This window comes from Rutidosis leptorrhynchoides, chromosome 2 (genome assembly GCF_046630445.1).
Source record: "Rutidosis leptorrhynchoides isolate AG116_Rl617_1_P2 chromosome 2, CSIRO_AGI_Rlap_v1, whole genome shotgun sequence".
NCBI classification, from domain to species: domain Eukaryota; kingdom Viridiplantae; phylum Streptophyta; class Magnoliopsida; order Asterales; family Asteraceae; genus Rutidosis; species Rutidosis leptorrhynchoides.
The window spans coordinates 279,876,075-280,020,253 of record NC_092334.1 but is presented as its reverse complement, the minus strand read 5'-3'; positions in this window follow the sequence as shown (position 1 = coordinate 280,020,253).

Sequence of the window (144,179 nt, the reverse complement as noted above, 5' to 3'; positions counted from 1 at the left end):
CTTGCTGGAGCTGTGACAAAACTGGCTACTTTGAATAGGAGTCGCAAAGTTATTTTTGCTAATAAATGCCAAAGAATCTGACGCGGATACGTTGTTTAAACTTTTACTTTGGTTTCAAGAGTTTTTCGGGTACATAACTGTGGGTAACATGTGGTTGGATCATCATCTCGATTGCTCATCATTCGAAGTGTCTTCAGAAATTTTCGAAGGGTTTGAACACAGATTGTAATCGTTAACATACATTTGATGTTCTAACACAGTTTTGAAGTCAAAATATAGCTTGTGAAAGATGTAAGGATCTAAGAGTGATGATTTTGGTCATATCTCAAGTTGAATTTTGAGATTTCAAAATCAGAATATGTAATTAAATTTTGAATGAGTATGGTTGTTTTGATTTCTATAAAAGAATGTATATTGTTGTGAAAGTAGGGAGTATAATGGATGATTTGCTGAATCAGATTCGAAGAATGTAACATATTAATATTGAATTTATATATCTCTCGGGTATTACCTACCCGTTAAAAAAAAAAATTCACAATTAATATTTTGTACAAAAGAATTTTATTACAGTCTTTATGAAAATATATATATGTATATTTTCTTCATATGTAATATAGATTTAATGACTTAATGTTAAATTAAAATCATTTGATTTACGGTTGAAACTAGAATTGAATAATCCCTAAAGGCTTTAAAAAGTACATAACTTTTACGCAGTATTTCTTTATTGACATTGAAATTATGAATCAATACTTCGTTATTTGTTGATGTATGATGTTCGGTTCGTGGAATTCTTGTGAATTTCGCAAAGTACGAATGATGTTATCTGAAAAGTTTCGAGTACATCGATGATGAAAGTGTAAAATCAAATATATACTTGATTTATTATGAATTGGAATTTGTTGAATTGCGACAGAGATTGTAGTTAACTCTGGTTAAGTTGCGGCCGAAGGACGTACATTATTGCATATTTGTAATATGAATTAACCGAGTAGTTAAGATTCACACACAATAGCTTAGCACGGAAAGATTTATTTCAAAATATATATATATATATATATATATATATATATATATATATATATATATATATATATATATATATATACATATAATTTCTTCAGAGGGAATGAGTTAATTCTTCATAACTCGTTGATACAATATACACGTTATTGATTCGTAATGATGTCCACAGTGATTCTTGAATTGACGGAGTTTGTGATGTTATCGGTGTTGTTGATTCGGATGTTGACTATACTGACGATGCTGGTAACGCTGACGGTACTGTTGATGCTGTTGTTAAAGCAAGTTTATCTTGTTAATCACACACCATTTATGTCAGGGTTTCTACTCTTCCTTCTATCATTTTGATTCGTTTAACTGATTTATGGTTAGGGCTAGATTAGATAATCTCTAAGACTTTAGAGATTACATAATCGCCGCGAAATGTTTCTCCAATGAAGTTATGAATTAATACTTCGTCAGTTATTGTTGTTGGTACTCCTTGGTATCTATGGTGCGTATGACGTTGATGCTCATGGGACAGATTGTGAAGTTGAGGTTTACGACGCGGTTGTGGTTGGAGGTGGTAATGGTACTGTTGGCGTTGATGATGGTGGTACTGGTTATGCTGCTGGTGCTGCTGCTGGTGTTTGTAATCTTTGCACCATATTCTCCAAAGCCACTAACCGAGCGCGAAGCTCGTTGACTTCTTCTATTATACTGGGGTGATTGTCGGTTCGGACGAGCGGATAAATATAATCTAGAATTTGATGTAGTATATAATCGTGACGAGATACTCTGAAAATGAGAGTGAAAATGGTGTTTCGGATTGGTTCGCCGGTAAGTGCTTCAGGTTCTTCGTTAAGAGGGCAATGGGGTGGATGGAAGGGATCACCTTCTTCTTGTCTCCAATGATTGAGGAGGCTACGAACCCATCCCCAATTCATCCAGAATAGATGATGGCTGATTGGTTGATCCATTCCGGTCACACTGCTTTCAGAGCTGGAGTGGGATTCCATTTCGGAATTTGAGGAACTTGAATTAATGATGAATTCCATTTCGTACGATTGAATAAGGATTTTTTTCGATATGAAATGATTTTCGGTTATTGGATGGTATTCTAATTACATAGAATATCCATAGATATAGAACAAAAGATTTCGTAGATTACGGAGGAATTTACGGGATATGTCAGGTAAAGTTTAAAGTAACAGATACGATAAGATATGATTTAGCAGATACGCTAAGATATGAATTTTGTCTAAACACTACTCATGCAATTAATGTAGCAAGACGTGTTTAAACTAGTAATGATAAGCAGGTAATTTCCTAAGAATGATAAGCAGGTAATTCCCTAAGAATGATAAGCAGATGATTTCCGACTAAAAATGATAAGCAAAACTTTTGACATGCAGACACGGTCGAAGTCCAGACTCACTAATGCATCCTAACGACTTATCAGTTAGACACACTAATGCAGACATGGTTCGCTAAGACCACCGCTCTGATACCAACTGAAATGACCCGTTCATATACATTATAAACGATTCACAATAGTTGATTACATTGCGAGGTATTTGACCTCTATATGATACATTTTATAAACATTGCATTCGTTTTTAAAAGACAAAATTTCTTTACATCGAAAATTGACAGGCATGCATACCATTTCATAATATCCACTATCCAACTATAAATTGATTTAATAATAATCTTTGATGAACTCAATGACTCGAATGCAACGTTCTTCGAAATATGCTATGAAAGACTCCAAGTAATATCTTTAAAACGAGCAAATGCACAGCGGAAGATTTCTTTAACACCTGAGAATAAACATGCTTTAAAGTGTCAACCAAAAGGTTAGTGAGTTCATTAGTTTATCATAATCATTTATTTTCATCATTTTAATAGACCACAAGAATTTCATTTCCAGTTCTCATAAATATACGTGCCATGCATAGAGACAAAAATAATCATTCATATGGTGAACACCTTGTAACCGACATTAACTAGATACATATAAGAATATCCCCTATCATTCCGGGATCCTCCTTCGGACATGATATAAATTTCGAAGTACTAAAGCATCCGGTACTTTGGATGGGGTTTGTGAGGCCCAATAGATCTATCTTTAGGATTCGCGTCAATTAGGGTGTCTGTTCCCTAATTCTTAGATTACCAGACTTTAATAAAAAGGGGCATATTCGATTTTGATAATTCAACCATAGAATGTAGTTTCAATTACTTGTGTCTATTTCATCAAACATTTATAAAAGCGCATGTATTCTCAGTCCCAAAAATATAAAGGGTAAAAAGGCAAAAGAAACTCACCATACTGTATTTCGTAGTAAAAATACATATAACGTCATTGAACAAGTGCAAGGTTGGCCTCGGATTCACGAACCTAAATTAATTATATATAATTATGTGTTGGTCAATATTTGTCTAACAAATTAGGTCAAGTCATAGTGTACCACAATCCTAATGCTCGAGACTAATATGCAAAAGTCAACAAAAGTAAATTTGACTCAAAATAATTTCCAAAAATCTATACATGATTAATACATAGTTTAAATATCGTCGTTTTATATTTTTAAATATTTTTAAAAGATTTATTAGAGTAAATAATATAATTTATTTATTAATAAATAAAATTTTATATTAAATTTATATAATATAATATACTTTTATATATATTAAGTAATAAAATTTATAGGGTTCATTTAATATCATAAAGATAATATGATAGGTATTATTAAAGTAAGTTATTACACGTAGTAAAATATGTTTGTATCACATATTTATTTGATAAAATAATATCTATAATGATAGTAAGTAAAAGTTGTATTATTTTGTAATAATAATTATTATTATAAAAATATCAATATTTATAATTACTAAGATGACATTATGATAAAACGATAATTCTAATTATGAAAACTTTAATATTTACGATAATTTTTAATATTATCTTTAAAATAATAATTCTATTTAAAATAATAATAATAATGATATTTTATAGTAACAATGACATTTCTATTAAAATGATAATTTTTGTTAAAATGATAGTTTTAATACTAACGATATTTTTAATAATAATAGTAATGATAAAAATAATAAGAACGATAATTTTATCTAAATCAATATCTTATAATATTTTAATTTCATCATGATACTCTTACTCATTATTTCCTAATCGTTTCGTTTAATAGCTTTTAATCGTCTTTTATATCGTGTTCATAATAATGATAATAATAGTAATCAAAATAATTAGGTGTTACAAATATTTGTTTTAATTACACTAATATTAATAATGACAGTTACTATAACATTTTTAACGATAATACTAATAATTATCTTAATGATAATATAGTAATAATAATAATAACAATGACAATATCCATTTTTAAATAATGATATATATATTAATAATGATAATAATAATAATAATAATAATAATAATAATAATAATAATAATAATAATAATAATAATAATAATTATAATTGGATAATAATTATAATAATACTAATTATAACTTTAACGATAATAACGATAGTAATAATAAAAAAATAACAATTTTTAATGATAATTCCCTTTTATTGATAAAGATAATAATAATGATAATAATAAGATAAAACTAGAACGATGATAAAACCGACGATAATAATAATCATTTTTAATAAAAATATCGAAAATTCAGTTGATTATAACTTCTAATCCGTTCATCGAAACCATTCGATATCTAAAGGAAAAGTCCTTAATTTTTCGCTAGCTTTCCAAGGACATGCATATCTTATACCTTATCTCAACCGCAAGTGTAACTAATTCAATATTCAACCTAACCTGTCTAAGGGCAATATCAAAAGTACAAGCATGCATAATCCTAAATACTCGAGCACTAGTCAGGGATACACTATTAGTATGTAAAAGTTAAATTATGAGTACTCACGTATCAATATTGAGATTCAATATTGCAGGAAAGGTACGTAGACGCAACGGAAATGATAAACACTATATTGACCTCACGAGCATACCCATGAACCATACTCAATCACCTCCATAGCTATAACCCATAATTTTCTTAATCCTATCCTACTCGAAAAACAATTTTGAAATCACTCGGACAGCACTCCGTCGTAATATTTTATGTATACTAATAATATCTTGAAATAATACGGAGTAAATATATATATGTAAATCGATTGAGAGAGTTTAGAGAAAAATATTTTCAAGTTTCTATGAAATAATGAAACCTATTGAATTCTATTTATAATAGATTTTTGAATTATTAAAGTGAATTATTAAAGTATGAATTATTAAAGTGAATTATTAAAGTATGAATTATTAAAGTGAATTATTATAATATGAATTATTAAAGTGAATTATTAAAGTATGAATTATTAAAGTGAATTATTAAAGTATGAATTATTAAAGTGAATTATTAAAGTTAAAGTAAAGTAAAAATAAAGTAAAGGTAAAGTTTAAGTATAGTAAAAGTATAAAACTATGTACGTATAATACGCGTATAAATATATATAATATTAATTTAAATCGTTATATATATTTAATAAAATAAAATATAAATATCGTTATCTTTATCATACTAGTTAAGTAATGAGTTGTCAAAAGTGGTTCTAAATATTTATAAAAGTTATATACATTTTAATAATAAAGTTCTTTTTAAACTGAAAAAGTTTTTGTACGTTTGAAACTAAATAGATCAATCGAGTCTTTATGAGATTCAATCTTCCACTATCCTTTGTCTAGTTCTCAATGATTGACAATTTGTTCTTATTTATAAATCACTTTACCATTTTCCGAATATTGTTAAAACGGAAAGATTTCTCAAATCAACGTGGGCCTTTCAACAGAGACTTGTAATCATAATTCAATATATCTGATAATTCAATTATTTGATCTTATCTTCTAATTCCATTGATAAATATTTTGAAACAGATACAATCATATAAAGTATTTAATCTAATATTTTGTTTACGTTTCAAGTTATAATATATATACACATATACATATATAATCATATTCGTTTAATGGTTCGTGAATCTTTGGAACATGGTCGAGGTTGAATGAATGTATGAACATAGTTTAAAATTCTTGCAATTTAACTTAACAAATATTGCTTATCGTGTCGGAAACATATAAAGATTAAAGTTTAAATTTGGTTGGAAATTTCCGGGTTGTCACAATATATCTAGTGGTATGCATGTGGTGATGATGTTTGTGCTAGTAAATGAATTTAGAAACATAAAATGAGATATATAGGATTTAAGTGGGTTTTCGTTGGTCTTAGGGTTGTACAAGGTGGTGGTAGCTGTAACAAAAGATTTGTAACTTACGATGGCTTCGAGTTGAGTTGTCTTAGGGTGGTCTTGATCTTGGGTGTTGAATAGAATCAGGAAGTAAGAAAACATGAATGATTATGGTTGTTCATTTGATGTCAATCGTGGTGATGATTATTTAGAAGTGAAGGTGTTTTTGATGGTTGGATGAAGAGTCCATGAAAAAGGAAATAGAGAGAGAGCTAAAAAGATGTTGTGAGGGTGGATAATCAAAATGATAAGCATGAGATATCTGATTGATTTTTGTATGATTGTTGGGTGTCAGCAAGGAATCACAAACAAATAGAAAAGTACAAAAATAAAATATAAGGATAAATATATGATATCAATTAACAACAAGTATATATCTGTTTTTATATAAATATAATAATTAATATTAATATTTTAATAAATATAAATTTATTATTAATCATAATACTAATAAAGATAACACTAATACTATTAATATAACAAATTATACTTATCAAATTTTATATCTACATATTATATATTAATTTAATAATTTTTAATAATACTGATTTCAATATTAATCATGAAAGTATTATTTATTAAAATAATACTATGTTTTTAACTTATAATTACATTAGTATTACAATTTATTAGTTATGAAATATATAATAACACATATTGAATAATTACAATTTATCCACTTTATATATGTATATTATAATATACATATCATGTACAGGAATCATATACATATATACTTATTATTTACAAACAATTGTTCGTGAATCGTCGAGAACAGTCGAAGGTGAATGATTTTATAAAGTAGTTTAAAAATTTTGAGACTCAACCTTACAGACTTTGCTTATCGTATCAAAATCATATAAAGATTAAGTTTAAATTTAGTCGAAAATCTCCGGGTTATCACAGTACCTACCCGTTAAAGAAATTTCGTCCCGAAATTTGAGTGAGGTGGTCATGGTTAACAATAAAAATGTTTTCATGAGGAAAATTGAGTTGATAAATAGAGTTTTATCATCATCGAGTGATATGAATAAAATAATTCAATTATTCGAAGAGTACAAATGAGGCTATTACTAAATAATGAAATGAGAAAGACATGTTTCATCATAACTTTTGACTACTCATGGTTGAATTTAGGAAAATAAGATTCGTCTTAACTTTTGGCATTGTCTCGGTTGAATTTCGGAATTCAAGGGATTTAAAATAAAATCTTCAAAATCTAAAAGATTTGATTATTCGGTGAATAAGGGAATTAAGATCTCAATAATTAAATACGGTGATCCGCCTAGATTACTCTGTCTGATATTCCCATTATAAATTAAGCTCTTCTGTTCCATTATCCTCACAATTCCTATACTTTCTTTCTTAGTTCATACATCCAAAAGATTATGAAGATGTTTAATCCCATTCTAATCCTCGATATCTTCCTAATTATCATTTCTGTCATCCTTCTTTTCAATCTTTCTCCAGAAGAACCTGCTTACTTCTACTATTACCCTGGGGTGATTCTATTCTTAATTATACCACGTCTTTATATTGCTATTCGTATTAATATCCACGGTTTGTAACCTTCGTGTTGTTATTGGGCTTTATATTTTCTTTTATATTTTGGAGTTCTTTACCTTTTTGTTATCTTCTCGACCTCTAGTAAAGCGAGTAACGGTCCAGAATTCGTAAGTATAGAATTTCGAATGAACTTAATGTTCTAAACAAGAAAGAATGTAATAGCACGATTTGATTTGTCAAATTACCAGAATCACTGAGAATAGGACTATCAAGAATATATTTTCTTGATATGTTCAGAAGTTAAGCAGAATGAGAGAGTTATTTAACATGGCACGTGATGACGTTATAATCTGTGAATCATCACGTCTCATTAGAAACTCTACATGACTTACTGTAATATAATCACATTGATCAAGTGTCATTATATTATACTAACTCATGCATCAGTTCCCAACATTACTTTAATAACATTCATATTTTTAAGCTCGGAAGTTTACAGAATATAGAAAGTAACAGTTTCTATATGATGTAACACTGATATCATGATGAGATTGATGATTTCGGATAAGAATAGTTATGAAAATATCTTCAGAAATATGGAGGATATTTATAATGAAAGATACGATGATATCTTGGAATTTCTAATATCAAAGGATGGTGAAGAAAATCTGTCCGCAAGAGTTTGAAGTCAGAAGCAAGGTATTCGCTAAAGATTTCAGCAGACATTGAATCATTTAGATTCTTTGAAGTCAAACTTATTCTTTGTGATTTGTCCACGGCTTCTTTCATAGTTTCGCATAATTCGATTTTCGGTACTAAATTTTCTATTTAATGTTTCTAATATAATGATACACGGGAAGCATGATGAAGTACATAATTTCAAACGAGAATATTTATGAAAATATCCTCAGAAATATCGAAGATATTGATGATGATATTTTGGAATTTCTAAGTTCGATGGTTGATGGAGAAAGATTTTCCGTAAGATTTTAACATGACTTCGGAGCAAGATATTCTCTAAAGATTTCAACGGATCCAGAATTTTCTAGATTCTTTGAATATAGGGTATGGTCCTTGTATTTGTCCTTGATCTCCTTCATGGTTAGCTCAATCCATTTTTCAGTTCCAACTTTTCTGAGTTTTTCCAACATATTATTCTTTATCATCAAACTTCCAACGACTAAGGTCGTTTACGGTTGCCTAAAGTTTCTGCTGCTTCATTCAGCTTTTTCAAAGTTCAATGTATTGATTCGTAAGCTGGGTGCCTTTTCAAAATTTCAGAATGAAAGATCATAATTCTAAGAGATAAATATTTTATGGATACATATAACTGTTGATGTAGATATGCTGTGAGTTTTCAAAGTACTGATAGCTGATTCTCGGTAATTGGTATGGCAGTATTCGTTACAAGATGCGGATGATTATATGATAGGGTTTCAATGAATAAATATAATGATTTATCAGAGAGATTTAAACCAAGAAGCAACGAGGTTGCTGGTACGTCTGCTGGTAATATGGTAAAATATGAAAGGTTCACCGGTAACAATAAAAGAGCACGTATATATATCAAGGTTATAATAAGGTTGTTTCGAACGAAAAGTCGAAGTTGACCTGTTGGAGCTGTGACAAAATTGGCTAATTTAGAAAGAGATTGCAAAGTTATTTTTGCTAATAAATGCCAAAGGATTTGACGCGGCTACGTGTTAAACTTTTACTCAATTGCCGAGAGTTTCTGAGGTGCATAACTATATGCATAAATCTTTTCTTCCGTAGATGCAGTGCAGTTGATTCATCTTATCAATTGAGGTGTTTTCAAGAATCATGAAGGTTTGAACGCAGATTGTAATCATCAAGATACTAATGAAGTTTAGAATGAAATCAAGTGGCAAACTTGAAGAATTGTTTAGTTTCATATGTTATAATCAATATTTTAATTCATTTTAATTGTCCAATGTTGATAGTCCCCAGTTGATAGTCCCCAGTTAGCAGCGTACAAATAATAATTCATATATAGTTTACTATATAATATTCGAATTAATTAATACGTATCGTGACCCGACATTTAAAGTGCGTAAAATAAATAACAGAATTTAAATGACGATAAATAAAATTGCGATAATTAAATTGTGATAAATAAACTGCGATAAATAAAATGTAATCAGTTAATTAGGAACAGTTAGCTGGAAACAGTTAGCGTGGATTCTTAACAAAATTTCTCATAGTTAATTTGTTTGTTTCTAATAAATTTTATTTTATCAAATGTTTTCTTCATTATGCCACTTGTTGGATTCTGATAAATCAAAATCCAAATATGAAATTGGATGAATATGGTTATTCTGTGGTGAACGGATTTATATATCGATGGATGTAAGTAGGATAGTATATGACTGTTGAAACAGATTCGAAGAACGTACAATGTAACTTATTAATGTGAAATTTAAATATTCCTCAGGTATTACCTACCCGTTAAAATATTTTCACCATTAACAGTTTGTACAAGAGAATTTTTAATTACAATCTTTATGAAAACATATATACATATATATTTTCTTCAGATGTATTCATGGATTTAATGAGTTAATATGATATTAAACTCATTTGCTTTTCGGATGGAACTAGAATAAATAATCTCTAAAACTTTAGAGATTACATAATCGCCATGTCGAATGAAAATAAATGTGGTAGAATGATACGTAGAACGAAGATCATACTCAAAGTACAGATGATGATATTGAAGCATGGATTGTTGATGGTACTGGTGCTGTTATTGATGGTACTGTTGGTGCCAGTGATGTTGCTGAAGCTGGTACATTTTGCACCATATTCTCCGAATTGATTATTCGAACGCGAAGTTCGTTGACTTATTACTCCAGGATGATTGTCGGTCGGAACGAGCGGATGAATAAGGTTCAGAATTGTGGATAGAATATAATCTTGTCGAGTTACCCTAGAAATGAGACTGAAAATGGTGTTTCGAACAGGTTCGTCGGTAAACGATTCAGGTTCATTGTCAAGAGGTGAATTCAGTTGGTGGAAGGGATTACCTTCTGCGCGTTTCCATTAATTAAGTCGACTACGAACCCATCAGATGAATTGATAATGGCTGATTGGTTGATTCATGCCGATGAGGCTGTTTTCGGAGCTTAGGTGAACATCTATGTCGGAATAGCTGTCGGAATAACTATCGGAATAGCTATTGGAATCTGAGGGACTCGAACTGGTTGCAGTATTCATCTCGTACGATCAGATGAAGGATTTTCGATAAGAAATAGATTATAGGATGTAGATTAGTACCCTGCAATACATAATTTACATATGCATATATAATACTAAAATCCCATAAGTTACGGAGGAATCTACGGAAGTTGTCAGGCAAAGTTATAGTAACAGATACGATAAGATATGAAGTAGCAGATATGATAAGACATGAATTTTGTCTATGCACTATTCATGCAGTCAATGCAGTAAAACGTGTCTAGACTAATAATGATAAGCAAATGATTCTCTAAGAATGATAAGCAGGTAATTTTTTGACACAAAATGATAAGCAAAACTTTTGACATGCAGACACGGTCGAAGTCCAGACTCACTAATGCATCCTAACCACTTATCAGTTATACACACTAATGCAGCCCTGGTTCGCTAAGACCACCGCTCTGATACCAACTGTGAAGACCCATCCTAATCCATCCGGACGAAGTCTATATTGATTATAAACGATTCATAATAGTTGATTACATCGCGAGGTACTTGACCTCTATATGATACATTTTACAAACATTGCATTCGTTTTTAAAAGACAAACTTTCATTACATCTAAAATTGACAGGCATGCATCCCATTTCATAAAATATATCAAACTATAATTGACTTAGTATTAATCTTGATGAACCCAACGACTCGAATGCAACATCTTTTGAAATATGTCATGAATGACTCCAAGTAATATCTCTAAGATGAGTAAATACACATCGGAAGATTTCTTTCGTACCTGAGAATAAACATGCTTTCAAGTGTCAACCAAAAGGTTGGTGAGTTCATAGGTTTATCATAAATAATCATTTCATAAACTTAATAGACCACAAGATTTCATATTTCCATTTCTCATAAACATACGTCCCATGCATAGAGACAAAAGTATCATTCATATGGATTGAACACCTGGTAACCGACATTCACAATTTGCATATAAGAATATCCCCATCATTCCGGGATCCTCCTTCAGACATGATATAAATTTCGAAGTACTAAAGCATCCGGTACTTCGGATGGGGCTTGTTGGGCCCGATAGATCTATCTTTAGAGTTCGCGTCAATTAGGGTGTCTGTTCCCTAATTCTTAGATTACCAGACTTAATAAAAAGGGCATATTCGATTTGATAATCCAACCATAGAATGTAGTTTCGATTACTTGTGTCTATTTCGTAAAGCATTTATCAAAAGCAGCGCATGTATTATCAGTCCCAAAAATATATATTGCAAAAGCATTTAAAAAGGGAGTAATGAAACTCACGCATATAAATATTGTAAAACAGTTAATAAAGCATTTGCATGTATTCTCAGCCCAAAAACGTAAAGAGTAAAAAGGGCAAATGAAACTCACCTAATGTATTTTGTAGTAAAAATACATATGACTATATTGAACAGTGCAGGGTTGGCCTCGGATTCACGAACCTATATCATTTATATAATTATTAAAATATATAATGGAATAACATAATTTCAGTAATTAGTATTTGTTATCTATATATTTTTAGTTATATAGAATCTATTCTAAAATCCATTAAAACTTTTACTTATATTATATCTTACTTTATATGTTATATTTATTTATTTTGTATATATATTTAAAATGATAAATATTCATATATTTAGTTGTATAAATATATCTATATATATATTATATGATCAGTATTATATTTAAAATCTTTAGTTGGTTATAAGTAAATATTTATATAACTACTATTAATATGATTGATATATTGTATATGAAATATTAATGTACTTTTAGTATATGTAAAGAGTATATTTTATGTACAAAATATTATTCTGTTTTTTTAAAAAAATATTTATAGTTTTGATAACAATGATATACTCATCATAATAATAATAATTTTATTGATAATGATAATACTAACAATAGTAATGATATTGTTTAAAATGATACTTAGGTTAATAATAACAATAATACTAATAATTACAAAAATGATAAATTAGTAATCCTAATAATAATATTATTATTCATATTGGTGACTATAATCGTAATACTAATAATAAATGGTAACTAATACTTTTATTAGTAATAATAATAATAATAATAATAACAATGATAATTATAATATGTTAACAATAACAATAATCTTAGTCATGGTAATAATGGTAATGCTTATAATACTAATTATAATGATAATTCTAATAATTATAATGATAATTCTAATAGTACTAGTAATACTTTTAACAATAATAATACTAGTAACATCATTAGTAACAATAATAATAATATAGATAATAATAATAATAATAATAATAATAATAATAATAATAATAATAATAATAATAATAATAATAATAATAATAATAATAATAATAATAATAACAAATATGAAACTACCTTTAAAAGAGTTAGAGTTTGAAGTGTTTCTAAAAAGAAATGGTCACGCCTAGGATCGAACCTAAGACCTCTTGTAAACCCGCTAACACTCTGAACCAAGGCGCTGTCGCCTACACATCTGTTTTAAACCCAGACCAAACAAATATATCCCTTCTATATGAACTGCTCTTCTCTTTCTTCTTCTTCCAAGAAGTTAATTTGACCAGAGTGAAAGGACCCGTTCATATACATTATAAACGATTCACAATAGTTGATTACATCGTGAGGTATTTGACCTCTATATGATACATTTTACAAACATTGCATTCGTTTTTAAAAGACAAACTTTCTTTACAATGAAAATTGACGGTATGCACACCATTTCATAATACATCCAACTATAATTGACTTAATAATAATCTTGATGAACTCAATGACTTGAATGCAACGTCTTTCAAAATATGCCATGAATGACTCCAAGTAATATCCTTAAAATGAGCTAATGCACAACGGAAGATTTCTTTAATACCTGAGAATAAACATGCTTTAAAGTGTCAACCAAAAGGTTGGTGAGTTCATAGGTTTATCATAACAATCATTTCTATATATTAATAGACCACAAGATTTCCGTTTATAAATATATGTACACTCGCAAGTGTATAAAATTATTCTATAAGTTGTAGGCACCCGGTAACAAGCCTTAACGTTCATGTTTTACCCTCTGAAAGTACAACAAATCAGGTGTGTTATAAAAACATCGAAGTACTAAAGCATCCCATAGTCAGGATGGGGTTCGTCAGGCCCAATAGATCTATCTTTAGGATTCGCGCCTACCGTACATAGACAGGTAGTTTAATGTTACCAAGCTAAGGGTATATTTCTGGTTTAAACCTACATAGAATTAGTTTTAGTACTTGTGCCTATTTCGTAAAAAATTTATAAAACAACGCATGTATTCTCAGCCCAAAAATATATATAAAAAGGGAGTAATGAAACTCACAATACTGTATTTTGTAGTAAAAATACATATGACGTCATTGAACAAGTGCAATGTTAGCCTTGGATTCACGAACGTATCAATATTGAGATTCAATATTGTAGGAAAAGTACGTAGATGCAACGGAGATGATAAACACTAGTTTGACTCACGAGCAATACTCTCGATCAATACCCATAACCTCCATAGCTATAACCCATAATTTCCTTAGCTTTATCCCGTTTGAAAACTTATTTTGAAATTGTCTGAGTATAACTCCGTCGTAGTATTTTATGTATACTAATAATATCATGAAATAATACAAAGAAAATATATATATGTAATTCGATTGAGAGAGTTTAGAGAAATATATTTTCAAGTTTCTATGAAATAATGAAACATATTCAATTCTATTTATAATAGATTTTTGAATTATTAAAGTATGAATTATTAAAGTAAATTATTAAAGTGAATTATTAAAGTATGAATTATTAAAATGAATTATTAAAGTGAATTATTAAAGTATGAATTATTAAAGTGAATTATTAAAGTGAATTATTAAAGTATGAATTATTAAAGTGAATTATTAAAGTGAATTATTAAAGTATGAATTATTAAAGTGAATTATTAAAGTAAATTATTAAAGTATGAATTATTAAAGTTAAAGTAAAGTAAAAGTAAAAGTAAAGTAAAGGTAAAGTTAAAGTATAGTAAAAGTATAAAACTATATACGTATAATACGTGTATAAATATATATAATATTAATTTAAATCGTTATATATATTTAATAAAATAAAATATAAATATCGTTATCTTTATCATACTGGTTAAGTAATGAGTTGTGAAAAGTGGTTCTAGATATTTATAAAAGATATATACATTTTAATAATAAAGTTCTTTTTAAACTGAAAACGTTTTTTGTACTTTTGAAACTAAATCAAATAAATATGATAATTTTATTTTCCAAAAATAAATATAGTTAAGAATCATTTTGTTAAAAGGTTAAAATAATGGAAATCGTTATATCATAAAACATTTTAGAAAAGTAGAATTATATATATTCATAATAGGTTTCAAGTTTTTAAATTACAGTCTGTTGGTGAAGCATGGGATAAAGTCCAAAGGTTTAATAAACGTATGAAATTATCTTAATGAAAAATGTCGAGTTACTTAACTTGTCGATATCCAACATCTAAGTTATTTACACTCCACGTTCTTACTTATAGATCACTTTACCATTTTCCGAATATTGTCAAAAAGAATAGATTTCTTAAATCACAATGGACCTCATAACATTGGCCCGTAATCATATCATAATGTATCTGATAATTCAATCATTTGATATTATCTCTTAATTCTGTCGATAAATATATCGAAACAAATACGTTCATGTAAAGTATCATATATCTAATACTTTGTTAATGTTTTCAGTTAATATTATATATTATATATACATATCTATATACACATAATTATTCGTGAATCGTCGAACACGGTCAAAGGGTAATTGATTACATGAATGTAGTTCCAAAATTTTTGAGAAACATTACAAATTCTGCTTATCGTGTCGGAAACATATAAAGGTTAAGTTTAAATTTGGTCAGAAATTTCAGGGTCGTCACAGTACCTACCCGTTAGAGAAATTTCGTCCCGAAATTTGATCGAGGTCTTCATGGGTAACCATAAAAATGTTTTCATGACAAATATGTGTTGATAGATAGGATTTTATTACCATAGAGTAATATGGATAAAATGATCCAATTACTCGAAGCGTATGAGTGAAGCTATCACAAAATAGTAGAATGAGGAAAATAAGTTTCGTCATAATTTTTGACGTAGTCATGGTTGAATTCCGGAATTCAAGGGATTCAAAAAAAAAAAAAAATCTTGGAAATCTATAAGATCTGTTTCTTCGAGATTTAAGGAAATTAGGATCTCTTTAATTAAATGCGATGATCTGTCCCGATTACTACGTCTGATATTTCCCTTATATATTTACCTTTTCCATTCCATTAGTTTTTAGCACCTCTATACTCAATTCCAATTTCAAAAGATTGCGAAAATGCTTAATACATTTCTAATCCTTGTCCTTATCCTTACTATAGCAACAATCATTCTCCTTTTCCAACTTCCACCGGAGGAATCTGTTTTCTTCTACTTCGCCCTTGGGGTTATAGTATTTTTAATTCTCCCGTGTCTTTATGTTCCGATAAACATTGATATACACGGTTTGTAATTTATGTGTTGTTATTGGACTTTATATTCTCCCTTACATTTCGGAGTTTCATACTTTTGTTGTCTCTTCTCGGCTTTAAGTCAAGCGAATAATGGTTTAGAATTAGTAGGTATGAAGTTTTGGATGAACATAGTTAATGTTCTAAGAAGGAAATCGTAATGGTACGATCTTGATTTGGCAAATTACCAAAATATCCGGAAAGATAGAACTATCAAGAAGATATTTTCTTAATATGTTTGGAGATTTGGTAGAATGTAAGAGTCGTGTAAATGGCACATGATGACGGTATGTTATGTGAATCATCACGTTCCATTAGAAACTCAGCATGACTTACTGTAATATAATCACGGTGATCAAGTGTCATTATATTATACTAGTTCATGCTTCAGTTCCCAACACTACTTCAAAAATATTCCTATTTTAAATTCGAAAGTTTCAGAATTTAAAAACTAAAATAGTTTCTTTTATGATGTAATACAGACATCACGAAGAGGTAAATGATTTCAGATAAAAATAATTATGGAAATATCTTCAGAAATATGGAGGATATTTATAATGAAAGATACGATGATATCTTAAAATTTCTAATATCAGAGGATGATGAAGAATATTGTCCGTAAGGGTTTAGAGTCAGGAGCAAGATATTCGATAATGACTTCAGCAGACACGGAATCATTTGGATTCTTTAAAGGTAGATTTCGTCCTTGTGATTTATCCACAGCCTTCTTCATGGTTTGCTCAATCCGTATTTTTCAGTACCAAATCTTTTCTTTTTCTGAGCTTTGCCAACACACTACTCTTTATCATTAAACTTTTTACTGTTAAGGTCGTTTATAGTTTTTGCGACTTCATCAGTATTTCGAGAACTAGTTCGCAGTTTAGGGTGTTTTTCAGAAACTTCACATTCAAAGTATATAAGTCCAGAAGATAGACACATATAATTGTTGGCGTAGACATGCTGCGAGATTTCAAAATACTGATTGCTAATTTCTGATGATTCGTATGGCAATTCTCGTTACAAGATGCAGATGAGTAAATGATGGGATTTTGATAAATATAAAGATTTTTCGAAAAGTCAAAGATCAATGAAGTTGTTAATAAGTTTACTGATAATGTGGCGATATATGAAAGGTTCCCCGGTAATAATGATGAAGGGGTAATCATTATAATAAGGCTTATTCAAATGAACAATTGAAGTTGGTTTGCTGGAGCTGTGACAAAATCGTCTATTTTTAGAAGGGATTGAAAAGTTATTTTAGCTAGTAAATACCAAAAGGTCTGACATGGATACATGTTAAATTATGACTTTGGTTTCAAGAGTTTTTCAGGTACGTAACTGTGGATAACATGTGGTTGGATCATCATCTCGATTGTTCATTATTTGAAGTGTCTTCAGGTATTTCGAAGGGCTTGAACACAGATTATAATCGTTAATATACATACGATGTTCTAACACAGTTTTGAAGTTAAAGTATAGCTTTGAAAGGTGTAAGAATCTAAGAGTGATGATATCGGTTATAACTTGAATTGAATTCGGCGATTTCAAAATCAGAATATGTAATTAGATTTTTGAATGAGTATGGTTGTTTTGATTTCTATAAAAGAATGTATATTGTTGTGAAAGTAGGGAGTATAATGGATGATTTGCTGAATCAGATTCGAAGAATGTAACATATTAATTGTGAATTTATATATCTCACGGGTATTACCTACCCGTTAAAAAAAATGTCACAATTAATATTTTGTACAAAAGAATTTTATTACAGTCTTTATGGAAATATATGTGTATATTTCTTCAGATGTAATATAGATTTAATGAGTTAATAATAAATTAAACTCACTTGATTTATGGTTAAGGCTAGGATAGATAATTTCTAAACTTTAGAAATTTCATAATCGTCGTAGAATGTTTTCCCAATGAATTTATGAATTAATACTTCATCGTTGTGGTATTCCTTAGTATCTACAGGGCGTATGACGTCGATGCTCATGGGACAGATTGTGAAGTTGAGGTTTGCGATGCGGTTGTTGTTGGTGGTGGTAATGGTACTGTTGATGTTGTTGATGGTGGTACTGGTTATGTTGCTGGTGCTGCTGCTGGTGTTTGTAACCTTTGCACCATATTCTCCAAAGCCACTACCCGAGCGCGAAGCTCGTTAACTTCTTCTATTACACCGGGGTGATTGTCGGTTCGGATGAGTGGATAAATAAGATCTAGAATTTGGTGTAGTATATAATCATGACGAGATACTCTGGAAATGAGAGAGAAAATGGTGTTTCGGACAGGTTCGCCGGTAAGTGCTTCAGGTTCATTGTGAAGGTTCTTCGTATGCCCGAGAGACATATTAAATTAATGTGGCTAATGTGTTATGATCCAAGTCGGGTCATACCCAATAACAAGCTTACCGACACCTTATGTGTATTTAATCTTAGCGATTGGATCGTTGATTAAATACGCGACACTTGAACTTTAAGAAAATGGCTTTCTTAAATTATTACTTGATGTATATTTATATGAATCATGGAATAATTTATATGATATGGATTTAATTATTTATAGGTTAAATAATTAATTAATTATGTTACATTTTATAAAATAGGTTTTATAAATGATGTAAACATAATAAATAAAATGGAAGTTTTATAAAATGTATTTTATAAATTAAGTTTTATAAAATGTAATTTTATAAAATAAATCCATTTTATTTAATATTAGTAGTGGCCTTGGAGTTGTGCATACACATGCTAGAGATGCCATTCCTTTGGTCATGCTTTTCCATATATTCATATACATGTTCCTTGACTTCTTGGAACAACATACATGCAATATACTTCAAAAAAACTGCACCAAACTCCTCCCATCTACTGCTGTCCAGCCGTGACTTTTAGGGAAGAAAAGAGGGTTCAAAGTTTGGTTTTTGCAAGTATAATTCAAGTGTTTATAAATCCTAACTAAGGCTAGGTGTTGGTGCATAAGTTTGGGGTATAACTACTTGAGGTTTCATCCATTTGAAGCTCTATTCTTCATCATCATCTTCATCATCAACTACATAGCTTGGAGAAGGTATAATCTCTTATCTATCTTGTAGTTTGTAAGTATGTTTCACAACTTGATCCTAATTGGGATTTAACTTTAATTGGTTAAAGTTTAACAAGTCTAAAATTGGTAATTAACATGCTTCCGCTTTCTTAATTATAAAATGGTTTAAGTATATTATGAACTTGTTAAATCCCAACAATGGTATCTAGAGCCGAAGTTGATGGAATATGCTTCGAGATGATTTATTAAACCCACTATAATTTTGCATTCTATGAACATGCATGAAGTAGAATGTAAAATTTTCGGTTTTGGGTGGTTAGTCATTTTGGCCAAAATCACTTGTGATTCTGCATTCTGTATTGTCAATCACTTGTGATTCTGTACTGCCAATCACTTGTGATTCTGTACTGCCAATCACTTGTGATTCTGTACTGCCGATCACTTGTGATTCTGTACTGCCAATCACTTGTGATTCTGTACTGCCGATCACTTGTGATTCTGTACTGCCAATCACTTGTGATTCTGTATTGCCTATCTCTTATGTAGTTAAAGTTCACAATCTAAGCCTTGACCTTGTGTTTGGTTGCATTCATGGTTGATTGATATTTATTCAATTGGTTTGTAATAATATTTATTCATTTGGCATGTAATAATTCATTTGGTTATGTAATTTATTTTATATTTGGTATGTAAAATAGATTAGGTTGTATTTCATTTTCTAGAAAAATGTATTAGGATACATATTTTGTAAAAAAATGAAGATACAAGATGATGAAGACTTGAAGAACACAAGGAGCATATGGATGCAAGGTTAAGTGGGAGATTTGAAATCTCCTACTTTGTATTATTACCCCTTAACCCGGTGACATTTGTTTTCGGCTAAACAAATGTCCACCAAAATGGCTAGATTGTGAACATACTTGTTTTGCAATGTGGTTGTTTGTTTGTTTATTGTATTGTATGTTTGGTTGATACAATTAATCACAAGATAACAACAAGCAAAACGACAATTTAATTGGTTAAATTAGACGTATTAATAACATGCAAGACGACAATTTAATTGGTTAAATTAAAAGCAACTAAAGACCTTAATAAATGGTTATTAAGAACAAGAAAAGGATCACATATATATAAAATGGTTTATATCAAATAATTGGCAAATTACAAGACATGAAAGTGGTTTTTCATAAGTACCATATACTAAATGCATGTTGGTGTATGGCATAAAAGTTTTCTCATACTAGAATAAACGAAAACTTAAAATCCCTTTTACAAACAAGGTAAACAAGTTTAACGCCATCCTTTTGTGAGACACTTAAACATAGTAGGGAACTCATAAATGGGATAAAGGTCACCTAACCGTTATGAGCTAACAAATATGGTTAAGGTAAAATTCACATGCTTGTGGGATAAAGGTCACCTAACCACTTGTATGTTAATTTTACATGTTTACACAAGTAGGACGACTTGATTTGGGAATCATGAACTTAGGGTCACCGAAGCATGAGGAACAAATAGGCGTTGATGGGATAAATATGCCATGCAAAAGGATTGCATGATCCCATAATTTAGAAGTTGCAAAAGGATTGCAATTGTCATATAATGACTACCTAGCTAAATCAAATGACGGGATAAAGGTCACCTAACCGAAATTTAGTTTACCGTTGGATTCTAAAATTTAATATATATATCAATTGGATTTAAAGGGTATTGATTGTTAAATTTAAAATCGATACTTAAATGAACTTTGTTAAATTTTGTAGATGGCCGCCAATAACAACAACATGAAAAACGCACCTATTAACTTGAACAACCTATCGTTAAGGTCTCTCCTCGAGAATGACAAACTCAACCATACGAACTTTATGGATTGGTTCCGCAATCTTAGGATTGTCCTCAAACTTGAGGATAAGGCGTATGTGTTGGAAGACCCCATTCCCGATCAACCCGATGAGGATGATACGGAAGGCATGGCTTATTGGGATAAGTATTGCGCCGATTCGGTGCAAGTCGCTTGCCTAATGCTTGGGACTATGATACCCGAACTCCAAAAGGATTTCGAGCATCATACTGCATACGACATGATCACGCAATTGAAGGAGATGTTCCTTCAACAAGCTCGTGTCGAGCGCTTTGAAACGGTCCGAGCGCTTCACATGTTGTATGGACGACTCCCAATCCGTTTCATCTTATGTCCTTAAGATGAAAAGCCTCATTGATCGCACAAACCGTCTTAATCTAAACATATCTAATGAGCTTGCCACGGATCTTATCCTAAACTCCTTGTCAAAGAGGTTTGACCAATTTGTAATTAATTACAATATGAATGGGATGGATAAGACCATTGGCGAACTTCATGGCATGCTTAGAACGGCAGAAACTAGCATGGGTAAGAGGGCTTTACCCGTGCTAATGGTCAATGATGGTGGGTCCAAAGGTAATAACACCTCTAAGCCAAAGGCGGCTAAGAGGAAAGGACCCGCCCATCAAGGCAAGGGAAAGGGGAGGATGGTTACCCCAACCAAAAACAAGAACAAGAAGCAAAAGGTTGCCGGACAAGCAAACCCCAAGGAAGACCCGTGCTTTGGTTGCGGTGAAATGGGTCACTGGAAACGCAACTGCCCGGTCTACCTTAAGGAGTTGAAGGAAAAGAGGGATGCGGGGCAAACCTCAGGTAATGTATATATGGTATATATAGAGCTTAGTATTACTTATTCTAATACATGGGTATTAGACACTGGATGTGGAACTCACATTTGCAATTCTTTGCAGGGATTCAAAAGAAGTAGCAAGCAAGCGGGAACATCAAGTCTCTTTATGGGTAATGGAGCTAAAGTGCAAGTGAAGGCTCAAGGAGACTTTGTATTAAAGCTTCCAAGTGGTTTGGAACTTATTTTGAACAATGTTTTGTATGCACCAGATTTATGTCGAAACATTATTTCAGTTTCCCGTTTAAAACAATGTGGTTTTTATCTTAATTTTGTTAATGATGATATCCACGTTTATTTAGATAATGTATTCTATTTTAAGGCTTCGCCTTCAAATGGAATTTATGAATTGGTTCATGATGACACATCATCTAGTAGCTCAATATACCATACTAGCACCAAGAAACTCAAAAGGGATTTGAGTGATTCCTACTTATGGCATTGTCGCCTTGGTCACATAAACAAGAACCGAATGCATACACTTCAAAAGAATGGACTTTTGAAATCAAATGAACTAGACTCGTTTGATGTATGTGAGTCTTGTTTACAAGGCAAAATGACTAAATCACCTTTCAAAGGGACCTATGAAAGGGCTAAGGACTTATTGGGATTAATACATTCGGATGTATGTGGACCCTTTAAGCCCATAACTAGGAATGGTGAAAGATACTTCGTTACTTTCATTGATGACTTCAGCCGTTTCGGATATGTCTACTTGTTAAAACATAAGGATGAAACTTTTGAAGCATTCAAAGAGTATCAAAATGAAGTACAAAATCAACTCAATAAGACAATCAAGGTACTTCATACCGATAGAGGAGGTGAATACCTAAGCGATGCTTTCCAAGATCATCTTAGAAGTTGTGGGATTATCTCACAACTCACTCCTCCTGGAACACCCCAACGGAATGGAGTTTCCGAAAGGAGGAACCGAACCCTAATGGATATGGTTCGATCTATGATGGCTAGAAGCTCGTTACCTCTATCATTTTGGGGTTATTATTTATGCTCCGCGGCTCATATTTTAAATATGGCCCCAACCAAGAAAGTGGAACGAACACCTCATGAGATGTGGTTTGGAAAACCTCCATCTCTATCATACTTAAAGGTATGGGGATGTGAAGCTTACCCTAAGCGTTACGTCCCTAATAAGTTGAATGCTCGATCCACGAAGTGTATCTTCATAGGATATCCCAAGGATGATATGGGATATTATTTCTATGATCCATCCGAGCAGAATGTATTTGTTGCTCGAAAGGCGGAATTCCTTGAAACTAAGTTCCTAATGGAAGAAAATAGTGAAAGGAAGATAGATCTTGAGGAGGTTCAAGATCAAGTAGATGATACACAATTGGCTGACACTAGCACTCAACATGAAAATGTTGAGAGTGATCAAATGGATGATCAAAATACACAAGACGTTCGCAGATCTGGTAGGATTAGTAATCCTCCTGAGAGATATGGGTTTCTCATGGATGGTTGCTATGTGGTTGATTTGGATGAGCCAACAAACTACCATGATGCTTTATCAAGGATTGATAAGGATAAATGGCAGGAAGCCATGAACGCTGAGATGCAATCCATGTATGACAACCAAGTTTGGGAACTTGTTGAACAACCTACTGGCTCAAGGCTAGTTGATTGTAAATGGCTTTTCAAAATGAAAACCGACATACATGGAAACTTGGATACATATAAAGCTAGACTTGTAGCAAAAGGTTTCACTCAATCTCAAGGGGTTGACTATGATGAAACTTTTTCGCCTGTGGCAATGCTAACGTCTATTAGGATATTACTTGCCATTGCTGCTCATTATGATTATGAAATATGGCAAATGGATGTCAAGACCGCTTTCCTAAATGGACATCTTGAGGAAGATGTCTATATGGTTCAGCCTGAAGGTTTTGTTGATCCGAAGTGTCCTAAAAGGGTATGCAAGTTAAAGAAGTCAATCTACGGATTGAAACAAGCATCTAGAATGTGGAATCATCTTTTTAATGAGGAAGCCAAGAAATTTGGCTTCATTAAAAATGGTGATGAAGCTTGTGTATACAAGAAGGCTAGTGGGAGCACAATCATGTTCCTTGTACTATATGTGGATGATATATTGTTATTTGGAAATGATATTTCGGAAATGCAAAGTGTGAAAACTTGGCTAAGTAAATGCTTCTCCATTAAGGATCTTGGAGAAGCACAATATGTCTTGGGGATTGGGATCTACAGGGAAAGATCCAAGAAATTGATAGGTTTGAATCAAAGTGCATACATTGAAAAGATCTTGAAAAGGTTCAAGATGGAGAACTCTAAGAAAGGTTTAGTACCTATTCAAAGAGGAACACTCCTTAGTTCATCTCAGTGTCCCACCACGAAAGATGAACAGGAGAGAATGAAGAAAGTCCCATATGCATCTGCTATTGGGTCAATCATGTATGCAATGATATGCACTAGACCGGATGTGTCATGCGCTCTTAGCTTGACAAGTAGATACCAGAATAACCCAGGAAACAGTCATTGGATTGCGGTTAAAAGTATATTGAAATACCTTAGGAGGACTAAAGATAGGTTTCTTATATACGGGTCTAGTGAGGAGGAACTCGCTGTAAAAGGTTACGTGGACGCGAGTTTCCAAACTGATCGAGATGATTCTCGATCACAATCCGGTTATGTCTTCACGTTAAATGGAGGTGCAGTCTCTTGGAAGAGTTCAAAACAGGATGTTGTTGCTTTATCCACTACAGAGTCGGAGTACATCGCCGCATCATTGGCAGCTCAGGAAGCTGCATGGATGAAGAAATTCATCGACGACTTAGGAGCAGTCCCTTCCATTCAGGACCCTCTTGAGATCTTTTGTGACAACGAGGGTGCGATTGCTCAAATCAAGGAACCTCGTGCTCACCAAAAGACCCGTCACATTGAGCGGAGATTCAACTACATAAGGGATGAAGTTGAAAAAGGAAAGATATGTATTCGCAAAGTTCACACAGATCTTAATATAGCGGATCCTCTCACGAAGCTCTTACATGGAGCAAAACATACTGGACCTGTTTGTGCATTAGGGCTTCGATATTCTAGTGATTGGTCATGATCTGTTTAAGTATTGTAACGGAACGAAATTGTTCAAACTCATTAATATAATTATGGTATTAATTTATTTTGAGTCATGTTCCTATTTTGCATATTTATCCATGAATAAGTAATTATTCTAAAATTCCGTAGTCGATCACATTCGTGGGAACAAGTGTGAGGTTTAGACTATTATGAACTTGGATTGGTATACATTCAGGTTGAATATGGGGCAAGGTTGCAACCAAGGTTCATAGATATTTGTGGGACACAAATATTGGAAGACCCGCTCTCAAGACTTACTAAATAGAGCCTTTGTGGTTGATCACTTGTAATCTTGAGTAAAGGCGAATATCATTGTATCCTCTGACCTGAGATACATATTGGGTTCGGATATTTACCAAGTATTGTGCCTTGATTCTTTCCTTCGCTATTCTGAAATATGGTAGCTCACAAGGAAGAGCTCAGGTATAATGCAAGGTACATATTTAGGACGTATGTAGTCAATATGGAATTTGTCCCTCTTATTCGTTGAGAGTCAGATGTCTAAGGCCTGATAAAGTTAAATCTAAAAGAGAGTGATCACTCTGTATCTCTTGGATTTAACATGACATCTAGGACGAAAGGAAATAATGAAAGATTCACCTATTTATATTCGAGGTGGGAACTCGAAAGGGATGATGTTATTGAATGGCACAAAGTCATACCATATTGGGGGTGATGGACGGTCGTTAGGTGGTATCCATCACTTGCATTAATTTCTTATGTTTCTCATGCAAGTGGGAGATTGAAGGTTCTTCGTATGCCCGAGAGACATATTAAATTAATGTGGCTAATGTGTTATGATCCAAGTCGGGTCATACCCAATAACAAGCTTACTGACACCTTATGTGTATTTAATCTTAACGATTAGATCGTTGATTAAATACGCGACACTTGAACTTTAAGAAAATGGCTTTCTTAAATTATTACTTGATGTATATTTATATGAATCATGGAATAATTTATATGATATGGATTTAATTATTTATAGGTTAAATAATTAATTAATTATGTTACATTTTATAAAATAGGTTTTATAAATGATGTAAACATAATAAATAAAATGGAAGTTTTATAAAATGTATTTTATAAATTAAGTTTTATAAAATGTAATTTTATAAAATAAATCCATTTTATTTAATATTAGTAGTGGCCTTGGAGTTGTCCATACACATGCTAGAGATGCCATTCCTTTGGTCATGCTTTTCCATATATCCATATACATGTTCCTTGACTTCTTGGAACAACATACATGCAATATACTTCAAAAAAACTGCACCAAACTCCTCCCATCTGCTGCTGTCCAGCCGTGACTTTAAGGGAAGAAAAGAGGGTTCAAATTTTGGTTTTTGCAAGTATAATTCAAGTGTTTATAAATCCTAACTAAGGCTAGGTGTTGATGCATAAGTTTGGGGTATAACTACTTGAGGTTTCATCCATTTGAAGCTCTATTCTTCATCATCATCTTCATCATCAACTACATAGCTTGGAGAAGGTATAATCTCTTATCTATCTTGTAGTTTGTAAGTATGTTTCACAACTTGATCCTAATTGGGATTTAACTTTAATTGGTTAAAGTTTAACAAGTCTAAAATTGGTAATTAACATGCTTCCGCTTTCTTAATTATAAAATGGTTTAAGTATATTATGAACTTGTTAAATCCCAACAATGGTATCTAGAGCCGAAGTTGATGGAATATGCTTCGAGATGATTTATTAAACCCACTATAATTTTGCATTCTATGAACATGCATGAAGTAGAATGTAAAATTTTCGGTTTTGGGTGGTTTGTCATTTTGGCCAAAATCACTTGTGATTCTGCATTCTGTATTGTCAATCACTTGTGATTCTGTACTGCCAATCACTTGTGATTCTGTACTGCCGATCACTTGTGATTCTGTACTCCCGATCACTTGTGATTCTGTACTGCCGATCACTTGTGATTCTGTACTGCCAATCACTTGTGATTCTGTATTGCCTATCTCTTATGTAGTTAAAGTTCACAATCTAAGCCTTGACCTTGTGTTTGGTTGCATGCATGGTTGATTGATATTTATTCAATTGGTTTGTAATAATATTTATTCATTTGGCATGTAATAATTCATTTGGTTATGTAATTTATTTTATATTTGGTATGTAAAATAGATTATGTTGTATTTCATTTTCTAGAAAAATGTATTAGGATACATATTTTGTAAAAAAATGAAGATACAAGATGATGAAGACTTGAAGAACACAAGGAGCATATGGATGCAAGGTTAAGTGGGAGATTTGAAATCTCCTACTTTGTATTATTACCCCTTAACCCGGTGACATTTGTTTTCGGCTAAACAAATGTCCACCAAAATGGCTAGATTGTGAACATACTTGTTTTGCAATGTGGTTGTTTGTTTGTTTATTGTATTGTATGTTTGGTTGATACAATTAATCACAAGATAACAACAAGCAAAACGACAATTTAATTAGTTAAATTAGACGTATTAATAACATGCAAGACGACAATTTAATTGGTTAAATTAAAAGCAACTAAAGACCTTAATAAATGGTTATTAAGAACAAGAAAATGATCACATATATATAAAATGGTTTATATCAAATAATTGGCAAATTACAAGACATGAAAGTGGTTTTTCATAAGTACCATACACTAAATGCATGTTGGTGTATGGCATAAAAGCTTTCTCATACTAGAATAAACGAAAACTTAAAATCCCTTTTACAAACAAGGTAAACAAGTTTAACGCCATCCTTTTGTGAGACACTTAAACATAGTAGGGAACTCATAAATGGGATAAAGGTCACCTAACCGTTATGGGCTAACTAATATGGTTAAGGTAAAATTCGCATGCTTGTGGGATAAAGGTCACCTAACCACTTGTATGTTAATTTTACATGTTTACACAAGTAGGACGACTTGATTTGGGAATCATGAACTTAGGGTCACCGAAGCATGAGGAACAAATAGGCGTTGATGGGATAAATATGCCATGCAAAAGGATTGCATGATCCCATAATTTAGAAGTTGCAAAAGGATTGCAATTGTCATATAATGACTACCTAGCTAAATCAAATGACGGGATAAAGGTCACCTAACCGAAATTTGGTTTACCGTTGGATTCTAAAATTTAATATATATATCAATTGGATTTAAAGGGTATTGATTGTTAAATTTAAAATCGATACTTAAATGAACTTTGTTAAATTTTGTAGATGGCCGCCAATAACACCCAATAACAACAACATGCAAAACGCACCTATTAACTTGAACAACCTATCGTTAAGGTCTCTCCTCGAGAAAGACAAACTCAACCATACGAACTTTATGGATTGGTTCCGCAATCTTAGGATTGTCCTCAAACTTGAGGATAAGGCGTATGTGTTGGAAGACCCCATTCCCGATCAACCCGATGAGGATGATACGGAAGGCATGGCTTATTGGGATAAGTATTGCACCGATTCGGTGCAAGTCGCTTGCCTAATGCTTGGGACTAAGATACCCGAACTCCAAAAGGATTTCGAGCATCATACTGCATACGACATGATCACGCAATTGAAGGAGATGTTCCTTCAAAAAGCTCGTGTCGAGAGCTTTGAAACGGTCCGAGCGCTTCATGCATGTCGTATGGACGACTCCCTATCCGTTTCATCTTATGTCCTTAATATGAAAAGCCTCATTGATCGTGCAAACCGTCTTAATCTAAACATATCTAATGAGCTTGCCACGGATCTTATCCTAAACTCCTTGTCAAAGAGGTTTGACCAATTTGTAATTAATTACAATATGAATGGGATGGATAAGACCATTGGCGAACTTCATGGCATGCTTAGAACGGCGGAAACTAGCATGGGTAAGAGGGCTTTACCCGTGCTAATGGTCAATGATGGTGGGTCCAAAGGTAATAACACCTCTAAGCCAAAGGCAGCTAAGAGGAAAGGACCCGCCCATCAAGGCAAGGGAAAGGGGAGGATGGTTACCTCAACCAAAAACAAGAACAAGAAGCAAAAGGTTGCCGGACAAGCAAACCCCAAGGAAGACCCGTGCTTCGGTTGCGGTGAAATGGGTCACTGGAAACGCAACTGCCCAGTTTACCTTAAGGAGTTGAAGGAAAAGAGGGATGCGGGGCAAACCTCAGGTAATGTATATATGGTATATATAGAGCTTAGTATTACTTCTTCTAATACATGGGTATTAGACACTGGATGTGGAACTCACATTTGCAATTCTTTGCAGGGGTTCAAAAGAAGTAGCAAGCAAGCGGGAACATCAAGTCTCTTTATGGGTAATGGAGCCAAAGTGCAAGTGAAGGCTCAAGGAGACTTTGTATTAAAGCTTCCAAGTGGTTTGGAACTTATTTTGAACAATGTTTTGTATGCACCAGATTTATGTCCAAACATTATTTCAGTTTCCCGTTTAAAACAATGTGGTTTTTATCTTAATTTTGTTAATGATGATATCCACGTTTATTTAGATAATGTATTCTATTTTAAGGCTTCGCCTTCAAATGGAATTTATGAATTGGTTCATGATGACACATCATCTAGTAGCTCAATATACCATACTAGCACCAAGAAACTCAAAAGGGATTTGAGTGATTCCTACTTATGGCATTGTTGCCTTGGTCAATCATGTATGCAATGATATGCACTAGACCGGATGTGTCATGCGCTCTTAGATTGACAAGTAGATACCAGAATAACCCAGGAAATAGTCATTGGATTGCGGTTAAAAGTATATTGAAATACCTTAGGAGGACTAAAGATATGTTTCTTATATACGGGTCTGGTGAGGAGGAACTCGCTGTAAAAGGTTACGTGGACGCGAGTTTCCAAACTGATCGAGATGATTCTCGATCACAATCCGGTTATGTCTTCACGTTAAATGGAGGTGCAGTCTCTTGGAAGAGTTCAAAATAGGATGTTGTTGCTTTATCCACTACAGAGTCGGAGTACATCGCCGCATCATTGGCAGCTTAGGAAGCTGCATGGATGAAGAAATTCATCGACGACTTAGGAGTAGTCCCTTCCATTCAGGACCCTCTTGAGATCTTTTGTGACAACAAGGGTGCGATTGCTCAAATCAAGGAACCTCGTGCTCACCAAAAGACCCGTCACATTGAGCGGAGATTCAACTACATAAGGGATGAAGTTGAAAAAGGAAAGATATGTATTCGCAAAGTTCGCACAGATCTTAATATAGCGGATCCTCTCACGAAGCTCTTACATGGAGCAAAACATACTGGACATGTTTGTGCATTAGGGCTTCGATATTCTAGTGATTGGTCATGATCTGTTTAAGTATTGTAACGGAACGAAATTGTTCAAACTCATTAATATAATTATGGTATTAATTTTTTTTGAGTCATGTTCCTATTTTGCATATTTATCCATGAATAAGTAATTATTCTAAAATTCCGTAGTCGATCACATTCGTGGGAACAAGTGTGAGGTTTAGACTATTATGAACTTGGATTGGTATACATTCAGGTTGAATGTGGGGCAAGGTTGCAACCAAGGTTCATAGATATTTGTGGGACACAAATATTGGAAGACCCGCTCTCAAGACTTACTAAATAGAGCCTTTGTGGTTGATCACTTGTAATCTTGAGTAAAGGCGAATATCATTGTATCCTCTGACCTGAGATACATATTGGGTTCGGATATTTACCAAGTATTGTGCCTTGATTCTTTCCTTCGCTATTCTGAAATATGGTAGCTCACAAGGAAGAGCTCAGGTATAATGCAAGGTACATATTTAGGACGTATGTAGTCAAGATGGAATTTGTCCCTCTTATTCGTTGAGAGTCAGATGTCTAAGGCCTGATAAAGTTAAATCTAAAAGAGAGTGATCACTCTGTATCTCTTGGATTTAACATGACATCTAGGACGAAAGGAAATAATTAAAGATTCACCTATTCATATTTGAGGTGGGAACTCGAAAGGGATGATGTTATTGAATGGCACAAAGTCATAGCATATTGGGGGTGATGGACGGTCGTTAGGTGGTATCCATCACTTGCATTAATTTCTTATGTTTCTCATGCAAGTGGGAGATTGAAGGTTCTTCGTATGCTCGAGAGACATATTAAATTAATGTGGCTAATGTTCTATGATCCAAGTCAGGTCATACCCAATAACAAGCTTACCGACACCTTATGTGTATTTAATCTTAGCGATTGGATCGTTGATTAAATACGCGACACTTGAACTTTAAGAAAATGGCTTTCTTAAATTATTACTTGATGTATATTTATATGAATCATGGAATAATTTATATGATATGGATTTAATTATTTATAGGTTAAATAATTAATTAATTATGTTACATTTTATAAAATAGGTTTTATAAATGATGTAAACATAATAAATAAAATGGAAGTTTTATAAAATGTATTTTATAAATTAAGTTTTATAAAATGTAATTTTATAAAATAAATCCATTTTATTTAATATTAGTAGTGGCCTTGGAGTTGTGCATACACATGCTAGAGATGTCATTCCTTTGGTCATGCTTTTCCATATATCCATATACATGTTCCTTGACTTCTTGGAACAACATACATGCAATATACTTCAAAAAAACTGCACCAAACTCCTCCCATCTGCTGCTGTCCAGCCGTGACTTTTAGGGAAGAAAAGAGGGTTCAAAGTTTGGTTTTTGCAAGTATAATTCAAGTGTTTATAAATCCTAACTAAGGCTAGGTGTTGGTGCATAAGTTTGGGGTATAAGTACTTGAGGTTTCATCCATTTGAAGCTCTATTCTTCATCATCATCTTCATCATCAACTACATAGCTTGGAGAAGGTATAATATCTTATCTATCTTGTAGTTTGTAAGTATGTTTCACAACTTGATCCTAATTGGGATTTAACTTTAATTGGTTAAAGTTTAACAAGTCTAAAATTGGTAATTAACATGCTTCTGCTTTCTTAATTATAAAATGGTTTAAGTATATTATGAACTTGTTAAATCCCAACACATTGCCAAGAGGGCAATGTGGTGGATGGAAAGGATCGCCTTTTTCTTGTCTCCAATGATTAAGGAGGCTACGAACCCATCCCCAATTCATCCAGAATAGATGATGGCTGATTGGTTGATCCATTCCAGTCACACTGCTTTCGGAGCTTGAGTGGGATTCCATTTCGGAATCCGAGGAACTTGAACTGATGACGAATTCCATTTCGTACGATTTGATAAAGGATTTTTTGATACGAAATGATTTTCCGGCTATCGGGTGGTATTCTAACTACATAGAATATCTATATATATAGATCAAAATATTTCATAGATTACGGAGGAATTTACGGAATATGTCAGGCAAAGTTTACGGTAATAGATACGATAAGATATGATTTAGCAGATACGCTAAGATATGAATTTTGTCTATACACTATTCATGCAATCAATGCAGAAATACGTGTCTAGACTAAGAATGATAAGCAGGTAATTTCCTAAGGATGGTAAGTAGATGATTTCCTACTAAAAATGATAAACAAAACTTTTGACATGCAGACACAGTCGAAGTCCAGACTCACTAATGCATCTTAACAACTATCAGTTAGACACACTAATGCAAGACCTGGTTCGCTAAGACCACCGCTCTGATACCAACTGAAAGGACCCGTTCATATACATTATAAATGATTCACAATAGTTGATTACATCGCGAGGTATTTGACCTCTATATGATACATTTTACAAACATTGCATTCGTTTTTAAAAGACAAACTTTCTTTACAACGAAAATTGACGGTATGCACACCATTTCATAATACATCTAACTATAATTGACTTAATAATAATCTTGATGAACTCAATGACTTGAATGCAACGTCTTTCAAAATATGCCATGAATGACTCCAAGTAATATCCTTAAAATGAGCTAATGCATAGCGGAAGATTTCTTTAATACCTGAGAATAAACATGCTTTAAAGTGTCAGCCAAAAGGTTGGTGAGTTCATAGGTTTATCATAACAATCATTTCAATATATTAATAGACCACAAGATTTCCGTTTATAAATATATGTACACTCGCAAGTGTATAAAATTATTCTATAAGTTGTAGGCACCCGGTAACAAGCCTTAACGTTCATGTTTTACCCTCTGAAAGTACAACGAATCAGGTGTGTTATATAAACATCGAAGTACTAAAGCATCCCATAGTCAGGATGGGGTTTGTCAGGCCCAATAGATCTATCTTTAGGATTCGCGCCTACCGTACATAGACAGGTAGTTTAATGTTACCAAGCTAAGGGTATATTTCTGGTTTAAACCCACATAGAATTAGTTTTAGTACTTGTGCCTATTTCGTAAAACATTTATAAAACAACGCATGTATTCTCAGCCCAAACATATATATAAAAAGGGAGTAATGAAACTCACAATACTGTATTTTGTAGAAAAAATACATATGACGTCATTGAACAAGTGCAATGTTGGCCTTGGATTCACGAACGTATCAATATTGAGATTCAATATTGCAGGAAAAGTACGTAGACGCAACGGAGATGATAAACACTAGTTTGACTCACGAGCAATACTCTCGATCAGTACCCATAACCTCCATTGCTATAACCCATAATTTCCTTAGCTTTATCCCGTTTGAAAACTTATTTTGAAATTGTCTGAGTATAACTCCGTCGTAGTATTTTATGTATACTAATAATATCATGAAATAATACAAAGAAAATATATATATGTAATTCGATTGAGAGAGTTTAGAGAAATATATTTTCAAGTTTCTATGAAATAATGAAACCTATTCAATTCTATTTATAATAGATTTTTGAATTATTAAAGTATGAATTATTAAAGTGAATTATTAAAGTGAATTATTAAAGTATGAATTATTAAAGTGAATTATTAAAGTGAATTATTAAAGTATGAATTATTAAAGTGAATTATTAAAGTATGAATTATTAAAGTGAATTATTAAAGTGAATTATTAAAGTATGAATTATTAAAGTGAATTATTAAAGTGAATTATTAAAGTATGAATTATTAAAGTGAATTATTAAAGTATGAATTATTAAAGTTAAAGTAAAGTAAAAGTAAAAGTAAAGTAAAGGTAAAGTTAAAGTATAGTAAAAGTATAAAACTATATACGTATAATACGCGTATAAATATATATAATATTAATTTAAATCGTTATATATATTTAATAAAATAAAATATAAATATCGTTATCTTTATCAGACTGGTTAAGTAATGAGTTGTCAAAAGTGGTTCTAGATATTTATAAAAGATATATACATTTTAATAATAAAGTTCTTTTTAAACTGAAAACGTTTTTTGTACTTTTGAAACTAAATCAAATAAATATGATAATTTTGTTTTCCAAAACTAAATATAGTTAAGAATCATTTTGTTAAAAGGTTAAAATAATGGAAATCGTTATATCATAAAATATTTTAGAAAAGTAGAATTATATATATTCATAATAGGTTTCAAGTTTTTAAATTACAGTCTGTTGGTGAAGCATGAGATAAAGTCCAAAGGTTTAATAAACGTATGAAATTATCTTAATGAAAAATGTCGAGTTACTTAACTTGTCGATATCCAACATCTAAGTTATTTACACTCCACGTTCTTACTTATAGATCACTTTACCATTTTCCGAATATTGTCAAAAAGAATAGATTTCTTAAATCACAATGGACCTCATAACATTGGCCCGTAATCATATCATAATGTATCTGATAATTCAATCATTTGATATTATCTCTTAATTCGGTCGATAAATATATCGAAACAAATACGTTCATGTAAAGTATCATATATCTAATACTTTGTTAATGTTTTCAGTTAATATTATATATTATATATACATATCTATATACACATAATTGTTCGTGAATCGTCGAACACGGTCAAAGGGTAATTGATTACATGAATGTAGTTCCAAACTTTTTGAGAAACATTACAAATTCTGCTTATCGTGTCGGAAACATATAAAGGTTAAGTTTAAATTTGGTCAGAAATTTCAGGGTCGTCACACAAAGGGATCATAACAACAAAGCAAAGAGTTGGTAAATGGATTTACAACAAAACGGTTGTGGGGGATTTCAATTTACAAATCTGAAGTAAGACAAAATTTTAAAAAAATAGAAATCATCCTCGTTGTCTTTCATACTCGCCATCATCATTATCATTTGTTCCATCATCTTCAACGTGACATTATTACTCGGTTATTAAGAACGGACAAAAGATCAAGAAAAAGAAATGTGTTTGGTCTTGGTTCTAATAGTAGCAATAACCCTCGCTTTTGTTTGTTGTATTTCGAACGCGAAGGAAACAATGGCTGCTTTGCAGCTGCAGGATTGACAACATTACTTACAGCCCAAGAAATGGGCTTACAGCCGAAGTTAAACCCAAATCAGATTTTCAGTCCAATAAGTAAGTTTAACTGGCCCAAATTGAATTCTTTAACAGTCCATTATGAATCCAGCACTCCAGCTCGTCAACTAGCTTTCTAAATTGGTTTTCATAACATGACCCTACAATATTCTTATCATCTTATCAATTATAACCCAAGTGGACATTATTTGTGTACTTTACAACTGTCTAAACAAAAGACAAAAGGAAACGCAATAATAGCGAGAATATATATCTGTAGCATGATGTAACATAAATAAAGCCGTAGGGACAGTTGCAGGATGATCATCGGTGATTATAAGTCATGATGGTTGTGGTGGTTGTCGAAAAGAAATAGAATTATGACTGTAGCGGTAGCAGCGAAATAGTAATTAAATATCAACATGACAGCAGCTAGAATGGTATTGTTGAGGTGCGTTTTGGGTGATCGTTTAATCAGCAAGTGCAGTAGTCCACGTTTCTTCGTTAACGATAGGGCTAGATAGATGGTGGGTTTCTAATGAAAGTTTGAGCATGTGGTGTCGTTTGGATCAATTTGAAATAGCAGACAATATATCTAGTGGTATGCATGTGGTGATGATGTTTGTGCGAGTAAATGAATTTAGAAACACAAAATGAGATATATAGGATTTAAGTGGGTTTTCGTTGGTCTTAGGGTTGTACAAGGTGGTGGTAGTTGTAACAAAAGATTTGTAACTTACGATGGCTTCGAGTTGAGTTGTCTTAGGGTGGTCCTGATCTTGGGTGTTGAATAGAATCAGGAAGTAAGAAAACATGAATGATTATGGTTGTTCGTTTGATGTCAACCGTGGTGATGATTATTTAGAAGTGAAGGTGTTTATGATGGTTGGATGAAGAGTCCATGAAAAAGGAAATAGAGAGAGAGCTAAAAAGATGTTGTGAGGGTGGATAATCAAAATGATAAGCATGAGATATCTGATTGATTTTTGTATGATTGTTGGGTGTCGGCAAGGAATCACAAACAAATAGAAAAGTACAAAAATAAAATATAAGGATAAATATATGATATCAATTAACAACAAGTATATATCTGTTTTTATATAAATATAATAATTAATATTAATATTTTAACAAATATAAATTTATTATTAATCATAATACTAATAAAGATAACACTAATACTATTAATATAACAAATTATACTTATCAAATTTTATATCTACATATTATATATTAATTTAATAATTTTTAATAATACTGATTTCAATATTAATCATGAAAGTATTATTTATTAAAATAATACTATGTTTTTAACTTATAATTACATTAGTATTACAATTTATTAGTTATGAAATAAATAACACATATTGAATAATTACAATTTATCCACTTTATATATGTATATTATAATATTCATATCATGTACAGGAATCATATACATATATACTTATTATTTACAAACAATTGTTCGTGAATCGTCGATAACAGTCGAAGGTGAATGATTTTATAAAGTAGTTCAAAAATATTGAGACTCAACCTTACAGACTTTGCTTATCGTATTAAAATCATATAAAGATTAAGTTTAAATTTAGTCGAAAATCTCCGGGTCATCACAATACCTACCCGTTAAAGAAATTTCGTCCCGAAATTTGAGTGAGGTGGTCATGGTTAATAATAAAAATGTTTTCATGAGGAAAATTGAGTTGATAAATAGAGTTTTATCATCGTCGAGTGATATGAATAAAATAATTCGATTATTCGAAGAGTACAAATGAAGCTATTACTAAATAATAAAATGAGAAAGACATGTTTCATCATAACTTTTGACTACTCATGGTTGAATTTTGGAAAATAAGATTCGTCTTAACTTTTGGCATTGTCTTGGTTGAATTCCGGAATTCAAGGGATTTAAAAGAAAATCTTCGAAATCTAAAAGATTTGATTATTCGGTGAATAAGGGAATTAAGATCTCAATAATTAAATACGGTGATCCGCCTAGATTACTCTGTCTGATATTCTCATTAAAAATTAAGCTCTTCTGTTCCATTATCCTCACAATTCCTATACTTTCTTTCTTAGTTCATACATCCAAAAGATTATGAAGATGTTTAATCCCATTCTAATCCTTGATATCTTCCTAATTATCATTTCTGTCATCCTTCTTTTCAATCTTTCTCCAGAAGAACCTGCTTACTTCTACTATCACCCTGGGGTGATTCTATTCTTAATTATACCACGTCTTTATATTGCTATTCGTATTAATATCCACGGTTTGTAACCTTCGTGTTGTTATTGGGCTTTATATTTTCTTTTATATTTTGGAGTTCTTTACCTTTTTATTATCTTCTCGACCTCTAGTAAAGCAAGTAACGGTCCAGAATTCGTAAGTATAGAATTTCGAATGAACTTAATGTTCTAAACAAGAAAGAATGTAATAGCACGATTTGATTTGTCAAATTACCAGAATCACTGAGAATAGGACTATCAAGAATATATTTTCTTGATATGTTCAGAAGTTAAGCAGAATGAGAGAGTTATGTAACATGGCACGTGATGACGTTATAATCTGTGAATCATCACGTCTCATTAGAAACTCTACATGACTTACTGTAATATAATCACGTTGATCAAGTGTCATTATATTATACTAACTCATGCATCAGTTCCCAACATTACTTCAATAACATTCATATTTTTAAGCTCGAAAGTTTACAGAATATAGAAAGTAACAGTTTCTATATGATGTAACACTGATATCATGATGAGATTGAAGATTTCAGATAAGAATAGTTATGAAAATATCTTCAGAAATATGGAGGATATTTATAATGAAAGATACGATGATATCTTGGAATTTCTAATATCAAAGGATGGTGAAGAAAAATAAATATAAATACTATATATAATTATATGATCTTAAAATATCATATTTAAAATATTTAGGATTTAAATATCCCAAAAACTCGACCGTTGGTTTGAAAACCGAAAAGAATCGCCGAATAGAAATCCGCGAGACGTAGAAACGTATAACTCAAAATATGAATACAAATATTCACATAACACATAATAATTAATATATATATTATTATATAAATAATAATATAGGTCATAGAAATGACGTAGCACAAATAAAAGTTAACGGTCGTTAAATAATTAACGGAAAAGATAACGGAAAAAGTAGGGTCGTGACAGTACAAGGTCGAATTATAAGGGTACCTATCCTCTCTGTGTTCATTGTGAGAGGCATCACCCGGGGAAGTGCACTGCTACATGTGCGTTGTGTAAGAAAGTGGGACACGTAGCTAAAACGCGTAAGACTCCTCCAAAGGATAAGGTGATTATTCATGCTAAAGCTCCTCCAACTTGCTATACTTGTGGAGAAAAGGGACACATTAGTCCAAATTGTCCTAAGAAGAAGGATAATCCTGCTACTGGAGCTAATGCTACTGCTGCGAAGGGTCGTGCGTTTGTTATTACTGCTGCTGAAGCCCGAGATGAGGATGAGGTCATCACGGGTACGTATCTTGTCAATAATTATTATGCAACTATTTTATTCGATACTGGTGCCGACCGAAGTTATGTGTCTAGTGATTTTTGTACCCTATTTACTAAAAAGCCTCATCCCTTAGAAACCAAAAGATTAGTAGAAGTAGCTAATGGAAAGATCATGCAAGTGGATATAATTTATAAAAATTGCAACCTAATCTTCGCCAATAAAGAATTTAAGATAGACCTTTTACCGATCGAGCTCGGAAGTTTTGACGTCGTAGTTGGAATGGATTGGTTACGTCTATTACATGCTGCCATCCTGTGTTACGATAAAACTGTTCATGTTCCATTGGGAAATGGAGAGACTCTCATCATCCAAGGTGAAAAGAGTGGTTTCAATCTCAACATCATCTCCTGTATTAAAACCCGCAAATACCTTATGAAAGGTTATCCAGCTATTCTAGCCCATGTTAAGATGATTGAATCGAAAGAGAAGCGTATTGAAGATGTACCAGTGGTTAAAGATTTTCCCGATGTGTTTCCCGAAGATCTTCCTGGTCTTCCACCTCCTCGACAAGTTGAATTCCAAATTGATTTAACTCCCGGTGCTGCTCCTATTGCTAAAGTGCCATACCGTTTAGCACCCTTCGAGATGAAGGAATTATCTAATCAACTCCAAGAACTATTGAATAACTGTTTTATTCGTCCAAGCTCGTCCCCATGGGGAGCTCCTATTCTGTTTGTTAAGAAGAAAGATGGTACGTTAAGGATGTGCATTGATTATCGCGAACTTAACAAGCTTACTATCAAGAACCGTTATTCGTTGCCGCGAATTGATGATCTATTCGACCAACTCCATGGGTCAAGCGTTTATTCAAAGATTGATTTGAGGTCCGGTTATCACCAACTCCAAGTCAAGGAATCCGATATTCATAAGACTGCTTTTCGCACTCGCTATGGACACTATGAATTTTGTGTCATACCTTTTGTTTGACCAACGCTCCTGGTGTGTTCATAGATCTTATGAATCGTGTCTGCAAGCTGTATCTTGATAAGTTTGTCATTGTTTTCATTGACGACATCTTGATCTATTCAAAGAGTAAGGAAGAACATGAGCAACATTTGCGCATGATTCTTGGACTCTTACTAAAGGAACAACTCTATGCTAAATTTTCTAAGTGCGAGTTTTGGCTCAAAACTGTATAATTCCTCGGACATGTTGTTGATAGTGATGGAATACATGTCGATCCAGCTAAGATTACTGCTATTCAGAACTGGGAGATACCAAAGACTGCGAAGCATATTCATCAATTTTTGGGACTTTCCAGTTACTATCAAAGGTTTATAAAAGATTTTTCTCTTCTTGCTAAACCTCTTACGAAGCAAACTCAAAAAGGAAAGAAGTTTGAGTGGTTCGAAGAATAGGAATCTGCTTTTAAGATTCTGAAGGAAAAATTGACCACAGCACCGATTCTATCTTTACCTGAAGGTACTAACGACTTCGTTGTTTACTGCGATTCCTCAAAGCAAGGCTTTGGTTGTGTTTTAATGCAATGTGAAAAGGTTGTTGCCTACGCATCTAGGCAGTTGAAGAAACATGAAGAGAACTATACCACACACAACCTTGAGTTAGGTGTTGTGGTATTTGCATTAAAGATATGGAGACATTATCTACATGGTACTCACTTTATGGTGTACACTGACCATAAAAGTCTTCGACACATCTTTGATAAAAAACAGTTGAATATGAGGCAAAGCCGATGGCTCGAGTTATTGAACGATTATCACTGTGAACTGAAGTATCATCCCGGCAAGGCAAATGTAGTTGCCGATGCCCTTAGTCGAAAAGACGATGTTAAATGTGTTCGTGCTTTAAACCTGAAAATCAAATCGAATCTCATATCACAAATCTGAGAAGCTCAACTGGAAGCTATTAAACCGACACTTATCGAAGGTGAAGGACCTATTGGTTTCGAGAACCAACTTCAAGTGAAAGCTAATGGAACATGGTACTTTGGCAACAGAATTTGGGTTCCTTGTTTCGGTAATCTCCGTGAACTAGTCTTGGATGAAGCACATAAGACTAGATATTCTATTCATCCCGGTTCCAGTAAGATGTATCACGATGTGAAGGAATTCTACTGGTCGCCTAACATGAAAGCCGACATTGTTACTTATGTTAGCAAATGTCTCACTTGTTTGAAAGTCAAGGCCGAACATCAAAAGCCTTCTGGTCTGTTGATTCAACCCGATATTCCGCAGTGGAAGTGGGAATGTATCACTATGGATTTCGTTACTAAGTTACCTAAAACTTCAAACGGTAACGATACTATTTAGGTAATAGTTGATCTCCTTACTAAATCTACACATTTCATACTGATCAAGGAAACTGACAAGATGGAGAAATTATTACAGCTTTATATTAAAGAAATTGTCTCGCGTCATGGTGTTCCTATCTCGATTATTTCTGATCGCGACAGTCGATTCGTTTCTAGATTCTGGAAAACTTTATAATCTACTCTTGGAACTCAACTCGACATGAGTACAGCCTATCATCCGCAAACTGATGGTCAAAGTGAACAAACTATTCAAACCATGGAAGATATGATACGTGCTTGTGCAATTGATTTCGGCAAAGGTTGGGATAGACACCTACCTTTAGTTGAATTTTCCTACAACAACAGTTATTAATCCAGTATTAAAGCTGCACCTTTTGAAGCTTTATATGGCCGGAAGTGTAGATCCCCTTTGTGTTGGGACGAATTCGAGGACAGACATTTAACTGGTCCTGAAATCATTCACGAAACTACTGAAAGATCGTTCAGATCAAGCAACGATTAGAAACTGCCCGTAGCGGACAAAAGAGCTATGCCGATAAGAAACGAAAAGACATCGAATACCAAGTTAGAGATAAAGTCATGTTTAAAGTATCCCCTTGGAAAGGTGTTGTCTGCTTTGGTAAACGAAGTAAACTCAATCCACGATACGTTGGACCTTTCACAGTCACTCAAAGAGTCGGTCCCGTGGCATACCGATTAGAACTACCAACTGAACTTTGCCAAGTACATGATGTGTTTCATGTCTCAAATCTTAAACGATGTCTTGCTGATGACACACTCGTTATTCCTTTGGATGATGTCCGCATTGATGAGCAAATGCACTTCGTTGAAGAACCTATAGAAATCATGGAAGGAGAGGTCAAACAAATGCGTAAAAGCAACATACATATCGTTAAAGTCCGTTGGAATTCGCGTAGAGGCCCCGAATATACCAGGGAATGCAAAGACCATATGAAACAGAAATATCCCCATTTCTTCTCAACTGCTGATGCAAACGAGGAATCTACCTAAAAACTTCGGGACAAAGTTTTCAATAACGGGGAGGTACTATAACGACCCTCATTTTTCCATTCTATATTTCTCATTTTTCCATTCTATATTTTCCATATTAAATGCCCAATAATATAATTAAACTTAATAGTTAAACTTTAAGCGATAATGATTAAGCGTTAAGAATTATAAAATATACTAATTAACTTTGTACATTAATTGACAAGTTAATAAAAATAATAAGTTAATTAACTTTTGTGAACAAATAAATAACTTTAAAACTTGTGTACTTAAAATATTTAAACTTGGATAATTAAGGAACCATTTAAGCTAAATTAAAGTTCAAGGTCTAAAGTGAAAAAGTTAAACCCTAACCCTAATAAACCCTAGCCGATTTTAGGGAGGGTAAAATTACCCTTCTACCCCTAAAATTTTTGACCAAGACACCCCTTAATCACCTCCTCATTTGTTTAACTTGTTCCCTAAGTAATTCCTTATTAAACCCTAATTCTAGAATAATCCTATCCTCCCTATAAATAGAGACCTAGGCTAACCCATTCTATGTACCAAATCACAACAACAATTCTCTCCCAAATCTCTCTCCCTCTCTCTCTAATTTTTGGCCAAAACCGAAAATTATCACCACCACCCCATCGAAAATCATCATCAATCTTCAAGGGTTTTCCAAGTGATCTTCAAGTATTCTTCGCGTTCTTCGTGTTCTTCAAGAATCTTCAAGGAGTTCTTCAAGTTTATCAAGGCTTTGATCTTCAATCTTCATCGTGTTCATCTTTTCTTTGTTAGTCATCTTCAAATATTCAAAGGTATAACATAAACCCTAATCTATTTACATAAACTTTGATCTTTAATTCATGTTATAAACTTGTTTAATAATAAACACATACATAAACACACCTAGATCTAAATATACATGAAAAAAAAGAGAATGTAATATATATGTATATGTATGTCGACCAAAAGAAAGAAAAAGGGAAAAGGAAAGTTTGATCTTTAGAACCTAGAAGATTAGATAAAGATTTGTTTGTGTTTAATTAAGGAAACAAAATAACTACATATATATACATATACATATCAACATATACATATATATACATGCAAAAAATATTTTTATATATATATATATACATATATACGAATTACATATACATATATATATATATATATATATATATATATATATATATATATATATATATATATATATATATATATATATATATATATATATATATATATATATATATATAACCCAAATAACTTAAACCCTAATTCATTAAACCTAACCCTAATTATTTAATACCACTTTAATTATTAAAACCCTAATTTATTAAACCCTAGGACATTAATTAAACCCTAGTCATTTATTACAAACCCTAATCATTAAAATACCACTTTAATTAACTAACCCTAATTAATGAAACCCTAATATTACTTATACTATTAATTAACATGTATACAATATTACTATTACTAACACCTACAACCAACTACTTATATTATAAAAACATTTTGGGAGATGTATTAGAGATATATAGATCTTCGAACTTTCTTGACGAATGGTTTCTACGAAACTCTAGGCGGAAGGGTTTGAATTTTCTGATTTAAAGGATCCTATAGCTCAAGCCCCTAGACGTGAAATGGCCATTCGAAAGGAAAGGGGATGATTGGAAGCTTATCTAATACAGCAAGTATCCTAAAATGGAAGCACTCTTAAAGTAGAAACTTTCTAGTTATAGAAACTTACTAAAATAAGAAACCTACTAAAAGTGGAAGCTTTCTAAAAATAGAAACTTAATAGGAAAGGAAACTTAGTAAAAAATAACTATACTTAAAATACTATCATACCTAAACACTTACTTAAACATGGTCAAAAACACTTACTACTCTTAAATGTCAATAGGTTGACTTTCTGTTCGTTCATCCAACTTTCTATTCCGAGGAATAACTAGCTCATCTCTCTACTTACTAAGGTGAATTCATAGCCCCACTCTTTATTGCTAGCAAACTTATTTACTTTTATTGGGGTGAGACACATGCTACTTTTACTATTTACAATTTAGATACAAGTGCCAACTGTTAAAACTATGCTATACCCGGCTATGTCCGACTAAGTCCCTACAGTGATATTTTTAATTGCTCGTTGAATGCATGCTTAATTATTGGGGGTAGGCCTATCGGGAGTAACGTCCCCGATACATTTAACTAAGTCATTGTATTACTTAATAATGAAATTAAACCGACAAGTATAAACTACAACTTGTCTTTGGGGCAAACTTGAACGTTTAGTCGAAATATCACGCACTGGCATAACTTTTTGATCGGCGAGATCAACTTTATAAACTAAATATTGTGGTCTAAAACAACAGTCAAACTTATTTGTTAAACCTATGATTTCACTCAACCTTTTTGGTTGACACTTTAGCATGTTTTGTCTCAGGTGCTGTTTGATTCAAACTTTCTTTCTTACTGCTTATGTGATGCTACTTGGACATAGGATCAAGAGATATCGCATTATTTACTTTTGCATTTGAACATTTACATTATTGTTACTTCCATCATTGTAATGACATTTCATTTTCCGCTGCGTACTCTCAATAAAGATAATTTTATTAGAAGTGAAAGGTTATCATGGTGGGGAACCTTTAACCCCATGCACCCTTTGGATGCCAACTGTACGCGGGTCAGCACAGCCCCGGGCAAGTGTGGTCGGAACCAACCCCTGTCTCAGCGCCTAATACAACTGGTGGCCGAACCGAGATTCGAACCTTCGCCATATTAGAAGTGAATTGCCAATTGACTAGGTCAACTGAGCATTTGCGGGGCACCCTGGCCACCCAGGCTATGCCCGGATGGTTATAAAGATAATTTTATCATTTACTATTGTTCTCGTTTATTATAATATGTTAGTTTGTTTGGTATTAAGTCACATTTCGCCCAGGCCCTAACTGGGGTTGTGATACCATCAAACTCACGCACTCTGTTTCAACTTTAGTTGTTAATTGTTTAAGAGTAAGCTGAAAATTCATTATCAGTACTTCAAAAGTTTTTATCAAAACATCGAATTTATTCTGGCATGACTTGAAGATTTATCATATATTGTTTTTTCATAAATTCAGCTAAATTTTTTTGAGAGTGGAGAGAAGGTTGGTGTAATGTGAGGATTATATTAGAGTCTGAGCTATTTTGTTGTTTATATGCCCATCTTGGGTAAGGATACCTTAGAATGGTTCTAGTAGCATTGGGACTTTTAGAAATTGATAAACTTTGAAGAATGAGAATGAGATCTTGTAACCTGGATTCTAGCACTTTTATCGTTTGGGTAAAGATGCTATCCTTCTCAACAGCTTCATTGCTCAAATCTTCCTGTTGTGCAGCTATCGTTTCTAAGAGATTTCATGCTTCATCTAACGTTCATAACATGAAATTTCCTTGTAAGACCATGTCGAGGAGAGACTTATCATCCTTAGTCAAACCATTGTAAAATGTGCAGATTATGTATGCCTAACTTAACGAATGATTCGGACATCTTCTAAGTATCGTCTTTAATCTATTCCAGGCTAGACACAATAACTCATTTTCTTTTTGGAAAAAGTTTGTGATGTCATTTCTTAAACAGGTTTGCAGGGAAGGTGGATAAAATTTGTTTAAAAACTATGTGGTTAATTTTTCCCATGAATGTATTGATTTTGGTTTAAGCTCATCAAACCATGTTGAATCGTGTGTAGACAGAGAATATTGAAAAAAGTGAAGTTTCAAAATGTTTTTCTCGATTTCTTCCTTTTTAAAAGAGTCAACCAGACTGATAAATTTGTTTAGGTGAAAATTTGGATCGTCAGTTGGAAAACCTTGAAATTTACAGATCATACTGACCAATTTGATCATATGTGAACTGATTTCAGGGATCCCTTCGGCTCCTAAAATGATTGCTCCTCCTCTCTCTTATAAGCATGGCTTTTGCGTAGAAGCGAGAGTGACTTGTTGTTCCATTTTTAAGATTTTATGTTTTCTGATTTTAGGCAGAAAAAGTAACTTTCAGAAAATATTAATTAACTGAAAGGAATGATTATCTATTAAAATAATTATTCTTGAAATTCGGTCGCTAACCTTATCAGATATTCTAATTAATAGGGTTCCTTGCTGATTAATTTGAAATATAATTTGAAGTATTATATGTTGTTGTTATTAAAATTAATTATATAAAATAAAATAAAAATAGGATATTATAATAATTATTATTTAAAATATATCTATAAATAAAGTATATTAAAAATAAATAATTTCGAGCTTAAATAGTAAACAATTGTAATACTTGGTTAGCATTTCGCTAGTGTTCATATAGATCTAATACGAGTTTATGAAGATTCAAAATATAAGTTGAACTGTAAATCAATTACGAAGATTTTAGATTTGATAGAAATATTTTTACCTTTTTAGTAATCTGTACATATTATTTGGAACAGAAAATAAATAATTAACGAACCTTTTTAATCAGGTTTCAAACAGTTAATGACCAGGATAAATAAATGGACTTAATTTAAAAATAGGGGATTTTTAGGAACACTTTTATATTTTAATTGTTTAGCAATGGACACGAAATAATATCCTTAATATTGCATGTCGACACAGAAGAATCCAATTAACCGGTGGCTTTACTGTATTCATTAGTGTGCATATGTTTTATTTTTTATTATTATTTTATTCTTAATTATTAGATTCATAATTGCAGTGATATATGTATATGTTATATACTTGCATATACTTAACATACATAATAATAACAAACCATTTTTCATCACCCTCACTACAAGCATCAGGTATCCCCATAACCCGAACCTCCGACATCCACCATGAGCAACCACCATCGCCACCTTGCACCTCCTACAACTTTCCATCTCCCCCATCAATTAACCACCACCGAGACTCTAACCTCCACCACTGTTGAATCACCACCATCGGACCTCACTCTTGTCCAACTTGAAATCGGTCTTCACTTCACCACCTTCGAAAACCATTACTGAACCACTCTCATTGAACTACCATCTTCTTGGTTTTGTATCTAGTCTGGTTTAACCCAAGAACACTCACACAAACCATAGTTTATCCTGCATATTTCTGTTTAGGTTTCGACAACCCACAAACCCACGTCATCATCGTAAACCACCATTTCCAACCGCTGTTCAATATGATAATCCACCATGTCTCTCTCTCTCTCTCTCCCCTCCCTCTCTTCTACTTCGATAGCTTGTACCCTTGTTCCCTTGTTCGAAGAACCCACCATCCACCACGAGCAACTACCATCGCCACCATTCCATTTTTTTTTCTTTTCTGTTTTCGTACACCATGAACAAACCTTTACCATTAAAAACAACCATCAATCAAGCTGCCGTTATACAGCTTTTTTTTTGTTTTGGCCGTAAAACAAACACCACCATTGTTAGTACGATTTTTCATATAGCGGCTGTAAGGTACTAGTACAGAAAACTAGCTGCTCAGCGTGTGGCGTATACTGTTGATTGTTGTTTGCCCTCGAGAAATAATCTCTGCAGACCCGGAACACAACTATAAGATTTGTGGGGTGGCCTCAATCAATCTGTGGATCACTCTGTAATGATCCGTATAGCGCACTGCTGCTAAGCGGCTAATGTTGTTTTAGAGTGAGAAAGAACTGTGTGAGAGAGAAAGTGTACTTCTCTCTGACTGAAGTTCAGATTAGAATGATGTCAGTTGTGGTGACCCAGGGGTCTATTTATAGGCGTAGAATGTCCAAAATTCACGGGATACACGTGTCAATCACTGAATGGTTCTGTTACGAGAAGTCTCCGGAATGTCGGTGGCGTGTGCTGACGTGGCTGTGTGCCGTTCACGCGCTGAGCTAAAGGGCTTATGCATAGAAGCTGCCTGCAGGGCTTACGCTTGACACTGGGTGGCCTGCTGGACGCTGGGCGGTAAACTCTGAAAACTGCCAAATTTCATTATGTCTTGTGCTCTTTGATCGAGTTTTCTGTATAAAAATGATGTTTTTATGTGTGTATCTCCTAGGATACACCATTAAGTCCCCCCAGTTTAATGTCTTTATATTTGTAAAAAATAAAGTCATTAAACTAAAATAAAAGATGCCTTTTTTCTCGAAGACACAAAACTGCTGTAGCCGTCTGATTTTCTGCTCTGACGTCACATATCTAATTATGAATTTGCCCCCAAAATTTTTTTTTGACTTATTTTCAAAATTCAAATCGTTCTGTTCAATTAATCTGATCCATACACGCGTCGTAATCTCGTCCCCCTTTTCCGTTCATCATTCTACTTATGCATAAACCGTTCCCTTTTTTCTTTTTTATTCTTTCAAAAACCGATCATCTGTGCTTAAGACAACTACAAACATTTTTTAGCAAAGCTGTGAATTGCAAGGTTAGTGTAATTATTCGTCACTTGTCTACCTTTTTTCCCATTTTTACTTTTCATACTACCATGGTCGAATCCTGCAGCACTTCATCTCAAAGAGATAATCGAGATGCGAGCACTATTCCGTCCAGTATCACTGAAGCTGAAATCGACAAGCTATGTATAGATCATAGAAACCTTAGATTATTAAACCCCATGGTTCCTTCTCCTGATGCTAGGGCAAATAATCCCCCTAAAAAAATGATTACACTGTATAACCTTCAGCTTACAATTGGAAACCTTCGTATTCCCCCCACTATTTTTCTGCAATCACTGTTATCTCACTATGGGATTGGCCTTAGTCAGATTCACCCACTAGGTTTACAAAAAATTATGCTTTTTGAACTATACTGTAATGCCGTTAACAAAACTCCAAGTATAAATGTTTTTCACGAGATGTTTAGGACTCGATTAGTTGGTAAATGCTGGTATACTTTTGATTGTAAAGCTAATAAAGCCTTTACTGGAACAAAAGAAACTTCTCTGAAAGGATGGAAAGAACCCTTTTTCTTTGTTAATGAAAGAGTTATTAAGGATAATTGGGCAAACATTTGAAAATGGAGGAAAACCAAAATAGGGATAAGTAAGTCAATTGTTTTGTCTAATGATGAAAGAGGTACTGTTGAAAAATGGAAATCACTGGAACTACCACAACATTCCTATGCTGATAATGAAGCCATCTTAGCACGATGTGGAATGAGTGATAATTGGCGTGATGGATTTGTGCCAGTGTTGCATTGGAAAGGCTATGGTAGGTAACTGATATATGTTTTACTTACATTATGTTACTATAAAATGTATTCGTATGTGCCTTGCATTCAATGCGTGTATTATTCTTTGCAGAAAATGAAATGCAGGTTTTTAAAATATTCAAGAAGGCCAATTTGGATGCCCTGCCTATTTCTGAACGGCCAAAAACTGCTGCCGAACTTGAGGCTAACAAGGCCAGAGATACTGCATTTGAAGAACAATTGAAAAGCCCTGAACGGCCTATGGAAGGCGATAATGATGATATTGTGAAACCTTCTTCATCGGATGTGAAAATTATTGAGTCTGATCCAAAACCGCCTATCACTAAGAAAACTGGAAAATGCACAAAGCGTTTGTGGAATCATGCATCTAACAAAGCTTCTCAACAAACAAAGAAAATGTAGTGACCCGAACTTTTCCATGTTTATATATATTAATTGAGATTGATGTTTACATGATTAAATGTTTCCAACATGTTAAGCAATCAAACTTGTTAAGACTTGATTAATTGAAATAGGTTTCATATAGACAATTGACCACCCAAGTTGACCGGTGATTCACGAACGTTAAAACTTGTAAAAAAACTATATGATGACATATATATGGTTATATATATAGTTAACATGATATTATGATAAGTAAACATATCATTAATTATATTAACAATGAACTACATATGTAAAAACAAGACTACTAACTTAATGATTTTGAAACGAGACATATATGTAACGTTTATCGTTGTAACGACATTTAATGTATATATATCATATTAAGAGATATTCGTACATCATAATATCATGATAATATAATAATTTAAAATCTCTTTTGTTATTATAAACATTGGGTTAACAACATTTAACAAGATCGTTAACCTAAAGGTTTCAAAACAACACTTACATGTAACGACTAACGATGACTTAACGACTCAGTTAAAATGTATATACATGTAGTGTTTTAATATGTATTTATACACTTTTGAAAGACTTCAATACACTTATCAAAATACTTCTACTTAACAAAAATGCTTACAATTACATTCTCGTTCAGTTTCATCAACAATTCTACTCGTATGCACCCGTATTCGTACTCGTACAATACACAGCTTTTAGATGTATGTACTATTGGTATATACACTCCAATGATCAGCTCTTAGCAGCCCATGTGAGTCACCTAACACATGTGGGAACCATCATTTGGCAACTAGCATGAAATATCTCATAAGATTACAAAAATATGAGTAATCATTCATGACTTATTTACATGAAAACAAAATTACATATCCTTTATATCTAATCCATACACCAACGACCAAAAACACCTACAAACACTTTCATTCTTCAATTTTCTTCATCTAATTGAACTCTCTCAAGTTCTATCTTCAAGTTCTAAGTGTTCTTCATAAATTCCAAAAGTTCTAGTTTCATAAAATCAAGAATACTTTCAAGTTTGCTAGCTCACTTCCAATCTTGTAAGGTGATCATCCAACCTCAAGAAATATTTGTTTCTTACAGTAGGTTATCATTCTAATACAAGGTAATAATCATATTCAAACTTTGGTTTAATTTCTATAACTATAACAATCTTATTTCAAGTGATGATCTTACTTGAACTTGTTTTCGTGTCATGATTTTGCTTCAAGAACTTTGAGCCATCCAAGGATCCATTGAAGCTAGATCCATTTTTCTCTTTTCCAGTAGGTTCATCCAAGGAACTTAAGGTAGTAATGATGTTCATAACATCATTCGATTCATACATATAAAGCTATCTTATTCGAAGGTTTAAACTTGTAATCACTAGAACATAGTTTAGTTAATTCTAAACTTGTTCGCAAACAAAAGTTAATCCTTCTAACTTGACTTTTAAAATCAACTAAACACATGTTCTATATCTATATGATATGCTAACTTAATGATTTAAAACCTGGAAACACGAAAAACACCGTAAAACCGGATTTACGCCGTCGTAGTAACACCGCGGGCTGTTTTGGGTTAGTTAATTAAAAACTATGATAAACTTTGATTTAAAAGTTGTTATTCTGAGAAAATGATTTTTATTATGAACATGAAACTATATCCAAAAATTATGGTTAAACTCAAAGTGGAAGTATGTTTTCTAAAATGGTCATCTAGACGTCGTTCTTTCGACTGAAATGACTACCTTTACAAAAACGACTTGTAACTTATTTTTCCGACTAGAAACCTATACTTTTTTTGTTTAGATTCATAAAATAGAGTTCAATATGAAACCATAGCAATTTGATTCACTCAAAACGGATTTAAAATGAAGAAGTTATGGGTAAAACAAGATTGGATAATTTTTCTCATTTTAGCTACGTGAAAATTGGTAACAAATCTATTCCAACCATAACTTAATCAACTTGTATTATATATTATGTAATCTTGAGATACCATAGACACGTATACAATGTTTCGACCTATCATGTCGACACATCTATATATATTTCGGAACAACCATAGACACTCTATATGTGAATGTTGGAGTTAGCTATACAGGGTTGAGGTTGATTCCAAAATATATATAGTTTGAGTTGTGATCAATACTGAGATACGTATACACTGGGTCGTGGATTGATTCAAGATAATATTTATCGATTTATTTCTGTACATCTAACTGTGGACAACTAGTTGTAGGTTACTAACGAGGACAGCTGACTTAATAAACTTAAAACATCAAAATATATTAAAAGTGTTGTAAATATATTTTGAACATACTTTGATATATATGTATATATTGTTATAGGTTCGTGAATCAACCAGTGGCCAAGTCTTACTTCCCGACGAAGTAAAAATCTGTGAAAGTGAGTTATAGTCCCACTTTTAAAATCTAATATTTTTGGGATGAGAATACATGCAGGTTTTATAAATGTTTTACAAAATAGACACAAGTACGTGAAATTGCATTCTATGGTTGAATTATCGAAATCGAATATGCCCCTTTTTATTAAGTCTGGTAATCTAAGAATTAGGGAACAGACACCCTAATTGACGCGAATCCTAAAGATAGATCTATTGGGCCTAACAAACCCCATCCAAAGTACCGGATGCTTTAGTACTTCGAAATTTATATCATATCCGAAGGGTGTCCCGGAATGATGGGGATATTCTTATATATGCATCTTGTTATTGTCGGTTACCAGGTGTTCACCATATGAATGATTTTTATCTCTATGTATGGGATGTGTATTGAAATATGAAATCTTGTGGTCTATTGTTACGATTTGATATATATAGGTTAAACCTATAACTCACCAACATTTTTGTTGACGTTTTAAGCATGTTTATTCTCAGGTGATTATTAAGAGCTTCCGCTGTCGCATACTTAAATAAGGACAAGATTTGGAGTCCATGCTTGTATGATATTGTGTAAAAACTGCATTCAAGAAACTTATTTTGTTGTAACATATTTGTATTGTAAACCATTATGTAATGGTCGTGTGTAAACAGGATATATTAGATTATCATTATTTGATAATCTACGTAAAGCTTTTTAAACCTTTATTGATGAAATAAAGGTTATGGTTTGTTTAAAAATGAATGCAGTCTTTGAAAAACGTCTCATATAGAGGTCAAAACCTCGCAACGAAATCAATTAATATGGAACGTTTTTAATCAATAAGAACGGGACATTTCAGTTGGTATCCGAGCGTTGGTCTTAGAGAACCAGAAAATTTGCATTAGTGTGTCTTATCGAGTTTGTTAGGATGCATTAGTGAGTCTGGACTTCGACCGTGTTTTCTTTAAAAATGATTGCTTAACATTTTTGTTGGAAACTATATATTTTTAACATATGAATATTATGTGATATATTAATCTCTTAACGTGTTTGATATTATGTGATAGATGTCTACCTCTAGAACAAGTCCCATTGACTCACCTAATAATAATGAAGAGTCAAATGTAAATTGGAATAATTTGTGGACTGATTCACAAGTTCCCGAAGAGGAACCGGAAGAAGAGTCGGAACCGGAAGAAGAATCGGAACCGGAAGAAGAATCGGAACCGGATGAAGAAATAGAACCGGTGGGGGAAATAATAAAACGGTTAAGTAAAAGAAAATCCTCAACCAACCGACCAAAGTTAATTATGGTCAATGGTGTTTCCGCCAAGGAAGCAAAATATTGGGAGGATTACCAATTCTCCGATGAATCGGATTCCGACGAGAATTCCGATGATGTTATAGAAATTACCCCAACTGAATTTAAAAAGGCAAAAGAAAATAATAAGGGAAAGGGCATAAAAATAGAGAAATCTAATTCCAACCCCGATGAACTTTATATGTATCGTCAACCCCCGAAGTCCTTAAGTTGTAACAATGACCCGGGAACCTCTAAACCACCAGGTTTTTCTAAACCAATGTGGACAACGACGGTTCGTATTAGGGGAACATCATATATCCCTAGAAACTTGGCAAAACGAACCAAAACCGAAGAAGAAGAAACGAGCGAGTCGGAATAAGATAGTTGTATTCGTGTGGTGTAATATATGGAATATAGTGTTCTTATGCTTTATGATATATGTAAAAATTGCTTGTATTAATAAGTATTTTTTTTTTATGAATCTAACTCTTGTCTATTTTACAGTTTAAAAATACAAAATGGATAGACAACCCAATATTTTAAGAGACCTACCCGGAGACATGATTGATGAAATCTTGTCTAGAGTCGGCCAGAATTCTTCGGCACAACTATTTAAGGCGAGATCAGTTTGTAAGACATTCGAAGAACGTTCCAAGAATGTCTTGGTTTATAAGAGACTTTCGTTTGAAAGATGGGGGATATCACATTGGGAAACCCATAAGTTACGATGTGTTTACTTTGACGCATATATTGCGGGGAACCCAAATGCTATTTTACGCAACGGGTTAAGAAATTATTTTGACTCAATATATCCGAATATTGGACTTCGTGATTTAGAAAAAGCGGCTAACATGCAACATAAAGAAGCATGTTATGCTTACGGATTAGTAATGTTCGCTTCTCACCAAAGTGAGAACAAGAACATCGGGCTACAACTATTAAACAAAACGTTTCCACAAGTGACGGAGTCGGTAATTGGGGTAAGAAATGAGGTTTTTAGATTATTACGGGACTGTTGGACATTACGTAACCCTCGTCCCTTTGATGACGTTACAACACGCTGTCTTATCAACGGCCATAACGGTTATGTTGCACAAGACCAAGGATGGGAAGTAGTCCTAGTAAAACCAGAATGCATGACTTGTTTCTGGACGTATGAATTACGTGTATTTATTGCCTTTGCTGAACGACTTATGTACTAGCTAGAATTGTCTTCACAACTATCTTGTATCAAAGTTATTGTGTGCTATATTTCATGCTTTATGTAAAATAAGCGGTATTGTAAGTTTGTAAAATATTGTATAAAAGTTTGAACGCGAAATATTATTATAATCAGTTTTTCATATAGAATTGTAGTAGTTGAATTGTATATTAGCTACTAAGTATGAACTTAACGGGTAGGTACTACCCGAATTTAAACTTATAAAACGCTAATATGAAGAAAAAGCTTTTATAAATGAGTTCATATTATGCTACGAAATACTATTAACTACTCTTAATATTCTGTATGATTAACTTGTTCCATTTAACTATTTTGAAGGAAATGGCACCGACTACTAGACACACCGTGAATATGAATGAAGAGGAATTCCGTACTTTTCTAGCTTCAAACATAGCCGCAGTACAGGCTGCGCTACATACCAACAATAACCTTGGATCTAGCAGTACAGGAAATCGTGTAGGATGCACCTACAAAGAATTCACTGCCTGCAAACCTTTGGAATTTGATGGAACCGAAGGACCGATCGGATTGAAACGGTGGACCGAGAAGGTTGAATCGGTGTTTGCCATAAGTAAGTGTACTGAAGAGGACAAAGTGAAGTACGCTACGCATACCTTCACAGGTTCTGCGTTAACATGGTGGAATACCTATCTAGAGCAAGTGGGACAAGATGATGCGTACGCACTACCGTGGTCAGCATTCAAGCACTTGATGAACGAGAAGTACCGTCCCAGAACCGAGGTCAATAAGCTCAAGACAGAACTTAGAGGGTTACGAACCCAAGGATTTGATATTACCACGTACGAAAGACGATTCACAGAATTGTGCCTATTGTGTCCGGGAGCATTCGAAGATGAGGAAGAGAAGATCGACGCGTTTGTGAAAGGATTACCGGAAAGAATCCAAGAAGATATAAGTTCACACGAGCCCGCCTCCATACAACAGGCATGTAGAATGGCTCACAAACTAGTGAACCAGATTGAAGAAAGAATTAAAGAACAGACTGCTGAAGAGGCCAATGTGAAGCAAGTCAAAAGAAAGTGGGAGGAAAACGGTGATAAGAATCACCAATACAACAACAACAGCAATTACAACAATAATCGCAACAATTATCCCAACAATCGCAACATCAATCGCAACTACAACAAACGGCCCAACAACAACAACAACAACAACAACAACAACAACAGCAACTACAACAATCATCCCAACAACAATAATAACCGCAACAACAACAACAATCAGAAGCAACTATGCCAAAGGTGTGAAAAGAATCACTCGGGGTTCTGCACCAAATTTTGCAACAAGTGTAAAAGAAATGGTCATAGCGCGGCGAAGTGTGAGGTCTACGGACCAGGGGTTAATAGAACGAAAGGAACAAATGGTGTCGGAACGAGTAATGGCGGAGCAAGTAGTGTCGGAGCAAGTTATGCCAATGTAGTTTGTTATAAATGTGGAAAACCAGGCCACATTATTAGAAATTGCCCGAACCAGGAGAACACGAATGGACAAGGCCGTGGAAGAGTTTTCAATATTAATGCGGTAGAGGCACAGGAAGACCCGGAGCTTGTTACGGGTACGTTTCTTATTGACAATAAATCTGCTTACGTTTTATTTGATTCGGGTGCGGATAGAAGCTATATGAGTAGAGATTTTTGTGCTAAATTAAGTTGTCCATTGACGCCTTTGGATAGTAAATTTTTACTCGAATTAGCAAATGGTAAATTAATTTCAGCAGATAATATATGTCGGAATCGAGAAATTAAACTGGTTAGCGAAACATTTAAGATTGATTTGATACCAGTAGAGTTAGGGAGTTTTGATGTGATAATCGGTATGGACTGGTTGAAAGAAGTGAAAGCGGAGATCGTTTGTTACAAAAATGCAATTCGCATTATACGAGAAAAAGGAAAACCCTTAATGGTGTACGGAGAAAAGGGCAACACGAAGCTACATCTTATTAGTAATTTGAAGGCACAAAAACTAATAAGAAAAGGTTGCTATGCTGTTCTAGCACACGTCGAGAAAGTACAAACTGAAGAAAAGAGCATCAATGATGTTCCCATTGCAAAAGAATTTCCCGATGTATTTCCGAAAGAATTACCGGGATTACCCCCACATCGATCCGTTGAATTTCAAATAGATCTTGTACCAGGAGCTGCACCAATAGCTCGTGCTCCTTACAGACTCGCACCCAGTGAGATGAAAGAACTGTAAAGCCAATTACAAGAACTTTTAGAGCGTGGTTTAATTCGACCAAGCACATCACCGTGGGGAGCTCCTGTTTTGTTTGTCAAGAAGAAAGATGGTACATTCAGGTTGTGTATCGACTACCGAGAGTTGAACAAACTTACCATCAAGAACCGCTACCCACTACCGAGAATCGATGACTTATTTGATCAACTACAAGGCTCGTCTGTTTATTCAAAGATTGACTTACGTTCCGGGTATCATCAAATGCGGGTGAAAGAAGATGATATTCCAAAGACTGCTTTCAGAACACGTTACGGTCATTACGAGTTTATGGTCATGCCGTTTGGTTTAACTAATGCACCAGCTGTGTTCATGGACCTTATGAACCGAGTGTGTGGACCATACCTTGACAAGTTTGTCATTGTTTTCATTGATGACATACTTATTTACTCAAAGAATGACCAAGAACACGGTGAACATTTGAGAAAAGTGTTAGAAGTATTGAGGAAGGAAGAATTGTACGCTAAGTTTTCAAAGTGTGCATTTTGGTTGGAAGAAGTTCAATTCCTCGGTCACATAGTGAACAAAGAAGGTATTAAGGTGGATCCGGCAAAGATAGAAACTGTTGAAAAGTGGGAAACCCCGAAAACTCCGAAACACATACGCCAGTTTTTAGGACTAGCTGGTTACTACAGAAGGTTCATCCAAGACTTTTCCAGAATAGCAAAACCCTTGACTGCATTAACGCATAAAGGGAAGAAATTTGAATGGAATGATGAACAAGAGAAAGCGTTTCAGTTATTGAAGAAAAAGCTAACTACGGCACCTATATTGTCATTGCCTGAAGGGAATGATGATTTTGTGATTTATTGTGACGCATCAAAGCAAGGTCTCGGTTGTGTATTAATGCAACGAACGAAGGTGATTGCTTATGCGTCTAGACAATTGAAGATTCACGAACAAAATTATACGACGCATGATTTGGAATTAGGCGCGGTTGTTTTTGCATTAAAGACTTGGAGGCACTACTTATATGGGGTCAAAAGTATTATATATACCGACCACAAAAGTCTTCAACACATATTTAATCAGAAACAACTGAATATGAGGCAGCGTAGGTGGATTGAATTATTGAATGATTACGATTTTGAGATTCGTTACCACCCGGGGAAGGCAAATGTGGTAGCCGATGCCTTGAGCAGGAAGGATAGAGAACCCATTCGAGTAAAATCTATGAATATAATGATTCATAATAACATTACTACTCAAATAAAGGAGGCACAACAAGGAGTTTTAAAAGAGGGAAATTTAAAGGATGAAATACCCAAAGGATCGGAGAAACATCTTAATATTCGGGAAGACGGAACCCGGTATAGGGCTGAAAGGATTTGGGTACCAAAATTTGGAGATATGAGAGAAATGGTACTTAGAGAAGCTCATAAAACCAGATACTCAATACATCCTGGAACGGGGAAGATGTACAAGGATCTCAAGAAACATTTTTGGTGGCCGGGTATGAAAGCCGATGTTGCTAAATACGTAGGAGAATGTTTGACGTGTTCTAAGGTCAAAGCTGAGCATCAGAAACCATCAGGTCTACTTCAACAACCCGAAATCCCGGAATGGAAATGGGAAAACATTACCATGGATTTCATCACTAAATTGCCAAGGACTGCAAGTGGTTTTGATACTATTTGGGTAATAGTTGATCGTCTCACCAAATCAGCACACTTCCTACCAATAAGAGAAGATGACAAGATGGAGAAGTTAGCACGACTGTATTTGAAGGAAGTCGTCTCCAGACATGGAATACCAATCTCTATTATCTCTGATAGGGATGGCAGATTTATTTCAAGATTCTGGCAGACATTACAGCAAGCATTAGGAACTCGTCTAGACATGAGTACTGCCTATCATCCACAAACTGATGGGCAGAGCGAAAGGACGATACAAACGCTTGAAGACATGCTACGAGCATGTGTTATTGATTTCGGAAACAGTTGGGATCGACATCTACCGTTAGCAGAATTTTCCTACAACAACAGCTACCATTCAAGCATTGAGATGGCGCCGTTTGAAGCACTTTATGGTAGAAAGTGCAGGTCTCCGATTTGTTGGAGTGAGGTGGGGGATAGACAGATTACGGGTCCGGAGATTATACAAGAAACTACCGAGAAGATCATCCAAATTCAACAACGGTTGAAAACCGCCCAAAGTCGACAAAAGAGCTACGCTGACATTAAAAGAAAAGATATAGAATTTGAAATTGGAGAGATGGTCATGCTTAAAGTTTCACCTTGGAAAGGCGTTGTTCGATTTGGTAAACGAGGGAAATTAAATCCAAGGTATATTGGACCATTCAAGATTATTGATCGTGTCGGACCAGTAGCTTACCGACTTGAGTTACCTCAACAACTCGCGGCTGTACATAACACTTTCCACGTCTCGAATTTGAAGAAATGTTTTGCTAAAGAAGATCTCACTATTCCGTTAGATGAAATCCAAATCAACGAAAAACTCCAATTCATCGAAGAACCCGTCGAAATAATGGATCGTGAGGTTAAAAGACTTAAGCAAAACAAGATACCAATTGTTAAGGTTCGATGGAATGCTCGTAGAGGACCCGAGTTCACCTGGGAGCGTGAAGATCAGATGAAGAAGAAATACCCGCATCTATTTCCAGAAGATTCGTCAACACCTTCAACAGCTTAAAATTTCGGGACGAAATTTATTTAACGGGTAGGTACTGTAGTGACCCGAACTTTTCCATGTTTATATATATTAATTGAGATTGATGTTTACATGATTAAATGTTTCCAACATGTTAAGCAATCAAACTTGTTAAGACTTGATTAATTGAAATAGGTTTCATATAGACAATTGACCACCCAAGTTGACCGGTGATTCACGAACGTTAAAACTTGTAAAAAAACTATATGATGACATATATATGGTTATATATATAGTTAACATGATATTATGATAAGTAAACATATCATTAATTATATTAACAATGAACTACATATGTAAAAACAAGACTACTAACTTAATGATTTTGAAACGAGACATATATGTAACGTTTATCGTTGTAACGACATTTAATGTATATATATCATATTAAGAGATATTCGTACATCATAATATCATGATAATATAATAATTTAAAATCTCTTTTGTTATTATAAACATTGGGTTAACAACATTTAACAAGATCGTTAACCTAAAGGTTTCAAAACAACACTTACATGTAACGACTAACGATGACTTAACGACTCAGTTAAAATGTATATACATGTAGTGTTTTAATATGTATTTATACACTTTTGAAAGACTTCAATACACTTATCAAAATACTTCTACTTAACAAAAATGCTTACAATTACATTCTCGTTCAGTTTCATCAACAATTCTACTCGTATGCACCCGTATTCGTACTCGTACAATACACAGCTTTTAGATGTATGTACTATTGGTATATACACTCCAATGATCAGCTCTTAGCAGCCCATGTGAGTCACCTAACACATGTGGGAACCATCATTTGGCAACTAGCATGAAATATCTCATAAGATTACAAAAATATGAGTAATCATTCATGACTTATTTACATGAAAACAAAATTACATATCCTTTATATCTAATCCATACACCAACGACCAAAAACACCTACAAACACTTTCATTCTTCAATTTTCTTCATCTAATTGAACTCTCTCAAGTTCTATCTTCAAGTTCTAAGTGTTCTTCATAAATTCCAAAAGTTCTAGTTTCATAAAATCAAGAATACTTTCAAGTTTGCTAGCTCACTTCCAATCTTGTAAGGTGATCATCCAACCTCAAGAAATATTTGTTTCTTACAGTAGGTTATCATTCTAATACAAGGTAATAATCATATTCAAACTTTGGTTTAATTTCTATAACTATAACAATCTTATTTCAAGTGATGATCTTACTTGAACTTGTTTTCGTGTCATGATTTTGCTTCAAGAACTTTGAGCCATCCAAGGATCCATTGAAGCTAGATCCATTTTTCTCTTTTCCAGTAGGTTCATCCAAGGAACTTAAGGTAGTAATGATGTTCATAACATCATTCGATTCATACATATAAAGCTATCTTATTCGAAGGTTTAAACTTGTAATCACTAGAACATAGTTTAGTTAATTCTAAACTTGTTCGCAAACAAAAGTTAATCCTTCTAACTTGACTTTTAAAATCAACTAAACACATGTTCTATATCTATATGATATGCTAACTTAATGATTTAAAACCTGGAAACACGAAAAACACCGTAAAACCGGATTTACGCCGTCGTAGTAACACCGCGGGCTGTTTTGGGTTAGTTAATTAAAAACTATGATAAACTTTGATTTAAAAGTTGTTATTCTGAGAAAATGATTTTTATTATGAACATGAAACTATATCCAAAAATTATGGTTAAACTCAAAGTGGAAGTATGTTTTCTAAAATGGTCATCTAGACGTCGTTCTTTCGACTGAAATGACTACCTTTACAAAAACGACTTGTAACTTATTTTTCCGACTAGAAACCTATACTTTTTTTGTTTAGATTCATAAAATAGAGTTCAATATGAAACCATAGCAATTTGATTCACTCAAAACGGATTTAAAATGAAGAAGTTATGGGTAAAACAAGATTGGATAATTTTTCTCATTTTAGCTACGTGAAAATTGGTAACAAATCTATTCCAACCATAACTTAATCAACTTGTATTATATATTATGTAATCTTGAGATACCATAGACACGTATACAATGTTTCGACCTATCATGTCGACACATCTATATATATTTCGGAACAACCATAGACACTCTATATGTGAATGTTGGAGTTAGCTATACAGGGTTGAGGTTGATTCCAAAATATATATAGTTTGAGTTGTGATCAATACTGAGATACGTATACACTGGGTCGTGGATTGATTCAAGATAATATTTATCGATTTATTTCTGTACATCTAACTGTGGACAACTAGTTGTAGGTTACTAACGAGGACAGCTGACTTAATAAACTTAAAACATCAAAATATATTAAAAGTGTTGTAAATATATTTTGAACATACTTTGATATATATGTATATATTGTTATAGGTTCGTGAATCAACCAGTGGCCAAGTCTTACTTCCCGACGAAGTATATAGTCCCACTTTTAAAATCTAATATTTTTGGGATGAGAATACATGCAGGTTTTATAAATGTTTTACAAAATAGACACAAGTACGTGAAATTACATTCTATGGTTGAATTATCGAAATCGAATATGCCCCTTTTTATTAAGTCTGGTAATCTAAGAATTAGGGAACAGACACCCTAATTGACGCGAATCCTAAAGATAGATCTATTGGGCCTAACAAACCCCATCCAAAGTACCGGATGCTTTAGTACTTCGAAATTTATATCATATCCGAAGGGTGTCCCGGAATGATGGGGATATTCTTATATATGCATCTTGTTATTGTCGGTTACCAGGTGTTCACCATATGAATGATTTTTATCTCTATGTATGGGATGTGTATTGAAATATGAAATCTTGTGGTCTATTGTTACGATTTGATATATATAGGTTAAACCTATAACTCACCAACATTTTTGTTGACGTTTTAAGCATGTTTATTCTCAGGTGATTATTAAGAGCTTCCGCTGTCGCATACTTAAATAAGGACAAGATTTGGAGTCCATGCTTGTATGATATTGTGTAAAAACTGCATTCAAGAAACTTATTTTGTTGTAACATATTTGTATTGTAAACCATTATGTAATGGTCGTGTGTAAACAGGATATATTAGATTATCATTATTTGATAATCTACGTAAAGCTTTTTAAACCTTTATTGATGAAATAAAGGTTATGGTTTGTTTAAAAATGAATGCAGTCTTTGAAAAACGTCTCATATAGAGGTCAAAACCTCGCAACGAAATCAATTAATATGGAACGTTTTTAATCAATAAAAACGGGACATTTCAGAAAAGAAGTACGTCTTCATCATTTTCTTCTGTATTATACAATGTTTGTTAATGTTTATCTGTAAGATTGGTTATCTATGATGTAGAACTGAATTCATCAATAGATGGTGACAAGGCCACTGCTAGTGGTGATAAGAGTGATAAATTTGTTGATGCTGAGAATGATAATGATGATGAAGAGAATGAAGAAGTAGATGGAGATAATACTGTTAAAACTCCCCCTTATACTAATCCATTAACTTCATCAAGGGTTGATACGACACAATCTTCTTCCGCATTGCATCCGCATTGCATCCGCCTTCCGTTGTTCCCCTGGCTGGCTTAAGAGGGTTTTAAGAAAATCCTGTCAACAAATCCGACAGCTTTGCCAATTTTATGAAGGTGCATATTACCAGCTAATTCATGGAAATCTATCTTTATTGTTCATTTTGACTGTAATTCATTGATCATATGTTTCTGTTGCAGGGAAATACAATTGCTGATCTTTCATCCTCTCTATCTACAATGACCCTAAAACAAAGTTGTCAATCAACAGCTGCGTCACTACTGCTTCTGAATCACCATGTTCTTCATGGTCTGAAAATGCAAGAAGCCCAAGCAACTCTTGTGGATAATGCTATCCATACTGCCAGCAAGCTGAAAAGGATGGAAATTGACTTAAGAGATGCTGATCTTAGGTGGAAAATGGCAGTTGACATGGCAAAAAAGAAGGAGGAGGCATTGCAGCTAATTGAGAAAAAATGTGTTGCAGAGAGGACTGAGAAAGAGAAGGTTATAGAAGAGAAAGAAAAACTATTAAAAGAAGTCGAAGAATTGAAAAGAATGATTGAACTAGAAAAAGGTCATGCTGATGAAAAAGCCATTACTGCTGCTGCTTCAGAGAAAAATTTGTGGAATTGAAGAATGGGATTCCTGCACTAATGCAGAGGGTGTTGAGTTCTCCCTTTATTGGGCAAACTTTTCATAGATATCTTGAGGCATCCATAGAAAGTGATCTTTCAGATGCTACCCTGGAAATTTTGGATGCTCTTCCTGTGAAGCCTGACCCCCTACCAACTGCTATTGCAAAATTTATCAAACCAAGTGCTGATGCTAAACTAAAAGTGGCAATGGATGAAGTAACATCATTGAAGGCTAACTCTGTGGAGGAGGTGTGTGCCAGGGAATATGTGTCAGTTAAGGACATTTTAGATGTGCCTATTTAAGGAAATATTTTCTCTGTAATGACAATATATAATAGCTTGATGTCAATAATTTGTCTGTATATACTGTCATTATGCTTAATGTCAGCATATTTTGTTTGTTTATTATTGTACTGTTATGTGCATTTGAATTTCATATAGCATGTCATATGAAATGATGTTTGTCTTAAACTGATTTTTGATTATGCATTGAACTGCAATCCGTCGTCCACTGTTCGTGATACCCATCACAGCATTCGCCTTTATGAGTCTAAAGTATACTGCCACTTAAATGTTATTGTGTTTTCAGTTTAAAATTTTTATATCTGATTTGTTTTGAGCAAAACAAATATAATTCTATGATTGCTGCATAAACATTTTATTCATTCTCCGCTCTACATTAGCTGAATGATGTTATGAAGAAATATCGAGAAGTCTTTTGATAACTTCTAAAATAGGATGTGAATGAATCATAATGATAGTATTCTGTCCATATGTTATAAAAATTGATAAATATGTTAGAGAAAATTCTGTTTATGGAACTAGCAATGTTCCGTCTAGCGTGTTGCGCTTAGGTTTTGTGCGGCTTTATAAAATACACTTGTATTTAATGTATTATGTTTACAAGTTATAAATGGATTTATGCCGTTGTGATAAACCAATCTGTATGTCATGACATTATGAGATCTTTAGTTTTGCCTCGATGCCCTCTAGCGAAGTAAATACTTTACGCTAGCCGATCCCTTGTGTCTATAATGTTGACACAAGAGCTTCTACCATTGGGGACATAAAAATGCCTTGCCTTATGTGGGTAGGAATGAATGCCATGCTTTACATTCGTAACGCGTAATGCTGTGCGTAAGAAAAATTTAAATTTTATTGATAATATTGTCACACATACAACATTTTTGTGTAATATCTTCGCATGGGGTGATCAAGTCCCAATTAGAAAATTACAAAAAGTGTATTGTGTTATTGCCTGAACTGATGAAAATTAAAAATGTGATAAAAACTGTTCTGCGAGATTCATGATGTTATACTGTCGTCCATGTACCGTATTGCGTCCTGCTTTCAATGTTACCACATTTTAGGTGGTTTTAAGTACCCGTTCACATCATCTCTACTGAACAACTGCCTTGATGATTCCCCCCTGACAAAATTTCCTGGAGCCTCATGAACAACTGATCTCTCCCTTGGTGGTCCAACATATTCAGAGTGTATCACTGTTACACCGTTTGGTGTTGGGAACCGCAATTCTGCATGCGGTGTAGAAGTAATTGCTTCGAATTTTGAAGGGTCCGCCTACCGAACAACGCACTGAACCGTGATCTGCCATCAATAACTCTAAAGTCCACAATTTCTGTACGGACCAAAGGGTGTGTTCCCAGTGTGACATCCAGTTTTACTTTACCAACTGCTCTTATTGATTCACCCGTAATACCAGCAATCTTTAAGTTCGTGTAGCGTAGCCGATCCTTCACGCTGAATGGATACTCCTTACAACAATGCAAATACAAAATATCTGCTTCACTACCTGTGTCAGTATAAATGCGAGTAATGTTTCTGTTTGCTATGACATCTGAAATGACCATAGGCTCTTCTGACAGGTGCCAATTTGGAATGGTATGAAATATGATTGGAGCATACATCCAGCTCTCCGTTCTATGTTCTCCGTCTACTTCATTTTCCTGCTCTTCATTCCATATGACCTTGATGTGCGTTTCTGGAGTTGGATCCCTTTCATCATTCCGTTCTTCCCTTCTGTTCCAGTCACGTCGTCCACCGTGACGCACTTTTCCCTGCCAAGCAAAATGTTTGTTTGGATCATTTCGCCGATACTTTTTTCCTGGAAACAGATGATTCAGCTTGCCAGCCTTGATCTTTGCAATGATCTCTCTCATTAATGACTTGCAATTATCTGTTTCATGTCCATATGCCTCATGAAAGTCACACCACTTGTCACTCTGTGGTCCCTGATGCTCTTACATCGGCAGTGGAGGGTGAAATGATTCCTTAATTGGCTCTGTGAACAAGATTTCCTTTGGAGTTTTTGTTAATGCCATAATAAGTGGATGCCTGTCTAATGGCTTTCGATGGTGATAATTGTCATTTGGATGATTATTTCCTCTCCAACCGCTCTGCTGTTGCTGGTAATTATTGTCATAACCCTGTTGTCTCTGATAATTATCATTCCTGTTCTGCTCTCCGCCTTGCTACCTGAAATTTCTCTGGTAATTATCCACTCTTGGATATCCCATTTCACCTGCTCGTAAATGCTTCTGAGCAATACCCACCGCTTGATGCAATGTCTTTGGAATATCATAACGCAAAGCATGAATTAGTCGTCCAAAACGTCGCTGATCGAGACAAAATATAAATCCTGAAACAAGCTGAGACTCTGGTATGTCTGGTATTTTCTGACATTCAATGGTATAACGCTTCATGAAATCACTCACTGATTCATTTTGACGCATTGTTATCTCATGTGCATCAAGATGTGACAACGTGCAGCTTCTCAAACTCTGATACTGCATCACAAATTTTGCCCTCAAATCAAGGAAACTGGTAATATTCCTTGGTGGCAAACTAGCGAACCACTCGCGTGCCATTTTTTGCAGTACCATTGGAAACATATGGCACGCAGTTTCTGTGAAGACCCGTCCTAATCCATCCGGACGAAGTCCATATCGATTATAAACGATTCACAACAGTTGATTACATCGCGAGGTACTTGACCTCTATATGATACATTTTACAAACATTGCATTCGTTTTTGAAAAGACAATCTTTCATTACATCGAAAGTTGACGGCGTGCATACCAATGTATAAGATATCTAACTATAATTGATTTAATAATAATCCTGATGAACTCAACGACTCGAATGCAACGTCTTTTGAAATATGTTATGAATGACTCCAAGTAATATCTTTAAGTTGAGCAAATGTACAGCGGAAGACTTCTTTCATACCTGAGAATAAACATGCTTTCAAGTGTCAACCAAAAGGTTGGTGAGTTCATTAGTTTAGCATAAATAATCATTTCATAATTTTAATAGACCACAAGATTTCATATTTCCATTTCTCATAAACATACGTCCCATACATAGAGACAAAAATATCATTCATATGGATTGAACACCTGGTAACTGACATTCACAATATACATATAAGAATATCCCCATCATTCCGAGATCCTCCTTCGGACATGATATAAATTTCGAAGTACTAAAGCATCCGATACTTTGGATGGGGCTTGTTGGGCCCGATAGATCTATCTTTAGAGATCGCGTCAATTAGGGTGTCTGTTACCTAATTCTTAGATTACCAGACTAAATAAAAAGGGGCATATTCGGTTTAATAATCCAGCCATAGAATGTAGTTTCGATCACTTGTGTCTATTTCGTAAAGCATTTATAAAAGCAGCGCATGTATTCTCAGTCCCAAAAATATATATTGCAAAAGCATTAAAAAAGGGAGCAAATGAAACTCACGCATATAAATATTGTAAAATTGTTATTAAAACATTGCATGTATTCTCAGCCCAAAAATATATATAAAAAGGGAATAATAAAATTCACGCATATAAATATTGTAAAATAGTTATTAAAACATTGCATGTATTCTCAGCCCAAAAATATATATAAAAATGGAATAATGAAACTCACCTAATGTATTTTGTAGTAAAAATACATATAATGACATTGAAAAATGCAGAGTTTGACCTCAGATTCACGAACCTATATCATTTGTATATTTATTAATATACATAGTGTAAATCACAAAATTTCATTTATTATTATGTATTATTTATATGTTTATAACTATATAGAATTTATGTTAAATTTCATTTTGAAACCTTTACTTATATTATATTTTTTTTATTACATTGTGTATATAATATATATATATATATATATATATATATATATATATATATATATATATATATATATATATATTGATTTTTGTGTATATATAATTATAAGGGTTAATATTTATACATTTAGTTATATTAATATACCTATATATCTATATATGTGCTTAGTGTTGTATTCATGAAATATCATTAGTTTGTTATATGAAAGAAGAAAAAATTAATATAACCCTAGTATATGTAATAAGTATATATATAATATACAAAAGATTTATTTGTTAAAATGATAATTTCACTAGTAATGTAAAAATGATAGTTTTAATAAAAACGATATTTCTAATGATAGTAGTAGTTTAATAATAATTATGGTCTTATCTGATATTTTAAATGATCATAATTATAATAATACCAACGGCATGATATTAGTAATAATAATAGTAATAATAATATTACTAAAAATTTATAAATTGATACTAATAATACTTCTTAATGATACTTAATAATAATATCAGTATTAATAGTATCTAGTGTACTAGTGATAATAATAGTCATATAATTAATATTTGTAATGATTATATTAATAATAATAATAATCATGACTGTAATTATAATTATGATAATAACAACAAATGATAATTAAGTATTTTAATAATAATAATAATAATAATAATAATAATAATAATAATAAAAATAATAATAATAATAATAATAATAATAATAATAATAATAATAATAATAATAATAATAATAATAATAATAATAATAATGATAATAATAAAGGAAATGATAATAAATAAATAAAAATGAGCTACCTTCAATGTAAAAGGCTGTAAAAAAAACGTTCCAATAGGGACTCGAACCCCTGACCTCTCCAACACCTACACACTCCTCTAACCAATCGTCCATTTTGGTTTTTCTGATATAACTGGACATTAAATTTTATTTAACACAGTTTTCCATTATTCCTCTTTCTTCTTCCCTAATTCCAATCGGTCACAATTCAATACCTTTCCAATTCATTTATCAATCTTATTTTTAAATCATTCGATAAATAATCATAATTATTTGTTTGAATTTATAAAAGGCGAAAATAAAAAAAAATATATATATATATAACAGACAGACACCGCTGCTGTTCGACGAGGTAAAAAAAAAATTTATTACGAGTTTAAGATTGTTTTGTAGAAATATTATAACATGACTTGTGTTGCAATTACTTCATGTAAACATTAAAAATTATCAATTTAACTTCGTTTGTAACAGATAAAACCAATTTGCTCTTAGAACAATTTTTGACTTTTTGAATTATAAACTTTGACTATAAAATTCCAACTCAATTCGAAGAATTGATAGTTGATACTTTACAGAAAGTTCGATTAAGTGAATCCTAATATAATTACATTTATACATTTTTAAAATTCATTCGAATTCAATCTAGTGTTCATCACAGTCAAGAATGGAATGAACACCAACATCAAAAATCGAATTTAAAGATGTTTAGATCAAAATTATTAAATGAAATAGGTCATAATTTGTTCCAGGAAACTTTCTGGATGTTCAATTGATCTTAAAACATAGAAACAAATTCGAATTATATCAAGAACGATTTTGTTAATTTTTTTTTGAAAGAAACTTTGACCTAAAAATTCAAAATTAAAAGGAAGATTTGGAGCATGAAAACTTACAGATAGTTTAGTTTGATGATTCCTAAGAAGTTTGCATTTAAAGATTTTGAAATGAAACTCTATTTCGAGGTTTTGATTAAATTCAATAAAAACAGAGGTTGACGGGTTTATAGTGTTTTCCTTTTATAAATTAAAAAAAAATAAAAAATATGGCTGTAAGGTTTTAATTGATAATGAAGATAGGAAATCGACTGAATTGGTTTGTGATAAGTGAATGATTGATTTTGTTTTAAAGTAATAAGGTTTTGACAGAATATATCACTCAGACAAAGAAGAAAGAAAAAAAAAATAACTTGATTGTGACTGGGAACCGATTTTGGATATATGCTGTGACTTTAAATCAACTAGTACTAATCTAATACAGTGTTGGTTGATATATCTAACTGAATTTGATTCCTAACAAAAATCGTAGTATGCTTTTATTTTATATAAGTATTATTACTAATTAATAATAATAATTATTAATAATAACACAATTACTAATAATAATTAGAAAAATAGTTTATTTAATAAATATAATGATAATGATAAATTTTTGTAATCAATTTAATACTAATACTTTTAATAATCTTAATAATAATTAACTTTACATTTTTTTTAATAATAAAGATACTAATAATATTAATATTAGTATTTATTTTTAAAAGTAATAGTAACAATATTAATAACTATATTTTATCTTTTAATTACTTCTACATTTTATTAATTGTATCAAATTTCATATTTATGTAATTTACATCATAAAAATGATAACACTCATATTAATATTAACTGTTTATATTAATAATAGCAATAAAGGTAATAATGATATTTGTAAAGATAATAAATTAAATTCATTAACTTTAATATCTACATAATATCTTTAATAATATAGCTAATGTCGATATTAATTATTAATATTAACATTAGTACTAATAATAATAAAAATAATAATAACATTACTATAACAACTAAATTTTAATTTGTTAATAATATATTACTACATATGTAATATTCGATAATCATATAACCTTATATAATAACTTTTATTGATATTAATCATTTATACATTCAAAATATATTACATTATTATAATAATCTTACATAAAATATCTATAGTTTCATTTCTAATAACAACTTTTTATATTGTATAATATTTTACATAATTAAGTCCATTGATTAAGTTGTATTATATTATTTTGATTTATTATATAAACTGATATTTGTATATATATATATATACAAATATTATATAAACTGATTTTGATTTATTAAGTTGTATTATATTATTTTGATTTATTATATAAACTGATATTTGTATATATATATATTTTGATTTAATATATATATATATATATATATACATATATATATATATATATATATATACATATATATATATATATATATATATATATACATATATAAATATATATATATATATATATATATATATATATATACATTTCCATTTACTATTAACGGTTCGTGAATCGTCGGGGAGTATTCGAAGGTCAATTGAAATATGAAACAGTTCAAAATTTTCAAGACTCAACATTACAGACTTTGCTTATCGTGTCGGAAACATATAAAGATTAAAGTTTAAATTTGGTTGAAAATTTCCGGGTCATCACAGTACCTACCCGTTAAAGAAATTTCGTCCCGAAATTTGATCGTGGTTGTCATGGTTAACCATAAAAATGTTTTTATGACAAATATGAGTTGATAATAGAGTTTTTTTTTTTTTTCATCATTGAGTAATATAGATAAGATCGTTTGATTTTTCTGAAGCGTACGAGTGAAGCTATCACCAAAGAGTAAAATAAGTAGGTATAGATTCGTTATATCTTTTGACGTAGATAAGATTGATTTCCAAGTTCAAGAGATTTGGAGAAAATCTTCGAAATCTAAAAGATTTGATTCTTCGGCGAATAAGGAAATTAAGATCTCTAAAATTAAATACGGTGATCCGCCTCGATTACTCTGTCTGATATTTCCCTTATAAATTACGCTCTTCCGTTCCCTTATTCTCACCATTTCTATACCATCCACAAATTCAAAAGATTATGAAAATCCTTAATCCAATTCTGATCCTTGTCCTTATCCTCACTATCGCATCAATCATTCTCCTTTTCTAATTACCATCTGAGGAATCTGTTTTCTTCTACTTCGCCCTCGGGGTTATAATGTTTTTAATTCTCCAGTGTCTTTATGTTGCGATAAACATTGATATACACGGTTTGTAATTCACGTGTTTGTGATCGGCTTTATATTTTCCTTTATTTATCGGAGCTCCATGTTCTTGTTTTTCTCTTCCCGACTCCAAGTCAAGTGAACAATGATCCAGAATTCGTAGATATAGAGTTTCAAATGATTATAATGTTCTAAGCGTGGTGGAACGTGATAGCACGATTTGATTTTCAAATTTATCAAAATTACAGAAGATAGAACTATCAAGAATATATTCTTCTTGATAGGTTCGGAGGTTATGTAAAATGAAAGAGTTATGTAACATGACACATGATGACGTTATGGTCTGTGAATCATCACGTTTCATTAGAAACTCAACATGACTTACTGTAATATAATCACGTTGATCAAGTGTCATTATATTATACTAACTCATGCATCAGTTCCCAACATTACTTCAATAACATTCATATTTTAAGCTCGAAAGTTTACAGAATGTAGAAACTAACAGTTTCTATATGATGTAATACTGATAGCATGAAGAGATTAATGATTTCAGATAAGACTAGTTATAAAAATATCTCCAGAAATATGGGGGATATTTATAATGAAAGATACGATAATATCTCGGAATATCTAAGATCAGAGGATGATAGAAACTATTATCTGCAAGGGTTTAGAGTAAGGAGCAAGATATTCACTAAAGACTTTAGTAGACATTGAATCATTTGGATTCTTTAAAGTCAAACTTATTCTTTGTGATTTGTCCACGGCTTTCTTCATAGTTTCGCATAATCTGCTTTTCCGTACTAAATTTTCTATTGAATGTTTCCATTATAATGATACACAGGAAGAACGAAGAGGTAAATAATTGCGGACGAGAATATTTATGAAAATATCCTCAGAAATATCGAAGATATTGATGATGATATTTTGGAATTTCTAAGTTCGATGGTTGATGGAGAAAGATTTTTTTTTCGCAAAATTTTAACATGACTTCGGAGCAAGATATTCTCTAAAGATTTCAACGGATCCAGAATTATCTGAATTCTTTGAATATAGGGTATGGTCCTTGTATTTGTCCTTGGTCTCCTTCATGATTAACTCTATCCGTTTTCCAGTTCCAACGTTTCTGAGCTTTTCCAACATATTATTCTTTATCATTAAACTTCCGATGACTAAGGTCGTTTACGGTTGCCTACAGTTTCTGCTGCTTCATTCAGCTTTTTCAATATTTAGAGTATCGATTCGTAAACTGGGTGCCTTTTCAAAATTTCAGAATTGAAGATTGAAATTCTAGGAGATAATTGTTATATGTATACATATAACTATTGATGTAGAAATGCTACGAGATTCGAAATATTGATTGCTGATTCCCGGTAATTGTTATGGCAATTATTGTTACAAGGTATAGATGAATACAAGATGGGGTTTCAATGAATATAATGATTTTTCGAAAAGTCCAAATTCATTGAAGTTGCTGGTAATTTTACTGCTGATATGGTGAAATATAAACGGTTCTCCGGTAACGATGATGACAGGAAAACTTATATATCGAGATTATAATAAGGCTAATTCGAATGGAAGTTGAAGTTGATTTGTTGAATCTGTGATAAAATTGGCTAATTTGAAAAAGAGTTGCAATGTTATTTTCGGTAATAACAATGCCAAAGGAGCCAACACAGACACGTGTTAAACTTTTACTTAGGGTCCGGGAGTTTTCAGGTGCATAACTATATGCGTCAATCTTTTCTTCCATAGATGAAGTGCGGTTGGTTCATCCTTTCAATTGAGGTGTTTTTAAGAATCATGAAAGGTTTGAACGCAGATTAGAATTGTCAAGATACAAATGAGGTTTAAGATGAAATCAAGTGGCAAACTTGAAGAATTGTTTAGTTTCATATGTTATAATCAATATTTTTATTCATTTTAATTGTCCAATCTTGGTAGTCCACAGTTAGCAGTCTACAGTCACTAACTCAATAATTCATATATAGTTTAATATACAATATTCGAATTAATTAATACGTATCGTGACCCGATATTTAAAGTGCGTAAAATGAATACCAGAAATTAAATGATGATAAATAAAGTGCGTAAAGTAAATACAGAAAATTAAATGACAATAAATAAAATTGCGAGAATGTAATTTGCGATAATTAAATTGCGATAAATAAAATGTAATCAGTTAGCTAGGAACAATTAGTTAGGAACAGTTAGCGTGGACTCTTAAAAAAAAAATTCACATAGTTAATTTGTTTGTTTCTAACAAATTTTTATTTTGTCAAATATTTTCTTCATTATGCCACTTGTTGGATTCTGATAAATCAAAATCTCAATATGAAATTGGATGAATATGGTTATTTTGTGGTGAACGGATTTGTATATCGATGGATGTAAGTAGAATAGTAAAAGACTGTTGAATCAGATTCGAAGAACGTACAATGTAACTTATTAATGTGAAATCTAAATATTCCTCGGGTATTACCTACCCGTTAAAATATTTTCACCATTAACATTTTGTACAATAAAACTTTTAATTACCATCTTTATGAAAACATATATACATATATATTTTCTTCAGACATAATCATGGATTTAATGAGTCAATGTGATATTAAACTCATCAGATTTACGGTTATAACTAGAGTACATAATCTCTAAAACATTAGAGATTACATAATCGCCATGTCGAACGAAGATAAAAATAGATAGAACGATACGTAGAACGATGATTATACTCGTGGTACAGAATGTGATATTGAGGCAAGGATTGTTGATGATACAGGTGCTGTTACTGATGGTACTGTTGGTGCCGGTGATGTTGCTGAAGCTGGTACATTTTTCACCATATTCTCCGAATTGATTATTCGAGCGCGAAGTTCGTTGACTTATTACTCCAGGATGATTGTCGGTCGGAACGAGCGGATGAATAAGGTTCAGAATTGTGGATAGAATATAATCTTGTCGAGTTACCCCGAAAATGAGACTGAAAATGGTGTCTCGAACAGGTTCGCCGGTAAACGCTTCAGGTTCATGTTCAAGAGGTGAATTCGGTTGGTGGAAGGGATTGCCTTCTGCGCGTTTACATTAATTAAGTCGACTATGAACCCATCAGATGAATTAATAATGGCTGATTGGTTGATTCATGCCGATGACGCTGTTTTCGAAGCTTAGGTGAACATCTATGTCGGAATAGCTGTCGGAATAACTATCGGAATAGCAATCGGAATCTGAGGAACTCGAACTGGTTGTAGTATTCATTTCGTACGATCAGATGAAGGATTTTCAATAAGAAATAGATTATAGGATGTAGATTAGTATCCTGCAATACATAATTTACATATGCATATATAATACTAAAATCCCATAAGTTACGGAGGAATCTACGGAATATGTTAGGCAAAGTTTACAGTAATAGATATGCTAAGATATGAATTAGCAGATACGCTAAGATATGAATTTGTCTATACATTATTCATGCAATCAATGCAGCAAGATGTGTCTAGACTAGAAATGATAAGCCGGTAATTTTCTAAGGATGATAAGTAGGTAATTTTTGACACGAAATGATAAGCAAAACTTTTGACATGCAGACACGGTCGAAGTCCAGACTCACTAAAGCATCCTAACGACTTATCAGTTAGACACACTAATGCAGACCTGGTTCGCTAAGACCACCGCTCTGATACCAACTGTGAAGACCCATCCTAATCCATCCGGACGAAGTCCATATCGATTATAAACGATTCACAACAGTTGATTACATCGCGAGGTACTTGACCTCTATATGATACATTTTACAAACATTGCATTCGTTTTTGAAAAGACAATCTTTCATTACATCGAAAGTTGACGGCGTGCATACCAATGTATAATATATCTAAATATAATTGATTTAATAATAATCCTGATGAACTCAACGACTCGAATGCAACGTCTTTTGAAATATGTTATGAATGACTCTAAGTAATATCTTTAAGTTGAGCAAATGCACAGCGGAAGACTTCTTTCATACCTGAGAATAAACATGCTTTCAAGTGTCAACCAAAAGGTTGGTGAGTTCATTGGTTTAGCATAAATAATCATTTCATAATTTTAATAGACCACAAGATTTCATATTTTCATTTCTCATAAACATACGTCCCATACATAGAGACAAAAATATCATTCATATGGATTGAACACCTGGTAACCGACATTCACAATATACATATAAGAATATCCCCATCATTCCGGGATCCTCCTTCGGACATGATATAAATTTCGAAGTACTAAAGCATCCGGTACTTTGGATGGGGCTTGTTGGGCCCGATAGATCTATCTTTAGAGTTCGCGTCAATTAGGGATCTCTGTTCCCTAATTCTTAGATTACCAGAATAAATAAAAAGGGGCATATTCGGTTTAATAATCCAGCCATAGAATGTAGTTTCGATCAATTGTGTCTATTTCGTAAAGTATTTATAAAAGCAGCGCATGTATTCTCAGTCCCAAAAATATATATTGCAAAAGCATTTAAAAAGGGAGCAAATGAAACTCACGCATATAAATATTGTAAAATAGTTATTAAAACATTGCATGTATTCTCAGCCCAAAAATATATATAAAAAGAGAATAATGAAACTCACGCATATAAATATTGTAAAATAGTTATTAAAACATTGCATGTATTCTCAGCCAAAAAATATATATATAAAGGGAATAATGAAACTCACCTAATGTATTTTGTAGTAAAAATACATATAACGACATTGAAAAATGCAGAGTTTGACCTCAAATTCACGAACCTATATCATTTGTATATTTATTAATATACATAGTGTAAATCACAAAATTTCATTTATTATTATGTATTATTTATATGTTTATAGCTATATAGAATTTATGTTAAATTTCATTTTGAAACCTTTACTTATATTATATTTTTTTTATTACATTGTATATATATATATATATATATATATATATATATATATATATATATATTGATTTTTGTGTATATATAATTATAAGGGTTAATATTTATACATTTAGTTATATTAATATACCTATATATCTATATATGTGCTTAGTGTTGTATTCATGAAATATCATTAGTTTGTTATATGAAAGAAAAAAAAATTAATATAACCCTAGTATATGTAATAAGTATATATATAATATACAAAAGATTTATTTGTTAAAATGATAATTTCACTAGTAATGTAAAAATGATAGTTTTAGTAAAAACGATATTTCTAATGATAGTAGTAGTTTAATAATAATTATGGTCTTATCTGATATTTTAAATGATCATAATTGTAATAATACCAACGGCATGATATTAGTAATAATAATAGTAATAATAATATTACTAAAAATTTATAAATTGATACTAATAATACTTCTTAATGATACTTAATAATAATATCAGTATTAATAGTATCTAGTGTACTAGTGATAATAATAGTCATATAATTAATATTTGTAATGATAATATTAATAATAATAATAATCATGACTATAATTATAATTATGATAATAACAACAAATGATAATTAAGTCTTTTAATAATAATAATAATAATAATAATAATAATAATAATAATAATAATAATAATAATAATAATAATAATAATGATAATAATAAAGGAAATGATAATAAATAAATAAAAATGAGCTACCTTCAATGTAAAAGGCTGTAAAAAAAACGTTCCAATAGGGACTCGAACCCCCGACCTCTCCAACACCAACACACTCCTCTAACCAATCGTCCATTTTGGTTTTTCTGATATAACTGGACATTAAATTTTATTTAACACAGTTTTCCATTATTCCTCTTTCTTCTTCCCTAATTCCAATCGGTCACAATTCAATACCTTTCTAATTCATTTATCAAACTTATTTTAAATCATTCGATAAATAATCATAATTATTTGTTTGAATTTATAAAAGACGAAAATAAAAAAAAATATATATATATATATAACAGACAGACACCGCTGCTGTTCGACGAGGTAAAAAAAAAATTATTACGAGTTTAAGATTGTTTTGTAGAAATATTATAACATGACTTGTGTTGCAATTACTTCATGTAAACATTAAAAATTATCAATTTAACTTCGTTTGTAATAGATAAACCCAATTTGCTCTTAGAACAATTTTTGACTTTTTGAATTATAAACTTTGACTATAAAATTCCAACTCAATTCGAAGAATTGATAGTTGATACTTTACAGAAAGTTCGATTAAGTGAATCCTAATATAATTACATTTATACATTTTTAAAATTCATTCGAATTCAATCTAGTGTTCATCACAGTCAAGAATGGTATGAAAACCAACATCAAAAATCGAATTTAAAGATGTTTAGATCAAAATTATTAAATGAAATAGGTCATAATTTGTTCCAGGAAACTTTCTGGATGTTTAATTGATCTTAAAACATAGAAACAAATTCGAATTATATCAAGAACGATTTTGTTGACTTTTTTTGAAAGAAACTTTGACCTAAAAATTCGAAATTAAAAGGAAGATTTGGAGCATGAAAACTTACAGATAGTTTAGTTTGATGATTCCTAAGAAGTTTGCATTTAAAGATTTTGAAATGGAACTCTATTTCGAGGTTTTGATTAAATTCAATAAAAACAGAGGTTGACGGGTTTATAGTGTTTTCCTTTTATAAATTTCAAAAAAAAAATATGGCTGTAAGGTTTTAATCGATAATGAAGATAGGAAATCGACTGAATTGGTTTGTGATAAGTGAATGATTGATTTTGTTTTAAAGTAATAAGGTTTTGACAGAATATATCACTCAGACAAAGAAGAAAGAAAAAAAAAATAACTTGATTGTGACTGGGAACCGATTTTGGATATATGCTGTGACTTTAAATCAACTAGTACTAATCTAATACAGTGTTGATTGATAAATCTAACTGAATTTGATTCCTAACAAAAATCGTAGTATGCTTTTATTTTATATAAGTATTATTACTAATTAATAATAATAATTATTAATAATAATACAATTACTAATAATAATAAGAAAAATAGTTTATTTAATAAAGATAATGATAATGATAAATTTTTGTAATCAATTTAATACTAATACTTTTAATAATCTTAATAATAATTAACTTTACATTTTTTTAATAATAAAGATACTAATAATATTAATATTAGTATTTATTTTTAAAAGTAATAGTAACAATATTAATAACTATATTTTATCTTTTAATTACTTATACATTTTATTAATTGTATCAAATTTCATATTTATGTAATTTACATCATAAAAATGATAACACTCATATTAATATTAACTGTTTATATTAATAATAGCAATAAAGGTAATAATGATATTTGTAAAGATAATAAATTAAATTCATTAACTTTAATATCTACATAATATCTTTAATAATATAGCTAATGTCGATATTAATTATTAATATTAACATTAGTACTAATAATAATAAAAATAATAATAACATTACTATAACAACTATATTTTAATTTTTTAATAATATATTACTACATATGTAATATTCGATAATCATATAACCTTATATAATAACTTTTATTGATATTAATCATTTATACATTCAAAATATATTACATTATTATAATAATCTTACATAAAATATCTATAGTTTCATTTCTAATAACAACTTGTTATATTGTATAATATTTTACATAATTAAGTCCATTGATTAAGTTGTATTATATTATTTTGATTTATTATATAAACTGATATTTGTATATATATATATATATATATATATTTGTATATATATATATATATATATATATATATATATATATATATATATATATATATCTATACATTTCCATTTACTATTAACGGTTTGTGAATCGTCGGGGAGTATTCGAAGGTCAATTGCAAATATGAAACAGTTCAAAATTTTCAAGACTCAACATTACAGACTTTGCTTATCATGTCGGAAACATATAAAGATTAAAGTTTAAATTTGGTTGGAAATTTCCGGGTCATCACAGTTTCATCTTCCCAATGCTATAAGTTCATAACTCCTTCAAACATAGTCAGAAAATCCTCCGGATCTTTTGTACCATCATAAACACCAATTGATGAAATTCCCAAATTTCTTAGTAATGGATAATCTGCAATTCGAGGAATAAAACACTGTGTTGATTCTGCCATTGCTGATGGTTTGATAGCTTCATCACCAGTAATTAAATCCAACAAATTATCCACAGCTGTTGCACGGATGGTTGGTTGTGCTAACTTTTGTTTAAATCGTGATGGCGCTGTTTTAGTTAAAATTCCATCCAGTAACTTGCTTGCCATTTCTTCAGTCATAAAGAATTGTTCACCTTCTTCTTCAAAATTCCAATCATCATCCAAAAATCCCTCATCATTGTGTTGTCTGTATCATCAACTAAAGCATTCAACTGATTGAATAGCTTGGACAATTGTGATTTGGAAATTGACTTTCCTTTGCTGTTATGCCTAGCGTTCACATCAGAAGTCTTTTTGAAAGAGACATTATGTGTTCCTCGCCTGGCCCTCCATATTCCTGTGCTGGAACCTCCCATCAATGGTTTTCTCAATCGTGGTATGGTTTCATGAACTTGATCATCTACTGTGTCAGTGTTCAAATGATCTTCTTCTTCAACAGAAGTTTCTTCAAGAGTTAACTGATCAACTGGTATGTTTTCAATGAGATTTTCATCGATTGGTTCAAGTGTTGTTTTCAATGAGGTTGTTTCAGTTGCCTTCGTGCTCTTGGTGGTTTTGGTGGTCTTTGAGACGGGTGGCGTCATTTGTTAGTACGATTTTCCGTATAGCGGCTGTAAAGTACTAGTACAGAAAACTAGCTGCTCAGTGTGTGGCGTATACTGTTGATTGTTGTTTGCCCTCGAGAAATAATCTCTGCAGACCCGGACCACAGATATAAGATCTGTGGGGTGGCCTCAATCAATCTGTGAATCAATCTGTAATGATCCATCTAGCGCACAGCTGCTAAGCGGCTAATGTTGTTTTAGAGTGAGAAAGAACTGTGTGAGAGAGAAAGTGTACTTCTCTCTGACTGAAGTTCAGATCAGAATGATGTCAAATGTGGTGACCCAGGGGGTCTATTTATAGGCGTAGAATGTCCAAAATTCACGGGATACACGTGTCAACCACTGAATGGTTCTGTTACGTGAAGTATCTGGAATGTCAGTGGCGTGTGCTGACGTGGCTGCGTGCCGTTCACGCGCTGAGTTAAAGGGCTTATGTATAGAAGCTGCCTACAGGGCTTACGCTTGACGCTGGGCGGCCTGCTGGACGCTGGGCGGTAAACTCTGAAAACTGCCAAATTTCATTATGTCTTGTGCTCTTTGATCGAGTTTTCTGTATAAAAATGATGTTTTTATGCGTGTATCTCCTAGGATACACCATTAACCACCTTCCATCTTCCCCTTTCCCATCAGACACCATCTCTACCACAACCACCATCACTTCATCATCAACACCATAACCTGCTTATATTTCGATTTCCTGTTGTGAACAAAACCCTCCACTATTGATACAGCTACTATACTCGTGAACACCAAACAACCACCACCGCCTAACCACGATCACCATCACCAGAAAGCTGTTACTGCTGCTACTATTTTTGTGTTTCTATTTTGACCGAAAACCCTTCTTGCTACTGTTCCGATCAGTCTCAACCCATAACCACCATCATTAGAACCAACTACTGTTACTGCTCACTGCTATGGTACTTCTGCTACTGCTGTATCGTTGCTACTGCTGTAGCTTGATTACGTGTATGATGATGACGATATTAACATAAGATGATGATGATAATTTGATATAGTTATGATTATGATTATGATTATGATTATGATCATGATTATGATAATAGGTACGATGAAGATGATGTAATTATGATGATATTGGTGAACGATGATGATGACAATGATAATAAGGGTTGATGATTAAGAACGATGATGAAAAGTTTATGTTTTCTCCTTTTGTCGAAACCCTACAGCCCCACAAACATCGATCGTTTAATCAAATTATAAAATGGGTCTGGTGGACTTATACGGACTTTCGATTTAGGCTTGTGAGGAAGTTGGGCCGTTTATGTTTTGTGCAGTTGGACCGAATGTTATGTTGGGCCAATGATAGACTAGACACAGAATCAGAAGTTCGGTTTAAATGAATTTTAGTTGTAATATAAATCAGGAAAGTAAGTATCAGCTGAATGGTCTGGGAGGATTTGTAAGAATGAGAGGTCTCGGGTTCGAGCCCGGACAAAGGCAGTTATTTTCTTTTTTGGAGATTTTTCTTGTGAGGTATTATTATTATTATTATTATTATTATTATTATTATTATTATTATTATTATTATTATTATTATTATTATTATTATTATTATTATTAGTAATATCATTAATATTGGGATTATTATCATGTTTATAAATATTATTATCATTATTATCATTAGTAGTAAAATTATTATTATAGTTATTATTATTATTATCAGTATTATTGTTATTATTATCATTATTGCTAAAAGTATCATTATTTTTAAATTTATCTTTTTATTAAAATTAGTATTATTATTGAAATTAACATTTTTATTAAAATTATCATTTTATTATTAAAATTATCATTATTATTATTATTATTAGAATTATCATGATTTTTATCATAATTAGTATTATTTTTATCATTATTATTATTAGTATCATTAATATATAAAATAAAGATTTTCTATATAAAAACTATATTTATGACATAAAACATAACTACATTAATATCAATATTACATATTATATTAAATAATATTTTAATGAGTAATTACTATATTAAAATTTAATATGATAAGTATTAGTTACATAAAATATATAGATTAAATAGAAATTTATCTATATAACATATAATATAACAAGTATATTATTAATAATAATATATATAAACTTGTTCGAATACTATTTTGTGTTAATATATATACTTGATATAGGTTCGTGAATCCGAGGCCAACCCTGCAATTGTTCAGTTCAGTCGTATGCATATTTTTACTACAAAATATCGTATTGTGAGTTGCATTTGCTCCCTTTTTAAATGATTTTGCAATATATATTTTTAGGACTGAGAATATATGCGCTGCTTTTATAACTGTTTTACGAAATAGACACAAGTAATTGAAACTACATTCTATAGCTGGATTATCAAACCGAATATGCCCCTTTTTAGTCTTGTAATCTAAGAATTAGGGAACAGACACCCTAATTGACGTGAATCCTAAAGATAGATCTATCGGGCCCAACGAGCCTCATCCGGGTTACGGATGCTTTAGTACTTTGAATTTATCATATCCGATGAGAGTCCCGGAATGATGGGTATATTCTATATGCATCTTGTTAAGGTCGGTTACCAGGTGTTCACCATATGAATGATTTTTATACACAGGTTATGTGTATCATGTTTTGTACACGGGTTACGTGTGCGGTTAAATATTTGAAATCTTGTGGTCTATTAAAATGTTGAAATGATCATTATGATAAACCTATGAACTCACCAAACTTTTGATGGATTTCAATACATAAACAAAGTCACAAACCCATTTTGTTACATATAAATTCGTGTGTATATGTATATATAAAGCGGAAGCAATTTCAAGTTTATGCATGTAAAGTTTAACCCTTTAAATTTGAAATCCATTAAAGATCTAGTCTTGAAAATACACTTAAATGTAAATAGAGCTAGTTAGATGTTTATACCTACTCCAAAATGGAGGTGAAGAACTAGGATGAAGAAGATGATGTAGATGAAGAAAACTTCTAACTTGAAGCCTCAAATCTTTGATACCCACAAGCAATAATCAACACCCAAGACTTGGTTAGGATTTTAGACACTTAATTACTTGCAAAAATCAACCAAGAATCCCTTGAAGAAAGGAGAGGAAATTGCAAGTATTATTTTCAAAATGCTAGAGTCAAAGAGTGTGTTAAAGTTGCACCAATGCATGTGTATTAGTCATAATTATATGGAGTAATCAAGGAAGGGTGGTTGGCACCTAGGAGCCTTCAAAAAAATGGCCCCCCACCCCTTCCATTTATTTTATATTTTATTACATATTTATAAAACATACATGCATTTAGTTGTAAGTATTTTATTTTATAAGCCTTTTATAAAATAAAATGCAACACACATATGTTACATACACTTTATATTATTTATAACCTATATAAATAATATACAACATGTAGTAACTTATAATTATCCAAATAATTATATCTAGCATTTATTTTAGAAAACCAATTTCTAAAATTCAAGTGTCGTGTATTTGCTTTAATGATCCGATTGTCAAAACAAATACATAAAGTGTTGATAGCTTGTTATTGGGTATGACCCGACTTGGATCACAACATGTAAGCCACATTAATTTATTATGTCTCTCGGGCACAAGAAAATCCTTCAATCTCCCACTTGCACGAGAAACATAAGGAATTAATGCAAGTGACAGATACCACCTAACGACCGTCCATCACCCCCAACATGTTATGACTTAGTGCCATTCAATAACATCATCCCTTTCGAGTTTCCATTTCGAATATGATTTAGGTGAATCTTTCAATATATCCTTTTGCCCTAGATGTCATGTTAAATCCAAGAGACATAGAATGATCACTCTCTTATAGATTTAACTTTGTCAGGCCTTAGACATCTGACTCTCAACGAATAAGAGGGACAAATTCCATCTTGACTACATACGTCCTAGACATTACACTTCGTACCATACCTGAAACCTCCCTTATGTACTACCATGTTTCAGAATAGCGAAGGAAAGAATCAAGGCACAATATTCGGTGAATATCTGAACCCAATATGTGTCTCAGGTCAGAGGATATAATGATATTCTCCTTTACTCAAGATTACATGTGATCAACCACAAAGGTTCCATATAGTAATCTTGAGAGCGGGTCTTCCAATATTTGTGTCCCACAAATATCTATGAACCTTGGTTGCAACCTTGCCCTACATTCACCATTTGAATGTTAACCAATCCAAGTTCATAATAGTCTAGACCTCACACTTGTTCCCACAAATGTGATCAACTACGGAATTTAGAATAATAATTTATTCATGGATAAAATATGCTAAATTGGAACATGACTCATAATTTAAATTAATACCATAATTATATTAATGAGTTTGAACTAATTCGTTCCGTTACAATACATAAAGTAGATCAATTCCAATCACTAGAATGTCGAAGCCCTAATGCACAAACATGTCCCTCATGTTTTGGCCCATGTAAAAGCTTCGTGAGTGGATCCGCAACATTTTGATCTGTGTGAACTTTGTGAATACATATCTTTCCCTTTTCAACCTCATCCCTAATGTAGTTGAATCTCCGCTCAATGTGACGAGTCTTTTGATGAGCACGAGGTTCCTTGATTTGAGCAATCGCACCCTCGTTGTCACAAAAGATCTCAAGAGGGTCCTGAATGGAAGGGACCACTCCTAAGTCGTCGATGAATTTCTTCATCCATGCAGCTTCCTGAGCTGCCAATGAGGCGGCAATGTACTCCGACTCTGTAGTGGATAACGCAACAACTTCCTGTTTCGCACTCTTCCAAGAGACCGCACCACCATTTAACATGAATACATAACCGGATTGTGACCGAGAGTCATCTCGATCAGTTTGGAAACTCGCGTCCACGTAACCTTTTACAACGAGTTCCTCCTCACCAGACCCATATATTAGAAACATATCCTTAGTCCTTCTAAGGTATTTCAATATACATTTAACCGCAGTCCAATGACTATTTCCTGGGTTATTCTGGTATCTACTTGTCAAGCTTAGAGCGCATGACACATCCGGTCTAGTACATATCATTGCATACATGATAGACCCAATAGCAGATGCGTATGGGACTTTCTTCATTCTCTCTTGTTCATCTTTCGTGGTAGGACACTGAGATGAACTGAGAACGGTTCCTCTTTGAATAGGTACCAAACCTTTCTTAGAGTTTTCCATCTTGAACCTTTTCAAGACCTTATCAATGTATGTACTTTGACTTAAGCCTATCAATCTCTTGGATCTATTCCTATAGATTCCAATCCCCAATATATATTGTGCTTCTCCAAGATCCTTAATGGAGAAGCAACTTTTTAACCAAGTTTTGACCTCTTGCATTGTGGTTATATCATTCCCAAATAATAATACGTCATCCACATATAGCACAAGGAACATTATGGAGCTCCCACTAGCCTTCTTGTATACACAAGCTTCATCACCATTTTTAATAAAGCCAAATTTCTTTGCCTCTTCATTAAAACGATGATTCCACATTCTCGATGCTTGTTTCAACCCATAGATTGATTTCTTTAACTTGCATACTTTTTTAGGATTTTTCGGATCGACAAAACCTTCGGGCTGTGCCATATAGACATCTTCCTCAAGATATCCATTTAGGAAAGCGGTTTTGACATCCATTTGCCAAATTTCGTAATCATAATGAGCAGCGATGGCAAATAATATCCTAATAGACTTTAGCATTGCCACAGGCGAGAAGGTCTCATCATAGTCAACCCCTTGAGTTTGAGTGAAACCCTTTGCTACAAGTCTAGCTTTGTATGTATCCAAGTTTCCATGTATGTCGGTTTTCATCTTGAAAATCCACTTGCAATCAACTAGCTTAGAGCTAGGAGGTTGCTCAACAAGTTCCCAAACTTGGTTTTCATACATGGATTGCATCTCGGCGTTCATGGCTTCCTGCCATTTATCTTTATCTATCCTTGATAAAGCATCTTTGTAGTTTGTCGGTTCATCCAAATCAACCGTATAGCAACCATCCACGAGAAACCCATATCTCTCGGGAGGATTACTAATCCTACTAGATCTTCGAACGTCTTGTGTACCTTGATCATCCACTTGATCATTTTCAGCATCCTCATGTTGAGTGCTAGTGTCAACCAATTGTGTATCATCGGCTTGATCTTGTACCTCTACAAGATCTATTTTTCTTTCACCATCACCTTCCATAAGGAACTTGGTTTCAAGGAATTCCGCTTTCCGAGCTACAAATACCGTTTGCTCGGATGGATCATAGAAGTAATATCCCATGTCATCTTTGGGATATCCTATGAAGATACACTTTGTGGATCGAGCATGTAGCTTATTTGCTACATAACGCTTAGGATAAGCTTCACATCCCCATACTTTCAAGTATGAAAGAGAAGGAGGTTTTCCAAACCACATCTCATGAGGAGTTCGTTCCACTTTCTTGGTTGGGGCCATATTTAAAATACGAGCCGCGGAGCTTAGACAATAACCCCAAAATGATAGAGGTAACGAGCTTCTAGCCATCATAGATCGAACCATATCCATTAGGGTTCGGTTCCTCCTTTCGGATACTCCATTAAGTTGGGGTGTTCCGGGTGGAGTAAGTTGTGAGATGATCCCACAACTCCTAAGATGATCTTGGAAGGCATCGCTTAGGTATTCACCTCCTCTATCGGTACGAAGTACCTTGATTGTCCTATTTAGTTGATTTTGTACTTCGTTTTGATATTCTTTGAATGCTTTAAACGTTTCGTCCTTGTGTCTTAGTAAATAGACATATCCGAAACGACTAAAGTCATCAATGAAAGTAACAAAGTATCTTTCACCATTCCTAGTTATGGGTTTAAAGGGTCCACATACATCCGAATGTATTAAACCCAATAAATCTTTAGCCCTTTCATGAGTGCCTTTGAAAGGTGCTTTAGTCATCTTGCCTTGTAAACAAGATTCACATACATCAAACGAATCCATTTCATTTGATTTCAAAAGTCCATTCCTTTGAAGTGTATGCATTCGGTTCTTGTTTATATGTCCAAGGCGACAATGCCATAAATAGGAATCACTCAAATCCCTTTTGAGTTTCTTGGTGCTAGTATGGTATATTGAGCTATTAGATGATGCATCATCATGAACCAATTCATAAATTCCATTTGAAGGCGTAGCCTTGAAATAGAATATATCATCTTTAGAAAAATGGATATCATTATCAATAAAATTAACATTGAAACCACATTGTCTTAAGCGAGAAATAGAAATAATGTTTCGACATAAATCCGGTGCATACAAAACATTTTCTAAAATAAGCTCCAATCCACTTGGAAGCTTCAAAACAAATTCTCCTTGAGCTTTAACATGCACCTTTGCACCATTGCCCATATAGAGACTTGATGTTCCCGCTTTATGATCACTTCTTTTGAACCCCTGCAAAGAATTGCAAATATGAGTTCCACATCCCGTGTCTAATACCCATGTATTAGAAGAAGTAATACTAAGCTCTATATATACCATATATATATTACCTGAGGTTTGCCCTGCATCCCTCTTGTCCTTCAACTCTTTAAGATAGACCGGACAGTTTCGTTTCCAATGACCCATCTCACCGCAACCGAAACATGGGTCTTCCTTGGGGTTTGCCTTCTCGGCTACCTTTTGCTTCTTGGCCTTGTTGATGGTTGGGGTAACCATCTTCCCCTTCCCTTTGCCTTGATGGACGGGTCCTTTTCTCTTAGCCACCTTTGGCTTAGAGGTGTTACCTTTAGACCCACCTTGATCAATTGCTAACACGGGTAAAGCTCTTTTACCCATGCTTGTTTCCGCCGTCCTAAGCATACCATGAAGCTCACCTATGCTCTTATCCATCCCATTCATGTTGTAATTAATTACAAATTGATCAAACCTCTTTGATAGGGAGTTAAGGATAAGATCGGTGGCTAACTCATTAGATATGTTAAGGTTGAGACGGTTAGCACGATCGATAAGGCTTTTCATCTTAAGTACATAAGATGAAACCGATTGGGATTCGTCCATACGACAAGCATGAAGCGCCCGAACCGTTTCGAAACGCTCAACACGTGCTTGTTGGAGAAACATCTCCTTCAATTGTGTTATCATGTCGTAAGCGCTATGATGCACGAAATCCTTTTGGAGTTCGGGTATCATAGTCCCAAGCATTAAGCATGAGACTTGAAGGGAGTCGTGGCAATACTTATCGTAAGAGGCCATTGCCTCCACATCACTCTCATCCGGTTGGTCGGGAATGGGGTCCTCAATCACATACATTTTATCCTCTTGTTTGAGGACAATCCGAAGATTGCGGAACCAATCCATAAAATTTGTATGGTTGAGTTTGTCTTTCTCGAGGAGAGACCGTAACGATAGGTTGTTAAAGTTAAGTGGTGCGTTGTTCATGTTGTTGTTGTTATTAGCGGCCATCTACAAAATTCAACAAAGTTCTTTTAAGTATCGATTTGGATTTAATAAACAATACCCTTTTAATTTGTTTTATTAAATATTAGAATCCAACGGTAAATCAAATTTCGGTTAGGTGACCTTTATCCCGTCATTTGATTTAGCTAGGTAGTCATAATGACAATTGCAATCCTTTTGCAACTTCTAAGTTATGGGATCATGCAATCCTTTTGCATGGCATATTAATCCCATCAACGCCTATTTGTTCCTCATGCTTCGGTGACCCTAAGTTCATGATTCCCAAATCAAGTCGTCCTACTTGTGTAGACATGTAGACTTAACATACAAGTGGTTAGGTGACCTTTATCCCACAAGCATGCAAAGTGTACTTTATTCATATTAGTTCACTCATGACGGTTAGGTGACCTTTATCCCATCATGAGATTCCTAATATGTCTAAGTGTTTCCACAAAAGGATGGCGTTTAACTTGTTTATCTTGTATTAGTAAAGGGATTTTAGGTTTTCTACATTCTAGTTTAGAAAACAAAGTGCTATACACCAACATGCATTTGGTGTGTAGTATGTTTATGAAAAACCCATTTTCATGTGCCTTTTAGTAACCAATTACTAGTTTTAATCATTTCATTACCTTTTTAAATAAACCATTTTATTCAAGTCTAATAACCAATTATTAGTGTCATTTTGTTATGTTTTATTATAACCATTTTATAATGTATTATGCAAGTGTAATCATGTGATGATCTTGTAGCAACCAAACATACAAACATACACAAACATGCATAGCAAAGTGTTCACAATCAAGAGCCATTTTGGTAGACATTTGTTTAGCCAATAAACAAATGTCACCTAAGGGGTTAAACCAAAGTAAGAGATTTTACCAAAATCTCCCACTTAATCTTGTAATCTTCAAAACTTCATCTTGTAATCTTCTTCATGAATCTTCACTTTCATTTTACAAAATCATATCCTAATACAATTTTTCTAGAAAATGAAATAACAACCTATTCTATTTTACAAACCAAAATAGAACAAATTACATACAAAATACAAGATTAATTACAACTTTTACAAACCAAAATTACAAAATAATTACAAGCCATATGAATGAATATTACACCCATGAATAATCACCAAATCAATCAACCAAACAAACACATGGCCTAGGCTCGATTGTGAACAACAACATAACATCAAACATGGCCAAAACTTGAAATCCCAAACCCATTTTTGGGACCAAATATTTCGGCCATCACCATACACCCACCAAAACTCAATATTTTTACATTCTACTTTCATGCATGTTGGTAGATTGTAAAGAAAGTGAGTTTACTAGCCAAAAACAAGAAGCATATTAACAAGACTTTGGCTCTAGATACCATTGATGGATTTCAATACATAAACAAAGTCACAAACCCATTTTGTTACATATAAATTCGTGTGTATATGTATATATAAAGCGGAAGCAATTTCAAGTTTATGCATGTAAAGTTTAACCCTTTAAATTTGAAATCCATTAAAGATCTAGTCTTGAAAATACACTTAAATGTAAATAGAGCTAGTTAGATGTTTATACCTACTCCAAAATGGAGGTGAAGAACTAGGATGAAGAAGATGATGTAGATGAAGAAAACTTCTAACTTGAAGCCTCAAATCTTTGATACCCACAAGCAATAATCAACACCCAAGACTTGGTTAGGATTTTAGACACTTAATTACTTGCAAAAATCAACCAAGAATCCCTTGAAGAAAGGAGAGGAAATTGCAAGTATTATTTTCAAAATGCTAGAGTCAAAGAGTGTGTTAAAGTTGCACCAATGCATGTGTATTAGTCATAATTATATGGAGTAATCAAGGAAGGGTGGTTGGCACCTAGGAGCCTTCAAAAAAATGGCCCCCCACCCCTTCCATTTATTTTATATTTTATTACATATTTATAAAACATACATGCATTTAGTTGTAAGTATTTTATTTTATAAGCCTTTTATAAAATAAAATGCAACACACATATGTTACATACACTTTATATTATTTATAACCTATATAAATAATATACAACATGTAGTAACTTATAATTATCCAAATAATTATATCTAGCATTTATTTTAGAAAACCAATTTCTAAAATTCAAGTGTCGTGTATTTGCTTTAATGATCCGATTGTCAAAACAAATACATAAAGTGTTGATAGCTTGTTATTGGGTATGACCCGACTTGGATCACAACATGTAAGCCACATTAATTTATTATGTCTCTCGGGCACAAGAAAATCCTTCAACTTTTAGTTGACACTTTTAAGCATGTTTATTCTCAGATATTAAAGAAATCTTCCGCTGTGCATTTGCTCAATTTAAAGATATTAATTGTAGTCATTCATGGCATATTTCAAAAGACGTTACATTCAAGTTGTTTGAATTTAAAAAGATTGTTATAATTTCAATGACAAATTAGTCATTCATATTAGGGGAATCATATATCATTTGTATCGAAAGGTTATATTTTGAAATGATTTTGTCTTTTAAAAGAATGCAATGTTTGTAAAACTTATCATATAGAGGTCAGTACCTCGCAATGGAACCAGATGTTGAAGACTTTGTCCATATGGATTAGGAAGGGCCTCTACAATCCTAACCCTCGTTATCATTTTAGGGAACTGAATAACAATGTGTCGTGTTGAGTGAATACTAATCACAAACAGAAGGAGTCTTTCGGGTCAAGTTGACAAAACATTAATGTAAACTAACAACCATTCCATCATACTAATGAGATCATACTATTCTAAAAATTAAACATCATTACAGTTGATAAGCTGAAAGTAAAGAAGATAGAAATCTAATAGATACCTAGAATAGTTGATAAGACTTAACCATAAGGCAACAATCAAACAAAAACATGCAATAGGAGTGGGTCACACAGTTAAGGTACTAACTAGATCTTAGTGGCTCCTAAGAGGTCTCCTTGGAATAACTAATATGCATACTAGGTCATTCATGTCTCAAATCCTAACTTTGGTGTCCTAAAAGCGCACTAGATGCCTCTCGGGAACACAGACCATGTCGTGTTCATAGAATCTTCAGGCATAGTATAACCAGGGTGTAGTGATCCAAACTTTACCATGTTTATATATATATTAAATGAAATTGTTATTTACATAATTAAGTGTTTCCAACATGTTAAGCAATCAAACTTGTTAAGACTTGATTAATTGAAATAGGTTTCATATAGACAATTGACCACCCAAGTTGACCGGTGATTCACGAACGTTAAAACTTGTAAAAACTATACGATGACATATATATGGTTATATATATAGTTAATATGATTTTATTATAAGTATGTATCTCATTAGGTATTTTAACAATGAGTTATATACATAAAAATGAGACTATTAATTTAAGAAACTCGAAAACGATATATATAACGATTATCGTTATAACAACGTCTTACTAGGTACATATGAATCATATTAAGATATTGATACACATGGTTAATTATGTTAAATTATAAGTAAATATATCATTAAGTATATTAACAATGAACTACATATGTAAAAACAAGACTACTAACTTAATGATTTTGAAACGAGACATATATGTAACGATTATCGTTGTAACGACATTTAATGTATATATATCATATTAAGAGATATTTATACATCATAATATCATGATAATATAATAATTTAAAATCTCATTTGATATTATAAACATTGGGTTAACAACACTTAACGAGATCGTTAACCTAAAGGTTTCAAAACAACACTTACATTTAACGACTAACGATGACTTAACGACTCAGTTAAAATGTATATACATGTAGTGTTTTAATATGTATTCATACAATTTTGAAAGACTTCAAGACACTTATCAAAATACTTCTACTTAAAAAAAATGCTTACAATTACATCCTCGTTCAGTTTCATCAACAATTCTACTCGTATGCACCCGTATTCGTACTCGTACAATACACAGCTTTTAGATGTATGTACTATTGGTATATACACTCCAATGATCAGCTCTTAGCAGCCCATGTGAGTCACCTAACACATGTGGGAACCATCATTTGGCAACTAGCATGAAATATCTCATAAAATTATAAAAATATGAGTAATCATTCATGACTTATTTACATGAAAACAAAATTACATATCCTTTATATCTAATCCATACACCAACGACCAAAAACACCTACAAACACTTTAATTCTTCAATTTTCTTCATCTAATTGATCTCTCTCAAGTTCTATCTTCAAGTTCTAAGTGTTCTTCATAAATTCCAAAAGTTCTAGTTTCATAAAATCAAGAATACTTCCAAGATTGCAAGTTTACTTCCAAGTTTTCTAAATCCATTCCAAGTAATCATCCAAGATCAAGAAACCTTTGTTACTTACATTAGGTTATCTTTCTAATACAAGGTAATAATCATATTCAAACTTTAATTCAATTTCTATAACTATAACAATCTTATTTTGAGTGGAAATCTTACTTGAAATTATTTTCGTATCATGATTCTGCTTCAAGAACTTTCAAGCCATCCAAGGATCCTTTGAAGCTAGATCCATTTTTCTCATTTCCAGTAGGTTTATCCAAGGAACTTGAGGTAGTAATGATGTTCATAACATCATTCGATTCATACATAAAAAGCTGTCTTATTCAACGTTATAAACATGTAATCACTAAAACATAGTTTAGTTAATTCTAAACTTGTTTGCAAATAAAGTTAATCCTTCTAACTAGACTTTTAAAATCAACTAAACACATGTTCTATATCTATATGATATGCTAACTTAATGATATAAAACCCGGAAACACGATAAACACCATAAAACTGGATATACGCCGTCATAGTAAAACCGGGGGCTGTTTTGGTTGGGATAATTAAAAGCTAAGAAGAACTTTGATTTAAAAGCTATACTTCTGGAAAAATGATTTTTCTTATGAACATGAAACTATATCCAAAAATCATGGTTAAACTCAAAGTGAAAGTATGTTTTTCAAAATGGTCATCAAGATGTCGTTCTTTCGATGAAAATGACTACCTCTTTCAAAAACGACTTGTAACTTGTATTTATGACTATAAACTTATACTTTTTCTATTTAGATTCATAAAATTAAGTTCAATACGAAACCGTGGCCACTGGAATCACTCAAAACGGATTAGAAACGTAGAAATGGCGAGTAAAACAATATTGATAAAAACTACTCATTTTACCTACGTGAAAGTTAGTAATAAATCTATTCCAACCATAACCTAATCAACTTATATTGTATATTATGTAATCTTGATATACCATAGACACGTATACAATGTTTCGACCTATCATGTCGACCCATCTATATATATATTGCGGAACAACCATAGACACTCTATATGTGAATGTTGGAGTTAGCTATACAGGGTTGAGGTTGATTCCAAAATATATATATATAGTTTGAGTTGTGATCAATACTGAGATACGTATACACTGGGTCGTGGATTGATTCAAGATAATATTTATCGATTTATTTCTGTACATCTAACTGTGGACAACTAGTTGTAGGTTACTAACGAGGACAGCTGACTTAATAAACTTAAAACATCAAAATGTATTAAAAGTATTGTAAATATATTTTGAACATACTTTGATATATATGTATATATTTTTATAGGTTCGTGAATCAACCAGTGGCCAAGTCTTACTTCCCGACGAAGTAAAAATCTGTGAAAGTGAGTTATAGTCCCACTTTTAAAATCTAATATTTTTGGGATGAGAATACATGCAGGTTTTATAAATGATTTACAAAATAGACACAAGTACGTGAAACTACATTCTATGGTTGAATTATCGAAATCGAATATGCCCCTTTTTATTAAGTCTGGTAATCTAAGAATTAGGGAACATACACCCTAATTGACGCGAATCCTAAAGATAGATCTATTGGGCTTAACAAACCCCATCCAAAGTACCGGATGCTTTAGTACTTCGAAATTTATATCATATCCGAACGGTGTCCCGGAATGATGGGGATATTCTTATATATGCATCTTGTTAATGTCGGTTACCAGGTGTTCACCATATGAATGATTTTTATCTCTATGTATGGGATGTGTATTGAAATATGAAATCTTGTGGTCTATTGTTACGATTTGATATATATAGGTTAAACCTATAACTCACCAACATTTTTGTTGACGTTTGTCATAACCCGACCTTAACCATAAGGACGAATACAATAACATATGATTTCATCGCGAGGTATTGACCTCTATATGCGACATTCTTCAAAAACTGCATTCGTTTTTACAATACAAACCATAGCTTTTATTACAAATACAAGGTTTAAACAACTTAATAATGATTATCGTTTAGCGATAATCTTAGACTTACAAACTTTATATGTGATAATAACAATACGACCTCCAACATATTTTACATTACAAATCCTCCAATATGCAGTTTTATTTTTGACACAAATATGCATACTCAAGATCTTGCTTAAATTCAACATGTTGCAGCGGAAGCTTTTAGTTATCACCTGAGAATAAACATGCTTAAAACGTCAACATAAAGTTGGTGAGATATAGGTTTAATGCCGGCAGCGATATAAATATAGACCACAAGATTTCATATATAAACGTTTTAATAAAAATATTCTAAGTTGTGGAGCACTTGATAACCATACTTAACATTTAATCAACGTCGCATATTCCCTTTATTATGAAATCTTACTATACCGTACCAAGTGTAGTCACCGAAATGAAGTACTGTGCAACCGTTGAATACTGGTCGTCCAGTCCAGTTGGGGTTGTCAGGCCCGATAGATCTATCAACAGGATTCGCGTTTACAATACCTCATGTAAATAATAGTTACCAAGCTACAGGGAAGTATGTCAGTGGTATAACTCAACGTAGAATATATATTTTTAATCACTTGTGTCCATAACGTAAATTATAAAATGCATGTATTCTCATCCCGAAATATTTAGAGTTTAAAAGTGGGACCATATACTCACTTTTGCCTTGAAGGTAATAAACACGACTTGGTCTCCGATTGATATCACAAACCTAACCATATATATAATATATCAACATATTTTCTTTTCAAGTAATCGTTACATATATATATATATATATATATATATATATATATATATATATATATATATATATATATATATATATATATATATATATATATATATATATACTTTTAATACTTTTAATATTTTCTTAGTCCGTAGTTAGCAGTCCGATGTTAGTGGTCCACAATTAGTTGCTTAAATAAAATAAATAAAGACCCCATCGTATTCGTATTGATTAGAATTAATCTCGACCCATGGTACCATGTTGTCAAGTGATGTGTTGCGTACATAAAGTACCGTGTTGTCAAATGACGTGTTGCATACAATCATGAGGTCTTATGATTAATCTTCTCGTGTTGTTTACGGGTGGTCCTGAAATATATAAAATCAAATCATAAGTAAATATATATTAAATATTATGTTAATTAGCCAAGATATGATTAATCCGATTTTGTTATAATATGATATATTACAGGTCTTGAAGTGTTTTTAAAAATCAAATTAGAAAGATCTATTTAGTTTGCGAACAAGTTTGAAATCACTCAAACTATGTTCTTGTTGTTAAAATTTTACAACACAAAATAAGATAGCTATATAAATATGAATCGAATAAGGTTATGAATAAGGTTACTACCTCAAGTTACTTGGACAAAGCTACTGGAAAAGGTAAGAAAAATCTTGGAATCAAAAGAGTGGTGGAGTGGGATTGAAAGATTGGAAGTAATCTCCTTGAAATCGGATAACTATATTGATACGTTCTTGAGTAGGTAAATGAAGAGAGATTAGGGAGTGAATTAACTTGAAAGAAAATCGGAAATGAAATTGTATGTGTGTGTGTGCAAAATAGCATGATTATGGGATGGATATATAGGAGATTTAGTTTATTTTCTTGCACGAAAGTCACACATGAGGTTAAATGGCTGGTTCCCACATGTAACATCATGTCTAGTGGCTGATCATTGAAGTTTATTGTTGGTATATACCAATAGTAAATACGTATAGAAGCTGGGTATGATACGGTTACATATACCCTAGATATACTTGTAGAAATTTTGAGGAATCGAAACAAGAATTCAAATATGGACGGGTTTATAACTGTAAAAGAGGCTCTGCCCCTTGGACCCCGCAGGGGTTACCACCCCTTGGACCCCGCTTATCGGGGGCGCTGCCCCCGAACCCCCGTCATAATCAAGATAAGTTCAAACAAGTGTGCACTCCACACTTCCCCAAACTTGTTCAATATTTATCAAGATTATTTTGATTACAAATTAATCCCATTACACTTAAATCATATTGGTGACATAGATCACCAACACATTATAGAATGTAAGTATATATGTCAAAGAACGTTACATATAGTTATCGTTTTGAAAACTTAAGTTTGTGGTCTCAAAGTATACTTATAACTCATTGTTGTTAGTTCACAATGAAATGTTAAACCATCATTAAATCATGTTAAATATGTATAGATATGTACATATACATAATCGTATAATTATCGTGTGTTATATAGTTTGTGATATCATCGGTCAAATTGGACGGTCAAACGTTGTGTGAAACTCTTTTCAAAAACATAAGTCTCAACAGTTTGGATTGCTTATCATGTTGGTAAGGTTTATTTTATGTAAATATTAATCTCATAAGTATAAAATGATCGGAAAATCCGGGTCGTTACAGTACCTACCCGTTAAATAAATTTCGTCCCGAAATTTTAAAGTTGTACCTATTTTGCGTTGTCGGGAAACAAATGTGGATACTTTTGTTTCATCTGATCCTCTCATTCCCAAGTAAACTCGGGACCCCTTCGAGCATTCCAACGAACCTTGACGATTGGTATGTTGCTCTGCTTGAGTTGTTTAACTTCACGGTCCATGATTTCGAATGGTTCTTCTATGAATTGTAGTTTCTCGTCGACTTGGATTTCTTCAAGAGGAATGGTGAGATCTTCCTTTGCAAGACATTTCCTGAGGTTTGAGACGTGAAATGAATTATGTACCCCGGTGAGTTGTTGTGGTAACTCGAGTCGATAAGCTACCGGTCCGATGCGTTCGATGATCTTGAACGGGCCTACATACCTTGGGTTCAGTTTACCCCTTTTTCCAAAACGTATTACACCTTTCCAAGGTGACACCTTTAGCATAACCATGCACCGATTTGAAACTCTAATGGTTTCCTTCGGACATCGGCGTAGCTCTTTTGGCGACTACGGGCTGTTTTCAATCTCTCCTTGATTTGCACTATCTTCTCAGTAGTTTCATGGATGATCTTGGGACTAGTTAATTGTTGATCTCCTACTTCATTCCAACAGATAGGGGATCTACACTTCCTTCCATACAGTGCTTAAAATGGTGCAGCTTTAATGCTCGCATGATAACTATTATTATACGAGAATTCTGCTAATGGTAGATATTTATCCCATCCGTTTCCAAAATCGATCACACATGCCCTGAGCATGTCTTCAAGAGTCTGAATTGGTCTTTCACTCTGCCCGTCAGTTTGAGGATGATATGTGGTGCTCATATCCAAACGGGTTCCCAGGGCCTCCTGTAGTGATGGCCAAAACTTTGATGTAAATCTACTATCACGATCGGATATAATGGAAATAGGTATTCCATGCATTGAAACAATTTCCTTTATGTATAATCGTAATAGTTTCTCCATTCTATCCGTTTCCTTTATAGGCAAGAAATGTGCAGATTTGGTGAGACGATCAACTATTACCCAAATGGTGTCATAACCCCAGGCAGTCTTAGGTAACTTTGTGATGAAATCCATGGTAATACCATCCCATTTCCATTCTGGGATTTCTGGTTGTTGAAGTAACCCTGACGGCTTCTGGTGTTCTTCTTTGACTTTGGAACAAGTTAAACATTCCACAACATATGTTGCAACATCTGTCTTTAAATTAGGCCACCAATAATGCGTCTTAAGATCTTGATACATCTTTCCAACTCCAGGATGTATCGAGTATCTTGTCTTATGTGCCTCGTTCAATATCAACTTCCTTAATCCACCCAACTTCGGTACCCAAATACGGTTTGCGAAATATCGAATTTCGTCTTCCCGTATAACGAGTTGCTTCTCATACTTCTTCATTATTTCATTTCCTATGTTTTCTTTAGTAAGAGCTTCTCGTTGAGCCTCTTTGATTTGTGAGTTGAGATTCATGCGAATTTTTATGTTCATTGCTCGTACTCGAATTGGTTCCCGTTCCTTTCTGCTTAGAGCGTCGGCCACTACATTCGCTTTCCCGGGATGATAGCAAATCTCACAATCATAGTCCTTTATCAGCTCGACCCACCTGCGTTGCCTCATGTTCAACTGTTTCTGATCAAAAATATGTTGAAGGCTTTTATGATCAGTAAACACAGTGCATTTAACCCCATATAAATAGTGTCTCCATATCTTCAATGCAAACACTACTGCTCCCAATTCTAAATCATGCGTCGTATAATTCCGCTCGTGAATCTTCAATTGTCGGGATGCGTATGCTATAACTTTCTTCCATTGCATAAGGACGCAACCAAAACCTTGTCGCGAAGCGTCACAATATATCTCAAAATCATCGTTCCCTTCAGGTAACGATAAAATAGGTGTTGTAGTCAACTTCTTCTTCAGTAATTGAAATGCACTCTCTTGCTCAGAAGTCCATTCGTACTTCTTCCCTTTTTGCGTTAACGCTGTTAATGGTTTAGCTATTCGGGAAAAATCTTGAATAAACCTTCTATAATAACCAGCTAAACCCAAAAATTGGCGTATCTGCGTTGGTGTCTTAGGAGTCTCCCATTTTTCAATGGCCTCAATTTTAGCTGGATCAACCTGAATTCCTTTGCTACTAACAACGTGGCCAAGAAATTGCACTTCTTTCAACCAAAATGCACACTTAGAAAATTTGGCGTATAACTGTTCTTTTCTTAACAATTCTAATACCAACCTTAAATGCTGCCCATGCTCTTGCTCACTCTTGGAATAGATAAGAATATCGTCAATGAAAACGATAACAAACTTATCTAAATACGGACTACAAACTCGATTCATGAGGTCCATGAATACAGCTGGCGCATTAGTCAACCCAAACGGCATGACCAAAAATTCATAATGACCGTAGCGTGTCCGAAAAGTAGTTTTCAGAATATCTTCTTCTTTGACGCGTAGTTGATGATAACCCGACCTTAGGTCGATTTTCGAGTAAACACATGATCCTTGCAATTGATCAAATAAGTCATCAATTCTCGGTAGTGGATACCGATTCTTGATAGTTAACTTATTTAATTCACGATAATCTATACACATTCGGAAAGATCCATCTTTCTTCTTGATGAATAAAATCGGAGCTCCTCACGGTGAAGTGCTCGGTCGAATGAAACCATGGTCCAGTAATTCTTGTAACTAGCTTTGTAACTCTTTCATCTCAGATGGTGCAAGTCTATATGGAGCACGAGTCACTGGTGCAGCTCCTGGTACTAGATCTATTTGAAATTCTACAGATCTAAATGGAGGTAATCCCGGCAACTCTTCCGGAAATACTTCAGGAAAATCTCTTGCCACAGGCACGTCGTTGATGCTCTTCACTTTTTCCTTCGTTTCGACTTTATTAACATGTGCTAGGATAGCATAGCACCCTTTCTTCAAGCGCTTTAGAGCTTTCAAACAACTAATGAGTTTTAGCTTTGAGTTACCCTTCTCTCCATAAATCATTAATGGCGTTCTATCCTTACGAGGAATGCGAATTGCCTTCTTGGTGCACACAACTTCAGCTCCTATTTTGGACATCCTGTCCATGCCGACTATTACATCAAAACTTCCTAATTCTGCGGGTATCGAATCAATCTTAAATGTTTCTCCGGCTAAATTTATTTTACAATCACGGCAAATTTTATCGGCTTTAATTAGTTTACCATTAGCTAACTCAATCATGTACTTAGCATCTAGAGGTAATGATGAACAATTTAATTTAGCGTGAAAGTCTCTACACATGTAACTTCTATCGGCACCAGTATCAAATATAATAGATGCGGATAAGTTATTAATGGTAAACGTACCCGTAAAAAGCTCCGGGTCTTCATACGCCTCTCTAGCATTAATAACAAATGCTCTTCCACGTGCAGATCCGTTATTCTTCTCTGGATTCGGGCACTGACTCTTATAATGACCCTGTTTCCCACACCCATAACAAGTAACAGTGGCCAAGGCAGTTCTATTTGCATTGGTGGCAGGAGTCTTGGTACCGTTTGTATTTGTAGCGGGAACCCTACAATCTTCAGCAAGATGACCTTTTCGATTACAATTGTTGCACACCACATTACAATAACCAGAGTGATGTTTGTGGCATCTGTTACATAAAGGATTTCGTCCTTTGTAACCTGAGTTTGAACCGCTACCCGCACCTTGCGTGGTTTCTTGTTTCTTGTTGGATTATTGATGATTACCTTCCCACTTTCTTTTATTTCCCGATGTCTTGACATCGGTGTTCTTATCCAGAATAATCTGGTCCATCAACTTGTTCGCCATGGTGATAGCTTCATGAATAGTCTTGGGTTTGGATGCTGTAACATTTGCCTTGACCTTTTTAGGCAAACCGTCTTTGTACAGTTCAATCTTCCGTTCTTCGGTTGGTACCAATTCGGGACATAGCAAAGCTAATTCCATGAATCGCTGATTGTAGTTGGTGAGTTCAGTACCAACAACTTTCAGGCTTCATAATTCAGCTTCCAACTTCCTAACCTCGTTCCTTGGACAATATTCGTTGATTAGCATTGTTTTGAATTCTTCCCAAGGAGTAACATAAGCTACATCTCCTCCTACGGCCTTCACATAGTTTTTCCACCACATGAGTGCACTATCTTGTAGGGTGCACGATGCATACATGATCATGTCCTTCTCAATACAACCACTGATTTTAAACACAGACTCAATCTTTTCGATCCACCGGGTTAAACCAACCGGTCCTTCTGTTCCACTGAATGATGAGGGCTTGCAACCTTGAAAAGTTTTGTAAGTGCACCCCACACGAGGATTTGGGTTAACTGCAGCACCTCTTGCAGCCTCGACCCATAACATTCTGTCGTTCACTCGCTGATTGATGAGTTCCTGGATTTCTTGTTCCGTCATTCGGTTCAATCGCGCCATAATCTTCAACAAGAATGAAAAAAAAAAAATTATTCACATGGAATATTATAGATGTAGTATGTATTTACAGTACATCGTAGCTTATTAATAATATGAACCAGTTATTATTATAAAAGCCTTTTCTTCTTATTAGCGTTTTATAATTATATCTAGGGTAGTACCTACCCGTTAAAGTTCATACTTAATAGCTTAGTACGAAAATCAATTACTACCACCCAAATAATACTTAACCATGGAAAATTATTGCATTTCACACTTCACTATTTTACATATGCTTATCTTACATCAAATATTAAGAAACCACACTAGTAATATTATACAAAACATTATATGATCCCATGGTTTAAAACAACAGCGCATCATTTAACCCAAAGCTTTTGTGTTCAAAGAAATCGCTTAAAGGTTATCCTGGTTGTCTCCCTGCGTTTTGGCTGAGGAACCGAAGAACTGGATGTCGGGATAGAACTAATAGGAATAGCGGGAATAGGTGTGGAAGTATCTGGTGGAGTTGGTGCGACAACATTCTCTCTAGACTCGGAATTTGGATTTTCCATTTCAGTAGCCTTTCGTTTCTTTCCTCGTTCGAACTTGTCTTTCGTAATTTCCTGTATTTCTTCCTCCTCAGGATCACTTTCTGGTTCCTCTTCAATTGATTCATCCGGAACTTGTGAGTCTTCCCCAAAGGTGTCGTTTTCATCATCGGATAGGTTAATGACTGGAACACCATCTGAAGATTCTGGTTCGGAGTCGCTGAATGTGATAATAAGTTCTAAGCCAGACATCTATCACATAACAACTAGCACGTTAATACCACATAATATTTACATATTAATTTTTAACCAACAAGGATAAGCAATATTTTTCAAAATCAAACACGGTCGAAGTCCAGACTCAATAATGCATCCTAACAAACTCGATAAGACACACTAATGCAAATTTTCTGGTTCTCTAAGACCAACGTTCTGATACCACATGTCAAAACCCGACCTTAACCATAAGGACGAATACAATAACATATGATTTCATCGCGAGGTATTGACCTCTTTATGCGACATTCTTCAAAAACTGCATTCGTTTTTACAATACAAACCATAGCTTTTATTACAAATACAAGGTTTAAACAACTTAATAATGATTATCGTTTAGCGATAATCTTAGACTTACAAACTTTACATGTGATAATAACAATACGACCTCCAACATATTTTACATTACAAATCCTCCGATATACAGTTTTATTTTTGACACAAATATGCATACTCAAGATCTTGCTTAAATTCAACATGTTGCAGCGAAAGCTTTTAGTTATCACCTGAGAATAAACATGCTTAAAACGTCAACATAAAGTTGGTGAGATATAGGTTTAATGCCGGCAGCGTTATAAATATAGACCACAAGATTTCATATATAAACGTTTTAATAAAAATATTCTAAGTTGTTGAGCACTTGATAACCATACTTAACATTTAATCAACGTCGCATATTCCCTTTATTATGAAACCTTTCTACACCGTGCCAAGTGTAGTCACCGAAATGAAGTATTGTGCAACCGTTGAATACTGGTCGTCCAGTCCGGTTGGGGTTGTCAGGCCCGATAGATCTATCAACAGGATTCGCATTTACAATACCTCATGTAAATAATAGTTACCAAGCTACAGGGAAGTATGCCAGTGGTACAACTCAACGTAGAATATATATTTTTAATCACTTGTGTCCATAACGTAAATCATAAAATGCATGTATTCTCACCCCGAAATATTTAGAGTTTAAAAGTGGGACTATATACTCACTTTTGCCTTGAAGGTAATAAACACGACTTGGTCTCCGATTGATATCACAAACCTAACCATATATATAATATATCAACATATTTTCTTTTCAAGTAATCGTTACATATATATATATATATATATATATATATATATATATATATATATATATATATATATATATATATATATATATATATATATATATTATACTTTTAATACCTTTAATATTTTCTTAGTCCGTAGTTAGCAGTCCGATGTTAGTGGTCCACAATTAGTTGCTTAAATAAAATAAATAAAGACCCCATCGTATTCGTATTGATTAGAATTAATCTCGACCCATGGTACCATGTTGTCAAGTGACGTGTTGCGTACATAAAGTACCGTGTTGTCAAATGACGTGTTGCGTACAATCATGAGGTCTTATGATTAATCTTCTCGTGTTGTTTACGGGTGGTCCTGAAATATATAAAATCAAATCATAAGTAAATATATATTAAATATTATGTTAATTAGCCAAGATATGATTAATCCGATTTTGTCATAATATGATATTTTACAGGTCTTGAAGTGTTTTTAAAAATCAAATTAGAAGGATCTATTTAGTATGCGAACAAGTTTGAAATCACTCAAACTATGTTCTTGTTGTTAAAATTTTACAACACAAAATAAGATAGCTATATAAATATGAATCAAATAAGGTTATGAATAAGGTTACTACCTCAAGTTACTTGGACAAAGCTACTGGAAAAGGTAAGAAAAATCTTGGAATCAAAAGAGTGGTGGAGTGGGATTGAAAGATTGGAAGTAATCTCCTTGAAATCGGATGACTATATTGATACGTTCTTGAGTAGGTAAATGAAGAGAGATTAGGGAGTGAATTAACTTGAAAGAAAATTGGAAATGAAATTGTATGTGTGTGTGTGCAAAATAGCATGATTATGGGATGGATATATAGGAGATTTAGTTTGTTTTCTTGCACAAAAGTCACACATGAGGTTAAATGGATAGTTCCCACATGTAACATCATGTCTAGTGGCTGATCATTGAAGTTTATCGTTGGTATATACCAACAGTAAATATGTATAGAAGCTGGGTATGATACGGTTACATATACCCTAGATATACTTGTAGAAATTTTGAGGAATCGGAACAAGAATTCAAATATGGACGGGTTTATAACTGTAAAAGAGGCTCTGCCCCTTGGACCCCGCCAGGGGTTGCCACCCCTTGGACCCCGCTTATCGGGGGCGCTGCCCCCGAACCCCCGTCATAATCAAGATAAGTTCATACAAGTGTGCACTCCACACTTCCCCAAACTTGTTCAATATTTATCAAGATTATTTTGGTTACAAATTAATCCCATTACACTTAAATCATATTGGTGACATAGATCACCAACACATTATAGATTGTAAGTATATATGTCAAAGAACGGTACATATACTTATCGTTTTGAAAACTTAAGTTTGTGGTCTCAAAGTATACTTATAACTCATTGTTGTTAGTTCACAATGAAATGTTAAACCATCCTTAAATCATGTTAAATATGTATAGATATGTACATATACATAATCGTATAATTATCGTGTGTTATATAGTTCATGATATCATCAGTCAAATTGGACGGTCAAACGTTGTGTGAAACTCTTTTCAAAAACATAAGTCTCAATAGTTTGGATTGCTTATCATGTTGGTAAGGTTTAAAACAATCGGAAAATCCGGGTCGTTACAACGTTTAAAGCATGTTTATTCTCAGGTGAATACTAAGAGCTTCCGCTGTTGCATACTAAAATAAGGACAAGATTTGGAGTCCATATTTGTATGATATTGTGTAAAAAATGCATTCAAGAAACTGATTTCGATGTAACATATTTGTATTGTAAACCATTATGTAATGGTCGTGTGTAAACAGGATATTTTAGATTATCATTATTTGATAATCTACGTAAAGTTTTTTAAACCTTTATTTATGAAATAAAGGTTATGGTTTGTTTTAAAAATGAATGCAGTCTTTGAAAAACGTCTCATATAGAGGTCAAAACCTCGCAACGAAATCAATTAATATGGAACGTTTTTAATCAATAAGAACGGGACATTTCAGTTGGTATCCGAGCGTTGGTCTTAGAGAACCAGAAAATTTGCATTAGTGTGTCTTATCGAGTTTGTTAGGATGCATTAGTGAGTCTGGACTTCGACCGTGTTTTCTTTAAAAATGATTGCTTAACATTTTTGTTGGAAACTATATATTATTAACATGTATATATTATGTGATATATTAATCTCTTAACATGTTTGATATTGTGTGATAGATGTCTACCTCTAGCACAAATCCCATTGACTCACCTAATAATAACGAAGAGTCGAATATATATTGGACTGATTCACAAGTTCCCGAAGAAGAACCGGAAGAAGAATCAGAACCGGAAGAAGAATCAGAACCAGAAGAGGAGGAACCGGAGGAGGAAATAGAACCGGTGGGGGAAATAATAAAACGGTTAAGTAAAAGAAAATCCTCAACCAACCGACCAAGGTTAATTATGGTCAATGGTGTTTCCGCCAAGGAAGCAAAATATTGGGAGGATTACCAATTCTCCGATGAATCGGATTCCGACGAGAATTCCGATGATGTTATAGAAATTACCCCAACTGAATTTAAAAAGGCAAAAGAAAATAATAAGGGAAAGGGCATAAAAATATAGAAATTTAATTCCAACCCCGATGAACTTTATATGTATTGTCAACCCCCGAAACCCTTAAGTTGTAACAATGACCCGGGAACCTCTAAACCACCAGGTTTTTCTAAACCGTTGTGGAAAACGACAGCTCGTATTAGGGGAACATCATATATCCCTAGAAACTTGGCAAAACGAACCAAAACCGAAGAAGAAGAAACGAGCGAGTCGGAATAAGATAGTTGTATTCGTGTGGTGTAATATATGTAATATAGTGTGCTTATGCTTTATGATATATGTAAAAATTGCTTGTATTAATAAGTATTTTTTTTATGAATCTGACTCTTGTCTATTTTACAGTATAAAAACAAAAAATGGATAGACAACCCAATATTTTAAGAGACCTACCCGGAGACATGATTAATGAAATCTTGTCTAGAGTCGGTCAGAATTCTTCGACACAACTATTTACGGCGAAATCAGTTTGTAAGACATTCGAGGAACGTTCCAAGAATGTCTTGGTTTATAAGAGACTTTCGTTTGAAAGATGGGGGATATCACATTGGGAAACCCATAAGTTACGATGTGTTTACTTTGACGCATATATTGCGGGAAACCCAAATGCTATTTTACGCAACGGGTTAAGAAATTATTTTGACTCAATGTATCCGAATATAGGACTTCATGATTTAGAAAAAGCGGCTAACATGCAACATAAAGAAGCATGCTATGCTTACGGGTTAGTAATGTTCGCTTCTCACCAAAGTGAGAAAAAGAACATCGGGCTACAACTATTAAACAAAACGTTCCCACAAGTGACGGAGTCAGTAATTGGGGTAAGAAATGAGGTTTTTAGGTTATTACGAGACTGTTGGTCATTACATAACCCTCATCCCTTTGACGACGTTACAATACGCTGTCTTATCAACGGCCATAACGGTTATGTTCCACAAGACCAAGGATGGGAAGTAGTCCTATTAAAACCAGAATGCATGACTTGTTTCTGGACGTATGAATTACGTGTCTTTATTGCCTTTGCTGAACGACTTGTGTACTAGCTAGAATTATCTTCACAACTATCTTGTATCAAAGTTATTGTGTGCTATATTTCATGCTTTATGTAAAATAAGCGGTATTGTAAGTTTGTAAAATATTGTATAAAAGTTTGAACGCGAAATATTATTATAATCAGTTTTTCATATAGAATTGTAGTAGTTGAATTGTATATTAGCTACTAAGTATTAACTTAACGGGTAGGTACTACCCGAATTTAAACTTATAAAACGCTAATATGAAGAAAAAGCTTTTATAAATGAGTTCATATTATGCTACGAAATACTATTAACTACTCTTAATATTCTGTATGATTAACTTTTTCCATTTGACTATTTTAAAGGAAATGGCACCGACTACTCGACACACCGTGAATATGAATGAAGAGGAATTCCGTACTTTTCTAGCTTCAAACATAGCCGCAGTACAGGCTGCGCTACATACCAACAATAACCTTGGATCTAGCAGTACAGGAAATCGTGTAGGATGCACCTACAAAGAATTCACTGCCTGCAAACCTTTGGAATTTGATGGAACCGAAGGACCGATCGGATTGAAACGGTGGACCGAGAAGGTCGAATCGGTGTTTGCCATAAGTAAGTGTACTGAAGAGGACAAACTGAAGTACGCTACGCATACCTTCACAGGTTCTGCGTTAACATGGTGGAATACCTATCTAGAGCAAGTGGGACAAGATGATGCTTACGCACTACCGTGGTCAGCATTCAAGCACTTGATGAACGAGAAGTACCGTCCCAGAACCGAGGTCAATAAGCTCAAGACAGAACTTAGAGGGTTACGAACCCAAGGATTTTATATTACCACGTACAAAAGACGATTCACAGAATTATGCCTATTGTGTCCGGGAGCGTTCGAAGATGAGGAAGAGAAGATCGACGCGTTTGTAAAAGGATTACCGGAAAGAATCCAAGAATATATAAGTTCACACGAGCCCGCCTCCATACAACAGGCATGTAGAATGACTCACAAACTAATGAACCAGATTGAGGAAAGAATTAAAGAACAGACGGCTGAAGAGGCCAATGTGAAGCAAGTCAAAAGAAAGTGGGAGGAAAATGGTGATAAGAATCACCAATACAACAACAACATCAATTACAACAATAATCGCAACAATTATCCCAACAATCGCAACATCAATCGCAACTACAACAAACGGCCCAACAACAACAACAACAACAGCAACTACAACAATCATCCCAACAACAATAACAACCGCAACAACAACAACAATTAGAAGCAGCTACGCCAAAGGTGTGAAAAGTATCACTCGGGGTTCTGCACCAAATTTTGCAACAAGTGTAAAAGAAATGGTCATAGCACGGCGAAATGTGAGGTCTACGGACCAGGGGTTAACAGAACGAAAGGAACAAATGGTGTCAGAATGAGTAATGGCAGAGTAAGTAGTGTCGGAGCAAGTTATACCAATGTAGTTTGTTATAAATGTGGAAAAATGGGCCAAATTATTAGAAATTGCCCGAACCAGTAGAACACGAATGGACAAGGCCGCGGAACAGTTTTCAATATTAATGCGGCAGAGGCACAGGAAGACCCGGAGCTTGTTACGGGTACGTTTCTTATTGACAATAAATCTGCTTACGTTTTATTTGATTCGGGTGCGGATAGAAGCTATATGAGTAGAGATTTTTGTGCTAAATTAAGTTGTCCAGTGACGCCGTTGGATAGTAAATTTTTACTCGAATTAGCAAACGGTAAATTAATTTCAGCAGATAATATATGTCAGAATCAAGAAATTAAACTGGTTAGCGAAACATTTAAGATTGACTTGATACCAGTAGAGTTAGGGAGTTTTGATGTGATAATCGGTATGGACTGGTTGAAAGAAGTGAAAGCAGAGATCGTTTGTTACAAAAATGCAATTCGCATTATACGAGAAAAAGGAAAACCCTTAATGGTGTATGGAGAAAAGGGCAACATGAAGCTACATCTTATTAGTAATTTGAAGGCACAAAAACTAATAAGAAAAGGTTGCTATGCTGTTCTAGCACACGTCGAGAAAGTACAAACTGAAGAAAAGAGCATCAATGATGTTCCCGTCGCAAAAGAATTTCCTGATGTATTTCCGAAAGAATTACCGGGACTACCTTCACATTGATCTGTTGAATTTCAAATAGATCTTGTACCAGGAGCTGCACCAATAGCTCGTGCTCCTTATAGACTCGCACCCAGCGAGATGAAAGAACTGCAAAGCCAACTGCAAGAACTATTAGAACGTGGTTTCATTCGACCAAGCACATCACCATGGGGAGCTCCTGTTTTGTTTGTCAAGAAGAAAGATGGTACATTCAGGTTGCGTATCGACAATCGAGAGTTGAACAAACTTACCATCAAGAGCCGCTACCCACTACCGAGAATCGACTGTAGTGACCCGAACTTTTCCATGTTTATATATATTAATTGAGATTGATATTTACATGATTAAATGTTTCCAACATGTTAAGCAATCAAACTTGTTAAGACTTGATTAATTGAAATATGTTTCATATAGACAATTGACCACCCAAGTTGACCGGTGATTCACGAACGTTAAAACTTGTAAAAACTATATGATGACATATATATGGATATATATATATAGTTAACATGATACTATGATAAGTAAACATATCATTAAGTATATTAACAATGAACTACATATGTAAAAACAAGACTACTAACTTAATGATTTTTAAACGAGACATATATGTAACGATTATCGTTGTAAAGACATTTAATGTATATATATCATATTAAGAGATATTCATACATGATAATATCATGATAATATAATAATTTAAAATCTCATTTGATATTATAAACATTGGGTTAACAACATTTAACAAGATCGTTAACCTAAAGGTTTCAAAACAACACTTACATGTAACGACTAACGATGACTTAACGACTCAGTTAAAATGTATATACATGTAGTGTTTTAATATGTATTTATACACTTTTGAAAGACTTCAATATACTTATCAAGATACTTCTACTTAACAAAAATGCTTACAATTACATCCTCGTTCAGTTTCATCAACAATTCTACTCGTATGCACCCGTATTCGTACTCGTACAATACACAGCTTTTAGATGTATGTACTATTGGTATATACACTCCAATGATCAGATCTTAGCAGCCCATGTGAGTCACCTAACACATGTGGGAACCATCATTTGGCAACTAGCATGAAATATCTCATAAAATTACAAAAATATGAGTAATCATTCATGACTTATTTACATGAAAACAAAATTACATATCCTTTATATCTAATCCATACACCAACGACCAAAAACACCTACAAACACTTTCATTCTTCCATTTTATTCATCTAATTGATCTCTCTCAAGTTCTATCTTCAAGTTCTAAGTGATCTTCATAAATTCTACAAGTTCTAGTTACATAAAATCAAGAATACTTTCAAGTTTGCTAGCTCACTTCCAATCTTGTAAGGTGATCATCTAACCTCAAGAAATCTTTGTTTCTTACAGTAGGTTATCATTCTAATACAAGGTAATAATCATATTCAAACTTTGGTTCAATTTCTATAACTATAACAATCTTATTTCAAGTGATGATCTTACTTGAACTTGTTTTCGTGTCATGATTCTGCTTCAAGAACATCGAGCCATCCAAGGATCCGTTGAAGCTAGATCCATTTTTCTCTTTTCCAGTAGGTTTATCCAAGGAACTTAAGGTAGTAATGATGTTCATAACATCATTCCATTCATATATATAAAACTATCTTATTCGAAGGTTTAAACTCGTAATCACTAGAACATAGTTTAGTTAATTCTCAACTTATTCGCAAACAAAAGTTAATCCTTCTAACTTGACTTTTAAAATTAACTAAACACATGTTCTATATCTATATGATATGCTAACTTAATGATTTAAAACCTGGAAACACGAAAAACACCGTAAAACCGGATTTACGCCGTCGTAGTAACACCGCGGGCTGTTTTGGGTTAGTTAATTAAAAACTATGATAAACTTTGATTTAAAAGTTGTTATTCTGAGAAAGTGATTTTTATTATGAACATGAAACTATATCCAAAAATTATGGTTAAATTCAAAGTGGAAGTATGTTTTCTAAAATGGTCATCTAGACGTCGTTCTTTCGACTGAAATGACTACCTTTACAAAAACGACTTGTAACTTATTTTTTCGACTATAAACCTATATTTTTTCTGTTTATATTCATAAAATAGAGTTCAATATGAAACCATAGCAATTTGATTCACTCAAAACGGATTTAAAATAAAGAAGTTATGGGTAAAACAAGATTGGATAATTTTTCTCATTTTAGCTACGTGAAAATTGGTAACAAATCTATTCCAACCATAACTTAATCAACTTGTATTGTATATTATGTAATCTTGAGATACCATAGACACGTATACAATGTTTCGACCTATCATGTCGACACATCTATATATATTTCGGAACAACCATAGACACTCTATATGTGAATGTTGGAGTTAGCTATACAGGGTTGAGGTTGATTCCAAAATATATATAGTTTGAGTTGTGATCAATACTGAGATACGTATACACTGGGTCGTGGATTGATTCAAGATAATATTTATCGATTTATTTCTGTACATCTAACTGTGGACAACTAGTTGTAGGTTACTAACGAGGACAGCTCACTTAATAAACTTAAAACATCAAAATATATTAAAAGTGTTGTAAATATATTTTGAACATACTTTGATATATATGTACATATTGTTATAGGTTCGTGAATCAACCAGTGGCTAAGTCTTACTTCCCGACGAAGTAAAAATCTGTGAAAGTGAGTTATAGTCCCACTTTTAAAATCTAATATTTTTGGGATGAGAATACATGCAGGTTTTATAAATGATTTACAAAATAGACACAAGTACGTGAAACTACATTCTATGGTTGAATTATCGAAATCGAATATGCCCCTTTTTATTAAGTCTGGTAATCTATGAATTAGGGAACAGACACCCTAATTGACGCGAATCCTAAAGATAGATCTATTGGGCCTAACAAACCCCATCCAAAGTACTGGATGCTTTAGTACTTCGAAATTTATATCATATCCGAAGGGTGTCCCGGAATGATGGGGATATTCTTATATATGCATCTTGTTAATGTCGGTTACCAGGTGTTCACCATATGAATGATTTTTATCTCTATGTATGGGATGTGTATTGAAATATGAAATCTTGTGGTCTATTATTATGATTTGATATATATAGGTTAAACCTATAACTCACCAACATTTTTGTTGACGTTTTAAGCATGTTTATTCTCAGGTGATTATTAAGAGCTTCCGCTGTCATATACTTAAATAAGGACGAGATTTGGAGTCCATGCTTGTATGATATTGTGTAAAAACTGCATTCAAGAAACTTATTTTGTTGTAACATATTTGTATTGTAAACCATTATGTAATGGTCGTGTGTAAACAGGATATTTTAGATTATCATTATTTGATAATCTACGTAAAGCTTTTTAAACCTTTATTTATGAAATAAAGGTTATGGTTTGTTTTAAAAATGAATGCAGTCTTTGAAAAACGTCTCATATAGAGGTCAAAACCTCGCAACGAAATCAATTAATATGGAACGTTTTTAATCAATAAGAACGGGACATTTCAGTTGGTATCCGAGCGTTGGTCTTAGAGAACCAGAATTTTGCATTAGTGTGTCTTATCGAGTTTGTTAGGATGCATTAGTGAGTCTGGACTTCGACCGTGTTTACTTGAAAAATGATTGCTTAACAAATTTTGTTGGAAACTATATATTTTTAACATGTGAATATTATGTGATATATTAATCTCTTAACGCGTTTGATATTATGTGATAGATGTCTACCTCTAGAACAAGTCCCATTGACTCACCTAATAATAATGAAGAGTCAAATGTAAATTGGAATGATTCGTGGACTGATTCACAAGTTCCCGAAGAGGAACCGGAAGAAGAGTCGGAACCGGAAGAAGAATCGGAACCGGAAGAAGAATCGGAACCGGATGAAGAAATAGAACCGGTGGGGGAAATAATAAAACGGTTAAGTAAAAGAAAGTCCTCAACCAACCGACCAAGGTTAATTATGGTCAATGGTGTTTCCGCCAAGGAAGCAAAATATTGGGAGGATTACCAATTCTCCGATGAATCGGATTCCGACGAGAATTCCGATGATGTTATAGAAATTACCCCAACTGAATTTAAAAAGGCAAAAGAAAATAATAAGGGAAAGGGCACAAAAATAGAGAAATCTAATTCCAACCCCGATGAACTTTATATGTATCGTCAACCCCCGAAGTCCTTAAGTTGTAACAATGACCCGGGAACCTCTAAACCACCAGGTTTTTCTAAACCAATGTGGATCACGACGGCTCGTATTAGGGGAACATCATATATCCCTAGAAACTTGGCAAAACGAACCAAAACCGAAGAAGAAGAAGAAACAAGCGAGTCGGAATAAGATAGTTGTATTCGTGTGGTGTAATATATGTAATATAGTGTGCTTATGCTTTATGATATATGTAAAAATTGCTTGTATTAATAAGTATTTTTTTTTATGAATCTAACTCTTGTCTATTTTACAGTATAAAAACACAAAATGGATAGACAACCCAATATTTTAAGAGACCTACCCGGAGACATGATTGATGAAATCTTGTCTAGAGTCGGTCAGAATTCTTCGGCACAACTATTTAAAGCGAGATCAGTTTGTAAGACATTCGAAGAACTTTCCAAGAATGCCTTGGTTTATAAAAGGCTTTCGTTCGGAAGATGGGGGATATCACATTGGGAAATCCATAAGTTACGATGTGTTTACTTTGACGCATATATTGCGAGGAACCCAAATGCTATTTTACGCAATGGGTTAAGAAATTATTTTGACTCAATATATCCGAATATTGGACTTCGTGATTTAGAAAAAGCGGCTAACATGCAACATAAAGAAGCATGTTATGCTTACGGATTAGTAATGTTCGCTTCTCACCAAAGTGAGAACAAGAACATCGGGCTACAACTATTAAACAAAACGTTCCCACAAGTGACAGAGTCGGTAATTGGGGTAAGAAATGAGGTTTTTAGATTGTTACGGGACTGTTGGACATTACGTAACCCTCGTCCCTTTGACGACGTTACAACACGCTGTCTTATCAACGGCCATAACGGTTATGTTCCACAAGACCAAGGATGGGAAGTAATCCTAGTAAAACCAGAATGCATGACTTGTTTCTGGACGTATGAATTACGTGTCTTTATTGCCTTTGCTGAACGACTTGTGTACTAGCTAGAATTATCTTCACAACCATCTTGTATCAAATTTATTGTGTGCTATATTTCATGCTATATATAAAATAAGCGGTATTGTAAGTTTGTAAAATATTGTGTAAAAGTTTGAACGCGAAATATTATTATAATCAGTTTTTCATATAGAATTGTAGTAGTTGAATTGTATAATAGCTACTAAGTATGAACTTAACGGGTAGGTACTACCCGAATTTAAACTTATAAAACGCTAATATGAAGAAAAAGCTTTTATAAATGAGTTCATATTATGCTACGAAATACTATTAACTACTCTTAATATTCTGTATGATTAACTTGTTCCATTTAACTATTTTGAAGGAAATGGCACCGACTACTCGACACACCGTGAATATGAATGAAGAGGAATTCCGTACTTTTCTAGCTTCAAACATAGCCGCAGTACAGGCTGCGCTACATACCAACAATAACCTTGGATCTAGCAGTACAGGAAATCGTGTAGGATGCACCTACAAAGAATTCACTGCCTGCAAACCTTTGGAATTTGATGGAACCGAAGGACCGATCAGATTGAAACGGTGGACCGAGAAGGTCGAATCGGTGTTTGCCATAAGTAAGTGTACTGAAGAGGACAAAGTAAAGTACGCTACGCATACCTTCACATGTTCTGCGTTAACATGGTGGAATACCTATCTAGAGCAAGTGGGACAAGACGATGCGTACGCACTACCGTGGTCAGCATTCAAGCACTTGATGAACGAGAAGTACCGTCCCAGAACCGAGGTCAATAAGCTCAAGACATAACTTAGAGGGTTACGAACCCAAGGATTTGATATTACCACGTACGAAAGACGATTCATAGAATTGTGCCTATTGTGTCAGGGAGCATTCGAAGATGAGGAAGAGAAGATCGACGCGTTTGTGAAAGGATTACCGGAAAGAATCCAAGAAGATATAAGTTCACACGAGCCCGCCTCCATACAACAGGCATGTAGAATGGCTCACAAACTCGTGAACCAAATTGAAGAAAGAATTAAAGAACAGACTGCTGAAGAGGCCAATGTGAAGCAAGTCAAAAGAAAGTGGGAGGAAAACGGTGATAAGAATCACCAATACAACAACAACAGCAATTACAACAATAATCGCAACAATTATCCCAACAATCGCAACATCAATCGCAACTACAACAAACGGCCCAACAACAACAACAACAACAACAGCAACTACAACAATCATCCCAACAACAATAATAACCGCAACAACAACAACAATCAGAAGCAGCTATGCCAAAGGTGTGAAAAGAATCACTCGGGGTTCTGCACCAAATTTTGCAGCAAGTGTAAAAGAAATGGTCATAGCGCGGCGAAGTGTGAGGTCTACGGACCAGGGGTTAACAGAACGAAAGGAACAAATGGTGTCGGAACGAGTAATGGCGGAGCAAGTAGTGTCGGAGCAAGTTATGCCAATGTAGTTTGTTATAAATGTGGAAAACCGGGCCACATTATTAGAAATTGCCCGAACCAGGAGAACACGAATGGACAAGGCCGTGGAAGAGTTTTCAATATTAATGCGGCAGAGGCACAGGAAGACCCGGAGCTTGTTACGGGTACGTTTCTTATTGACAATAAATCTGCTTACGTTTTATTTAATTCGGGTGCGGATAGAAGCTATATGAGTAGAGATTTTTGTGCTAAATTAAGTTGTCCATTGACGCCTTTGGATAGTAAATTTTTACTCGAATTAGCAAATGGTAAATTAATTTTAGCAGATAATATATGTCGGAATCGAGAAATTAAACTGGTTAGCGAAACATTTAAGATTGATTTGATACCAGTAGAGTTAGGGAGTTTTGATGTGATAATCGGTATGGACTGGTTGAAAGAAGTGAAAGCGGAGATCGTTTGTTACAAAAATGCAATTCGCATTATACGAGAAAAAGGAAAACCCTTAATGGTGTACGGAGAAAAGGGCAACACGAAGCTACATCTTATTAGTAATTTGAAGGCACAAAAACTAATAAGAAAAGGTTGCTATGCTGTTCTAGCACACGTCGAGAAAGTACAAACTGAAGAAAAGAGCATCAATGATGTTCCCGTCGCAAAAGAATTTCCTGATGTATTTCCGAATGAATTACCGGGATTACCCCCACATCGATCCGTTGAATTTCAAATAGATCTTGTACCAGGAGCTGCACCAATAGCTCGTGCTCCTTACAGACTCGCACCCAGCGAGATGAAAGAACTACAAAGCCAATTACAAGAACTTTTAGAGCGTGGTTTCATTCGACCAAGCACATCACCGTGGGGAGCTCCTGTTTTGTTTGTCAAGAAGAAAGATGGTACATTCAGGTTGTGTATCGACTACCGAGAGTTGAACAAACTTACCATCAAGAACCGCTACCCACTACCGAGAATCGATGACTTATTTGATCAGCTACAAGGCTCGTCTGTTTATTCAAAGATTGACTTACGTTCCGGGTATCATCAAATGCGGGTGAAAGAAGATGATATTCCAAAGACTGCTTTCAGAACACGTTACGGTCATTACGAGTTTATGGTCATGCCGTTTGGTTTAACTAATGCACCAGCTGTGTTCATGGACCTTATGAACCGAGTGTGTGGACCATACCTTGACAAGTTTGTCATTGTTTTCATTGATGACATACTTATTTACTCAAAGAATGACCAAGAACACGGTGAACATTTGAGAAAGGTGTTAGAAGTATTGAGGAAGGAAGAATTGTACGCTAAGTTTTCAAAGTGTGCATTTTGGTTGGAAGAAGTTCAATTTCTCGGTCACATAGTGAACAAAGAAGGTATTAAGGTGGATCCGGCAAAGATAGAAACTGTTGAAAAGTGGGAAACCCCGAAAACTCCGAAACACATACGCCAGTTTTTAGGACTAGCTGGTTACTACAGAAGGTTCATCCAAGACTTTTCCAGAATAGCAAAACCATTGACTGCATTAACGCATAAAGGGAAGAAATTTGAATGGAATGATGAACAAGAGAAAGCGTTTCAGTTATTGAAGAAAAAGCTAACTACGGCACCTATATTGTCATTGCCTGAAGGGAATGATGATTTTGTGATTTATTGTGACGCATCAAAGCAAGGTCTCGGTTGTGTATTAATGCAACGAACGAAGGTGATTGCTTATGCGTCTAGACAATTGAAGATTCACGAACAAAATTATACGACGCATGATTTGGAATTAGGCGCGGTTGTTTTTGCATTAAAGACTTGGAGGCACTACTTATATGGGGTCAAAAGTATTATATATACCGACCACAAAAGTCTTCAACACATATTTAATCAGAAACAACTGAATATGAGGCAGCGTAGGTGGATTGAATTATTGAATGATTACGACTTTGAGATTCGTTACCACCCGGGGAAGGCAAATGTGGTAGCCGATGCCTTGAGCAGGAAGGACAGAGAACCCATTCGAGTAAAATCTATGAATATAATGATTCATAATAACCTTACTACTCAAATAAAGGAGGCGCAACAAGGAGTTTTAAAAAAGGGAAATTTAAAGGATGAAATACCCAAAGGATCGGAGAAGCATCTTAATATTCGGGAAGACGGAACCCGGTATAGGGCTGAAAGAATTTGGGTACCAAAATTTGGAGATATGAGAGAAATGGTACTTAGAGAAGCTCATAAAACCAGATACTCAATACATCCTGGAACGGGGAAGATGTACAAGGATCTCAAGAAACATTTTTGGTGGCCGGGTATGAAAGTCGATGTTGCTAAATACGTAGGAGAATGTTTGACGTGTTCTAAGGTCAAAGCTGAGCATCAGAAACCATCAGGTCTACTTCAACAACCCGAAATCCCGGAATGGAAATGGGAAAACATTACCATGGATTTCATCACTAAATTGCCAAGGACTGCAAGTGGTTTTGATACTATTTGGGTAATAGTTGATCGTCTCACCAAATCAGCACACTTCCTGCCAATAAGAGAAGATGACAAGATGGAGAAGTTAGCACGACTGTATTTGAAGGAAGTCGTCTCCAGACATGGAATACCAATCTCTATTATCTCTGATAGGGATGGCAGATTTATTTCAAGATTCTGGCAGACATTACAGCAAGCATTAGGAACTCGTCTAGACATGAGTACTGCCTATCATCCACAAACTGATGGGCAGAGCGAAAGGACGATACAAACGCTTGAAGACATGCTACGAGCATGTGTTATTGATTTCGGAAACAGTTGGGATCGACATCTACCGTTAGCAGAATTTTCCTACAACAACAGCTACCATTCAAGCATTGAGATGGCGCCGTTTGAAGCACTTTATGGTAGAAAGTGCAGGTCTCCGATTTGTTGGAGTGAAGTGGGGGATAGACAGATTACGGGTCCGGAGATTATACAAGAAACTACCGAGAAGATCATCCAAATTCAACAACGGTTGAAAACCGCCCAAAGTCGACAAAAGAGCTACGCTGACATTAAAAGAAAAGATATAGAATTTGAAATTGGAGAGATGGTCATGCTTAAAGTTGCACCTTGGAAAGGCGTTGTTCGATTTGGTAAACGAGGGAAATTAAATCCAAGGTATATTGGACCATTCAAGATTATTGATCGTGTCGGACCAATAGCTTACAGACTTGAGTTACCTCAACAACTCGCGGCTGTACATAACACTTTCCACGTCTCGAATTTAAAGAAATGTTTTGCTAAAGAAGATCTCACTATTCCGTTAGATGAAATCCAAATCAACGAAAAACTTCAATTCATCGAAGAACCCGTCGAAATAATGGATCGTGAGGTTAAAAGACTTAAGCAAAACAAGATACCAATTGTTAAGGTTCGATGGAATGCTCGTAGAGGACCCGAGTTCACCTGGGAGCGTGAAGATCAGATGAAGAAGAAATACCCGCATCTATTTCCAGAAGATTCGTCAACACCTTCAACAGCTTAAAATTTCGGGACGAAATTTATTTAACGGGTAGGTACTGTAGTGACCCGAACTTTTCCATGTTTATATATATTAATTGAGATTGATATTTACATGATTAAATGTTTCCAACATGTTAAGCAATCAAACTTGTTAAGACTTGATTAATTGAAATATGTTTCATATAGACAATTGACCACCCAAGTTGACCGGTGATTCACGAACGTTAAAACTTGTAAAAACTATATGATGACATATATATGGATATATATATATATAGTTAACATGATACTATGATAAGTAAACATATCATTAAGTATATTAACAATGAACTACATATGTAAAAACAAGACTACTAACTTAATGATTTTTAAACGAGACATATATGTAACGATTATCGTTGTAAAGACATTTAATGTATATATATCATATTAAGAGATATTCATACATGATAATATCATGATAATATAATAATTTAAAATCTCATTTGATATTATAAACATTGGGTTAACAACATTTAACAAGATCGTTAACCTAAAGGTTTCAAAACAACACTTACATGTAACGACTAACGATGACTTAACGACTCAGTTAAAATGTATATACATGTAGTGTTTTAATATGTATTTATACACTTTTGAAAGACTTCAATACACTTATCAGAAATACTTCTACTTAACAAAAATGCTTACAATTACATCCTCGTTCAGTTTCATCAACAATTCTACTCGTATGCACCCGTATTCGTACTCGTACAATACACAGCTTTTAGATGTATGTACTATTGGTATATACACTCCAATGATCAGCTCTTAGCAGCCCATGTGAGTCACCTAACACATGTAGGAACCATCATTTGGCAACTAGCATGAAATATCTCATAAAATTACAAAAATATGAGTAATCATTCATGACTTATTTACATGAAAACAAAATTACATATCCTTTATATCTAATCCATACACCAACGACCAAAAACACCTACAAACACTTTCATTCTTCCATTTTATTCATCTAATTGATCTCTCTCAAGTTCTATCTTCAAGTTCTAAGTGTTCTTCATAAATTCTACAAGTTCTAGTTACATAAAATCAAGAATACTTTCAAGTTTGCTAGCTCACTTCCAATCTTGTAAGGTGATCATCTAACCTCAAAAAATCTTTGTTTCTTACAGTAGGTTATCATTCTAATACAAGGTAATAATCATATACAAACTTTGGTTCAATTTCTATAACTATAACAATCTTATTTCAAGTGATGATCTTACTTGAACTTGTTTTCGTGTCATGATTCTGCTTCAAGAACATCGAGCCATCCAAGGATCCGTTGAAGCTAGATCCATTTTTCTCTTTTCCAGTAGGTTTATCCAAGGAACTTAAGGTAGTAATGATGTTCATAACATCATTCGATTCATATATATAAAACTATCTTATTCGAAGGTTTAAACTCGTAATCACTAGAACATAGTTTAGTTAATTCTCAACTTGTTTGCAAACAAAAGTTAATCCTTCTAAATTGACTTTTAAAATTAACTAAACACATGTTCTATATCTATATGATATGCTAACTTAATGATTTAAAACCTGGAAACACGAAAAACACCGTAAAACCGGATTTACGCCGTCGTAGTAACACCGCGGGCTGTTTTGGGTTAGTTAATTAAAAACTATGATAAACTTTGATTTAAAAGTTGTTATTCTGAGAAAGTGATTTTTATTATGAACATGAAACTATATCCAAAAATTATGGTTAAATTCAAAGTGGAAGTATGTTTTCTAAAATGGTCATCTAGACGTCGTTCTTTCGACTGAAATGACTACCTTTACAAAAACGACTTGTAACTTATTTTTTCGACAATAAACCTATATTTTTTCTGTTTATATTCATAAAATAGAGTTCAATATGAAACCATAGCAATTTGATTCACTCAAAACGGATTTAAAATAAAGAAGTTATGGGTAAAACAAGATTGGATAATTTTTCTCATTTTAGCTACGTGAAAATTGGTAACAAATCTATTCCAACCATAACTTAATCAACTTGTATTGTATATTATGTAATCTTGAGATACCATAGACACGTATACAATGTTTCGACCTATCATGTCGACACATCTATATATATTTCGGAACAACCATAGACACTCTATATGTGAATGTTGGAGTTAGCTATACAGGGTTGAGGTTGATTCCAAAATATATATAGTTTGAGTTGTGATCAATACTGAGATACGTATACACTGGGTCGTGGATTGATTCAAGATAATATTTATCGATTTATTTCTGTACATCTAACTGTGGACAACTAGTTGTAGGTTACTAACGAGGACAGCTGACTTAATAAACTTAAAACATCAAAATATATTAAAAGTGTTGTAAATATATTTTGAACATACTTTGATATATATGTACATATTGTTATAGGTTCGTGAATCAACCAGTGGCTAAGTCTTACTTCCTGACGAAGTAAAAATCTGTGAGCGTGAGTTATAGTCCCACTTTTAAAATCTAATATTTTTGGGATGAGAATACATGCAGGTTTTATAAATGATTTACAAAATAGACACAAGTACGTGAAACTACATTCTATGGTTGAATTATCGAAATCGAATATGCCCCTTTTTATTAAGTCTGGTAATCTATGAATTAGGGAACAGACACCCTAATTGACGCGAATCCTAAAGATAGATCTATTGGGCCTAACAAACCCCATCCAAAGTACTGGATGCTTTAGTACTTCGAAATTTATATCATATCCGAAGGGTGTCCCGGAATGATGGGGATATTCTTATATATGCCTCTTGTTAATGTCGGTTACCAGGTGTTCACCATATGAATGATTTTTATCTCTATGTATGGGATGTGTATTGAAATATGAAATCTTGTGGTCTATTATTATGATTTGATATATATAGGTTAAACCTATAACTCACCAACATTTTTGTTGACGTTTTAAGCATGTTTATTCTCAGGTGATTATTAAGAGCTTCCGCTGTCATATACTTAAATAAGGACGAGATTTGGAGTCCATGCTTGTATGATATTGTGTAAAAACTGCATTCAAGAAACTTATTTTGTTGTAACATATTTGTATTGTAAACCATTATGTAATGGTCGTGTGTAAACAGGATATTTTAGATTATCATTATTTGATAATCTACGTAAAGCTTTTTAAACCTTTATTTATGAAATAAAGGTTATGGTTTGTTTTAAAAATGAATGCAGTCTTTGAAAAACGTCTCATATAGAGGTCAAAAGCTCGCAACGAAATCAATTAATATGGAACGTTTTTAATCAATAAGAACGGGACATTTCATCGACGGCCTTTTTGATCAACTACAAGTCTCGTCGGTTTATTCGAAGATCGATTTACGTTCTGGATATCATCAAATACGAGTAAAGGAGGATGATATTCCAAAAACTGCTTTTAGGACGCGTTATGGTCATTACGAGTTTATAGTTATGCCGTTTGGATTGACTAACGCACCAGCTGTGTTCATGGACCTTATGAACCGAGTGTGTGGGCCACATCTTTACAAGTTTGTCATTGTTTTCATCAATGACATACTTATTTACTCAAAGAATGATCAAGAACACGAAGAACATTTGAGAAAAGTGCTAGAAGTATTGAGGAAAGAAAAACTGTACGCTAAGTTTTCAAAGTGTGCATTTTGGTTGGAAGAAGTTCAATTCTTCGGTCACATAGTGAACAAATAAGGTATCCAGGTGGACCCGGCAAAGATCGAAACCGTTGAAAAGTGGGAAACCCCAAAAACTCCGAAGCATATACGTTAATTTTTAGGATTGGCTGGTTACTACAGAAGATTCATCCAAGATTTCTCCAAAATAGCAAAACCCTTGACTGCATTAACGCATAAAGGGAAGAAATTTGAATGGAAGGATGAACAAGAGAAGGTGTTTCAATTATTGAAGAAAAAGCTAACTACAGCACCTATATTGTCATTGTCTGAAGGGAATGGTGATTTTGTGACTTATTGTGACGCATCAAAGCAAGGTCTCGGTTGTGTATTAATGCAACGGACGAAGGTGATTGCTTATGCGTCTAGACAATTGAAGATTCACGAGCAAAATTATACGACGCATGATTTAGAATTAGGCGCGGTTGTTTTTGCATTAAAGACTTGGAGGCACTACTTATATGGGGTCAAAAGTATTATATATACCGACCACAAAAGTCTTCAACACATATTTAATCAGAAGCAACTGAATATGAGGCAGCGTAGGTGGATTGAATTGTTGAATGATTACGACTTTGAGATTCGTTACCATCCGGGGAAGGCAAATGTGGTAGCCGACGCCTTGAGCAGGAAGGACAGAGAACCCATTCGAGTAAAATCTATGAATATAATGATTCACACTAACCTTACTACTCAAATAAAGGAGGCGCAACAAGGAGTTTTAAAAGAGGGAAATTTAAAGGATGAAATACCCAAAGGATCGGAGAAGCATCTTAATATTCGGAAAGACGGAACCCGGTATAGGGCTGAAATAATTTGGGTACCAAAATTTGGAGATATGAGAGAAATGGTACTTAGAGAAGCTCATAAAACCAGATACTCAATACATCATGGAACGGGGAAGATGTTCAAGGATCTTAAGAAACATTTTTGGTGGCCAGGCATGAAAGCCGATATTGCTAAATATGTAGGAGAATGTTTGACGTGTTCTAAGGTCAAAGCTGAACATCAGAAACCATCAGGTCTACTACAACAACCTGAAATCCCGGAATGGAAATGGGAAAACATTACCATAGATTTCATTACTAAATTGCCAAGGACTGCAAGTGGTTATGATACTATTTGGGTAATAGTTGATCATCTCACCAAGTCAGCACACTTCCTGCCAATAAGAGAAGATGACAAGATGGAGAAGTTAGCACGACTGTATTTGAAGGAAGTCGTCTCCAGACATAGAATACCATTCTCTATTATCTCTGATAGGGATGGCAGACTTATTTCAAGATTCTGGCAGACATTACAGCAAGCATTGGGAACTCGTCTAGACATGAGTACTGCCTATCATCCACAAACTGATAGGCAGAGCGAAAGGACAATACAAACGCTTGAGGACATGCTACGAGCTTATGTTATTGATTTCGGAAACAGTTGGGATCGACATCTACCGTTAGCAGAATTTTCCTACAACAACAGCTACCATTCAAGCATTGAGATGGCGCCGTTTGAAGCACTTTATGGTAGAAAGTGCAGGTCTCCGATTTGTTGGAGTGAAGTGGGGGATAGACAGATTACGGGTCCGGAGATAATACAAGAAACTACCGAGAAAATCATCCAAATTCAACAAAGATTGAAAACCGCCCAGAGTCGACAAAAGAGCTACGCGGACAGTAAAAGAAAATATATAGAGTTTGAAATTGGAGAAATGGTCATGCTTAAGGTTTCACCTTGGAAAGGCATTGTTCGATTTGGTAAACGAGGGAAACTAAATCCAAGGTACATTGGACCATTCAAGATTATAGATCGTGTCGGACCAGTAGCTTACCAACTGGAGCTACCTCAACAACTCGCGGCTGTACATAACACTTTCCACGTCTCAAATTTGAAGAAATGTTTTGCTAAAGAAGATCTCACTATTCCGTTGGACGAAATCCAAATCAATGAAAAACTTCAATTCATTGAAGAACCCGTCGAAATAATGGATCGTGAGGTTAAGAGACTTAAACAAAACAAGATACCTATTGTTAAGGTTCGATGGAATGCTCGTAGAGGACCCAAGTTCACCTGGGAGCGTGAAGATCAGATGAAGAAGAAATACCCGCATTTATTTCCAGAAGATACGTCAACACCTCCAACTGCTTAAAATTTCGGGACGAAATTTATTTAACGGGTAGGTACTGTAGTGACCCGAACTTTTCCATGTTTATATATATATTAATGAAATTGTTATTTACATGATTAAGTGTTTCCAACATGTTAAGCAATCAAACTTGTTAAGACTTGATTAATTGAAATAGGTTTCATATAGACAATTGACCACCCAAGTTGACCGGTGATTCACGAACGTTAAAACTTGTAAAAACTATACGATGACATATATATGGTTATATATATAGTTAACATGATTTTATTATAACTATGTATCTCATTAGGTATTTTAACAATGAGTTATATACATAAAAATGAGACTATTAATTTAAGAAACTCGAAAACGATATATATATATATAACGATTATTGTTATAACAACGTCTTACTAGGTACATATGAATCATATTAAGATATTGATACACTTGGTTAATTATGTTAAATGATAAGTAAATATATCATTAGGTATATTAACAATGAACTACATATGTAAAAAGAAGACTACTAACTTAATGATTTTGAAACGAGACATATATGTAACGATTATCGTTGTAACGACATTTAATGTATATATATCATATTAAGAGATATTTATACATTATAATATCATGATAATATAATAATTTAAAATCTCATTTGATATTATAAACATTGGGTTAACAACACTTAACGAGATCGTTAACCTAAAGGTTTCAAAACAACACTTACATGTAACGACTAACGATGACTTAACGACTCAGTTAAAATGTATATACATGTAGTGTTTTAATATGTATTCATACACTTTTGAAAGACTTCAAGACACTTATCAAAATACTTCTAATTAACAAAAATGCTTACAATTACATCCTCGTTCAGTTTCATCAACAATTCTACTCGTATGCACCCGTATTCGTACTCGTACAATACACAGCTTTTAGATGTATGTACTATTGGTATATTCACTCCAATGATCAGCTTTTAGCAGCCCATGTGAGTTACCTAACACATGTGGGAACCATCATTTGGCAACTAGCATGAAATATCTCATAAAATTACAAAAATATGAGTATTCATTCATGACTTATTTACATGAAAACAAAATTACATATCCTTTATATCTAATCCATACACCAACGACCAAAAACACCTACAAACACTTTCTTTCTTCAATTTTCTTCATCTAATTGATCTCTCTCAAGTTCTATCTTCAAGTTCTAAGTGTTCTTCATAAATTCCAAAAGTTCTAGTTTCATAAAATCAAGAATACTTCCAAGATTGCAAGTTTACTTCCAAGTTTTCTAAATCCATTCCAAGTAATCATACAAGATCAAGAAACCTTTGTTACTTACAGTAGGTTATCTTTCTAATACAAGGTAATAATCATATTTAAACTTTAATTCAATTTCTATAACAATAACAATCTTATTTCGAGTGGAAATCTTACTTGAAATTGTTTTCGTGCCATGATTCTGCTTCAAGAACTTTCAAGCCATCCAAGGATCCTTTGAAGCTAGATCCATTTTTCTCATTTCCAGTAGGTTTATCCAAGGAACTTGAGGTAGTAATGATGTTCATAACATCATTCGATTCATACATAAAAAGCTGTCTTATTCAACGTTATAAACTTGTAATCACTAGAAAATAGTTTAGTTAATTCTAAACTTGTTCGCAAATAAAGTTAATCCTTCTAACTAGACTTTTAAAATCAACTAAACACATATTCTATATCTATATGATATGCTAACTTAATGATTTAAAACCCGGAAACACGATAAACACCATAAAACTGGATATACGCCGTCATAGTAAAACCGGGGGCTGTTTTGGTTGGGACAATTAAAAGCTAAGAAGAACTTTGATTTAAAAGCTATACTTCTGGAAAAATGATTTTTCTTATGAACATGAAACTATATCCAAAAATCATGGTTAAGCTCAAAGTGAGAGTATGTTTTTCAAAATGGTCATCAAGATGTCGTTCTTTCGACGGAAATGACTACCTCTTTCAAAAATGACTTGTAACTTGTATTTCTGACTATAAACTTATACTTTTTATATTTAGATTCATAAATTTAAGTTCAATATGAAACCGTGGCCACTGGAATCACTCAAAACGGATTAGAAACGAAGAAATGGCGAGTAATACAAGATTGATAAAAACTACTCATTTTACCTACGTGAAAGTTAGTAATAAATCTATTCCAACCATAACCTAATCAACTTATATTGTATATTATGTAATCTTGAGATACCATAGACACGTATACAATGTTTCGACCTATCATGTAGACCCATCTATATATATATTGCGGAACAACCATAGACACTCTATATGTGAATGTTGGAGTTAGCTATACAGGGTTGAGGTTGATTCCAAAATATATATATAGTTTGAGTTGTGATCAATACTGAGATACGTATACACTGGGTCGTGGATTGATTCAAGATAATATTTATCGATTTATTTCTATACATCTAACTGTGGACAACTAGTTGTAGGTTACTAACGAGGACAGCTGACTTAATAAACTTAAAACATCAAAATGTATTAAAAGTATTGTAAATATATTTTGAACATACTTTGATATATATGTATATATTGTTATAGGTTCGTGAATCAACCAGTGGCCAAGTCTTACTTCCCGACGAAGTAAAAATCTGTGAAAGTGAGTTATAGTCCCACTTTTAAAATCTAATATTTTTGGGATGAGAATACATGCAGGTTTTATAAATGATTTACAAAATAGACACAAGTACGTGAAACTACATTCTATGGTTGAATTATCGAAATCGAATATGCCCCTTTTTATTAAGTCTGGTAATCTAAGAATTAGGGAACAGACACCCTAATTGACGCGAATCCTAAAGATAGATCTATTGGGCCTAACAAACCCCATCCAAAGTACCGGATGGTTTAGTACTTCGAAATTTATATCATATCCGAAGGGTGTCCCGAAATGATGGGGATATTCTTATATATGCATCTTGTTAATGTCGGTTACCAGGTGTTCACCATATGAATAATTTTTATCTCTATGTATGGGATGTGTATTGAAATATGAAATCTTGTGGTCTATTGTTACGATTTGATATATATAGGTTAAACCTATAACTCACCAACATTTTTGTTGACGTTTAAAGCATGTTTATTCTCAGGTGAATACTAAGAGCTTCCGCTGTTGCATATTAAAATAAGGACAAGATTTGGAGTCCATGTTTGTATGATATTGTGTAAAAACTGCATTCAAGAAACGGATTTTGATGTAACATATTTGTATTGTAAACCATTATGTAATGGTCGTGTGTAAACAAGATATTTTAGATGATCATTATTTGATAATCTACGTAAAGCTTTTTAAACCTTTATTTATGAAATAAAGGTTATGGTTTGTTTTAAAAATGAATGCAGTCTTTGAAAAATGTCTCATATAGAGGTCAAAACCTCGCAACGAAATCAATTAATATGGAACGTTTTTAATCAATAAGAACGGGACATTTCACAGGGGTCTTAGTCCTCTGAAGTAGCTAGGTTCATATAGATGGATAAGTCCTGATCACAACCTAGATTGGTCAATCCTCAAGATACTAGAATAGAAACCTTTTGAGGTTACAGATTCAGCATAACAACAGTAATCGTACTAATTTAACATAACTACGCTAATCCAAACTTCTATCATAGAAACATACAGATTAATTAAGCCAACATGGTAATATCAAAACACATATTTAAACATAAATGATAACAGTACATGTTTAAATAATAAGGCAAGCAGTTGGGATAAAAACCTAAAAAAGGCCGAAGAAATCTGCCCGACATCCCAGTGACTCGCCAAAATATCCTCCGAAAAATAAAAGCTAAGCTAGCTATTACTAAAAACTAACTAATAATATTGAAAACCAAATTGAAGTATAAAATGGAGTGTATCTTGAAAATGAGCCCAAATGACCATATTTATAAGAAAAATCTGGCTGGAAACGACTGACAAGCCATTCTGGAAAACCGGTACCAGTGCCCGGTGTGGGTGCCCATTTTTGGGTAAGCCTGTGCTGGTGCCCAGTGTTGGTGTCCGGTGCTTGGTGATTTGGCAAGCCGACTTCATAATGGCAAGCTGTTTTGGCAAGCCAGCCTGGCAGGCCATTTTGGGTGATGGTTTACCTGATTTTCTTGGATCGTCTTGCTTGTTTCCGAGATTGTAACTTGGTTTTCGAGGTTGTAACTTGTCTTTTACCGTTTTCAATCTAGATTCTTCGTTTTAGCTCCATTTTACTTGATTCTTTTTGCATCGCCTTTGTAATTACTTAATCTACAAAATTAACTGATAAAGCGACTATTTTGGCAATAAAGTTTGGAACTTTATTGATTTAGGGCTTAATATCGGGGGTAAAAACGTGACTTTTTGGCCGATAACAAAAACCTACCAGGGTAGGAATTGCGTACCGAAGACTAGAGGTTTGAGGGATTTAATGTCAACAGAAGCTCATAAATCAAGGCTATCTATTCATTCTAGCAGCACGAAAATGTATAATGATCTAAAAGTGATATATTGGTGGCCTTCAATAAAAACTGATATCACACATTTTGTGGAGAAATGTTGAATTTGCAAGCAAAAAAAATCAGAATATCTGAAACCGTATGGGTCATTACGACAATTAGAAATTCCTAAATGAAAGTTGGATCATATCATAATGGATTTTGTGACTAAGTTACCCCCAACCCTGAAAGGGAACGACAAGATTTGGGTAATAGTCAACCGATTGACCAAGAGCATGCATTTCTTAGCAGCCAGTTAATGATACGCATAATGACCCGTCTCAAAAATGACACTAAGTAGCAACCTGCTAGGATCTTATCCAACACGATCCATCCCGGAAGAAGGGTTCTTTCCAAAAATAGTCATCCGGCATCATCTCAGCAATCTTACCACGCCGGGCAAACGGATAGTCAGAATGTTATATAAAAACCCAGCCCGGACGACATACCTTCCCGGCTAGACTGAAAGTACCGTGATGCCTTAGGCGGGACCAACATTGTAGTGACCCGAACTTTTCCATGTTTATATATATTAAATGAAATTGTTATTTACATGATTAAGTGTTTCCAACATGTTAAGCAATCAAACTTGTTAAGACTTGATTAATTGAAATAGGTTACATATAGACAATTGACCACCCAAGTTGACCGGCGTTTCACGAACGTTAAAACTTGTAAAAACTATATGATTACATATATATGGATAAATATATAGTTAACATGATATTATGATAAGTAAGTATCTCATTAGGTATTTTAACAATGAGTTATATACATAAAAATTAGTCTGTTGAATTAATAAACTCGAAAACGATATATATAACGATTATTGTTATAACAACGTCTTACTAAGTAAATATGAATCATATTAAGATATTGATAAACTTGGTTAAATATGTTATATGATAGGTAAATATATCATTAAGTGTATTAACAATGAACTACATATGTAAAAACAAGACTACTAACCTAAGGATTTCGAAACGAGACATATATGTAACGATTATCGTTGTAACGACATTTAACTGTATATATATCATACTAAGATATATTAATATATCATAATATCATGATAATGTAATAATTTAACATCTCTTTAGATATAATAAACAATGGGTTAACAACATTTAACAAGATCGTTAACCTAAAGGTTTCAAAACAACATTTACATGTAACGACAAACGATGACTTAACGACTCAGTTAAAATCTATTTTCATGTAGTGTTTTAATATGTATTCATACACTTTTGAAAGACTTCAAGACACTTATCAAAATACTTCTACTTAACAAAAATGCTTACAATTACATCCTTGTTCAGTTTCATCAACAATTCTACTCGTATGCACCCGTATTTGTACTCGTACAATACAAAGCTTTTAGATGTATGTACTTTTGGTATATACACTCCAATGATCAGATCTTAGCAGCCCATGTGAGTCACCTAACACATTTGGGAACCATCATTTGGAAACTAGCATGAAATATCTCATAAAATTACAAAAATATTAGTAATCATTCATGACTTATTTACATGTAAACAAAATTACACATCCTTTATATCTAATCTGTGATGCCCCGTACAAAACCATCGTGTATGAATCATCAAAAACAGGATCATTACAAGGTTAAGTACTATATGCATTTTTAAAAAGAGCTTGCATTCATTAATAAAGTGATGTCTAAACCAACATCGAATGTTTTACAAACCAAAAGCATGCTTCACTAAGTAGAACCAAATAATAAGTGTATGTGACCACAACGGTCGTTACAAGTCATAGTTCAAAAGTACTAATGTTTGAATGCAAGGTAAAGTAGTTCATGCGATGACAACTCTAAGCAGCGGGTGTCTACAGCACGACTAGTACACAGCGGAAGCTAACCTCAAGCACCTGAGAAAAACATGCTTTAAAATGTCAACACAAAGGTTGGTGAGCTATAGTTTAAGTATAACAGTATGTAAGATAGGCCACGAGATTTCAGTGCTACAAAGAGCGTTTCAAAACAGTATGATAAAGTATATGTTAACCGTGGGCACTTGGTATACAAAGTTCTTTAGTTTGATCTTGAAGATCCAAGACTCAAAAGTCTAGATCAAGCATAAGTATACAAAGTTATAATTAAAAGTTTCATTTACATGTTCTTGAACTTTTAAAGTTACTTTTAGTTCAAGATTAATGAGATCAAAGTTAACTAGTAACATTTGACCAATCACAACCAACAAACAAGAAATTAAAGTGCATAAAATGAAGTGATAAACTAAGTAAACAATTAAAAGGTTCATGGTTTGTTCATACTTTTAAAGATTCAACCAAGGTTTGATCTTTAAGTGAAGTAAACTTTAAGTTACTTCAAGAACTACAAGTATGAGTTACAACACAAGAACTTTCAATCTTTTAAGAAAGTATATGTAGAGCATAACTAGTAAGTTATGTTCTTGAGTGTTCTTGTAATACAAGATAAATGAAGAATCAAACTAGTAAGTTTGATCTTGTAACTAGTAAAGAACAACTAACAATTACATGTAACAAAGTAACAACAACAAGTAATCAAACTACAAGTAACAATAGATAATGATGATTAATGATCTTGGTTTTGGTTTTGCAAGAAGAAAAGAAGAAAAGAAAGCCTTGAAAGAACTCACAATTTAGAGAGCAAATGAGAGAAAAGTGAGAGCAAAAAGAGAAGCAAGCTTAAAGTATTTTGTGTGTGTGAGAAGTGAGGAAGTACTGCTAGTATCAAGTAGTAAAAAAAAAATTTAAAACTCCTCTAAAAGCTCTCAAAGGCCGACAGCCAGCTTGGTCAAGGAGGGAAGGAAAATATTCCATGGTCATTTGCATGTAAAAGTTTAAAAGATGTGGATAAAAGAGGTGGTTACATGGGGATGGCAAGTAACTAGATTCCAATATTCCTTAATCAAACTAGTTCATTCTTAAAATGATACTTTCATGTATGTAACAATGGGCTAGTTAATCCATTAAGGTGTAGGGTGGGTTTATAAGCCCATATTCAAGAGTCCATTACACTAATCAAAGCCCAAGTTCAATAATTAACAAATAAAGTCCAACAAAAGCCCAAGTAATTAACCAACAATCTTAGTTAATTAAAATGATTAATAAAACTAATCATGAATGTAAATAATATGTGAAAATATTATTCGTGTAAGTTTCGTGTGTCACAAAGACGTTTCGGGCAATTAAAGTCAAGTACGGGCAATCATGGCAACATGTAAATGTAATAACATACATTCGTTTAATCACACGTATTAATAATAATAATTATTAATAAATAAACGTTGGAAATTCCAGGGTCGTTACATTACCCATCTGTTAAAGGAAATTTCGTCTCGAAATTTTAAGCCGAGGTAGATGGAGGAGTCGGGAAAAGGTGAGGATACTTCCGCATCATTTGATCCTCTCGCTCCCAAGTAAACTCAGGTCCTCGTTTGGCATTCCATCGTACTCAGACGATCGGAATCTTGTTGCGTTTCAAAGTTTTGATCTCACGATCCATAATTTCAACAGGTTCCTCCACAAAGTAGAGTTTGTCATCAATTGTAAGTTCTTCCAATGGTATGATAAGTTCAGGTGCAGCAAGACACTTCTTCAAGTTTGACACGTGGAAGGTAGGATGAACTGAGCTCAATTGTGCTGGTAGATCAAAACGGTAAGCAACGGGTCCAAAACGTTCCATGATTTCAAAAGGACCAATGTATCGTGGGTTTAACTTTCCACGTTTTCCAAAACAGATCACACCTTTCCAAGGTGCAACCTTCAACATTACACGATCACCAACATTGAATTCAAAGTCCTTACATTTAAGATTGGCATAACTCTTTTGATGATCACGAGCCGTCTTAAGTCAAGCTTGAATCTGAGCAATCTTCTCTGTCGTTTCGTGGACTACCTCGGGTCTGGTGATTTGATTTTCGCCTACTTCGACCCAACATATAGGAGATCGGCACTTACGGCCATACAATGCTTCAAAAGGTGCAGCATTAATGCTCGAGTGATAACTGTTGTTGTACGAGAATTCGGCTAGTGGCAAATGCCTTTCCCAGGCCTTTCCAAAATCAATGACACATGCACGCAACATGTCTTCCAATGTCTGAATCATTCGTTTACTTTGCCCGTCAGTCTGAGGATGATAAGCAGTACTCATGTCAAGACGAGTTCCCATGGCTTCTTGCAAATAACGCCAAAATCTAGTGGCAAAACGGGGATCGCGATATGAGATGATTGATAAAGGTACACCGTGACGAGATACAACCTCCTTGATGTATAGCTGAGCAAGTCTTTCCATTGTATCTGTTTCCTTCATCGCTAGAAAGTGTGCAGATTTGGTAAGGCGGTCAACAATAACCCAAATAGTATCGTATCCGCCCACCGTCTTCGGTAGCTTGGTGATGAAATCCATTGTTATCCGTTCCCACTTCCATTGGGGATTTCTGGTTGTTGAAGCAACCCAGAAGGTCTATGATGCTCCGCTTTAACCTTCGAGCAAGTCAAACACTTACCAACATAAGTCGCAACGTCCTTCTTAAGATTCGGCCACCAATACTGTTCTTTAAGGTCGTGGTACATCTTGCCCGCTCCAGGATGAATCGAATATCTTGATTTGTGTGCTTCATCAAGTATGAGGTTCCGTAGATCTCCATAAAGAGGTACCCAAATTCTTCCGGCATAACATCGGAGTCCAGACTCCCTAACCTCGAATCGAGAGACAAGTATGTTCAAATGTTTGCAAGATATATTCTCCTCCTTGAGAGCCTCATCTTGGGCTACTCTGATCTAGCTGTTGAGGTTCGAATGGATGGTGATGTTCAGAGCCCTAACATGAAGAGGTACCGTCCTCTCCTTTCAGCTTAAAGCGTCAGCTACAACATTGGCCTTGCCAGGATGATAACGGAGTTCACAATCATAGTCGTTGAGCATCTCGATCCATCGACGCTGTCTCATATTCAGTTGCTTCTGATCGAAGATGTGCTGGAGACTCTTGTGATCGGTGAAGATTGTACTCTTAGTTCCATACAAATAGTGTCTCCACAATTTGAGTGCAAATACAACGGCTCCAAGTTTGAGATCGTGAGTAGTGTAGTTCCGCTTGTGAATCTTCAATTAGCGGGAGGCATAGGTAATAACCTTTGATCGCTGCATCAGTATACAGCCAAAACCACTCTTCGATGCATCACAATAAACAACGAAATCGTCACTGCCTTCGGGAAGCGATAGAATAGGTGCGGAGGTTAACTTCTTCTTCAAAGTTTGGAATGCTGATTCGTGTGCGGGTTCCCAAATGAACTTCTTGCCCTTGTGAGTCAGTGCGGTCAAAGGACGCGCAATCAGATTAAATCCTTCGATGAATCTTCGGTAGTAACCGGCGAGACCTAGGAATTGGCGAATATGCCTCGGAGTAGTGGAGGTCTCCCACTTGCTGATGGCTTCAATCTTGGCGGGATCAACTTTGATACCCTGGTCGCTCACAACATGACCCAGAAACTGAACTTCCTTCAACCAAAATTCACACTTGGAGAATTTGGCGTAAATTTGCTCTTGTCTCAAGAGCTCAAGCACTAGTCGGAGGTGTTGCTCATGTTCTTCTTCGCTCTTAGAGTACATGGGGATATCATCTATGAAGACGATAACAAACTTATCTAAGTACGGCTTGCAGACACGATTCATGAGGTCCATGAACACGGCAGGTGCATTTGTCAAACCGAATGGCATCACGAGAAACTCATAATGACCATAACGGGTCCTAAATGCAGTTTTCATCACGTCACTTTCCTTCACTCTCAGTTGGTGATATCCGGATCGCAAATCGATCTTTAAGTAAACACTCGATCCTTGTAGTTGGTCAAAAAGATCGTCAATTCATGGAAGAGGATACCGATTCTTGATTGTCAATTTGTTGAGTTCACGGTAGTCGATACACATACGGAAGGATCCATCCTTCTTCTTCACAAATAACACAGGTGCGCCCCAAGGCAAGAAACTTGGTTGGATAAATCCACGGTCAAGTAGTTCTTGTAGTTGGCTCTGTAATTATTGCATCTCGGAAGGTGCCAGTATATAAGGTGCGCGAGCTACAGGTGTAGCTCCTGGCACTAAATCAATCTGAAACTCTACTGCTCTCTGCGGCGGCAATCCAGTCAATTCCTCTGGGAAGACATCGAAAAATTCGTTCACAATTCGAATGTCATTCACGCTCTTCACCTCAGTTTCTACCACTTTCACATGCGTTAGGATAGCAAAACGTCCCTTCTTCATAATCTTTTGCGCTTTCACGCAACTAATGAGGTTCAACTTCGAGGTACATCTCTCTCCATAGATAACCAGTGGTTCACCATCTCCTTGTGGTATGCGAAGTGATTTATCTCCACAGATAATATCGGCCCTTATCTTGCTCAACCAATTCATACCGACGATCACGTCAAAACTTCCCAGTTTGATAGGTATCAAATCAATTTCGAAATCTGCACCAGCTATGTTGATAATAGCTCCACGACTAATATGGTCAACCTTTTCAAGTTTTCCATTGGTGACCTCGACAAGCATACTCTCTTTTAACGGGACTAATGACCAATTAATCTTATCGCAAAAATGTCTACATACATAACTTCTATCCGCACCAGTATCAAACAAGACAGAAGCTAAAAGATTGTTGATTTTGAATATACCTGTCACCAAGCCGGGGTTTTCGCGTGCGTCCCTTGCATTAACGTTGAAAGCTCTAGCGCGCGGTGGTCCGCCATCTTTTTGCTTATTTGGACATGCATTTCGAAAATGGCTCGTCTGCCCGCATTCGTAACACCTCTTCGGCCCTGTGTTGTTCGGCTTCCCATTCAAAGTGGCGACCTTGCAGTCTTTTCCAACATGCCCAGACCATTGGCACTTCTCACAGACAACATTGCAATACCCAGTGTGGTGTTTGTAACACCGCTTGCATTGAGGTAGGGTTCCCTTGTAGTTCGGGTTGGAGTTGGTGTTGTTGTTGGGGTTAGGGTTTCCACCGTTGTTGTTTCCTCTGAAACCCTCATGTCGTTTCACCGGGTTCTGTTCATAGTTTCTTCCTCTGTTGTTGTTGTTGTTGTTGTTGTTGTTGTGGTTATCCCATTTGTGTTTCTCACTAGTACCCGCTTCAGACTTAGTTTTCTCCGGTTCATTGATGGTTATTTGATTCATCAAAGTATGCGCCATGCGCATCGCTTCGGGAACATTCGGTGGCTTGGATGAGGTGACGTTTCCTTTGATGCTCTTAGGGAGTCCCCAGAAGTATCTCTCCATTTGCTTGAATTCTGGGGTGACCATTGTCGGACACATCAGGGCTAGTTCCAAAAATCTCCTGTTGTAACTATCAAGGTCGTTCCCAACGGCCTTTAACTGCATGAATTCCATTTCCATCTTTTGGATTTCGGTTCTCGGACAATACTCCTCAATCATGGCACACTTAAATGCTTCCCATAGCGTAGCATACGCCTCATCAATGCCTTGTGCCTGTGCCATTATGTTCCACCACGTGAGCGCGCCATCAGATAGCGTGCAAGAAGCAAATTTAGTTTTGCTGTCCTCCGAACAGTTGCTAACTCGGAATACTGATTCAAGTTTCTCGAACCATCTGGTGAGACCAACCGGTCCCTCAGTTCCACTGAAGTTGTGTGGTTTACAGCTCTGGAATTCCTTGTAAGTACACCCATTTCGAACGGGTGGGATAACTAGTGGTGGTGGCGGTGGAGCTTGAAGGTTTCTTTCTGCTAGGGCTGCGGCTACACATTCTTGGATCATCTCTTCAATTTGAGCAGCAGTAGGTGTGGATCGACCGGTAGCCATGGTGTTCTATACAAACATTTTGACTCAAGTCAAAATCCAGCATTCAATATATAATAATATAGTATATAACAACCAACATGTAAACAGCACAACACATGTTAATTAAGTAACGTAAGTTGATACAAGTACCGCAAAACACCATACAGTAACGTAAATAGAACACTTGTGCAAAAAGTAACATCACAAAGTTTCCATTTATTAATAATAAGTTTCATACATCATGATAGATTCGTACAATACATAAGTTAAATATGAAACTACAACTAGATTACATCATGAAATCTAATACAAAAGGTCCTACGGTGAAGGTGGGTGTAGGATGTCTAAAACCTGAGCCAACTGCTCCTCGAGCTCAGTAACCCGAGCTCGGAGGATTCCCACCTCCCTTGTCAATTCCTCGACAGTAGGAGATGGTGGGGCAGGCAGTGCTGGTGGTGCAGGTGGGGCTGGTGGAGCGGATGGTGCTAGTGGAGCGGGTGATGCTAGTGGAACGGGTGGTGCAGACCGAACGAAGCGGGGTGCAGATGTCCAGCTCCAGAAATAGTCAGCACGTAACGAGGTGCCTTACGTATGAGTGGGTCGGCAGGGTACGGCACAAGCCGCTTACGGGCAGTAACCCTCCGACGCTGACCAAAAGCGTCAGTGAAAGCACGACCTCTATTCACCCCTGGAATGACGGTGCCATCAGGACGGTACCGCTTCTTCGGCGGGGTGGAGGGTGCCTGAATAGGTATATCAGCAGGGTCCTCGTCGTCACTGGAGTCTGATGAAGAATCATCTGATGAAGAATCGGCGGATGATGAGTCATCCGAATCATGTGGTGGTGACACGGGTGGCTGAACTGGCAGTCTGAAGGCGGCCAACATCTCTCTTTGTCTGAATGACGGAATCGGCACTAAACGTCCATCTGGAGCGCGTCGACACGGCATGCGCATATGGTTACGGAATGCCCCTTCCCCGAACTCCGCGGGGATCACAACACCACCGATGTGGGGTTGTGACTCCGAGGATCCTGGAGCAGACGGAGCTGGAATCTCCCTAGGGTCCACGTGTCTGTCAATAGTAGCCACTGGTGCAGGCGGCTGGCTGCTAGTCCCAGAAGATGAAGCGCCAGGGTCACTGGTGCGTATCGGGATCGGTGTGTCGGCAGCAGCAGCAGGTGGGGTGGCTGACGAGTCTAAACTGCCCAAAACGATAGCAGGTGGTACATCCGACATCTGAACAAGGGAAAAAAAAAATTTCCATGTTAGTAAGTCATAAAGCAAGCACGTATTAGGCCAACAGTTTAAATCATGTATAACAATAAGTAGCATGGCAATAATAATGAATCGTACAGAAGTAGCATGCAATCGAAAGCAAGTAATATCATACAGTAGTGAAATCATGTAGTAGCATACGGCATATAGCAGTAAAAGTGAGCAGCATCATGCAGTAAGTTCAGTGGAAACAAGTAAACTAGCAAGTTGTAGATTAGTCCTATTAGTGAATCCTACTCGGGTCGGCCTTAGACTCACTAATGCAACCTATTTCCCTACAACCAATGCTCTGATACCAAATGTGATGCCCTGTACAAAACCATCGTGTACGAATCATCAACAACAGGATCATTACAAGGTTAAGTACTATATGCATTTTCAAAAAGAGCTTGCATTCATTAATAAAGTGATGTCTAAACCAACAACGAATGTTTTACAAACCAAAAGCATGCTTCACTAAGTAGAAGCAAATAATAAGTGTATGTGACCACAACGATCGTTACAAGTCATAGTTAAAAAGTACTAATGTTTGAATGCAAGGTAAAGTAGTTCAAGCGATGACAACTCTAAGCAGCGGGTGTCTACAGCACGACTAGTACACAGAGGAAGCTAACCTCAAGCACATGAGAAAAACATGCTTTAAAACGTCAACACAAAGGTTGGTGAGCTATAGTTTAAGTATAACAGTATGTAAGTTAGGTCACGAGATTTCAGTGCTACAAAGAGCGTTTCAAAATAGTATGATAAAGTATATGTTAACCGTGGGCACTTGGTAACTAACTTAACGTTTATACCCCCTGAATGTACACTTGGCAAGTGCGTATGTCTACGAAGTATTAAACACCCGTTAAATGCTAGCGCTACTAGCCCGAGTGGGGATGTCAAACCCTATGGATCCATATCTAAGATTCGCGTTCACGGTTCAAAAACCAATGATTAAACGTTACCGAGCTAAAGGGAATGTTTATGCCGTTGTATAACCCACACATATATAAGTTTAAGTACTCGTGCCTAGTATGTAAAACATAAAATCCGCATGTATTCTCAGTTCCCAAAATAAGTTAAAGTAAAAAGGGAATGCTATAACTCACAATGATAATGTAGTCGTAAAGTCGGTTCGGAAAAGGTGTGCAAGTAATCGGTCCGAAAAGTCCAACGAGTCCTCAACTTAAGTCAAATAGTACTAAGTCAGTAAATCGGCTGAATAGGTTTAAAAGTATGTAAATAAGGTCTTAAGGGTCATCATCATTCATCATTTAACAAAAGGTGTAAAGTAGGTTTCGTTCATGAAAGTAGATTAAAACAAAGGCTAGTTCGGTCAGTCACCACGGCCTCTACCCTTACTGAATTAAGGTGAGACCAGTGGCCATGGCTCCGTATATGAGTCCCTTAAGTGTGGTAAAATTTACAGAAGCAAACTCGTCTTCTTTTGACCGTGACGACGGTCAAAGTGCGAGTAGGTCAGAAATTTCTGAACAACGTTAAATGACATAGTGACGATCGGAGGGCCATAAATCCTAAACCGTAACTCGGATTAAGACGAGTCCTATATGAAAAGTTATCTACTCAAAACGATCTATTTGAAAATCAAGGTCTCAGAAGCCCAGGTCTATTGGTCTGTTACAGAAACAGTAGGACAGAGGGCTGTAAACAGAATACAGGAAGTTAAAAGTGAGTTCCGGTGGTCTTGGTGCTTGATGTTCATCATGGTTCTCATCCTTGATGCATATAGCTTCAAGTGTACAACTCTTTGATGTGTTTGCATCATCTTGACCAAGATTTTACCATCATAACCCAAGTGTAAGTCTAAGTCATGAAGCACAACTCACTTAAGAGTTGTATGAAGTTTGATGAACCAAAGTTACATCAAAGTCTTAGATCTAACCCATACATGAACTTTAAAACTAATAATAAGTTACAAACTTGAAAGTGAACTTATGAAATCAAGATCTTAAGTTGTAGAATATAGTTCTTTAGTTTGATCTTGAAGATCCAAGACTCAAAAGTCTAGATCAAGCATAAGTATACAAAGTTATAATTAAAAGTTTTATTTACATGTTCTTGAACTTTTAAAGTTACTTTTAGTTCAAGATTAATGAGATCAAAGTTAACTAGTAACATTTGACCAATCACAACCAACAAACAAGAAATTAAAGTGCATAAAATGAAGTGATAAACTAAGTAAACAAGTAAAAGGTTCATGGTTTGTTCATACTTTTAAAGATTCAACCAAGGTTTGATCTTGAAGTGAAGTAAACTTTAAGTTTACTTCAAGAACTACAAGTATGAGTTACAACACAAGAACTTGCAATCTTTTAAGAAAGTATATGTAGAGCATAACTAATAAGTTATGTTCTTGAGTGTTCTTGTAATACAAGATAAATGAAGAATCAAACTAGTAAGTTTGATCTTGTAACTAGTAAAGAACAACTAACAATTACATGTAACAAAGTAACAACAACAAGTAATCAAACTACAAGTAACAAAAGATGATGATGATTAATGATCTTGGTTTTAGTTTTGCAAGAAGAAAAGAAAGCCTTGAAAGAACTCACAATTTAGAGAGCAAATGAGAGAAAAGTGAGAGCAAAAAGAGAAGCAAGCTTGAAGTATTTTGTGTGTGTGAGAAGTGAGGAAGTACTGCTAGTATCAAGTAGTAAAAAATAAAATTTTAAAACTCCTCTAAAAGCTCTCAAAGGCCGACGGCCAGCTTGGTCAAGGAGGGAAGGAAAATATTCCATGGTCATTTGCATGTAAAAGTTTTAAAGATGTGGATAAAAGAGGTGGTTACATGGGGATGGCAAGTAACTAGATTACAATCTTCCTTAATCAAACTAGTTCATTCTTAAAATGATACTTTCATGTATGTAACAATGGGCTAGTTAATCCATTAAGGTGTAGGGTCGGTTTATAAGCCCATATTCAAGAGTCCATTACACTAATCAAAGCCCAAGTTTAATAATTAACAAATAAAGTCCAACAAAAGCCCAAGTAATTAACCAACAACCTTAGTTAATTAAAATGATTAATAAAACTAATCATGAATGTAAATAATATGTGAAAATATTATTCGTGTAAGTTTCGTGTGTCACAAAGACGTTTCGAGCAATTAAAGTCAAGTTCGGGCAATCATGGCAACATGTAAATGTAATAACATACATTCGTTTAATCACACGTATTAATAATAATAATTATTAATAAATAAACGTTGTAAATTCCAGGGTCATTACATAATCCATATACCAACGACCTAAAACACCTACAAACACTTTCATTCTTCAATTTTCTTCATCTAATTGATCTCTCTCAAGTTCTATCTTCAAGTTCTAAGTGTTCTTCATAAATTCTATAAGTTCTAGTTTCATAAAATCAAGAATACTTCCAAGTTTGCTAGCTTACTTCCAATCTTGTAAAGTGATCATCCAACCTCAAGAAATCTTTCTTATTTATAGTAAGATATCTTTCTAATACAAGGTAATACTCATATTCAAACTTTGATTCAATTTCTATAACTTTAACAATCTTATTTCGAGTGGAAATCTTACTTGAACTTGTTTTCGTGTCATGATTTTGCTTCAAGAACTTTCAAGCCATCCAAGGATCCTTTGAAGCTATATATATTTTTTTTCATTTCCAGTAGGTTTATCCACAAAACCTGAGGTAGTAATGATGTTCATAACATCATTCGATTCATATATATAAAACTACCTTATTCGAAGGTTTAACCTTGTAATCACTAGAACATAGTTTAGTTAATTCTAAACTTGTTCGCAAACAAAAGTTAATCCTTCTAAATTGAATTTTAAAATCAACTAGACACATGTTCTATATCTATATGATATACTAACTTAATGATTTAAAACCTGAAAACTCGAAAAACACCATAAAACCGGATATACGCCGTCGTAGTAACACAGCGAACTATTTTGGGTTAGTTAATTAAAAACTATGTTAAACTTTGATTTAAAAGTTGTTCTTCTGGGAAAATGATTTTTCTTATGAACATGAAACTATATCCAAAAATCATGGTTAAACTCAATGTGGAAGTATGTTTTTCAAAATGGTCATCTAGACGTCGTTCTTTCGACTGAAATGACTACCTTTACAAAAATGACTTGTAACCTGTATTTCTGACTATAAACTTATACTTTTTCTATTTATATTCATAAACTTAAGTTTAATATGAAACTATAGCAACTTGAAACACTCAAAACGGATTTAAAACGAAGAAGTTATGGGTAAAACAAGATTGGATAAATTTTCTTGTTGTAGCTACGTGAAAATTGGTAACAAATCTACATTAATCATATCCTAGCTAACTCATATTGTATTATACATGTATTCTAATATATTATGTAATCTTGGGATACCATAGACACGTATGCA